General features: G+C 44.6%; 11 protein-coding genes and 1 pseudogene across 13 annotated transcripts; all 12 read right to left on the reverse strand.

The window, feature by feature from the left end:
• Nucleotides 1-1,974: 1,974 nt before the first annotated feature.
• On the reverse strand, nt 1,975-2,880 carry LOC307225189 (olfactory receptor 5V1-like; the record flags this gene model as incomplete). The annotated part of the gene is made up of 1 exon (XM_079993040.1): nt 1,975-2,880. The coding sequence occupies one exon, from the start codon at nt 2,878-2,880 to the stop codon at nt 1,975-1,977; it is 906 nt and encodes a 301-aa protein (XP_079849166.1).
• Nucleotides 2,881-7,679: 4,799 nt separating this feature from the next.
• Nucleotides 7,680-8,615, reverse strand: LOC307224722 (olfactory receptor 5V1-like; the record flags this gene model as incomplete). The annotated part of the gene is made up of 1 exon (XM_079991778.1): nt 7,680-8,615. One exon carries the CDS (start codon nt 8,613-8,615, stop codon nt 7,680-7,682), a length of 936 nt encoding a protein of 311 aa, XP_079847904.1.
• A 19,720-nt stretch (nt 8,616-28,335) lies between these two features.
• LOC307224721 (olfactory receptor 5V1-like) lies at nt 28,336-29,895 on the reverse strand (the record flags this gene model as incomplete). Its single annotated transcript, XM_079991777.1, has 2 exons — nt 28,336-28,376; nt 28,915-29,895. One exon carries the CDS (start codon nt 29,893-29,895, stop codon nt 28,960-28,962), a length of 936 nt encoding a protein of 311 aa, XP_079847903.1. The 3' UTR covers nt 28,336-28,376; nt 28,915-28,959.
• A 13,645-nt stretch (nt 29,896-43,540) lies between these two features.
• On the reverse strand, nt 43,541-45,773 carry LOC307224836 (olfactory receptor 5V1-like; the record flags this gene model as incomplete). The annotated part of the gene is made up of 2 exons (XM_079991962.1): nt 45,689-45,773; nt 43,541-44,496 (listed from the first exon to the last, which is right to left on the reverse strand). Exons 1-2 carry the CDS (start codon nt 45,693-45,695, stop codon nt 43,541-43,543), a joined length of 963 nt encoding a protein of 320 aa, XP_079848088.1. The 5' UTR covers nt 45,696-45,773.
• A 3,958-nt stretch (nt 45,774-49,731) lies between these two features.
• On the reverse strand, nt 49,732-50,667 carry LOC307224838 (olfactory receptor 5V1-like; the record flags this gene model as incomplete). Its single annotated transcript, XM_079991963.1, has 1 exon — nt 49,732-50,667. The coding sequence occupies one exon, from the start codon at nt 50,665-50,667 to the stop codon at nt 49,732-49,734; it is 936 nt and encodes a 311-aa protein (XP_079848089.1).
• A 4,082-nt stretch (nt 50,668-54,749) lies between these two features.
• On the reverse strand, nt 54,750-72,638 carry LOC307224839 (olfactory receptor 5V1-like; annotated as a pseudogene). The gene is made up of 2 exons: nt 72,067-72,638; nt 54,750-55,137 (listed from the first exon to the last, which is right to left on the reverse strand). The product of its transcript is annotated as an olfactory receptor 5V1-like (transcript).
• A 595-nt stretch (nt 72,639-73,233) lies between these two features.
• On the reverse strand, nt 73,234-74,169 carry LOC307226142 (olfactory receptor 5V1-like; the record flags this gene model as incomplete). The annotated part of the gene is made up of 1 exon (XM_079994619.1): nt 73,234-74,169. One exon carries the CDS (start codon nt 74,167-74,169, stop codon nt 73,234-73,236), a length of 936 nt encoding a protein of 311 aa, XP_079850745.1.
• Nucleotides 74,170-90,435: 16,266 nt separating this feature from the next.
• LOC307224840 (olfactory receptor 5V1-like) lies at nt 90,436-91,371 on the reverse strand (the record flags this gene model as incomplete). Its single annotated transcript, XM_079991964.1, has 1 exon — nt 90,436-91,371. The coding sequence occupies one exon, from the start codon at nt 91,369-91,371 to the stop codon at nt 90,436-90,438; it is 936 nt and encodes a 311-aa protein (XP_079848090.1).
• Nucleotides 91,372-96,587: 5,216 nt separating this feature from the next.
• On the reverse strand, nt 96,588-97,523 carry LOC307224841 (olfactory receptor 5V1-like; the record flags this gene model as incomplete). Its single annotated transcript, XM_079991965.1, has 1 exon — nt 96,588-97,523. The coding sequence occupies one exon, from the start codon at nt 97,521-97,523 to the stop codon at nt 96,588-96,590; it is 936 nt and encodes a 311-aa protein (XP_079848091.1).
• Nucleotides 97,524-101,614: 4,091 nt separating this feature from the next.
• On the reverse strand, nt 101,615-102,574 carry LOC307224842 (olfactory receptor 5V1-like; the record flags this gene model as incomplete). The annotated part of the gene is made up of 1 exon (XM_079991966.1): nt 101,615-102,574. The coding sequence occupies one exon, from the start codon at nt 102,572-102,574 to the stop codon at nt 101,615-101,617; it is 960 nt and encodes a 319-aa protein (XP_079848092.1).
• A 6,900-nt stretch (nt 102,575-109,474) lies between these two features.
• On the reverse strand, nt 109,475-110,715 carry LOC307225173 (olfactory receptor 5T7-like). The gene has a single exon (XM_079993018.1). The coding sequence runs from the start codon at nt 110,475-110,477 to the stop codon at nt 109,521-109,523; it is 957 nt and encodes a 318-aa protein (XP_079849144.1). The 5' UTR covers nt 110,478-110,715; the 3' UTR covers nt 109,475-109,520.
• A 13,816-nt stretch (nt 110,716-124,531) lies between these two features.
• Nucleotides 124,532-134,472, reverse strand: NME6 (NME/NM23 nucleoside diphosphate kinase 6). 2 transcript variants are annotated; one of them, XM_079993147.1, is made up of 5 exons: nt 134,297-134,472; nt 132,266-132,368; nt 128,875-128,914; nt 126,340-126,500; nt 124,532-125,677 (listed from the first exon to the last, which is right to left on the reverse strand). In XM_079993147.1, the coding sequence occupies exons 1-5, from the start codon at nt 134,387-134,389 to the stop codon at nt 125,511-125,513; spliced, it is 564 nt and encodes a 187-aa protein (XP_079849273.1). In that variant the 5' UTR covers nt 134,390-134,472; the 3' UTR covers nt 124,532-125,510. The 2 variants fall into 2 exon arrangements, with proteins under 2 accessions (XP_079849273.1, XP_079849274.1); XM_079993148.1 differs by lacking the exon at nt 134,297-134,472 and adding an exon at nt 134,167-134,290.
• Between the last annotated feature and the right edge of the window lie 8,106 nt (nt 134,473-142,578).

Below are 142,578 nucleotides of genomic sequence, written 5' to 3' on the forward strand. Positions count from 1 at the left end.
ACTAGTCTTAATCTATTTATTTAAGAATTTTCCTACTGTGGTAGACTTTCAAAGCAGATTCTTACTCTATGAATCCCATTCAAGCAGAGAAGACCTTGGCAAGGAGATGTTGGCTGCCCAGAGGATCAGCTCAGTGAGGGCATGGACAGGCAGGTGGGCTCCTAGCAAGAGTGGAGAGGCACAATTTTTGTGTTCCCCTGGGCCTGGGCCTTTGGCGGAGACCAACCTGGGCAACCCTCAGGTACACCCCTGCATTCAAGCATGGTACCCAAAACAGAAATAACCTGGCCTTCCTCCAGTGACGCTGGAGAGAGTTGCTTTCTTATGTTTTATCATAGGTGTTAGAATAAGTCAACAAATGGAAGAGTGCAGGGGCCACTTGTGCCTCCTCTCTTGTTGACCCACTGTTGATTGATTGATTGATTGATTGATCCCATCTTTTTCTCCAAGGAGCTCAAGGCGGCCTACATGGGTGTCAGGCTTCAGGGAATCAGCTTTCTCCCCCCGTGGCAGTAGATAAGCAGAACAAAGGAAAATGAATCTTCCTACCAGTGGGAAACTTTAATAACCACAGCGAGAGAACAAAGAACCCATCTCCTAGGAATGTCAGTGCTCCCAATTAATGATCCCACCTCCTTACATCCCTATTAATCTACATCACATCTACGTCTTGTAATCTGAGTTTGTACCCTCTGTACTTTCTGTGCTTTCTGTTCTGACCCTTTCTGAGCTCTTCTTGACCTTGGGGAGAGCGGAGGAATGCTTTCCAGAGACAGTGAATCTGTTAACCCTCTCCCTCCCAGTGTTTTCTTCTCCTAGCTGTTCCCCATCCAGTATTTCCCAGCTTCTGCCTTCTGAACTATGCTACTTAATCTGCACATGCACCCCTGAAACGAGACACAACATGAAATGCAGATCCATACATTGAAATTTGCACCTCTACAAATGTTGCAACGCAGCTCTCCAGCCAATGAATGTGTGAAAAATGGATATACTAGAGTAAAATGTTCATAAAAATTCATGTACCAGTGAAAATAACACAGAAAGCATTAAGTTAGGGAAATCGCAGAAATGTGCATATTAGGCAATCACATGTGTATATCTGCAAAGATTTGCACTAAATTCCTGATGAATTTTCAAGAAGACTTTTCACAAACTTGCAAACTGATGTGGAAATGTTGAGAACTGAAATTAAGATTGCCAAAGAAATGGAAACTCAGAGAATTGATCAAATTACTGCATAACAACTCTTTTAAGTCTTCAGCAAGACAAGCTGAGGGTACTAACTGCATGGTTAAATTCTAGTAACATGGAATACCCAGTTACCATCCAAGGCCGTTAGCCATCAAGGGTTTGACTATACAAGAAACCCCAAATATATTCACACATGACTAAACCAAAAAATAAATAAATAGCACTGTGGGTCTCAGTACTGGACCGGACTTATTTGTTAGTGATGCTGAGCACTGACATTTCTGAAAACGTGAGTGTTTTAGACATGAGACCTGCAACAATAAAAATGTATATACTGATGGCAACTACATAGGGAAAATGAGCTCTTGTCAATTGATGGGCAAGAGATGTTGGTGATTTGTGCACCATATCAGGATTCCCAAGTTCCATTAAATATATATATATATATATATATATATATATATATATATAAACATTTCTGTGCCAGAGTTTGGAGTGTTATTTCTTTCTTTATTCATTCCTTCATTCACTCACTTACAAACAGTTCCACTCCCGCTGTTCCACCCAAAAGGCAAGATGGGGGAATTATTCAACACTTGTGCCATGAAGGGAGCAGGGCTGCCCTCTGTGGTGGCCATCATGGCCAGGCAAATGCCAGGAGTATGCCTTGGCTCTGGCAGGGCTACCCTGGCACCAGCTGTGGTGAATGGGTCTGCCTTGATCTCCATCCCACAGCTTGCTACCATGCAAGCATACCTGCAAGTCTTAAGAAGCCAGGAATCACTTCCTCTGGCTTTCCAGGAGCTTCCTCAGGGCTCCCTTGACCTCCTTGTTGCGGAGACTGTAGATCAGGGGGTTCAGTGCAGGGGGGACAATGCAGTACATTGTGGAGATCAGAGTGTCTGTCTCCAAGGAGTAGCCCTGTCCAAATTGGTTGTAGTTAACCAACCCATTCCCAAAGTAAAGGGTGACCACGATCACGTGAGAGGCGCAAGTGGAAAGGGCTTTCTGCCTGCCAGCATTGGACGGGATCCGCAAGACAGAGGAGAGGATGTAGAAGTATGAGAGGCTAATAGCCAGGAAGGGGAGTAGTCCTATAAATACGCTGGCTACCTGAGTCGCCATGAAATTCATGTACAGGTCTCCACAGGCAATTTTCAACAATGGAGGGACGTCACAGAAAATGTGCCCGATCTGGTTGTGCCCACAGAAGTGCACGTTGGAGCTCAGAGCAGTGTGAAAAGCGGAATGGAGGAAGCCCCAAACCCATGCGGTAGTGGCCAGCTGGGTGCAAGCCTTGGCGTTCATGAGGCCTGAGTAGTACAAAGGCCTGCAGATGGCGACGTAGCGATCATAAGCCATGGCAGCCAGCAGCACAGCTTCTGCCCCCGTGAAGGACATCAGGAAGAACATCTGGGCCATGCACTGATTGTAGGAGATGGTGTGTTGCTGGTATAAAAGATTCACCAGGATTTGGGGGACTGTGACAGACGAGAGACAAACATCTAAGCAGGACAGGTGGCTGAGGAAAAAGTACATGGGGCTGTGGAGATGGGAATCCAGCTGGATCAGGGTGAAGATCATGACATTACCTGTGATGGTCACCAAGTAGATGGTGAAATATGCCAAGAAGAGGTACCTCTGGCCATCTAGCATGCCGGAGAAACCCAGGAGGACAAATTCCATTACCTGCGTGGTCTGGTTGTTGGCTTCCATCAAGGATATGGAATTCACCTGCAAGGAAAGGAACCTGTACAAGAAATACATTTCTCCTATCCCTGGGTTCAGCTGAGGATGCATAATCAGCAATGAGGAACACCAACTATCTTTTGCTGGTGCATTTCTGGGGCTGGAGATAAATCCGATTCTGTTTGCATTTAAAAGCTTGTCGCTTTCCAAAACAACACACAGACTGAAACACAACCATTCTTTGCTCAAAATTGAACAGCACTGATCTCCAGCCAAGTAATGTGTACAAAAATGGACAAATTCAGCATACAAATGCATATATTGGTGAAAACAGCATACAAAGGCAGGTTAAATGAAGGGAAATTGAATTGCAAAAGGTGTGCACTAGGCATAATGGCATACAAAAATATGTTTTAGGATAAATTCATTGTAAAATGTTGATAAATTCTCACAAGGACAATTTACAAACTGATGTGGGGAACTCAACTTAAGACTGGGAAGATGAGAAACTGAGAGACCCTGAATGTGACAGCGTCACCCATCCCTTTGCCTGTCCTTCGGGGGAGCCTCCAGGCATAGAGAGAGGGGCAGGTCAGTTGAAAGGCCACCGTCTTGCTTGTGGATGTCTTCACACGTCCCAAATCAGAGGCACTTGCTAATGACTTCTGTTCTGTCATTGGGTTAAAAAAAAATACACAGAGAGAGAACATGTAGAGGTTTGGCTTAATAAACTCTGAGAAAATGCATGAACCTCCTGATTTGATTTCAGTGCTCAAATATTTGAATTACTTAATGAATTGTCTAAAGGCAATAAAATAAAGCAGAGTCGGGGAGAAAGAAACCACAAGATCCAACACACCTAAGTGTCAGAGACAATAACACAGTCTTGATGTCTGCCTGAATTCTAACCAGCTTGGCATGTTGCATGTTCATGTTTTCCCATCATCTGCAACTGAAAAAGCTGCAGATAAGGAAGTATGGTAACTTACCTCCATCCTGTGTCCCACCACAGTTAGGGCTTTTAGCATGCCATTCATCCCTCCCTCAGCGAGGTCCAGCCACCCCACAGTATTCCTTAGGTTCAAACAAGTATTTCACAACCCATTTCCACCCCTTTTGCAAAGCTTCACCTCCTCACCAGGCCCCACAGGGAGACATCTCCTTTCTTGCCTTCTTGTTCCTTCCTTGAACCCAAGTCCTGTTGCTCCCTCTTAGGAAGGGCTAATGATGCCGAGACCAGTGGAGTGAAGACTTCTGACGCTCATTTTCAGTGCAGAACATCTTCACTTAAGGTTGCTCAAGTACCTGCAGAGCTGCTCCGCCCTGGAGGAAGACCAGAGGTCTGACTCTGTAGAAGGTCGCTCTCAGCTCCAAACTTCCCCTACAGATCTTGCATCTTGCGCCTTCTCATAATCTGCCTCAATGCCCACAGAACCTTCAGTAGTTCAGCATCATTGTCAGTCCAACTCAGGGCTTATTCCCAAGACTACCTGGTGAGGAGTTAACTAGGGGGCATTAGAAAGGCCAGCTTTCCACCTAGCCCAGGTGAGCTGGTTGGGCACCTGCCACCACAAGCATCATCCCCATTTTCTGGAAGAAGCCTGCCAATGTTTCCTTTGGAGAGCCTGCAGCGGCTCCAAAGTTTCTGCAGTTGCGTGGGGACAGAAGTGTCTCGGCAGGTGAGGATATGTTGCGAGGCAGGGGCCCTGAGGATGCCCCTGCAGAGGAAATCTGCAGGGAGTGAGGCAGGAGAGGAAAACTCAAAGAAAACAGGTGCTACTGTGAGACTTTCAAGGAGGTGTGATGGAGCTGCAGAGAATGACATCAGAGGCAGAGAATGGCATCATTTCCCCTATTTTCAAAGTCCAGTCCTGGGCTGCCCTGATTGTGTGGCCTAAATGACACCATCCACACGAGGGAGAGATCAGCACAGACTTTGGGGGAACTCAAGGTGTGCAGAAGTTAGTGGTGGAATCTCCTGAAAATCTCAAGCTTATCCACACTGGTTTTATTATTACTGGTATATATATTACGATACACATAAAACACTCCAGGTTTCCAGTACATACAGCAATGCATATAACATTATGCATATAACATTTATGTATAACATACATAAAATTATGCAGCAGAAATATTGCATCACATGTTGTTTAGTCGTTTATTCGTGTCCGACTCTTCGTGACCCCCCTGGACCAGAGCATGCCAGGCACTCCTGTCTTCCACTGCCTCCCTCATGCAGGTAGCTTTGAGAACACTATCCAACCATCTCGTCCTCCGTCGTCCCCTTCTCCTTGTGCCCTCCATCTTTCCCAACATCAGGGTCTTTTCCAGGGAGTCTTCTCTCTTCTCATGAGGTGGCCAAAGTATTGGCGCCTCAGCTTCAGGATCTGTCCTTCCAGTGAATACTCAGGGCTGATTTCCTTCAGAATGGATAGGTTTGATCTTCTTGCAGTCCAGGGGACTCTCAAGAGTCTGCTCCAGCACCAGAATTCAAAAGCATCAATTCTTCGGCGATCCGCCTTCTATTGAATCACATAGGATACTAAAATGCAGAGTTGGAGCGGACCCCAATGGTCATCTAGTCCAGTCCCCTGCAATGCAGAAAGCATGGGGTTTATGGAACTCCTTTATACACATTTTACGTATATTCAGGGGTTGCTCCCCGCTCACTCCCTGCTCACCAATCGAAACCCTTGCCCTTGCCCCACTTCTGCCCAACACCCTAGTGCAGGGATTTCCAACAGGTCAATCCCCAGGAGGTTTTGGTAGATCGCTGCCGATCGCTGGGTCTTTTTCCTTGCCTTGGTAAAACTGAATCCAGCTCTGCCCCCTCACCCCACCCTCCATTGTTGCATGATCTGAAGAACTGCAGAACAGAAGACAGAGTTTACTCAGTGAGGCTGTTTGTTTCCCCAGCGACTTGTTAGTGAGTGGCTGTTCCTTTTTCTCCCAAAAACCTTTTAAAACGGGGCTTTCCTCCTCCCTAAAAAAAGCTCAACATTTTTTTAAAAAAATATTTTTTTATTAACAATTTCAGCAAAACAAAATTTCAAAACATATCATATTCATTATTCGCCCCCCCTTTTCCCCATCAAACCCTCCACCCCCCCGAGACCTCCATCAGCTCCTCTCTCTGATTTCTCAGCACATATTATTCTCTGCATGTTATACACTTGTACATATCCTTACATTATCTATCTATCATGTTATCAACCAATAAATTTGTGTATGTTTATTCAAACCCTGCCAGTCTTGATGGCACAAGGATGGAAGAATGAGGAAGTCCCAGCGAAAGAACAGTGGCAAGAAAAATTGATGACTTACGCAGAACTGGCTAAATTGACATACAAACTGCGAGACCAGGACAACTGTGACTTTAAGGAAGAAGGGGAGCTTTTTACAAATTATCTAAAAAGACAACAAAATGAACTGGACTCACTGGCAGAAAAAGCTGAACAACTTTGACTTGAACCTCTCTTGGGAGTTGGCCACCCCTGCCCTAGTGGATCCCTTCACAGCTTAGAGGCTCCTCTGAATAAAAATTTGTAAAATAAAATGACTCCTCGTTGTCAATACCTGTTGTTGGACCCAGAAATATTACAGGTACTGCTCCCAAAATATTTGGGAACCACTGACATAGCAGTTTGGCATTATCTCCACAAGAATGCAGTGAGTGCTCTGGCATCATGAACCTTCCATCTCTTCCTCAGCCTCTCTCTATATGCATAAAGCTGTAGAGAAAATGCAGCCAGCCATATAGTGGAAGCAGAAAGTCCAGGGAAACCCTACTGTCTGAACCCAGCATGCCACACTCATCTGCATGTTGGAGAGAGTTGGGCTTTTACGGGTTTTACTTTGGTGTTCTTTCATATTTCCATGTATTCACTTTTGACTTTGATAAACATGCTTGGTAGATCAGGGGAATGCTGTGGACATAGTGTATCTTGATTTCAGTAAGGCTGTGGACAAAGTCCCCCAAGAAGCAGGTAGAACGTGGGCTGGATGAGGTATCTGTTAGGTGGATTAGTAGCTGATTGCATGACCAAACCCAGAGAGTACTCATTAATGGTTCCTCGTCATCCCAGAGAAAAGTGATTAGTGGGGTACCGCAGGCTACTTTCCTGGGTCCACTGTTGTTCAGTGTCTTTATAAATGATTTGGATGAAGGAACTGAGAGGATGCTCATCCAATTTGCAGAAGACAACAAGTTGGGAGGGGTAGCTAATGTCGCAGAGTACAGAACTGGGATTCAAGATGACCTTAGCAGATGGGGAACTGGGTCATAACTGAATGAAATTCAATCGGAGCAAATGCAAGGCAATTAAACAGGAAGAACCAGCTGCAAAAATACTCTATAGTCCTCTGGCCTTCTCCCTGTGATCATTCTCCCCCCATTCTGCACTCTGCTTGGGCTCATCCTTCTCCTGGCTCTGAGAGCCCCTGACCAGAAATATTCTCCAGTGACAACGTGTCAGCTGGTTCCCCTTCCACATTCCCCCCCTTCTTCTAATACTCCCCAACTCTTCTGTTTACCTGTCTCTGAGCTGTAGCTTCCCTCAAACTCCTCAAAGCTCTGCTGAAATTCAAACATGTATTCCTCTCCTTCTGCAACATCAGGAGAAGGGTATGGTGGTCTTACCATTCCATCTCCCCCTAGCACTCTTGAGTTCAATCCCTGACAGTGACTTTGTCTATAGTTTCTCCCTCTTCCTTAATTCCCACTCATCAATTTCACTGTTCCCAGCAGACATGTTCCAGTGAAGCCCTGCCCTACAGAGAACCAGAAATGAGATTCAAACTGTCCTCCGGCAGTTCAGAACCTTCCTCAGGGCATCCTTCACCTCCTTATTGCGGAGGCTGTAGATGAGGGGGTTCAGCATAGGGGTGACAACGCAATACATTGAAGAGAGCACTGTGTCTATCTCCAGAGAGTACCCGGTGCTTGGGCGGTTGTAGTTTACAAATCCGTTTCCGACGCAGAGGGTGACCACAACCATGTGTGAAGCACAGGTGGAGAAGGCTTTCTTCCTGCTAGTGTTGGAGTGAATCCTCAGAATGGAGGCCAAGATGTAGAAATAGGAGATGATGATGAAGAGGAAGGGAGCCAGGCCCACAAACATGCTGGTGATGTGAGTGGCCAATTCATTGATGCTCGTATCACTGCAGGCAATTTTCAACAGCGGGGGCACATCACAAAAGATTTGGGGAATCTGGTTGGCTCCACAGAAGTGAAGCTTGGAGGCCAGGGCAGCGTGAATCGCTGAGTCCAGGAAGCCCCAGACCCAGGAGGCCACAGCGAGATAGACGCACAGCCTGTTCCTCATGAGACGGCTGTAGTGCAATGGCTGGCAAATGGCAGCATAGCGGTCATAGGCCATGACGGCTAACAGGGCAGGCTCACTACCAAAAAACCCGATCAGAAAGAATGTTTGTGCCAGGCACTGGTTGTAGGAGATGGTGTGACTCTGGCGCAGGAGGTTCACCAGGATCTTTGGCACGACGACAGAAGAAACACAAATGTCCAAGCAAGACAGGTGACTGAGGAAAAAGTACATGGGGCTGTGAAGGCGCGTATCCATCAGGACCACGATTAATATCATGAGGTTGCCCGTGACAATGGCCAAATAGGCAGCTAGGAACACCAAGAAGAGGAAGACTTGGTCGCCTGGGGCTCTGGAGAGACCCAAGAAGATAAACTCCCCAACCTGTGTTTGATTTTCTGCATCCATGAGGAAGGAAAGGAGGATCTGAGAAGAGAGAACAGTGAAGTTGAGGGAAGCCCAGTAGCAGTCATCCTGTTATAAACAGATATCCGTCCCACCCAACGTTCTTTTTCATGTTTTCTAGGTAAATATAGAGCCAGATCCATACCTTTAAAACACAATTTGAGTGTTTTCTTGCTTTACAGAAACAATCTACAAAAATGAAAACGCAACATGCTGGCTAATCATTGTTAGTAAATATGGCAGAAGAAAGAATGGCAGAAGTTAAAGTGGAGTGGAGGGACAAAGGGACCAAAATTGTGGGTTTTAATAAAGGGAGAGGTTGAACAAAGCAGGCATGGAGAGAAAATGAGAGGGTTTTGTTTTTCAAAAGCAAACAAGTCTACAAGCAGAAATAGAGACTGGTAGAACACAGAACTGAACACCAGAAAACTCACACCACAGAGCGTTTTGAAGCTCCCTTTTCTCTGTACTGAAAGCTTCTTTTGAATTGCCGCCTCCCTTGGCAGAATTTTAAGAAAAATTTGCAATATGATTATAAAAGATAGAACTGGATACAATAAGTTTAATACTATTACACAAACATAATGGAAGCACGGGAAAGGGCAGAGGGGAGTAAGGGATTTGAGAAATCCCACATTTGGATGTTTTATTGAATTTGTAAACAGTATTGTAAGGTTTAATGTTTACTTTATTTGATGTGATATTTCTTATACTGAAAATTAATTTAAAAATTATAATAAATAAATTGCCACCTTTCCCCACATCTTCCCCTGTTCACTCTACTCAAACTTTTGCCCTTGTTTGAAATCACCACCCCACCCCCTCTGCTTTCCTCCATTCCTGTATTATTCTAACTTCTGGAATTATTTAAAAACACAATTCTGCATCCATGCATCCTTGATTTACTCAAACTTCTGCCATTGTTCAAAACAGTCACCTTTTCCCTGTTCAGCGCCTGTCTCTTCTCGGTGTACTCAGACGTCTCCCTCTCCCACTCCACAGCTGCCTCTTGCGAGAAAGGCCATGTGTGTGAGGCCAGCAAGTGTTCTTCAGTGCTCTGAGACCTCTGGCTAAAGTTTAGCTACCTCGGCCAGTAGCCATGGATAGACTTGTCCGTTTGCAATTTTAGTTGCAGTAAGTATTGATCTTTCCTATTCTAATTCCAGAGGGTTCTGGAAGCTTCTCTGTGTGAAAAAAACTGGTGTAAGCTGGAAGTTTCTAGCTGACATGTAAGTTTCTATTCTGCCTGGAAACAAGCAGAAGGTTCCTGATGTTTGGCCTTTTCCTTCAGAAAACTAGGAGTTCAGAACACTACTAGGAGTTCTGAATACAACCAGTTGTGAGGAGGCAGCTTGGGCAAAATCTCTTCTCCAAATGCGACACCAGGAAAAGGCCTTGAAGATCTCATGGTGACACTAGGGCCCATGTGAGCAAACTTCTCTGCTGCCTGCCTTGTGGGTTGCTGGCTGCCTTTCCTTGTAGGGGAGCAATTGTTACCTTGTGTGTTGACCACGGGGATATCTGTGCACAGAGAATCCACAGAGAGGAAGGCTGCTGCTGCAGTGAATCAAAATGTCCCACGGGGGTAGGATTTTTTTGCAGGTATGCTAGAGCCAAGCACAATGGGTGGTGTCCTTTAATTGGGGCACCCTTAATTGCTAATAGGGAGGGGGTAGGAGGCCAGCAGTAACCTCAGAGCTATTAAGTCATGTTACGGAAAGTGTGTCCTCCTGGCGAAATTGAAATTCCCTTTGAGACTCATTTTCACCATTGGAGCTCCTGTGTGGATGCTGTTAAGCCAGGTGAGAAAGCGAGGAAGGAAGAGTTATGGGGAAATTAAAATTCTGTCTCTCACCTGCCAGCCACCAGCGTTGTAGGCAGATAGGACAAAGAGGAGGAGATCCTCTTCGGTGAGAGACTCTAGGGACCGTGGCTAGTAAGAAGGTGGAAGCAGCAGCCAACACAGGACGTGTGGAAGGGCGCAGCTTTTGGGGGGCTGCCAGCTTCCTGGGCTGTGCCTGGACCAGAGAGGAAGAGAGTCTTCTTCCATGGAGGCAAACTCCTCCTAGCAATGAACACTTTGTCTAAGGCCACATTATCCCTTATAGTCCCAGGAGGTCACTATGTTCTGCAGGAAAGGCTATCCTTGAAGTCCCTAAAATATCCAAAGCCTAGTCCATGGCAGTTTGGAGCAGTGCCTTCAGAGTGGCTGTCCCTGTTTTGTATTATAATAATAATAATAATAATAATAATAATAATAATAATAATAATAATAATTATTATTATTTATACCCCAGCCATTCTGAGCAGTTCCCAACAGAATATTAAAATCACGATAAAACATCAAACATTATAAACTTCCCTAAACAGGGCTACCTTCAGGTGTCTTCTAAAAGTCGTATAGTCGTTTATTTCCTTGACATCTGATGGAAGGGCGTTCCACAGAGTGGATGCCACTGCTGAGAAGGCCCTGCTGCTGGTTCAACATCCATGTTGAGATAGGGCAGATGCCCATTATTTGTATTTTCTGGAAACAACTGAAGATACTCTTATTCTGGCAAGCTTTTTCATGCAGTTGGTGTGAAATATTGCTCAGGGTGAAGGTCCGGCAGGCTTCCGTCATGCATCTCTGCGGAGCTCTGAACACAGCAGAGTAAAACACAGTGAAGTGGCCTTCTGCCCTCTGTGCTTGCATAGTGTGCATAAATCAAGAGTCCACTCAGCTTCTTTCTTCACTAGAAGCTTTATTTACAGCAGCAATAAATTCAGCCAGAGACATCCTTCATCCCGGACAAAACCAAAAGTACAGACAGAACAAAGAAACAGATCCCGGATGTGGATCTCTCCACCCCTCAGAGGCAGGACGATGGAACTTAGCTGGTTAACCCTGTCAGCTCTGGTTCCCCTCACAACCCCTCTCGTCCTGTGCTGCTGGGGGCTTGTAAGTATCACCACTTACCCCAAAACCAAACCTTCACACAACTCCCCACGATGCTAGAAGCGCAAAGGTTTTGTGATCCCATCTGCTAAGTTCCTTTGGCTTGGATGGTACTGCAACTTCACCAAGCCTGTTTGAACTCTCTGACACACATTCTGGAAACGTATGTCCAGATGTTTGGTTCTGGCCTTAGACTGCCCAGACTCTGCCAACTTCAGACAGGGTTGATTGTCCTCCCAGTGATGGGCAAGCAACACTCCCCGCAGATTTCCTGAACCAGACACCTGTAGAACTCCCATTTCCGGCACAACTCCGACAGTGAGCTGAACACAGCTTCAGTAGAGGACAGCGCAATGAGACTCTGCTTCTGGGACTTCCACCCAACTGAAGATTCCCCAAACTTGACTTCTGGTCGAGCCACGGACCCGACGCAAGCGGGACTTTCTCGGGAGAGAGAAAGTCCGGGTTCTCGAGGGTAAACGGGGGTGCTACAGGGCGCGGTAGCCGCCCAAAACCCCTCTGGAGGGAAACCAGAGGGTCAGGAGCCCAGCGGAGCCATTTGCAGATTGCCCGGCTGTCAGGTAACTCCGGAACAGGAGCGAAGAGAACGGCGGGCGGAGAAAGCAGGCACCGGGGAAGCCATTGTCTCACCCTTGAGAACGCAGCCCCAGGCTTGCAGGGCGAGTGATCGATTCTCAAAAATAAAGAATCTAAGCCAAATTTGGATTTTGGAATATAATTGGAGCATACAAAAGGAAGGCTTTCAGAAAAGAAGGTGGAAAAAGAGGTCAGTTTTTATCTGAAATCAGAGAACGACGCAAGACTACGAGCGGAGCGCAGAGAGGAGGTTGGTAACACAGCAAGTGGTTTGAACTTCTCTCTCTTAAAAAACTTATTAAAAGTGATATAAACTGTTGCAAAAAGTAACAAAGAGTTGCAGAAGAAGGGAATAACTAAAAGAGGGGGCAGAGGGTAACTATTCTATGACTTTAAAAGGCTCTCGATATAACGAAGGGTCTGAAGGAAGTTAAAAGAAAGGATACTTCTTGGTACTTTTGCTTTCAAAAAAACCCTGTGCAACAAAGTAGAACTTTCGTGCCTCCATTTTAATGGAAAGATAGAGTTACCCAGCTACAAGTAAAATACAGAAAGCCAATATCAGGCAGCATAAATTACTGTCTCACTATTTTTTACCCCTGCTTTCAAACAAATTTAACTGTTTAAACACAATGGGAAAGGACTGTGTTTGAATGAAGGCTTTGCCTTCGTAACTGGTTTCTCTTTATGTGTATCCGCAGAATGAAATGAGAAAGAGCTGCCTAACAGGCTGTATGAAGGACACTATTTTTATCTGGAGATAAGTGAACCAGGATTTGAAGTAACAAACTATTCTCTGTTATTTTTACTCGTCATTTTTATTTTGATAGGGGAACAGTCTGGACTAAAAAATTTTTTTTGCTTCTTTCTCCCCTCTATTTGTTTTGTACAGTCGAACTTAAATTTGAGATTTTAAAATAAGCAGTCTTGGTAACTTTGGGGTTTATTTTTGGAAAGATTCTTCTGGACACTGTCCAAGATGGCACCCGGCACTCTTCTTAGCTGCGACACTCCTGCTGTCCGCGCCGGTAAAAACCTCTTTGAGCTTGCCTGAGCACCAGTAGCAGAGCTTGCACAGCGAGAAAGCTGCCGCTTGTGTGGGAATAAATCAGACTGCGATAGCAGGCTTTGCTCTTATCTCTGAAGTCTTTATTGCATAGAATAACATCATTAAATCAGCCCGGTGAGCTGGCCGACATCTCTCCGCTTCCTCGGTAAAGCGAAAGAAGAAAGAACACACAGAGAAACACTCCCCTATGTGGAAACAAACCACGCCTCAGAATGGGAGACGTCACTCAGAACTGTTTAACCCTGTAAGTTCTGAATCTCCTAACACATTTCCTCTTATTTCCTCTCTTTGGATATATTGGGTACTTTTGGATCCCCTTATCATAACCTTCAGTAACTTTGGCCATTTAATTGGATTATCTTTATTGGATTACAGCATACAGCTATTGGATTTTATTGGATACAGCTAATATACAGATATTGGATTACAATAATTTGGGCAACATTATAACTGGGAGATTTATTTGTCCATAACAAACCGATATGGATTTAGCCTAAGTGGTGGCAAGAAGAAGGAAGAAAGGAGGAAAAGCTTTGGTGTGGGATTGGCCTCCTCAAAGTTTAAATTTATAGGTTAATAGGTGTTTTGCCATACAAGTAGAAATTATATCTGAAAAATTTATTTAGTAAAAAATTGTTTATATAAGTTAATTGACATATTAATTCAAGATAATGAGAATTTGGGAGGGGGATCTTTTTATGTCTTTTTTATCATATATATCATTTGTGGAAAAATGTCTTAATGATTGCATATTTTGATTGAAGATTTTATGAACATTTTATTATTATTGACGGTATATTAGGCACCTGGATTTTGATTATAATGTCTCATACACAAAAGAAAGGGGGTGATGGGGGAACACCGGCAGAGAGGAGAGGTTCAAAACAAGAAACGGATCTCAAAGGAGAGATTATGAAAACGTTTGCAGAGGTTAACTCCAACATCAAGCAGAGCGAAAAGAATATAGAAGCGAAATTGGAACAAATGGATAAGAGAATGGGCCAAATGGACAAAAAAATTGATGCAGTCAATGAGCTGAAAGGGCAACTGAAGGACGTGAGTAAGAGGACACAGAACTTGGAAGAGGGAATGAAAAAGACAAGAGTGGAAATGAGGGAGATGAAGAAGGAAGAAGAGAGAATATGGGCGGGAATGTCAGAAATTAATAAAACTCAAGAGGAGGTCTGGGACGCGATTTCTATGAATGAACTCAGGCAGAGAGAAGTGAATTTAAGATTGCGACTTGTCCCAGACTTGCAAGGAGAAAATATTAAAGAGAAATTAATAAAAGAAATTGCACAATGGATGGAGATGGATATAGAAGAGGTGACAAAATCTGTGCAAGGGCATTTCGATTGAAGACAAGATCAGCCAAGGCAAGAAAGTTCCCAGGAGACTGCCTGATCACCTTTAAGGATAGGGAGATGAGAAACCAGATTCTCCAAAAGAATAGAGAGAAGAGACTAAATATCGAAGGAAATTATATAATTATTTTTAAAGACATCCCGATCAGGCTTCTTAAACGGAGAGACCCATATAAACCGACAGTACAGATCCTAAAAAAAATAACATAGAATTCAGATGGGAATACCCGGAAGGGATCTCCTTTGTCTACAAAAGTAAAAGACATAGACTTACGAGCCTGGAAGAATTAGGGAAATTCTTGAGAAAATACAAAGAGCTACGAAGTGAGGACGAAGAAGCAAGAGGAGTGGAAGCAGGAGTGGAGGCTGCAGGAGGAGTGGATCCGGAGGAGATAGAAAAAGGAAAAAAGGAAGAAGAGGAAGAAGAAGAAGAAGAAGAGGTAGACGGATTATAAAATTTATAACAAAGAATTTAAAATGGCTAAAATGGAGTTGAATTTATGGTCTTGGAACATCAATGGGATTAACGATTAAAAAAAGGAATAAAATTGAACAACATTTAAAAAAGAAAAATTTGGATATTATCTGTCTACAAGAAACTCATGTGGCGAGAAGGCATAAAAAAATTCTAATCAATAAAAGACTGGGAAATGAATTTATATCTTCAGATAAGAGTAAAAAGAGAGGGGTAGTTTGGTACATCAGGAAAAATATTGAAGCTCAACAAATTTTTAAAGATGAAGAAGGCAGAGTTATGGCAGTTCAAATAAAGTGGCAAGGAGAAAAAAAAATAATTGTCGGGATCTATGCACCAAATGGAAATAAGACAGACTTTTATGAAAACTTAGAAGAAAAACTGTTCGAACATATGGATCAGAAAATCATAATAATGGGAGACCTGAATGGAGTGGTGTCAATGGAAATGGACAGATTGAAAACAACTGGGGTGAGCAAAGATGGGAAATTACCTAAGACTTTCTTTTCAATGATAAAGAACTGCAATTTGATTGATATTTGGAGACTTAGACACCCACTGGAGAAACAATTTACGTTCTACTCAGAACCAAATCAATCTCTGTCAAGAATAGATCAAATTTGGGTCTCAAATGAACTAACTCTAAGAATCTCGGAAGTTGAAATTCAACCAAGTGATTTCGGATCATAGTGCAATAAAATTCGAACTAAAGGGCTTTGAAGAAAGAATGTTTAGGACTTCCGGGTTAGTGCCTCTGGCAATGGCGGAATTCCTCTGATCGGGAGGAACTTGCTCCATGGAATTCAGGGTCTGGCCGCCACGGCGAAGGCGGAGACCAACTAAAAATAGCAGGCGGGAGAAGCCTGTGAACGTGGGATTCAGGTGGCACCTTTTGCACCCTACTCGTGGGGAGACCCGGTTTCGGGGATCCGGAGCGATGTGGGGTGAGCGGCGCGGTGCTTCGAATTGACTGCTTCTTTCATGGAGTGAAGCCGCATTGCTGTTGCCGGAGAGTGCTGACTTTTTCCTGTGGACAATTTGATTCTAAACAACTACCCGTGAGTAGAACGGAAAATTGGATTTTTAAATGTCTTAATTTGGTACCGAAACAGGGAGGTTTCAAACAGGAAGTCCGCCTTCCCCTTTTGTAAATAGATTGAAGCAAAGAATTTGCAAGCTAAAGTCTTGGAAAGTCCTATGTAAAGGATTAAACTTCCATCGGCTAAAATCATTAAACCCCCCTTGGAGGCAGGAGAAGAGGGGGGGGAATTTTGGATTGCGTAAGCCTGCAGGAGAGAGTGAAGAAAGTTGGATCACCACCGCTCTGAACCTGGAAATGGACTGCTAGTAAGACTGACGTCTTTGGGAAAGTTCATTGACTGTGACAGTTAGTTAAATAAGAGAAATACATTGTTTTCATTGTCTCCTTCTGCGTTTAAAAAGGAGTAAAAGTAGCTGAAAATTGAAACTAATTTTACTGCTTGAACTGTGCTTAAAAGGATTGATACAAACAGAAATTGTTTCCCTCTAGAGGGAGCCTTTGAAATTGTTACAAGAGTTGGGCTGGTGGAATCTCCAGCTGCAAGAGAAAACTGTGAGATTGACCTTGGATTGCTTGAGAATGTCGACAGAAGAAGCCTTAGTGATTGCACTATGCAAGATAAGTGAGTCATTGGAACAGCTCCACAAGAAGACAGATGTGATGAATATTAAAATTGATATTTTGGGACAAAAAGTGACTAATTTGGGGACAAAAAGTGAACATCTACACAGAAACTATTCAGGAACCGATACAGGAATCTACTTTGACATGCCAAATGGTGGAGAAAGCGAGGGAGAAAGTTGTTGTTGTTGAACCTAAAGTAATACAAGTGGAGAGGGAGAGAGCCCCAGCCTTACAGAGGCAATTTGATGATTACAAGTTGTTGCCCTCTATGATTGAATTCAGAGAAAGTCATATTGGAACCCTGCTTGGACTGGAGAAGGAAAGTTGGATAGATCACCTCATGCAGGGATTTACTGACCTTTGGGATCTGGACCTGGGTCAGGAGGAAATTGGAGTTGTGGGGACCTGCAGATTTGGAGGGACTTTGAAACACGTCCTGAAATATGTTTTGGATTTTAGTTTTAACCATGGAGATGTGGATGACATGTCGAGAAGGAATAAAAACATTGTTAGGTTGGAGCTCCCCCGAGACCTACTCTTCAGCATCAAAGAAAGGAAATTAAGAACAAGATCAGCAGAAGACAAAGTAACGTGTATGTATAAATACGAAGAAGATTTGCAGAAGGGACTTGGAAAAGAGTTAAGAGCCTTGGACAGAAGATCACCAGGTTGATGGACTATATGGAATTGATGGAAATGACTGGCAGTATCCGAGACCAGGGAGAAGAGACGGTGGAAGAAGATTGGGAAAAGTTTAAAGTTTATTTACAGAAATAGGGTAAAATTAATGAGTGTTAGAAAAATGTTGGAATGAAATTATATGGCCTTAGTAGAAGTGTTATAAGGAGTTAAGCATAAATAAGTATTATAGTATTAATGGAAATAAGGTTAAAATAAGTTAAGATATTTATATGACAGAAAATAGTGAAAGATGGAAAGGATTTGCTGAAACAATTAATAGAAGTGGAATACAAAAAGGGAGGTGAGAGGAAGTTGATGAAACAAGGGAATGAAAGATAAGGCATTGAAATGGTATGATGTATGTTTTTAAATTGTTTTTGTTTTGTTTTGTTTTGTTTAATGTGTTAATGTTGTGTGGTGTATTGTTTATATATTGTATTGTATTGTTTTTTCTTTCTTTTGTTTTCTTCTTCTTTTTTTCTCCTTTTCTTTTTCTTCTTGTTTGTAAGGTTTAAAAGTAATAAATATTATTTTTTTAAAAAAAAAATGAAGAAAGAACGTTTAGATGGAGAATGAACGACTACCTTTTGGATGATCAGAAAGTAGTAGAAAATGTCCAAAAGTATCTGTCAGAGTATTTTTTGAATAATTGCAATAAGGGAACAAAAATGAACATGGTATGGGACGCCAGCAAAGCAGTGATGAGAGGATTTTTTATCCAGCAGAATGCTTTGAAAAATAAAAATAGAGAGAAGAATAAGAAGGAAATACTAAAACAGATAATGGAGAACAAACAAAAATTGATAAAGAAACCAAATAATGAGAAGATAAGACAGAGTATAAAGACCCTACAAACACAATTTGCAATGATAATAAATAAGGAAGTAGAAGGAAATATAAAAAGAATGAGACAAAGAAATTTTGAATTCACGAATAAATCAGGAAAATGGCTGGTGTGGCAGATTAAGAAAAGAAAGGAACAGAACACAGTAAATAAAATTATCATTGACGGCACAGAAATAGAAAACCCGAAAGAAATTAGAAAAGGATTCTTAGACTTCTATAGACAATTATACAAAAGTAAGGAAAAGAATAATATGAGAAAGATAGACAGATTTTTAAAGGAAAAAGAAGTGCAGAAGATCCTGACAGAGAAAAAAGATTTTTTGAACACCCCAATTGAAACTGAAGAAATAAAAGAGGTAATAAAGGAACTGAAAAAAGGAAAAGCCCCAGGACCAGATGGATTTACAGCTAGATATTATAAGGAACTGAGAAGCATCCTACTTGTACCATTGAAAGAAGTTATAAATAACATCCTAAAGAACAGTGAAATCCCGGAAACATGGAAAGAAGCCTTTATCACATTTATCCCAAAATAAGATGCGGATTTGACGCAGGTCAAAAATTATAGGCCTATTTCGTTGTTGAATACTGATTATAAAATTTTCGCGAGTATATTAGCAAAGAGAATGAAAAAAGTACTGCAAGAATTTATACATAAGGATCAAGCGGGTTTTCTTCCTGGCAGATGAAAGATAACACAAGAAACATAATAAATATATTGGAATATCTGAATGCCAGGAATGAAAAACAAGCTATCTTAATCTTTGTAGATGCTGAAAAGGCCTTTGACAATATATCATGGAACTTTATGCTAAAAAATTTAGAGTATATGGAAGTGGGTAAGGAATTTTATAATGGGATAAAGGCAATATATACAGAACAGAAAGTGAAGCTGATAGTAAACAACTATACTACAGAAGACATTAAAATAACCAAGGGTACAAGGCAGGGATGCCCATTGTCGCCATTGTTATTCATTATGGTGCTGGAAGTTTTGTTAAAATCGTTAAGAAAAAATGAAGATATAAAAGGGGTGTCTATAGGGAAAAATGAATACAAAGTTAAAGCATTAGCGGATGACCTGGTAATGAGGGTAGAAGAACCAGTGGAAAGTGTCAAAAGAATCTTAGAAGAAATAGAGCAATTTGGTCGAGTTGCAGGATTCTATCTCAACAAAAAAAAAGAAAAAAATTATTGCTATAAACATGAATCAATAATTAATTGAGGAAATACAACAAAGGACAGAGATAGAAGTGGTGAACAAAGTGAAGTATTTAGGAATATGGTTAACCCCCAAGAACATTGATTTGTTTCAAAACAACTATTTACCTGTGTGGAACCAAATAAAAAGGGATTTGGAGGTGTGGGGAAGACTGAAACTGTCCTTTTGGGGGAGAATATCTACGATAAAAATGAGTGTGCTGCCAAAGATGTTATTCCTTTTCCAATCATTGCCGATAATCAAGGGGGCATCAATCTTTAAAGAATGGCAAAAAATGATTTCAAGATATATCTGGCAGGGCAAGAAGCCAAGGATTCAGTTTAAGTTATTAACAGAGGCAAAAGAAAGAAGTGGCTTCACCCTGCCAGACTTGAAATTATATTACGAAGCATCATGCCTCTGTTGGATAAAGGAATGGATTAAATTAGAGAATGGAGAGTTGTTAGATTTAGAAGGATTTGATAACAGATTTGGTTGGCATGCATATCTATGGTATGAAAAGAAAAAAATTCACAAATGTTTCGAAAACCACATCTTTCGAAGATCATTGATAGAGGTGTGGGAGAGGTACAAAAATTTGTTGGAACCTAGACTCCCCCACTGGATTTTGCCATTAGAAGTGATGAGCGTGGAAAAAATCAATATGAGGGGGAGGTGGATAACATATGGAGAATTGGTAATAAGAGAGGGGGGAAATGGAAAATGAAAACTTATGAAGAGGTGAAAGAATCTGTTTATGACTGGTTACATTACTATCAGATTAATGAAATGTTTGAAAAAGATTGTAAAATGTGTGGGTATGAAGGCAAAGAATCAAAATTTCAAGCGGAGGTATTGAATAATGAGTATAAAAATCTGTCCAAAATGTATAAAATGTTGCTGAAGTGGCATACAAAAGATGAAGAGGTAAAGTCAGTAATAATACATCGGGCAAGAGATTTTGGTTATAATATGACGACTGGATGAAATTATGGAATGAAAGGTTAAAATTCACAGCATGTACTGCGTTGAAAGAAAATCTAATGAAAATGGTTTACAGATGGTATATAACGCCAGTTAAACTGGCTAAAATGTACAGAACATGCAATAAATGTTGGAAATGTAATGAAAAAGAAGGTACTTTCTATCATATGTGGTGGGAGTGAAAGGCTTCTGGGAAATGATATACAATGAATTGAAAAAGATGTTAAAATATACGTTTGTGAAAAAACCAGAGGCCTTCCTATTAGGAATGGTAGGAAACAAAATTAATAAGAGAGACTGTAAACTGTTTCAATACGCAGTGACTGCTGCAAGGATACTTCTGGCCCAAAGATGGAAGCAGGAAGAAATTCCAACAGTGGAAGAATGGAGAAGGAAATTGACTGAATATACAGAATTGGATAAATTGACTGGGAAGATTCGATATCAGAAAGACCAAAAGTTTATCGAGGACTGGGGGAGATTTACAGAATATCTGAAAAACATATGTGATGTACAGACAACGCTTGTTGGTTTTGAAGAGTCTCTGTGAGTTAGTAAGAAATATTGCAAAAAAGAGAGTAAGAGGAAAAGGAGTTCTAAAAGGCAATATTATGTTTAGAAATGCGTTAACAAATAGAAATTTTACGAAAGATTGACAGAGAAACTGAGGGAAGTCAAAAAGTGAAGAATGAGTGTTAATGTGTTGACTGTATAAAATTGTTTGGAAAATGAATAAAAATTATTTTTTTTAAAAAAAAAAGAAGATTCCCCAAACTTTACTACCATTCCAGATACAGACTTCCTGTCGTCCAGATTCGCCCAGTCCCTATCTGTGCAACACGTGAGCTTGGCGTCACCTGTAGCTGAAAGTTTGAGCAGGATGTCTCTGGTATCCTGCAGGTATCTCAGCACCCGCTTAATACCATTCCAGGCATTTACACTGGGTTTTGTTGCTTCCTGGCTAAGCAGATTGGTAGCAAAAGCAATGTCCAGCCTGCTCCACTGGGAAAGATACAACAGACTACCCAGAGCTGACTGAAAGATCTCAGCATTCTCGAACTCAACGCGTTCTCCTAGCTGACTGTCTTTCATGTAGCTTGTCTCCATGGGTGTCCTAATCCCTGCACAATCAGACATTCTTAAATTCTCAAGCAACTGCTTAATCTTGCCTTTCTGACTGAGCAAGAAGCTTCCATCTTCAGACCTGTCTATCTGTACCCCTAGGTAGACCTACACTGCACCCAGGTTCTTGAGTTGAAAATGTTTTCCAAGCTCTTTGGCAAACTTCTGCACCTGTTTGTCTGCCCTTGAGACATGAATTATGTCATCTACAAACACCAAGACCAGTTCTTGTGACTCTCCTGACCCTTTTGGGTACAGGCAGCTGTCAGCAAGACTCTTCTTGAAACCTAACTACTCTAAGGCTTCATTCAGACGCAAGTTCCAAGTCCTGGCCAACTGTTTCAGTCTGTAAATTGACTTGTGAAATATCCACACAGCATCCAGCCTTCAAACCCTGGAGGAGGAAGCATGTACAGATCCTACTGGAGGTCTGAGTTCAAATAGGCCACATCCACATCAAAGTGATGCACCTGAAAACCTCTTTGTGCAGCAATGACTAAGAGCATGCAAAGAGTTTCACTCCTGGAAGTGGGAGCATATACCTCAGTGTAATGCTGCCCCTTCCGTTGTGTGAAACCTCTGGCTACTAACCTAGCCTTGTACTGTGGTTCCCCTGTTGCTACAGGGAACCAGGCAGAGGGCCTTCTCGGTAGTGGCCCCCGCACTGTGGAACGCCCTTCCAGCAGATGTCAAAGCGATAAACAACTACCTGACATTCAGAAGACATCTTAAGGCAGCCCTGTTCATGGAAGTTTTTAACATGTGATATTTTACTGTATTTTTGGTTTTTATGGAAGCCGCCCAGAGTGGCTGGGGAGGCCCAGCCAGATGGGCGGGGTATAAATAATAAATTATTATTATTATTATTATTATTATTATTATTATTATTATTGCTGTGGGTTTAAGACGATAAACCCAGTGACCGCTCATGGCCTGCTTGCCCACCAGCAGCGTCTTGAGGGAGAACACACCCAGAGACTCCATCGAGCCTATCTCCTGCATTGCCTCATGCCATTTCCTGGCTTCTTCCTGAGGCAGTTTCTGAACATCCTCAAAACTCTCAGGTTCACATTGAGCCATACCTACCCACACGTTTGTGACTGCAAACCTGTCTGGGGGTTTACCTTTAGTTGTGAGAGCGGAACGTCTCAGCACTACTTCAGGTACCCCCTCTGACCCGCTAGGGCCAGTCAGAACTCCTTGCTGTCAGAGAATTCCCCCTCTGACTTACTGTGCCTTCTGGACTTCTCAGCTGGACCTGTGGGTGAGGAAAGAGCACTTCTCTGTTTGGATAGGCAAATCTTGGTCTCTGGCTCATACCCACAGAAAATCATCTTTTGGGACCTAGGGCCACCCTTTCTGCGCTTGGCCTTTGGCACAAGGACCCAAGCCTTGCAGCCAAACACATGGAAGAAATGCACCTTGGGCTTCTTGATGTGGAGCAGAAAATAGGGTGTGTCCCCTACAATAAAACAGAAAGAATGATTCAAAGTGAATGAAGCGTTCCACCATGCTTCCCCCCAAAACCTCTGGGGGAGCCCAGCATCAAAAAGCAAAGTTGCGGATATCTCCTGAAGCATTCTGTTCCTGCATTCTGCAACACCATTCTGTTGGGGACTGTGCACGACAGTCAACCTATGGCGTTTCCCCTTCTGGCAGAAGAAACTCTGCAGCACAGACCTGGTGAACTCCCCACCGCGATCAGTCTGAAAGCTCTTAACACGCAATGAGTATTGCAACTCAACTGCTGTTATTCAGTCTCTCACTATTGATGCAGCCTCACTCTTGTGTTTGATTGTAAAAAAACCAGCCATTTCGTGAAAAATCATCCACCAGAGAAAGAGCAAAATTGGCCCCACCCAGACTGGCCACTGGCATAGGGCCACACAAATCTGCGTGCACCAGTTCAAAGGGTTTGGTGGTTACTCTGCCAGACCTAGGATAAGAACACGTTTTCACTTTTGCCTGTTTACAGGCCCTGCAATCAAGAAATTTGGCACATGACTTCATTTTGCACCCCTCAGTGCACTCTGGGATCTTCTTCATGAATTCCCAGTTCACGTGACCCATTCTTCTGTGCCAAAGATGGTGGCATGCATCATGGACTGGAACATTGGCACATTGAGCTTGTGCTGCCTCAGTAGTACTCGGACCTGCAAGAGAGGTTTGTAGCGCAAACAGCCTATCTTTGCATTCCACACTGATCAGCTGTCGCCCACCCCTGGAAATGAGACATGTTATTCTCAAAACAAACTCTGAAACCATCAGCAACAAGAGCAGAAATAGATAATGTAATGGTTGTGAGGGGGTTACTTGTGCGTAAATTGCCTTAAGTTCAGTTAGATTGTTTGCTTAACCATGTTCAGGGTTAAAGCTCGCCCTCCGTGACCTGTTAGTCACTTGCAGAATCCGTCAGTGGGTGTTTCTTGAATCTCTTCCAGCATAAAAGCTGCTTGACCCCAAGTCTCCTCCTATGTTCCCTGCGCGGAACGCATCTGCGCAGGTAAGGGGAAGGCAGGGGCGTGCCAGCGCTCTCTCCGCTAGTTTCGGTTGAAGGGTCTTGGAGCTCTGACACCGCTTCCTCCATCTCCCTCTCCTCTCTATTGGTGTCACGCTGAAATCCTTCCCCCCTGCTGGTTCCCTCTCCGGCATCGCTCTGGAGCCCTGCCTCCGCTTCTCGCTCTGATGTCAGTTCCCTGACAGATAACAAACAGCAGGACAATTCGGGGACAACGTAAGCCTCAATCGACTCCTGTAAGAAAGAACAAGACAGTGAGCCAGACATAGTCAAAGCACATTTGCTTCCATCTGCAAGGCAAACTCCCCCCAGATTTTACAGAGGTGCAGTTACACAAAAAACCACCAGAGAGCACTAGGTGGTGTGATGCTCCACTGTCCATCACAAAGGTCAGCACGTTGCCCTGGTCACAGTCCTTGATTGTTGCCATGGAAGCTGCCAAGTGCCTTTGCTCCAAACCATCTCTGCCAGTTCCCCTTTTTCTCGGCTTCCCACGCTTTGCAGATGTGCTAATCTGGTAGTTGCCATGGGAGATGACCTTGAATACTTCTGGTGCCTCTACCGGACAGTCTGTGATGGCCTGGGAATCCGATTCAGAGGCTGAACCAGAGGAATCCCAGCCTGCACAGGAGTCCCCGCCTCCAGGGCCGGCTGAACTGGGGCAGGGCCTTGATTCTGAAGCGCCTGCACCTGTGCCGGATCCTCAGGAGCAGGCACCAGGTGAATCCAGTATGGCTCCGGAGGTGGTTGAGGACTCAGTGCCTACAGGTGAGTCTCCCCCTGGGCCCAGTAACCCTTCAGCCTCTCCGGAACTGCAGAGACTCAGGGCAGAGAGGCGAAGGGAACTGGTTTCTCCCAGGAGGAGTGCTCGCCTTAAGGCCAGGAGAGGTGGGTCTCCTGGGGGCCGGGACTGCCCCTGGCCTCAGAGAAGATAAAGGCCAATCAGCCCGGTCCCAGGTTGCGGGAGCAACGTCGTTGATGAGCTGTTTCGGCCAGCATCCAGTCCTGTTCCCCCAGAGTTCCTGTCCTTGCCCGGCTTCTCACTGTGGACCCTGCTTCGCCCAAGGAGGACTGTCTGCCGACCCTCAACTCAGGTCCTGGACCACGCCCCACAGTAACCTCCTCCCGGACCAGCACAATCCCTCACAAGATAGGAGCGGGACCTGCATCTGTAGCAACGTCTCGAAGCAAAAGCTTTCACAGTGTCTCCACTCCTCCCTGCACCCCCACTCTTGGATGCAGGACAGCCTGGGCCTGCTCGAACCCCTGCTCTCTGTCTACGGGCCTCTTCATCACATAGCCTCCCTGAGACAAAGAAGCAGCTCCCAGAAACGTGGCCCTTGGCTCCCGCTGTGGTTTCACAAATCCTCTCCGGCACCTGCCAAGCAGGCTGAGCCGTCTTGAGACCCTCAAGGTGGTGCAACAGCAAAGCGTCCACATTAGCCCTCAGCATACACAGCACCCACTGATCTCTCTTCAGAGCAGCCTCCACGTCTGCTGCAGCAGCTCCATTTGCAGCCTGGATCAGTGGGGCTTGTGTGCAGTGCCAGAGCCCTTTGGCCAGAAGCCATGCCCTCATTCTTCTGGACCAGTACTCCCAATTCTGCCCATTGAGCCTTTCAAAAGGGACATTAAAGGTCTCCTGAAGCTCTGCCATCTCCTCCCCCAGACATTAGTACTCACGCTAGCCAGCTTCAAGGGGATGCTTCCTTCAGCAAGATCCTTTCTTCCCAGTGAGCACTCTGCCTTGCCTTAAAAGGCACGCAGCATAGCAGAAGCTCCAGCTGGATTTCTCTGTGGCTCTTTAAGGACACAGGCACAGCGCAGGCTTCGCAGAAAGCTCTCTTGCCTTTGGAGCGTGACTAGTCCATAACCTGTAAATATTGCTCAGGGTGAAGGTCCGGCAGGCTTCCGTTGTGTATCTCTGCTCCTTTGGACCTCTGAGCACAGCACAGTAAAACACAGTGAATTGGCCTTCTGCCTTCGGTGTGTGCATAGTATGCATAAATCAAGATTCCACTCAGCTTCTTTATACGCTAGAAGCTTTATTTACAGCAGCAATAAATTCAGCCAGTTTCCGGAGAGAAAGGCATCCTCCGTCCCAGACAAAAATGGAAGTACAGACAGAACAAAGAAATAAATCCCGGATGTAGATCTCTCCACCCCTCAAAGGCAGGACGATGGAACTGAGCTGTTTAACCCTGTAAGCTCTGGTTCCCTGCACAGTTGGGGAAGGGTCCCACAGATTTACACTTGCTCATGAACCTACCAATCCCATCTCTTCCCACTCACACAACTCACCGCAACAGAGTACAAGACTCAGCATCCAAGCACAATGCACAAGCACTGGTGGTTTTGTTTCTGTATTTGTTTTTTATTGACAATATTTATATGCCACCCAACAGCAACATTTTCTGGGTCACTTACATATTTATTATTTATACCCCAGCCATTCTGGGCAGCGCCCAAAATAATATTAAAGGCACGATAAAACATCAAACATTATAAACTTCCCTAAATAGGGCTACCTTCAAGTGTCTTCTAAAAGTCAGATAGTCGTTTATTTCCTTGACATCTAATGGGAGGGCATTCCACAGGGTGGGTGCCACTACTGAGAAGGCCCTGCTGCTGGTACAACATCCATGTTGAGATAGGGCAGATGCCCACTATTTGTATTTTCTGGAAACAACTGAAGATACTCTTCTTCTGGCAAGCTTCTTCACGCAGTTGGGGAAGGGTCCCACAGATTTATACGTGTTCATGAACCTACCAATCCCACCTCTTCCCACCCACCTAACTCACCGCAACAGAGTACAGTGGTACCTCACAAGACGAATGCCTCGAAAGACGGAAAACTCGCAAAACGAAAGAGTTTTTCATTTTTTGAGTTGCTTTGCAAGACGGATTTCCCTATGGGGTGGCTTCGCAAGATGAAAATGTCTTGCAAGTTTGTTTCCTTTGTCTTGCAAGTTTGTTTCTTTTTCTTAAAACCGTGCATTCACTTCGAGGATCAACTCATAGCACGCAGTGTGGTAGCCTTTTTTGAGGTTTTTGAAGACTTTGGTGATCTTTGAAGCTTTCCCAAAGTCCGTGCTTCGCAAGACGAAAAAATCGCAAGATGAAAAACTCGCGGAACGAATTAATTTTGTCTTGCGAGGCACCACTGTACAAGATTTGGCTTAACTCAGCATCCAAGCACAATGCACAAGCACTTTTTTTGTTTGTGTATTTGTGTATTTGTTTTTTATTGACAATATTTATTTGACACCCAACAGCAACATTTTCTGGGTCACTTACATTAAAAAGAAACACAGATGTGAGCAACAAAATATAAAGCTTTAGTCATAACAAAAGCTGTCAGCGGCAACAGAAAATAAATGAAGATTTTAAAATGTATTTTCCAAGTTTCTCTGGGGAAACAAAATGGCTTTATATATTTATATTAGCTGGCCCCAAAGGCCACATGGTGGAGATGAGGGTGTCAACCTCCAAGGAGTAGCCTGCTCTGGGGTGGTTGTAGTTCACCAATCCACTTCCGAAGTAGAGGACGACCACTATCATGTGGGAGAAGGTCTTGCGCTGCCCCGGTGTTGCAGCAGATCCGCGAGATGGAAGCCAAGATGTAGACATAGGAGATGACGACTACCAGGAATGGGCCCCGGCCCATAAAGATGGTGGTTATGTGAACGACAATTTTGCTGATGCGCTTGTTCCAGCAGGCAATTTTCAGCCGTGGTGGGAGGTTGCAGAAGATGTGGTGGATCTGGAAGGCCCCATAGAAGTGTAAATTGGAGGCCAAGGCTATGTGGACCACTGAGTCCGGGAAGACCACGACCCAGACGATGGTGGCTAGCTGCATGCACACACCCGTGCTCATGAGGTATGAGTAATGCAAAGGCTGGCAAATGGAGGCATAGCGATTGTATGCCATGGTGGCCAACAGCCAGCACTCAGAACCCAAGAAAGCCATCAGGAAGAACATCTGGGCCAGGCACGGGTGGTAGGAGATGGTGTGGCGGCGTCAGAGGAGGTTGGCCAAAATGCTGGGGACTGTGACGGAGGAGTAGCAAACGTCCATGCAAGACAAATGGCTGAGGAAGAAGTACATGGCGCTATGAAGGTGGGGATCCAGGAGGATCAGGCCGACTATGGTGAGGTTCCCCAACAGGGTGACCAAGTAGATCACCAAGAACACCAGGAACAGGTAGGTCTGACCATGCGTGATCCCAGAGAAGCCCAGAAGAACAAACTCCGTCACCTGGGTCCAGTTGCTGCTGCCAGCCATGGGAAACGCGGAGATTATCTGCAGAGAAAGAAGGATGGCGCTTGAGGGAAAGGCTGCCAGGCAGAAAAGGAAAACAGAGGAAGTTCCTGAATTGTGGGGAGTTAGACTAGAGGACCTTTGGAGGACCCTTTACAACGCTACAGTTCTGTGATTCTATGATCGTAAGCGGTCTTCTACCCACTCAGACCATTGATTCATTTAATTCAGTGTTGTTGTTAATTAACCTTCTTAGTCTCTTGTCACCCAAATGTCTCCAAGTGACTTATGGCAAAGGAAAATTATGCAATACATAATACCATGTGGAGAAGGGGGGGAGTCATATATTGATATTTCACTTAAAATTCTATTGGAGGGGAGGGGAAACCAGCCATATAAACAGGAGGAGCATCTCCACCTCCATCGTTCCACCCAGACACTGAGGTCCAGCGCCGAGGGCCTTATGGTGGTTCTCTCTCTGTGAGAAGCCAAGTTACAGGAAACCAGGCAGAGGACTTTCTCGGTAGTGGCACCTGCCCTGTGGAATGCCCTCCCACCAGATGTCAGAGAAAATAGCTACCAGACTTTTAGAAGACACTGTGGTATAGAGCAGCAGAAATGAGATTCAAACTATCTTCCGGCAGTTCAGAACCTTCCTCAGTGCTTCCTTCACCTCCTTATTGCGGAGGCTGTAGATGAGGGGGTTCAGCATGGGGGTGACGATGCAGAACATCGCGGGGATCAGTGTGTCTATCTCCAGAGAGTAGCCGGTGCTTGGGCGGTTGTAGTTTAGGAACCCGTTTCCGACACAGAGGGTGACCACAACCAAGTGTGAGGCGCAGGTGGAGAAGGCTTTCTTCCTGCCAGTGTTGGAGTGAATCCTCAGAATGGAGGCCAAGATGTAGAAATAGGAGAAGATGATGAAGAGGAAGGGAGCCAGGCCCACAAAGATGCTGGTGATGTGAGTGGCCAATTCATTGATGCTCGTATCACTGCAGGCAATTTTCAACAGCGGGGGCACATCGCAAAAGATTTGGGGAATCTGGTTGGCTTCACAGAAGCGAAGCTTGGTGGCCAACACAGTGTGAATCGCTGAGTCCAGGAAGCCCCAGACCCAGGAGGCCACAGCGAGATAGACGCACAGCCTGTTCCTCATGAGACGGCTGTAGTGCAATGGCTGGCAAATGGCGGCATAGCGGTCATAGGCCATGATGGCTAACAGGGCAGGCTCACATCCAAAAAACCCGACCAGAAAGAATGTTTGTGCCATGCACTGGTTGTAGGAGATGGTGTGACTCTGGTGCAGGAGGTTCATCAGGATCTTTGGCACGACGACAGATGAACCACAAATGTCCAAGCAAGACAGGTGACTGAGGAAAAAGTACATGGGGCTGTGAAGGCGCGAATCCATCAGGACCACGATTAATATCATGAGGTTGCCCGTGACGATGGCCAGATAGGCAGCTAGGAACACCAAGAAGAGGAAGACTTGGTCTCCTGGGGCTCTGGAGAGGCCCCAGAGGATAAACTCTTCTACCTGTGTTTGATTTTCTGCTTCCATGAGGAAGGAAAGAGGAGGATCTGAGAAGAGAGAAAAGTGACATTGAAGGAAGCCTAATAGTAGTCATCCTGTTATAAACAGATATCTGTCCCACCAACATTCTTTTTCATGTTTTCTAGGTAAATATAGAGCCAGATCCATACCTTTAAAACACAGTTGGGAGACTTCCGGTTGGTCGCCCGGTAATGGCAGTCAGGAGCTCTTTCGGCTGAAAGAGCCCCAGCACATTGAAGCAAGGGGAGACCACGAGAGCATTGTGGTTTCCCCCAAAAACCCTCAGATTGGGCATTCTGAGGACCTGGAGGTCCAGCAGGTGCCTTTTGTGACTCTCCTGCTCCCCAGTAAACTCGTAAGAGCTCTGAGAGCGAGCGGGGTCGGAGACGCGGCACAGCGGAAAAGACTGCTTCCTTCACTGTGCGAAGCTCCAAGACTGGCGATTGTGAGCAGCCAATTTCTTCTTTTAAAAAAGGACTTAAAATTCAGAACTGTTAGTAAAGCAAAAGTCTTAATTTGAAAATTTGATCAGTGAAAAAAGGGGCTTAAAAACGGAGGTCGGTCCCTTTTGTTGGAAGAAACTGGAATCAGTGTGCAAAGACCGAAGCCTAAACAGAAAAAAGAACTTTGAAACTTTGCAGGCAAAATCCCCCCCCCCCCTTTAAGGAGGATAAGGGGAAAATTGTTTTTTGAAAATATAAACTTTGTGTGATTGTTACTGAGGAAAAAGCCTCCTTCAATCTGCAGCGGACCTCCCGGGAGGAAGGCTAGACTCCATTGTGACGTCACAATGGAAGAGGAAACATTTAATCTAAGTTTGCACTGACTCTGCTAAATTGTGTCCTGCGGCTATCCTGACATATTTTTAAGTAGCTAAAAGTGTCCTCTCCCTTCAGGACTGTTTATAATTGTTACAAGGAAAAAGAAAGGGATTTAAAATTTTTCTTTTCCTCTCTCAGTTTGTTCCTAAAGAACAGGGGGGCTGCTGTCTGTCTAGTTGGGCTGGCACCTGTGGGACTAGTGGAGGGAACTTGTTTTTCTCTCTCATTACATCAAGTTGTGGTACTGACCTTGAAATTCCTGAGTTACTATGTGTGCTGACAAAACAAGACGTGGCTCAAAGAATCCACCCTTTGAGGAATCGGTTATGACAATACTGAATGATATTAGAGACGGCTTAAATCATAATACAGCAACCATAGAAAAGTTGGACAAAAGATTTGAAGCTTTAAGTACTGAACTGAAAGAAGTTAAGTCTGAGATTACTACACATGATACAAGGTTGGCACAGCTTGAGACAGTCAGAGTGCCAGATCTGGAAAGATTACAAAATACAAATGCAAATTCAATTGCTTTTCTTCAAATGAAGGAAAAGGAATCCCACTTAAGATTGAAGGGGGTCCTGCATCTGGATGAAGAGAAACTCAGGGAATCTTTGACGGATTTTTTTGTGGCATGGTGGGACTTGAAAAAGGAAGAAGTTGAGTCATGGATAGAAAAAGCCTATAGATTTGGGCCTAAAAAGGACACAAAAATAACTTATGACTGAATTTAAGACCAAGGAACAAAGAGATATTATTCTGGGACACCACTATAAAAAAGGCCTAAAAATACAGGACAAATCTATTGAAATACCTAGGGGTCAATATGACTGCCAAGAATGTGAATTTATTTAAGGATAACTATGAAAAATGTTGGATGGAAGTGAAAAAGGATTTAGAAATATGGTCAAATCTGAAGCTATCATTGCTAGGTCGAATTGCTGAGATAAAAATGAATGTACTGCCAAGGATGTTGTTTTTGTTTCAAACATTGCAAATTTTGGATGAAATGGATTGTTTCAAGAAGTGGCAGAGAGATATTTCTAGATTTGTCTGGCAGGGCAAGAAACCTCGAATAAAATTTAAGATACTAACTGATGCTAAAGAAAGAGGTGGATTTGCCCTGCCAGACCTTAAACTTTATTATGAATCAGCCGCTTTTTGCTGGCTGAGAGAATGGCTGCTTCTTGAAAACACTGACGTGCTGGATCTAGAAGGGTTTAACAACGTATTTGGGTGGCATGCATATTTGTGGTATGATAAGGTCAAAGCACATAAAGCGTTTAAAAACCATATTGTCAGAAAAGCACTATTTAACATCTGGATAAGATATAAGGACTTACTCGAAAATAAAACCCCAAGGTGGTTGTCACCAATGGAAGCGAAGGCTCAGAAAAAGCTCAATATGGAGGCCAAATGGCTGAAATAATGGGAAATTTTGGAACAAGAGGGAGATAGATTAAAACTACAGAGTTTTGAAAAACTAAAAAAAAAATAGAGTGCAAGATTGGCTCCATTACTATCAAATAATGGAGGCATATAATCTGGACAAAAAAATTGGCTTCCAGGTGGAAAAATCAAAATTGGAAATAGAACTGTTAGATCCCAAAAGTAAGAACTTGTCAAGAATGTATAACTTGCTGTTGAAATGGAACACTCAGGATGAAATGGTGAAATCAGCTATGATTAAATGGGCACAAGATGTTGGACATAATATTATGATACATCTATTGTGCTCTTTAAAGAAGTTCCTCAGCAATTCCTCAGCTTGAGATCGAATTACACAGAATTGACAAACATCCTGAGAAGGAAAAGCATCTTTTTTAGGTGGGAATTCCCAGAGGGCCTGTCTTTCAGATTTGAAGGAAGAAAGCAAAGGATTAAGACTGTGGGAGAGAAAGACAGATTTCTGCAGAAGTACACTGTGGAATTGGGACTGCAAAGCCCACAGGTGTCAGGGGCAGAAATGGCATCCCCGTAATTCGACATTATGGCTTTGAGAATTTATTCTTGGAACGTAAATGGTTTAAACTCTCCTCAAAGAAGGAGACAGGTTTCTCATGAGCTGGAAAAACAGAATTTGCAGGAAACACACACCACAATATTACATAGAAAAATTCTAATAAATAAAAGATCTGGACAAGAATTTATTTCTTTGGATAAAGTTAAAAAAAGAGGAGTGGTTTTCTATATAAAAGAAAAATGGAATCCAAAATTGATTTTTAAAGATGAGGAGGGAAGACACATAGCAGTGGAAATTACTGCACAGGGCGAAAAATATTTGTTATTAGGTATCTATGGACCTAATGATGGCAAAGCGGAATTCTTTAAGAATTTGGAAACAAGCCTTCTGAAATACTTGGACTATAAACTAATGGGAGATTTGAATGGAGTGGCATCTACTTTGATGGATAGGACTCAGAGACAAAAGATTTCGAACAAGACTACCCAAGACTTTCTTTGATATAACTGATAAATTTGATCTGTCAGACATATGGAGAGTCAGAAATCCAACTGAAAAAGACTTCACTTTTTTCTCAGATGCAAACCAATCATTTTTGAGACTTGACTACCTATGGTTATCCAGAGACTTGGTTCCCAAGGTACTAAAAACTGAAATTTGCCCTAAAACTTGCTCTGACCACAGTGCAGTTTCTGTGCAACTGAAGATGTTTGTAGAGGGCTCCTTCAGATGGAGAATGAATGATGATTTGTTGAGAAGTACTTTGTAACTAAAGCCCAAAAAACCCTAAAGGATTATTTTGAACTTAATATGAACCAAGGAATGGAAACAAGGGTTATTTGGGATGCCAGCAAAGCAGTAATGACAGGATTCCTTATCCAGCAAAATTCAATTAGGAAAAAGATACAAAATGAGCAAAAAGATAAAATTTTGGATCAACTAAATGAGAAAGAGCAGAAGCTCAGAGGAAATTTAAAAAATTGCAGATACAAAAAGAAATTAAAGCTCTTCAGATTCAATATTCACAGATTATAAACGAAGAAATGAATGGAAATTAAAGAGGATGAGACAAAGGAAATTTGAATCGGCAAACAAATGTGGGAAACTTTTAGCCTGGCAAATGAAACAAATGAAAAGAGGCAAAAGCAAAGTACTATCACAAATATCGTAACAGAAGGAAAATATTGTGGAGAACCCTGCTGGCATAAGAAAATGTTTTTTATAAATACTACAAGAAACTGTACAAAAAGGATAAAGAGTGAAAATTGAGCAATTTATTCAAAATAATGGTTTGCAGAAGATTCCAGAGGATAAAAAGATCCTACTAAATGGGTCGATTACAAGACAGGAAGTGGAACATGCAATAAATTTAATGCAATTTGGCAAGGCACCAGGACCAGATGGTCTATCAGCAAAATATTATAAGACACTGAAGGACTGGCTTATCCAACCTATGGTAGAAGTATGTAATCTGATTCTATGTGAGGGAAAAGCACTTGAAACCTGGAAGAAAGCTTATATTACTCTGATTCCCAAACAGGACTAAGATAGATCCAATGCCAAGAACTATAGACCAATCTCCTTACTTAATGTGGATTATAATTTTTTTGCAAATATATTAGCTAACAGGCTTAAGAAGGTTTTATCTGAATATATACACAAGGACCAGGCAGGATTTCTGCCTGGAAGATATATGAAAGATAATATTAGGAATGTGGTTGACATTCTGGAAAAGTTGGAAGCAAGAAAGAATTGTAAATCAATGTTAATGTTTATTGATGCAGAGAAAGCATTTGGCAACGTATCTTGGAGTTGTATGTTAAATAAGTTAGAAAGTATGGGGGTTGGTCAATATTTTTAAAATGGTATCAAAGCGATCTATCAGGAACAAAAAAGCTAAAATCATTGTGAATAATGTGGTATCGGAGGAAATGAGAATTGAGAAGGGAACCAGGCAAGGGTGGTTCCACTTTCCCCTCTGCTGTTTATTTCAGTCCTGGAGGTCCTGCTAAGTATGATTAGAAAAGATGAACAAATTAAGGGTATAACAGTAGGATCCAAACAATATAAATTAAAAGCCTTTGCGGATGATCTAGTACTGACGTTACAAGATCCAGACTCCAGTGCAGTAAAAGCACTGGAGTTGATACAGGAATTTGGGCAGGTAGTGGGATTTAAGTAAAATCAAATCAAAACCAAAGTATTGGAGAAAAATCTAGGTGATGATGAAAGAAAACTACTACAAGAAAAGACGGGCCTGGATTTTGTTAGAAAAATGAAGTATCTGGGTGTAAACCCGTCTGGGAAAAAATTGAATTTATACAAAGATAATTATGACAAATTATGGAATGAGATAAAGAGAGATTTAAAGATTTGGTGAAATTTGATACTGTCACTAATGGGCCGAATTTCACTGGTTAAGATGAATGCATTGCCAAAGATGGTATTTTTGTTTCAAGTCCTCCCAATCATAGACAATGTGAAATGTTTTAAAGAATGGCAGAAAGCTTTATCTAGATTTATCTGGCGGGGGGGGGGGGACCCAGAATCAAATATAAACTACTTACAGACTCCAAAGAAAGAGGGGGATTCTCCCTGCCAGATCTGAAAGTTTATTTTGAGGCTGCTGCTTTTTGCTGGATGAAAGACTGGATAAAATTAGAAGACAGTGATGTTTTAGATGTTTTAGATGTTTTTAGCAATGGCTCCAAACTACAAGAAAGAAGATTCCACCTAAACATTAGGAAGAACTTCCTGACAGTAAGAGCTGTTTGACAGTGGAATTTGCTGCCAAGGAGTGTGGTGGAGTCTCCTTCTTTGGAGGTCTTTAAGCAGAGGCTTGACAACCATATGTCAGGAGTGCTCTGATGGTGTTTCCTGCTTGGCAGGGGGTTGGACTCGATGGCCCTTGTGGTCTCTTCCAACTCTATGATTCCTATTCTATTCTATTCTATTCTAGATTTAGAGGGTTTCGATAACTTGTTTGGATGGCATGCATATTTATGGTATGATAAAGTAAAGGCCCATAATGCTTTCAAAAATCATGTAATTAGGAAATCTCTGTATAATGTATGGATAAAATATAAAGATCTTTTAGAAAGGAAGACGCCCAGATGGCTTTCACCGATGGAGGTGAAGGCCCAGAAAAAATTAAATATGGATATCAAGTGGTTGAGGTATTCAGATTTACTATTAGAGGAGAAAGAGAGTTATAATTTAAAACCATTTGATCAAGTTAAGGACAAGATAAATTGGTTACATTACCATCAGATTAATAAATTGTATAAGTTAGATAAGAAAAATGGATTTGCTTTTGAAAAATCTAAGTTGAAAACGGAGTTGTTGGATTCCAAAGTTAAAAATTTGTCTAATATGTATAATTTACTGCTGGAGTGGCATACAAAAGATGGACAAGTTAAATCAGTAATGATCGATTGGGCAAGAGATGTAGGACATAATATAATGTTTGAAGACAGGGAAAGATTGTGGAAGAAAGGGGTCAAGTTCACTGCATGTACGATATTAAAGGAAAATATTATGAAAATGATGTATAGATGGTACTTAACTCCTGTAAAATTAGCCAAGATGTATCATAATAGTGATAATCTCTGTTGGAAATGTAAAGAAAAAGAAGGTACCTTTTTCATATGTGGTGGACCTGCCCCAAGGTGAAAGACTTCTGGGAGAAGATTTATAATGAACTGAAAAAAATGTTGAAATATACATTTATTAAGAAACCAGAGGCCTTTCTTCTTGGAATAACAGGTTTGGAACTGCCCAAGAAAGATGTTAAATTATTTTAGTATGCCACAACTGCTGCTCAAATTTTATAAGCTAAGAATTGGAAAACACAAGAAGTACCAACAGTGGAAGATTGGCAGATGAAGATGATGGACTTTACGGAGCTAGCTGACCTGACTGGAAGAGTACGTGACCAGAAGGAGGAGGACTACCAGGAAGAATGGATGAAATTTATAAACTATTTAGTTAAACATGCTAAATTATCTTAATTGGAAAGCTTGCAGTTACCAGATAGGCGTAGGATTTAAATATGTAATGTGATGAACTAATATGTTTAAAGTTGAATGGTTAAGAAAGAAAGATGTTAAGTGATTACCGGTAAGTTACATTTTTAAGAATTTAGGTTTTGGAAAACCGTTAAAATGATATACACTGAAATTCAACCAGGGGGATACGAGGAAGTCACTTAACAATGTTATGAAGTTCGGTTTAATTACGGTGGAGATGTATGTTTGTCTGTCTGTTTGTTTGTTTATTTGTTTGTTTGTTTTAAAAAAAATCTGGGAAATTAATAATTTTTTTTGAAAAAAAATAAAAATAAAACACAGTTGGAGTGCATGGTTTCTTGCTTTACAGAAACAATCTACAAAAATGCAAACACAACACGATGGCTAATAACTGTTAGTAAATAAGGCAGAAGAAAGAATGGCAGAAGTTCAAGTGGAGTGGAGGGAGAAACGGACCAAAATTGTGGGTTTTAATAATGGCAGAGGTTTGAAGAAAGCAGGCATGGAGAGACTCTGAGGCGGTTTTGTTTTTCAAAAGCAAGCAAGCAAATTTCTACAAGCAGAAATAGAGACTGGTAGAACACAGAACTGAACACCAAGAAACATTTGCAATATGATGATAAAAGATAGAACTGGATACAATAAGATTAATACTATTACACAGACATGCGTGAATTTATGATGAAATAATGGAATCCTGGGAAGGGGCAGAGGGAAGTAAGGGATTTGAGAAATCCCACATTTGGATGTTTTATTGAATGTGTAAACAGTATTGTAAGGTTTTTAATTTCTTTTAATTTCTTTTATTTTTTTAATGTTTACTTTATCTGATGTGATATTTCTTATATTGAAAATTAATTATAAATAAATAAATGAATAAATGGCGACCTCTCCCCACATCACCCCCTGTTCACTCTACTCACACCTTTGCCCTTCTTGGAAATCACCCCCCCCACCCCCTTTGCTTTCCTCCATTCCTGCTTTATTCTAACTTCTGGAATTATTTGAAAACACAATTCTGCATCCATGCATCCTTGATTTACTCAGACTTCTGCCATTGTTCAAAACAGTCACCTTTTCCCTGTTCAGCGCCTGTCTCTTCTCGGTGTACTCAGACGTCTCCCTCTCCCACTCCACAGCTGCCTCTTGTGAGAAAGGCCATGTGTGTGAGCCCAGCAAGTGTTCTTCAGTGCTCTGAGACCTCTGGCTAAAGTTTAGCTACCTCGGCCAGTAGCCATGGATAGACTTGTCCGTTTGCAATTTTAGTTGCAGTAAGTATTGATCTTTCCTATTCTAATTCCAGAGGGTTCTGGAAGCTTTTCTGTGTGAAAAAACTGGTGTAAGCTGGAAGTTTCTAGCTGACATGTAAGTTTCTATTTTGCCTAGAGACAAGCAGAAGGTTCGTGATGTTTGGGTTATTCCTTCAGAGAAGCTGAGTACAGCTGGCTTAAACTGGTCCTCTTATCTCTTTCTGTCAAGGTCATGCTGACTAGAAAGAGCCTGGGTTTCACTTCTTTCCTTTTGGTGTGGTGTTCTGTACATAGTATGCTTAGTGTTAAGGTTTTTGTCTTATAAATTATTGTAAGTTTAAGTTAAGTCTGCTGCAACTGGATTTCTTATGGACAGTGTAATCCTGATTGTATTGGATTTGTGACCATTATGCTCATTTTCCTTCAATAGCATTAAAGCTCTGCTGGATGAAATATTAATTGCCTCTGGTCTATTTTTTGGGAATCCTGCAAAGTGTTTACTCGGCTAACTATTGATCTGCTCTGGCAGATCTGCTCTAATATGAATAGAATTCATGACAGTCTTCTCCCTTATCAAGCTCTTTGAAGGAGACCCATCTGCACCACCAGAAAACTCATTTCACACCTTGAATGTTCTTGCATTCTCGTGTGAGGGGCATGACTTTCCTACAGTTCTGCTGGCATCTCTCATGTAGCCTTGTCTTGGGTGTGGCGCTGTGGTCTAAACCACTGAGCCCTCGTGGGCTTGCCGATCAGAAGGTTGGCAGTTTGAATCCTCGTGGTGGAGTGAGCTCCCATTGCTCTGTCCCAGTTCCTGCCAACCTAGCAGTTTGAAAGCACACCAGTGCAACCAGATAAAATAGGTACCACTGTGGCAGGAAGGTAAACGGCATTTCTGTGCACTCTGGTTTCCGTCATGGTGTCCCATTGCACCAGAAGTGGTTTAGTCCTGCTGGCCACATGACCCAGAAAACTGTCTGTTGACAAACAGCATCTCCCTTGGCCTGAAAGTGAGATGAGTGACTCAATCCCATATTCGCCTTTGACTGGACTCAACCACCCAGGGGTCCTTTACCTTTACCTTTTTTTACCTGCCTCTACACCTTACCTGTATTTAAGCATGTCACATTCTCCTTGCCCCTCCAGGCATCATTGTCTATATGTTTCTTCTGCTGCTTATTTCCAGGGCTCTCAGTCTCTCCTGCCTCTCGCCCTGGGGAATTATCCACAACTGAGTGTAACTTTCTCCTTAGTAGGAGTGCCAGACTGAGTTTTCAGGAGTGGAGGGGTGAGGTTTCTGAATGTACAGCCAATGAATAAGGTTGAGACATAAAATCTCTCTGGGCTAGGGTTGGGCGGTATGGTATTCGATTCAGCTCACATTTAAAAGGAACCCTACCCAATTTGCACTTGCTGAAACAATATGGAAATCAAAACTCAGGCACTGGTTGAAATTCACACTTCTCTGAATTTTGCAAAGTAGTTCTCCATTCAAGTAGCATGTACAAAATGCATATCCTGGGGTTAAGTGAGCATATAAGTACACATCACAGTGCAAATAACATAGAGAGAGAGGGGTTATATTGCAGGGAATTTCTTTGCAAAAACAAAAATGTATATATTGGGAGAACTTTGCACCAAAATGCTGATGAGTCTTCATGTGGGGTTGAAGTAAATGATTCTTAAACTGCTGTGCAAAAATGAGAAATTTACAGATTTGCCCAGCCCTACTCTGGACACAGTGAATCCAACCAAAGCAGGTTGCTTAACACCGTGAGCATTTCTAAGTTTTGCTTTCCTGCATGGAAGATTGCATCGCTTTGTGGCCAGCTCTAAATCAGACAGCATGCACAATTAACCCATTTCCCAGATTGCTTTCTCCCTTTCTTTTTTCTTTGATTCCTTTAACCACCCTGCACTGTGTTAGACTACAGCCAGTTTAAAATCTGCATGGTTTTCAACAAACTGGTGCCTACAGATGAGCGATTCCTGCCTCAATCCCCATTGCAAACGAAACCTTTCTTGGGTCTGGGGGCCAATTCATGGGTCTCTTCCTTTCTCTGCTCCTCACCTGGCATCTTCCTGCCGAATGAACTCAGAGGGAAGCTGTGGCTGCTCCTGGAAGGCTGTAGAGACCGTTGGTTTCAGATGCTGCTTCCAGGTCACCCAGCGAGGAGAGCCAGGCAGAAGGATCCCCGGGCCAGAGATGGAAGAAGGAGAGAGAGAGAATAGGAGGGTTTTAAGGTCTCCACCTTTCCCCCCTCAGGAGAGGAGGGAGGCAAGGCTTGTACTCATCTTCTGCCCAAAGAAAGGTCCCAAGTTACGGCTGGCCTCCCCACCAGAGACCCTCAAACATGGCTGTGTCCTCCTGCAGCCTGTGGGTCCAGCTCTATCAGGAAGGAGGGCTGTTCTTGAGTGTTTGAGGAGCCCCTGAACGATGTGAATTTACGTCACAAGGAAGAAAGATGAAGCAGCCCAGGGAAAGACATCTCTCCCCTGGGTTTTTTTGTCTTGGTAGAAAACCTTGGTGCCAAGGGTGCAGGGTGGGACCCGAGGGGGTCAGGGAATAGCTACCATATTTTTCACTCCATAAGGTGCACCTGACAAAAAGACGCACTTAGTTTTGAGAGGAGGAAAACAAGAAAAAAAATATTCTGATCAAAACAGTGGATGTATGATTTTTGTGGTTCATGCTGTGGCCACAGACATGTGATCTGACTGAGTTTGGCGTAGCCAAATGCAAAAATCCTGAGAATCCACATGGATCCATGCTTTGTAACCACGTTTTTGAGCCATTGTGGCCCCACAAAATGGTGGGTGCGTGATTTTTTTTGGTGCAGGCTGTAGTTATGGACATGCTATGTGAACTGATGGTGAACTTGGGGTGACCCAATGCAAAAATCCTGAGGATCCATGTGGATCCGTGCTTTGTAACCACATTTTAAGTGGGGAGGGAAGGAAAAACACTGAAGGGACAAGGAGCACGCGTGGGGTGTGTGGAGAAGGAGCTTTTCAGCTCGCTGAGCCGGGGAGGGAGAGAGGGAAAGAGAGCATGGTTGCTTTAAAGGAGCCAACTGGACAGGAGCCGCTTACACCTGGGTAAGTGGTTCCTCTCCTCTCCTGCTTTGCACCTTTAAAGCAAGCGGGCTCTCCTTATCTCCCTCCTCCCCAGCTTAGCGTGCTGAAAAGCTTTGCTGCTATTTAGCGAGCTAAACGGGGAGGAGGGAGGGAAAGAGAGCACGGTTGCTTTAAAGGAGCCAACTGGACAGGAGCCGCTTACAATCGTGTAAGCGTCTCCTCTCCCGCTTGGCTGCTTCAAAGTGAGCGATGGAGGAGGGAAGGAAGGGAAACCATGGATCCTCTGCTGGCGACTGCAGCAGATCCCCCCGCCATTGGAAGGCATTTGCTCCATAAGACGCAGAGACATTTCCCTTACTTTTTAGGAGAAAAAAAGTGCGTCCTATGGAGCGAAAAATACTGCATGTTCAAAGCAGAAAAGGGTGAATCTTAGAGCAGGGGAGAAATTCAAGTCAGCTTGCATTTAAATCCACACCTCCCCAATTTTGCAATGCAGCTTTCCAACCAAATCATGTGTGCAGAAAATGAAGGGACTGGGGCAAAGGATGGAATGTGTTGCCCAAAATGACATACAAGAAAAGTGCTATTTTAGGGAATACGGTCTTGCAAAAATGGGCATATTAAGCAAAACCGCACACCATACTGTGTATATTAGGTGTACTGAAATAATGGTGAATTTTGGGGGAAACTTTTTTAGCAGTCACAACGTGATTAAAGAGTCATTACAGGGTGTGAGAGAGAACGTAGACGAGCCACTTTAGAACTTTGGTTGCTTCCAGACTGCTGCTATTTTGGGGGAGGAGATTGAGTGATGCATCAGCATATTGAGGTTGTACATTTAAACTTTGTTTGAGAAACACCCCAGGAATCAATTTTTGGGAATGAGGTAAGGGATAAGGAAATGCGCTGGAAAATGTGGGATAGCTGTTTCTTGAGACAACATCAGTTAGCAATTTTTGAATGTTTTACATATGTTCTGATTTTATTTTTAATTGTATTTTTTCATCACAGAGCAATTTGTTGCTGTGGGCTCCTTTGGGAGGGAAGGGCAGATTATGCACTTAATAAAATATATAAATGTCATATCACTGCAAACCAAACCAAAGGAACGTTCGATCCATAGCCACTGTCAGCCAATCTCCCCACAGTGTTTTGTGCAAATAAATCAGGATCAGGGCTCAGAAAAGGGGATGGAAATGCCCCGAGTTCGAAAAAGGCACAGAACAGTGAGCCCCAAAGTGGGCGATATTGAGCCTTGTGGAGGGTCAGTGGGATTTCCTGGGGGCTGACAAGAGGCAAGGGAGTGGCGGGTGGACCTGGAGGTGTAAACAGCTATCAGACTTTGAAAAACTGGCATCACTACATCAGATCCAGCAATTCTGTTGGATTACTTAAATAACCTTAATTGACTTGGGAATAAATTTAACCAGCCGAGAAAGGGTAACCCAACAGGTCAAAGAGTGCTGGAATAGATGTTTGAATAATGAAGAGTAGGCTGTAAATCTTAAATAATCTAAAGGGGGGGGCGGGGAATTCCATGCAAAATTATATATGGAAATAAATACATATATCTTGCCAGATACATGAACATGTAAGAGGTCATCAACCTCCACAGGCTGTGTGTGTATATATATAATTTTTATTGGTTTTACATATAATCACATTACGTAACATGGTACCCTCTTATTTTATCTCTTTGGCTTAACTGAGCCTAATGACTTCCTCCCGTCTGATGGTTTACAAACTTTAAACTTTGCATCTTTACATTTCGCTTCATTTCCTATCCTAGTTATATCATTACCTAAAATATTATATTACTCAACCTGAATAGGCAACAAATCTTCAGATATCCCTGCCAGTGATGCTAATTGCTTACAGTTGTCTTTCAAATATAATATAAATTTATTCCAGTTTGTTTTTTTTTTGAATGCTTGGTCTCGCTGGTTCCAGATTCTTCCTCCCAGTTTTGCCAGTTCTGCAAAGTCCATCATTTTCATCTGCCACTCTTCTTTTGTCGGTAACTCCTGTTGTTTCCATCTTTGGGCTAACAAAATCCTTACCGCAGTTGTTGCACATAAGAACAATTTTTTGTTGCATATAAGAACAAATTTTTTATCTTGTCTCGATAGCTAGCTACCCACTATACCCAATAAGAAAGCTTCTGGTTTTTTAACAAAAGTGTTTTTAAAAATTTTCTTTAGCTCATTATATATCAAGCTCCACAGTTGGCATGGCCCCCTATTGGCAGCCACGTCAACTGCAGCAAAGTGCTTCATCTCTCAAAGAATTTATAAAAGAGTGGAGTCAGTTATAAAAACTTCATGGTTTTAAGATGTCACCATCCAAACACTTTGCTTGGAGGCATGTTGGATGAGCCTTGGATTAGGAGAAAGTAAGGCCTTCTTGGTAGTGGCACCCGCCCTGTGGAACGCCCTCCCACCAGATGTCAAAGAGAAAAACAACTACCTGACATTTAGAAGACACTGTGGTATAGAGCAGCAGAAATGAGATTCAAATTGTCCTCCGGCAGTTCAGAACCTTCCTCAGGGCTTCCTTCACTTCCTTGTTGCGGAGGCTGTAGATGAGGGGGTTCAGCATGGGGGTGACGATGCAGTACATTGTGGAGATCAGGGTGTCTATCTCCAGAGAGTAGCCGGCACTGGGGCGGTTGTAGTTCACCAATTCATTTCCGACGCAGAGGGTGACCACAACCAAGTGTGAGGCGCAAGTGGAGAAGGCTTTCTTCCTGCCAGTGCTGGAGCGAATCTTCAGAATGGAGGCCAAGATGTAGAAATAGGAGAAGATGATGAAGAGCAAGGGACCCAGTCCCACAAACATGCTGGTGATGTGAGTGGCTAATTCATTGATGCTCGTATCACTGCAGGCGATTTTCAACAGCGGGGGCACATCACAAAAGATTTGGGGAATCTGGTTGGCTCCACAGAAGCGAAGCTTGGTGGCCAACACAGTGTGAATCGCTGAGTCCAGGAAGCCCCAGACCCAGGAGGCCACAGCGAGATGGATGCACAGCCTGTGCCTCATGAGACGGCTGTAGTGCAATGGCTGGCAAATGGCGGCATAGCGGTCATAGGCCATGACGGCCAACAGGGCAGGCTCACACCCAGCAAAGCCAATCAGAAAGAATGTTTGTGCCAGGCACTGGTTGTAGGAGATGGTGTGACTCTGGCGCAGGAGGTTCAACAGGATCTTTGGCACAACAACAGAAGAAACACAAATGTCCAAGCAAGACAGGTGACTGAGGAAAAAGTACATGGGGCTGTGAAGGCGGGAATCCATCAGGACCACGATTAATATCATGAGGTTGCCTGTGAGAATGGCCAAATAGGCAGCTAGGAACACCAAGAAGAGGGGAGCTTGGTCGCTCGGGGCTCTGGAGAGGCCCAAGAAGATAAACTCTTGTACCTGCGTTTGATTCTCTGTGTCCATGAGGAAGGAAAGAGGAGGATCTGAGAAGAGGGAAAAGTGGTGTTGAGGGAAGCCCTGCTATAGACAGATATCTGTCCCACCAGGAGTCTTTTGCATGCTTTCTAGGTAAATACAGAACCAGATCCATACCTATAAAAGACAGTTGGAGTGCATGGTTTTTTGCTTTACAGAAACAATGGCAGAAGTTAAAGCGGAGTGGAGGGAGAAAGGGACCAAAATTGTTTGTTTTAATAATGGCAGAGGTTTGAATAAAGCAGGCATGGAGAGACTCTGAGGGGGTTTGTTTTAACAAAAGCAAGCCAGCAAATTTCTACAAGCAGAAATAGAGACTGGTAGAACACAGAACTTAACACCAGAAAACTCGCACCACAGAACATTTCAAAGCTCCCTTTTCTCTGTACTCAACCTGTCTTTTTAATTGCCACCTCCCTTGGCAGGATTTTAAGAAGCATAATATCACTCTGGGCTAGGATTGGGGGGCATGGTATTAGATCTGGCTCACATTTAAGGGAAAACCCACCTAATTTGCACTTGCTGAAACAATATGGAAATCAAAACTCAGGTAGTAGTTGAAATTCACACTTCTCTGAATTTTGCAATGTAATTCTCCATTCCAGTAACGTGTACAAAATGCATATCCTGGGGTTAAGTCAGCATATAAATACACATCACGGTGCAAATAACATAGAGAGAGGGGGGTTATATTGCAGGGAATTTCTTTGAAAAAACCTGCATATTAGGAAAAATTGCAAAACAAAAATGTATATATTGGGAGAACTTTGCACCAAAATGCTGATGAATCTTCATGTGGCGTTGAAGGAAATGATTCTCAAACTGCTGTGCAAATATGAGAAATTGAGAGATTTTCCCATCCTTACTATGGACAGAGTGAATCCAACCCAAGCAGGTTGCTCAGCACCGTGAATATTTCGAAGCTTTGCTGTCCTGCATGGAAGATTGCATGGCATTGTGGCCAGCTGTAAATCAGACAGCCTGCACTATTGACACATTTCCCAGATTGCTTTCTCCCTTTTTCTTTGATTCATTAAACCACCCTGCACAATGTTAGACTACAGCCAGTTTAAAATCTGCATGGTTTTCAACCAACTGGTGCCTACAGATGAGCGATTCCTGCCTCAATCCCCATTGCAAACGAAACCTTTCTTGGGTCTGGGGGCCAATCCAGGGTCCCTTCTTTTCTCCGCTCCTCACCTGGCATCTTCCTGCCGAATGAACTCAGAGGGAAGCTGTGGCTGCTCCTGGAAGGCTGTAGAGACCGTTGGTTTCAGATGCTGCTCCTGCTTCCAGGTCACCCAGCGAGGAGAGCCAGGCCAGAGATGGAAGAAGGAGAGAGAGAGAGAGAGAGAGAGAGAGAGAGAGAGAATAGGAGGGTTTTAAGGTCTCCACCTTTCCCCCCTCAGGAGAGGAGGGAGGCAAGGCTTGTATTCATGTTCTGCCCAAAGAAAGGTCCCACGTTATGGCTGGCCTCCCCACCAGAGACCCTCAAACATGGCTGTGTCCTCCTGCATCCTGTGGGTCCAGCTCTGTCAGGAAAGAGGGCTGTTCTTGAGTGTTTGAGGAGCCCCTGAACGATGTGAATTTGCGTCACAAAGAAGAAAGATGAAGCAGCCCAGGGAAAGACATCTCTCCCCTGGGTTTTTTTAGTCTTGGTAGAAAACCTTGGTGCCAAGGGTGCAGGGAGGGACCCGAGGGGGTCAGGGAATAGCTATGTTCAAAGTAGAAATGGGTGAATCTTAGAGCAGGGGAGAAATTCACGTCAGCTTGCATTTAAATCCACACCTCCCCAAATTTTGCAATGCAGCTTTCCAGCCAAACCATGAGATCCAGCAATTCTGTTGAATTACTTAAACTAAATAACCTTAATTGACTTGGGAATAAATTTAACCAGCCGAGAAAGGGTAACCCAACAGGTCAAAGAGTGCTGGAATAGATGTTTGAATAATGAAGAGTAGGCTGTAAATCTTAAATAATCTAAAGGGGCGGGAATTGTTGGGATACTGCCAGGGAGACATAGGCCATCACTGCCTCCAGCCGGACTCTGGACGTCCATCAATCTCCCGTAGACGTGCAGTATCAGCAATTAGCGACAAGAAGCCTCAGGAAAATACCTTCCACATTCCTGGGCTGGTGCACACTCTATCAGCAGAATTCACACAGCAAAAGTTGCACAGCAGGAGAGCATATTTACAAGTTTATTCAGCGTTGGTCAGAACAAAGAAAAACATGACCGCCTGCTAGCGTGTTCAGGCACCGAGAGAGAGAAACGAAAGCAAGAGCAAACATAAACATCCTGTGAACAGGAAATACGCAGACTCTGTGACACACAAAAGCCTGCTCCCTTTTAAGGTGGAACGGAAATATCCTAACAGGAATTCCATGCAAAATTATATATGGAAATAAATACAGTGGTACCTTGCGTTAAGTACTTATCCCAATTTGTTCCGGAGGTCTGTTCTTAACCTGAAACTGTTCTTAACCTGAAGCATCACTTTAGCTAATGGGGCCTCCTGCTGCAACCGTGCCACCGGAGCACAATTTCTATTCTCATCCTGAAGGAGAGTTCTGAACCCAAGGTACTATTTCTGGGTTAGCGGAGTCTGTAACCTGAAGTGTATGTAACCTGAAGCGTATGTAGCCTGAGGTACCAGTGTACATATATCTTGCCATATACATGAACATGTAAGAGGTCATCATGCACCACAGTTGGCATGGTCCTCTATTGGCAGCCACACTAACTGCAGCAAGGTGTTTTATCTCTCAAAGAATTTATAAAAGAGTGAATCCAGTTCAGTTATAAAAACTTCATGGTTTTAAGATGTCACCATTCAAACACCTTGCTTGGAGGCATGTTGGATGAGCCTCGGATTAGGAGAAAGCAAGTTTTCTACATTCCTACATTGGCTCCCAGTAAGTTTCCGAGCACAATTCAAAGTGTTGGTGCTGACCTTGAAAGCCCTAAATGGCCTCGGTCCAGTATACCTGAAGGAGCGTCTCCACCCCCATCGTTCTGCCCGGATGCTGAGGTCCAGCGCCGAGGGCCTTCTGACGGTTCCCTCATTGCGAGAAGCAAAGCTACAGGGAACTAGGCAGAGGGCCTTCTCGGTAGTGGCGCCTGCCCTGTGGAACGCCCTCCCACGAGATGTCAAAGCGATAAACAACTATCTGACATTCAGAAGACATCTTAAGGCAGCCCTGTTCAGGGAAGTTTTTAACGAGTGATATTTTACTGTATTTTTGGTTTCCATGGAAGCCGCCCAGAGTGGCTGGGGAGGCCCAGCCAGATGGGCGGGGTATAAATAATAATTTATTACTATTATTATTATTATTATTATTATTATTATTATTATTATTATTTCTCCTCACTAAGCAAACCCCACCTCTCCTTCTTCCCCACTCTCTCCAACCTGAAATGTTTCCTCTGGTAGGAGTGAACTTCAATGATTGATGTAGCAGCTACAATGTGGACCCTGACAGCTGGTGTGGGGACATTCAGTTGGGGAATCTGCTGTTGCTTCCAGGAGATACAGTGAGGAAAGCCAGGTGGGAGGATCCCAGGGCCAGAGTGTCGGCATGCAGAGGGCCGGATGGCCAGCGGGCTAGCCCCGGCTGGGCCATCTTCTTCCAGCTATCCCGCTGCGGAGACCATCACCTCTGCCCCGACATAAATCAGCGACCCGGGCTTCTGAGCCAGGGCACACTATCAGCAGATCGAACTGCGCACACAGAATAGGCCTGAGGCTTGTGGAAGCATACTACAACTACAGATTTATTAAGCGTAAATCAGGACAAAGAAACATATCGTCTCTCTCTCATGTCGTCTCAGAGAGAACAGCTAAAAGCAAAAGCTATACACACAACGGAAGTTCCCAGCGAGCTGTGCTGAAATGTAAGCAGCCATGTGACACACAACAATTCCACACGTCTGCTCCTTAAGGTGGAATGGAAATGTCAACTGCTGCTTCCAGGTGGTGGGAGGATCCCAGGGCCAGAGAAGGTGGGCGGGGAGTAGAGAGGGTGGTTGTGTTGCAAGGCCCACCTTGTCAGGAGAAAATACAGACCGGTCCTGGCACTCATGTTGCAAGGGGTTGCACTAGATGATTCTTGCAACGCCTTCCCACTCTATGAGTCTGCCCCAAAAAAGGTCCCAGGTTATGGCTGCCCCTCTGTGCTAAAGGTATTGTCATATCCCCTAAGGAAAAAAGATGAAAAAGCCCAGAAAAAGTCATCTCCCCCCCCCCCCACAAGCAGAAGAGGTTGGAGGCAAGGTTGTAGGGTGGGGCCTGTTAAGTATAACTGGTTTAATTGACACAGAAATGGGAAATACCTGTGTTTTAATGAAGGTTTAAAATGGCTAAATGGCTAAATATGTCTTGCTAACATGGGGTTTCTCCACAGTAGTTTTTTAAGGGACTCTAAGCTCCTAAATGTGTTAATAATTACCTGTTGGTTGTTTTACTCTAAACTGTGTGTAACCTTTGATCATGTGATGAGGCTATGGAGTTGCAAATCCGCCATCTTGAAAGCACAGTGGTTGTTTCTATGACTGCCACAGAGAATTAAAAGGACGTAAATGGGTCTCCAAGAGCTGCACAGTCTAACGCCAATGGAGGCTGGAATGCAGGCTGTAGGGGAGAAACACAGTTTGGATTTTTGGAATTATGTTGTATTTCTAAGATGTTTCATGGGACAAAGCATTGCTGGCTGAAATCACTATTGCTGAAATTCACATAGAAAGGGAAGCCTAGAGCAACCCTAGCAATTCCTATTGGCTTGACGCCACAGAGCCATCAAAGCTGCCCTCTGCTGCCACCTGCTGGCGTCTCCAAAAACACACCTTTTCCCTATCATCTCCCTATGTTCTATCTCTCAAAGTACTTACAAAAGAATGGAGCCAGTGGAAAAAATGTTCCTGCTTTCAAGGTGCTACCATTGCCCCACTCCAAACACTGTAACTGGAGAGCTGTTAGATGAGATTTCTTAGCCTTGGGCTGGAAGCAAATGAGTTGCCTCCCTAAGCAAAGCCCGCCTCCCCTTCCTCCCTCTCTTACCACCCTGACATTCCAGTCATGCCTTGGAAGGTGTTATCCACCCATAATAATAAGGAAAGTCTATCTCATTGGCTTTGTCAGTGTCTATACTTTCTCCCTCTTCATTAATTCCCACTCATCAATTTCGCTGTTCCAAGCAGACATGTTCCAACGAGACCCTGCAATATAGACAGCCAGAAATGAGATTCAAATTGTCCTCCGGCAGTTCAGAACCTTCCTCAGGGCTTCCTTCACCTCCTTATTGCGGAGGCTGTAGATGAGGGGGTTCAGCATGGGGGTGACGATGCAGAACATCGCGGAGATCAGTGTGTCTATCTCCAGAGAGTAGCCGGTGCTTGGGCGGTTGTAGTTTAGGAACCCGTTTCCGACACAGAGGGTGACCACAACCAAGTGTGAGGCGCAGGTGGAGAAGGCTTTCTTCCTGCCAGTGTTGGAGTGAATCCTCAGAATGGAGGCCAAGATGTAGAAATAGGAGAAGATAATGAAGAGGAAGGGACCCAGTCCCACAAACATGCTGGTGATGTGAGTGGCCAATTCATTGATGCTCGTATCACTGCAGGTGATCTTCAACAGCGGGGGCACATCACAAAAGATTTGGGGAATCTGGTTGGCTCCACAGAAGTGAAGCTTGGTGGCCAACACAGTGTGAATCGCTGAGTCCAGGAAGCCCCAGACCCAGGAGGCCACAGCGAGATAGACGCACAGCCTGTGCCTCATGAGACGGCTGTAGTGCAATGGCTGGCAAATGGCGGCATAGCGGTCATAGGCCATGACGGCTAACAGGGCAGGCTCACACCCAGCAAAGCCAATCAGAAAGAATGTTTGTGCCATGCACTGGTTGTAGGAGATGGTGTGACTCTGGCGCAGGAGGTTCACCAGGATCTTTGGCACAACAACAGAAGAAACACAAATGTCCAAGCAAGACAGGTGACTGAGGAAAAAGTACATGGGGCTGTGAAGGCGCGAATCCATCAGGACCACGATTAATATCATGAGGTTGCCCGTGACGATGGCCAAATAGGCAGCTAGGAAGACCAAGAAGAGGGGAGCTTGGTTGCGCGGGGCTCTGGAGAGACCCAAGAAGATAAACTCCCCAACCTGTGCTTGATTCTCTGTGTCCATGAAGAAGAAAAGAGGGGGATCTGAGAAGAGATAAATGTGGCGTTGAGGGAAGTTAAAAGGCTTCAGGGGTCGCTCTGCTAAAGAAAGATATCTATACTATCAAGTTCAATTCAGAAGAAGATTCCCCCCCCCCCCCATTCTCATTTGCTTTCCCCAGAGTTTATTTCAAAAATAATACCAAGAGGCAACTATACAGTCTTTTCCCCTTATCTCCTCAAATGCACCATTTTGGTAAAACCCTAAATCCACATGTCTCTTATCTCCAACCAAAACAAGGAGGTGCATTCGGGTTGCCTTGAACTATCCCGGTGTCCTTTACGAAGTCTAAAACTTAGGGGTGAGGATGGGGGGAATGAGGGGTGACTCTGATATTGTCCTGGGCCAGGAGTCAGCTTCACCTGCTGAACAGCAGCCTGGAGGGGGAGATGGAAGAGTGACTCCACCTGCACCTGATCAGCCTTCCAGGTCACAGAGGAGAAGGCACTGATGAGAACCAGCCGGCTTCAGCCTTCTTAGGTAGAACTTCCAGCAGCACTTAGATCTGGCATAGGCAAACTCCTGCCCTCCAGATGTTTGGGATTACAATTCCCATCATCCCTGACCACTGGTCCTGTTAGCTAGGGATGATGGGAATTGTAGTCCCAAACATCTGGAGGGCCGGAGTTTGTCTATGCCTGACTTATGCTGGAAACAGTGCCTGTGGTTCCTGGCCATACCTTGCTGCTTCCTGCTCTCTGTCTGGACTCTTGGCTTCATGGTCATCCTTGACCTCTGGCTCACCTCACTATGTTGATTGCTGTTTGCCCGACCCTCAGAACAGACTTGACTTTGTATGCCAAGCATAACTCAGAGACTCTTCTGGTTTTATTTTTTATTTTTGGCCACACACTCCACCAAGCTCTACATGCTGTTGTCTGGCAACAGGAGTATGACAGATATCAATTAGACAATTTCAACTCCCACTGATTTCAGTGGAATAATTAAACATGCCAATCTTTCACTAGAAAGTTCAGTACGATCCCCTGTGTGAATGGACTCAGTGGCAAAACTCAATAAAAAAGATTTTTTTTAAAAAAATACCACATTGACACGGGTGGCTTAAAGCTCTATTATGCTTGTTTTGTTAATGAGTACTTGCATATGCTTAGCTGCTAACTATGAATTTAAAAAGAGCAAATAGATGGAAGGATGCTGCAGGGACCAGGAGGGGCTTGTTTGCTGGTGCCCCCACCAACTACCACTCTCTGGGTGGTCATCTGGGAGTCCCCATGGCTCCAAAGTCCAGCCTGAGCTGCACATCTGACTCTGGCTGGCAGCAGCTCTCAGGGATGGGCACAGAGGCGAGGACTTTCCCCTTGCCTGGTACCCAAGATGCTTTGAATTGGAGATGTGCAAAAGGTTGACCCAAGGACCTTCTGCTTGCAATACAGCTGCTCTGGCAATGAGCTCCAGTCCCTCTTCCACTTCTCTCTCCCTTCTCTTTCATGCTAACACATTCCTTGCATTGCCCTCAATCAAAGAAGACTCCAGTCATTTGGAAGGTGGGTAAATGAGAGCCAGGCAACTCACCGTTTCTTGCTAACTAGTTAGCTGCTGACGGCTGGCCAACTCTGGATTCCTTCTCTTCCTCACCTTGGGAAATGGAGACCTTGGGAAGAAGATACGTTAAGGCCCTAATTTCCCACCACTAGGAGTTCTGAATACAACCAGTTGTGAGGAGGCAGCTTGGGCAAAATCTCTTCTCCAAATGCGACACCAGGAAAGGGCCTTGAAGATCTCATGGTGACACCAGGGCCCATGTGAGCAAACTTCTCTGCTGCCTGCCTTGTGGGTTGCGGGCTGCCTTTCCTTGTAGGGGAGCAATTGTTACCTTGTGTGTTGACCACGGGGATATCTGTGCACAGAGAATCCACAGAGAGGAAGGCTTCTGCTGCAGTGAATCAAAATGTCCCACGGGGGTAGGATTTTTTTGCAGGTATGCTAGAGCCAAGCACAATGGGTGGTGTCCTTTAATTGGGGCACCCTTAATTGCTAATAGGGAGGGGGCAGGAGGCCAGCAGTAACCTCAGAGCTATTAAGTCATGTTACGGAAAGTGTCTCCTCCTGGCGAGATTGAAATTCCCTTTGAGACTCATTTTCACCATTGCAGCTCCTGTGTGGATGCTGTTAAGCCAGGTGAGAAAGCGAGGAAGGAAGAGCTATGGGGAAATTAAAATTCTGTCTCTCACCTGCCAGCCACCAGCGTTGTAGGCTGTTAGGACAAAGAGGAGGAGATCCTCTTCAGTGAGAGACTCTAGGGACCGTGGCTAGTAAGAAGGTGGAAGCAGTAGCCAACGCAGGACGTGTGGAAGGGCGCAGCTTTTGGGGGGCTGCCAGCTTCCTGGGCTGTGCCTGGACCAGAGAGGAAGAGAGTCTTCTTCCATGGAGGAGGTCCAGACATTAAGGGCTTCAAGTTGCAAGAAAGGAGATTCTGACTCAACATCAGGAAGAGCTTTCTGGTGACAAGAACTGCTTAACAGTGGAAGGGGCTCCCTTGGGAGGTGGTGGGCTCCCCTCCTTCCTTGGAGGTTTCTAAGCAGAGGTTGGATGGCCATCTGTCATGGATGCTTGAGCTGAGATTCCTGTATTTCAGGGGGCTGGACTAGATGACCCTTGGGGTCCCTTCCAACTCTATGGTTAGAGCAGTGTTTCCCAACCTTGGGCCTCCAGGTGCTTTTGGACTACAATTCCCATCATCCCTTGCCACTGGTCTTGCTAGTCAGGGATGATGGGAGTTGTAGTTCAAAAACAGCTGGAGGCCCAAGGTTGGGAAAGACTGGACTAGAGGACCAGGGTTGGGGTCCCTTCCAACTCTATGGTTCTGTGCTTCAGTGTGAGGCTGCTCTCAAGGCTGCTCTGGAGGCTGCCGGTTGCAGCAGCTAAGGTGCTTGTGGGGGCAAACTCCCACCAGCAAGGAACACTTTGTCTGAGGCCACCTTATCCCTGATAGTCCCAGAGGCTATCCTTGAAGTCCCTGAATTATCCAAAGCTTAGTTCATGGCAGTTTGGAGCAGTGCCTTCAGGGTGGCTGCTCCTGTTTTGTGTAGTAAGAATTGTTGTTGTGGTTGTTGTTGTTGTTGTTGTTGTTGTTGTTAAGACCCCAGCCATTCTGGGCAGTTCCCAACAGAATATTAAAAGCACGATAAAACATCAAACATTATAAACTACCCTAAACAGGGCTACCTTCAGGTGTCTTCTAAAAGTCAGATAGTCATTTATTTCCTTGACCTCTGATGGAAGGGCGTTCCACAGGGTGGGCGCCACTACTGACAAGGCCCTGCTGCTGGTACAACATCCGTGTTCAGTTGGGGCAGATGCCCCTTATTTGTATTTTCTGGAAACAGCTGAAGATACTCTTCTTCTGGCAAGCTTCTTCACGCAGTTGGGGAAGGGTCCCACAGATTTATACATGTTCATGAACCTACCAATCCCCCCTCTTCCCACCCACCCAACTCACCGCAACGGAGTTCAAGATTTGGCTTAACTCAGCATCCAAGCACAATGCACAAGCACTGGTGGTTTTGTTTGTGTATTTGTTTTTTATTGACAATATTTATTTGCCACCCAACAACAACATTTTCTGGGTCACTTACATTAAAAAGAAACACAGCTGTGAGCAACAAAATATAAAGCTTTAGTCATAACAAAAGTTGTCAGCGGCAACGGAAAATAAATGAAGATTTTAAAATGAAGAGTATTTTCCAAGATTCTCTGGGGAAATAAAATGGGTTTATCTATTTATATTAGCTGGCCCCAAAGGCCTGATGAGTATCTTTTGTCTAGAACAATTTCAAATAAAACCCAAGTTTTCTTGGACTAACTCCCTCTCTGCCCACACGCTTCTCTCTCCCCTGCTGCCCTTCTTGTTTGTCTCCTTCCACTAAGGAGTTAACCAAGGAGTCTGGAAGGCTGGTAGCCTAGTGAGAACCACAGACTGAGAGAATCCAGCCCCTCCTTTCATGCCCTGTTTTGGGGCCACTGGGCTTTGCCGGGAAGACGGCTGGCGCCATCTCCTTCCCCACCCCCACCCCTGACCTGCACTCTCACTGCTTGCGAGAGGAAGTGCAGAACTTCCTCTGGCTTTCCAGAACCTTCCTCAGGGCGCCCTTCACCTCCTTGTTTCGGAGGCTGTAGATGAGGGGGTTCAGCATGGGAGTGACGATGCAGAACATTGTGGAGATCAGGGTGTCTATCTCCAGAGAGTAGCCGGTGCTTGGGCGGTTGTAGTTTAGGAACCCGTTTCCGACACAGAGGGTGACCACAACCAAGTGTGAGGCGCAGGTGGAGAAGGCTTTCTTCCTGCCAGTGTTGGAGTGAATCCTCAGAATGGAGGCCAAGATGTAGAAATAGGAGAAGATAATGAAGAGGAAGGGACCCAGTCCCACAAACATGCTGGTGATGTGAGTGGCCAATTCATTGATGCTCGTATCACTGCAGGTGATTCCTGCATTGCAGGGGGTTGGAGATGACCCTTGAGTCTAATAATAATAATAATAATAATAATAATAATAATTTTATTATTTATACCCCACCCATCTGGCTGGGTTTCCCCAGCCACTCTGGGCGACTCCCAACAGAATATTAAAAACACAATAAAACATCAAACATTATAAACTACCCTAAACAGGGCTACCTTCAGGTGTCTTCTAAAAGTCGTATAGTCGTTTATTTCCTTGACATCTGATGGAAGGGCGTTCCACAGAGTGGATGCCACTGCTGAGAAGGCCCTGCTGCTGGTTCAACATCCATGTTGAGATAGGGCAGATGCCCATTATTTGTATTTTCTGGAAACAACTGAAGATACTCTTATTCTGGCAAGCTTTTTCATGCAGTTGGTGTGAAATATTGCTCAGGGTGAAGGTCCGGCAGGCTTCCGTCATGCATCTCTGCGGAGCTCTGAACACAGCAGAGTAAAACACAGTGAAGTGGCCTTCTGCCCTCTGTGCTTGCATAGTGTGCATAAATCAAGAGTCCACTCAGCTTCTTTCTTCACTAAAAGCTTTATTTACAGCAGCAATAAATTCAGCCAGAGACATCCTTCATCCCGGACAAAACCAAAAGTACAGACAGAACAAAGAAACAGATCGCGGATGTGGATCTCTCCACCCCTCAGAGGCAGGACGATGGAACTTAGCTGGTTAACCCTGTAAGCTCTGGTTCCCCTCACAACCCCTCTCGTCCTGTGCTGCTGGGGGCTTGTAAGTATCACCACTTACCCCAAAACCAAACCTTCACACAACTCCCCACGATGCTAGAAGCGCAAAGGTTTTGTGATCCCATCTGCTAAGTTCCTTTGGCTTGGATGGTACTGCAACTTCACCAAGCCTGTTTGAACTCTCTGACACACATTCTGGAAACGTATGTCCAGATGTTTGGTTCTGGCCTTAGACTGCCCAGACTCTGCCAACTTCAGACAGGGTTGATTGTCCTCCCAGTGATGGGCAAGCAACACTCCCCGCAGATTTCCTGAACCAGACACCTGTAGAACTCCCATTTCCGGCACAACTCCGACAGTGAGCTGAACACAGCTTCAGTAGAGGACAGCGCAATGAGACTCTGCTTCTGGGACTTCCACCCAACTGAAGATTCCCCAAACTTGACTTCTGGTCGAGCCACGGACCCGACGCAAGTGGGACTTTCTCGGGAGAGAGAAAGTCCGGGTTCTCGAGGGTAAACGGGGGTGCTACAGGGCGCGGTAGCCCCCCAAAACCCCTCTGGAGGGAAACCAGAGGGTCAGGAGCCCAGCAGAGCCATTTGCAGATTGCCCGGCTGTCAGGTAACTCCGGAACAGGAGCGAAGAGAACGGCGGGCGGAGAAAGTAGGCACCGGGGAAGCCATTGTCTCACCCTTGAGAACGCAGCCCCAGGCTTGCAGGGCGAGTGATCGATTCTCAAAAATAAAGAATCTAAGCCAAATTTGGATTTTGGAATATAATTGGAGCATACAAAAGGAAGGCTTTCAGAAAAGAAGGTGGAAAAAGAGGTCAGTTTTTATCTGAAATCAGAGAACGACGCAAGATTACGAGCGGAGCGCGGAGAGGAGGTTGGTAACACAGCAAGTGGTTTGAACTTCTCCCTCTTAAAAAAACTTATTAAAAGTGATATAAACTGTTGCAAAAAGTAACAAAGAGTTGCAGAAGAAGGGAATAACTAAAAGAGGGGGCAGAGGGTAACTATTCTATGACTTTAAAAGGCTCTCGATATAACGAAGGGTCTGAAGGAAGTTAAAAGAAAGGATACTTCTTGGTACTTTCGCTTTCAAAAAAACCCTGTGCAACAAAGTAGAACTTTCGTGCCTCCATTTTAATGGAAAGATAGAGTTACCCAGCTACAAGTAAAATACAGAAAGCCAATATCAGGCAGCATAAATTACTGTCTCACTATTTTTTACCCCTGCTTTCAAACAAATTTAACTGTTTAAACACAATGGGAAAGGACTGTGTTTGAATGAAGGCTTTGCCTTCGTAACTGGTTTCTCTTTATGTGTATCCGCAGAATGAAATGAGAAAGAGCTGCCTAACAGGCTGTATGAAGGACACTATTTTTATCTGGAGATAAGTGAACCAGGATTTGAAGTAACAAACTATTCTCTGTTATTTTTACTCGTCATTTTTATTTTGATAGGGGAACAGTCTGGACTAAAAAATTTTTTTTGCTTCTTTCTCCCCTCTATTTGTTTTGTACAGTCGAACTTAAATTTGAGATTTTTAAATAAGCAGTCTTGGTAACTTTGGGGTTTATTTTTGGAAAGATTCTTCTGGACACTGTCCAAGATGGCGCCCGGCACTCTTCTTAGCTGCGACACTCCTGCTGTCCGCGCCGGTAAAAACCAGTAGCAGAGCTTGCACAGCGAGAAAGCTGCCGCTTGTGTGGGAATAAAGCAGACTGCGAAAGCAGGCTTTGCTCTTATCTCTGAAGTCTTTATTGCATAGAATAACATCATTAAATCTGCCCGGTGATCTGGCCGACATCTCTCCGCTTCCTCGGTAAAGCGAAAGAAGAAAGAACACACACTCCCCTATGTGGAAACAAACCATGCCTCAGAATGGGAGACGTCACTCAGAACTGTTTAACCCTGTAAGTTCTGAATCTCCTAACACATTTCCTCTTATTTCCTCTCTTCGGATATATTGGGTACTTTTGGATCCCCTTATCATAACCTTCAGTAACTTTGGCCATTTAATTGGATTATCTTTATTGGATTACAGCATACAGCTATTGGATTTTATTGGATACAGCTAATATACAGATATTGGATTACAATAATTTGGGCAACATTATAATTGGGAGATTTATTTGTCCATAACAAACCGATATGGATTTAGCCTAAGTGGTGGCAAGAAGAAGGAAGAAAGGAGGAAAAGCTTTGGTGTGGGATTGGCCTCCTCAAAGTTTAAATTTATAGGTTAATAGGTGTTTTGCCATACAAGTAGAAATTATATCTGAAAAATTTATTTAGTAAAAAATTGTTTATATAAGTTAATTGACATATTAATTCAAGTGTATGAGAATTTGGGAGGGGGATCTTTTTATGTCTTTTTTATCATATATATCATTTGTGGAAAAATGTCTTAATGATTGCATATTTTGATTGAAGATTTTATGAACATTTTATTATTATTGACGGTATATTAGGCACCTGGATTTTGATTATAATGTCTCATACACAAAAGAAAGGGGGTGATGGGGGAACACTGGCAGAGAGGAGAGGTTCAAAACAAGAAACGGATCTCAAAGGAGAGATTATGAAAACGTTTGCAGAGGTTAACTCCAACATCAAGCAGAGCGAAAAGAATATAGAAGCGAAATTGGAACAAATGGATAAGAGAATGGGCCAAATGGACAAAAAAATTGATGCAGTCAATGAGCTGAAAGGGCAACTGAAGGACGTGAATAAGAGGACACAGAACTTGGAAGAGGGAATGAAAAAGACAAGAGTGGAAATGAGGGAGATGAAGAAGGAAGAAGAGAGAATATGGGCGGGAATGTCAGAAATTAATAAAACTCAAGAGGAGGTCTGGGACGCGATTTCTATGAATGAACTCAGGCAGAGAGAAGTGAATTTAAGATTGCTACTTGTCCCAGAGTTGCAAGGAGAAAATATTAAAGAGAAATTAATAAAAGAAATTGCACAACGGATGGAGATGGATATAGAAGAGGTGACAAAATCTGTGCAAGGACATTTCGATTGAAGACAAGATCAGCCAAGGCAAGAAAGTTCCCAGGAGACTGCCTGATCACCTTTAAGGATAGGGAGATGAGAAACCAGATTCTCCAAAAGAATAGAGAGAAGAGACTAAATATCGAAGGAAATTATATAATTATTTATAAAGACATCCCGATCAGGCTTCTTAAACGGAGAGACCCATATAAACCGACAGTACAGATCCTAAAAAAAAATAACATAGAATTCAGATGGGAATACCCGGAAGGGATCTCCTTTGTCTACAAAAGTAAAAGACATAGACTTACGAGCCTGGAAGAATTAGGGAAATTCTTGAGAAAATACAAAGAACTACGAAGTGAGGACGAAGAAGCAAGAGGAGTGGAACCAGGAGTGGAGGCTGCAGGAGGAGTGGATCCGGAGGAGATAGAAAAAGGAAAAAAGAAAGAAGAGGAAGAAGAAGAAGAAGAAGAGGTAGACGGATTATAAAATTTATAACAAAGAATTTAAAATGGCTAAAATGGAGTTGAATTTCTGGTCTTGGAACATCAATGGGATTAACGATAAAAAAAGGAATAAAATTGAACAACATTTAAAAAAGAAAAATTTGGATATTATCTGTCTACAAGAAACTCATGTGGCGAGAAGGCATAAAAAAATTCTAATCAATAAAAGACTGGGAAATGAATTTATATCTTCAGATAAGAGTAAAAAGAGAGGGGTAGTTTGGTACATCAGGAAAAATATTGAAGCTCAACAAATTTTTAAAGATGAAGAAGGCAGAGTTATGGCAGTTCAAATAAAGTGGCAAGGAGAAAAAAAATAATTGTCGGGATCTATGGACCAAATGGAAATAAGACAAACTTTTATGAAAACTTAGAAGAAAAACTGTTCGAACATATGGATCAGAAAATCATAATAATGGGAGACCTGAATGGAGTGGTGTCAATGGAAATGGACAGATTGAAAACAACTGGGGTGAGCAAAGATGGGAAATTACCTAAGACTTTCTTTTCAATGATAAAGAACTGCAATTTGATTGATATTTGGAGACTTAGACACCCACTGGAGAAACAATTTACGTTCTACTCAGAACCAAATCAATCTCTGTCAAGAATAGATCAAATTTGGGTCTCAAATGAACTAACTCTAAGAATCTCGGAAGTTGAAATTCAACCAAGAGTGATTTCGGATCATAGTGCAATAAAATTCGAACTAAAGGGCTTTGAAGAAAGAACGTTTAGGACTTCCGGGTTAGTGCCTCTGGCAATGGCGGAATTCCTCTGATCGGGAGGAACTTGCTCCATGGAATTCAGGGTCTGGCCGCCACGGCGAAGGCGGAGACCAACTAAAAATCGCAGGCGGGAGAAGCCTGTGAACGTGGGATTCAGGTGGCACCTTTTGCACCCTACTCGTGGGGAGACCCGGTTTCGGGGATCCGGAGCGATGTGGGGTGAGTGGCGCGGTGCTTCGAATTGACTGCTTCTTTCACGGAGTGAAGCCGCATTGCTGTGGACAATTTGATTCTAAACAACTACCCGTGAGTAGAACGGAAAATTGGATTTTTAAATGTCTTAATTTGGCATCGAAACGGGGAGGTTTCAAACAGGAAGTCCGCCTTCCCCTTTTGTAAATAGATTGAAGCAAAGAATTTGCAAGCTAAAGTCTTGGAAAGTCCTATGTAAAGGATTAAACTTCCATCGGCTAAAATCATTAAACCCCCCTTGGAGGCAGGAGAAGAGGGGGAGGAATTTTGGATTGCGTAAGCCTGCAGGAGAGAGTGAAGAAAGTTGGATCACCACCGCTCTGAACCTGGAAATGGACTGCTAGTAAGACTGACGTTTTTGGGAAAGTTCATTGACTGTGACAGTTAGTTAAATAAGAGAAATACATTGTTTTCATTGTCTCCTTCTGCGTTTAAAAAGGAGTAAAAGTAGCTGAAAATTGAAACTAATTTTACTGCTTGAACTGTGCTTAAAAGGATTGATACAAACAGAAATTGTTTCCCTCTAGAGGGAGGCTTTGAAATTGTTACAAGAGTTGGGCTGGTGGAATCTCCAGCTGCAAGAGAAAACTGTGAGATTGACCTTGGATTGCTTGAGAATGTCGACAGAAGAAGCCTTAGTGATTGCACTATGCAAGATAAGTGAGTCATTGGAACAGCTCCACAAGAAGACAGATGTGATGAATATTAAAATTGATATTTTGGGACAAAAAGTGACTAATTTGGGACAAAAAGTGAACATCTACACAGAAACTATTCAGGAACCGATACAGGAATCTACTTTGACATGCCAAATGGTGGAGAAAGCGAGGGAGAAAGTTGTTGTTGTTGAACCTAAAGTAATACAAGTGGAGAGGGAGAGAGCCCCAGCCTTACAGAGGCAATTTGATGATTACAAGTTGTTGCCCTCTATGATTGAATTCAGAGAAAGTCATATTGGAACCCTGCTTGGACTGGAGAAGGAAAGTTGGATAGATCACCTCATGCAGGGATTTACTGACCTTTGGGATCTGGACCTGGGTCAGGAGGAAATTGGAGTTGTGGGGACCTGCAGATTTGGAGGGACTTTGAAACATGTCCTGAAATATGTTTTGGATTTTAGTTTTAACCATGGAGATGTGGATGACATGTCGAGAAGGAATAAAAACATTGTTAGGTTGGAGCTCCCCCGAGACCTACTCTTCAGCATCAAAGAAAGGAAATTAAGAACAAGATCAGCAGAAGACAAAGTAAAGTGTATGTATAAATACGAAGAAGATTTGCAGAAGGGACCTGGAAAAGAGTTAAGAGCCTTGGACAGAAGATCACCAGGTTGATGGACTATATGGAATTGATGGAAATGACTGGCAGTATCCGAGACCAGGGAGAAGAGACGGTGGAAGAATATTGGGAAAAGTTTAAAGTTTATTTACAGAAATAGGGTAAAATTAATGAGTGTTAGAAAAATGTTGGAATGAAATTATATGGCCTTAGTAGAAGTGTTATAAGGAGTTAAGCATAAATAAGTATTATAGTATTAATGGAAATAAGGTTAAAATAAGTTAAGATATTTATATGACAGAAAATAGTGAAAGATGGAAAGGATTTGCTGAAACAATTAATAGAAGTGGAATACAAAAAGGGAGGTGAGAGGAAGTCGATGAAACAAGGGAATGAAAGATAAGGCATTGAAATGGTATGATGTATGTTTTTAAATTGTTTTTGTTTTGTTTTGTTTTGTTTAATGTGTTAATGTTGTGTGGTGTATTGTTTATATATTGTATTGTATTGTTTTTTCTTTTGTTTTTTTCTTCTTTTTTTCTCCTTTTCTTTTTCTTCTTGTTTGTAAGGTTTAAAAGTAATAAATATTATTTTTTTAAAAAAAAATGAAGAAAGAACGTTTAGATGGAGAATGAACGACTACCTTTTGGATGATCAGAAAGTAGTAGAAAATGTTCAAAAGTATCTTTTGAATAATTGCAATAAGGGAACAAAAATGAACATGGTATGGGATGCCAGCAAAGCAGTGATGAGAGGATTTTTTATCCAGCAGAATGCTTTGAAAAATAAAAATAGAGAGAAGAATAAGAAGGAAATACTAAAACAGATAATGGAGAACAAACAAAAATTGATAAAGAAACCAAATAATGAGAAGATAAGACAGAGTATAAAGACCCTACAAACACAATTTGCAATGATAATAAATAAGGAAGTAGAAGGAAATATAAAAAGAATGAGACAAAGAAATTTTGAATTCACGAATAAATCAGGAAAATGGCTGGTGTGGCAGATTAAGAAAAGAAAGGAACAGAACACAGTAAATAAAATTATCATTGACGGCACAGAAATAGAAAACCCGAAAGAAATTAGAAAAGGATTCTTAGACTTCTATAGACAATTATACAAAAGTAAGGAAAAGAATAATATGAGAAAGATAGACAGATTTTTAAAGGAAAAAGAAGTGCAGAAGATCCTGACAGAGAAAAAAGATTTTTTGAACACCCCAATTGAAACTGAAGAAATAAAAGAGGTAATAAAGGAACTGAAAAAAGGAAAAGCCCCAGGACAAGATGGATTTACAGCTAGATATTATAAGGAACTGAGAAGCATCCTACTTGTACCATTGAAAGAAGTTATAAATAACATCCTAAAGAACAGTGAAATCCCGGAAACATGGAAAGAAGCCTTTATCACATTTATCCCAAAACAAGATGCGGATTTGACGCAGGTCAAAAATTATAGGCCTATTTCGTTGTTGAATACTGATTATAAAATTTTCGTGAGTATATTAGCAAAGAGAATGAAAAAAGTACTGCAAGAATTTATACATAAGGATCAAGCGGGTTTTCTTCCTGGCAGATGAAAGATAACACAAGAAACATAATAAATATATTGGAATATCTGAATGCCAGGAATGAAAAACAAGCTATCTTAATCTTTGTAGATGCTGAAAAGGCCTTTGACAATATATCATGGAACTTTATGCTAAAAAATTTAGAGTATATGGAAGTGGGTAAGGAATTTTATAATGGGATAAAGGCAATATATACAGAACAGAAAGTGAAGCTGATAGTAAACAACTATACTACAGAAGACATTAAAATAACCAAGGGTACAAGGCAGGGATGCCCATTGTCGCCATTATTATTCATTATGGTGCTGGAAGTTTTGTTAAAATCGTTAAGAAAAAATGAAGATATAAAAGGGGTGTCTATAGGGAAAAATGAATACAAAGTTAAAGCATTAGCGGATGACCTGGTAATGAGGGTAGAAGAACCAGTGGAAAGTGTCAAAAGAATCTTAGAAGAAATAGAGCAATTTGGTCGAGTTGCAGGATTCTATCTCAACAAAAAAAAAGAAAAAAATTATTGCTATAAACATGAATCAATAATTAATTGAGGAAATACAACAAAGGACAGAGATAGAAGTGGTGAACAAAGTGAAGTATTTAGGAATATGGTTAACCCCCAAGAACACTGATTTGTTTCAAAACAACTATTTACCTGTGTGGAACCAAATAAAAAGGGATTTGGAGGTGTGGGGAAGACTGAAACTGTTCTTTTGGGGGAGAATATCTACGATAAAAATGAGTGTGCTGCCAAAGATGTTATTCCTTTTCCAATCATTGCCGATAATCAAGGGGGCATCAATCTTTAAAGAATGGCAAAAAATGATTTCAAGATATATCTGGCAGGGCAAGAAGCCAAGGATTCAGTTTAAGTTATTAACAGAGGCAAAAGAAAGAAGTGGCTTCACCCTGCCAGACTTGAAATTATATTACGAAGCATCATGCCTCTGTTGGATAAAGGAATGGATTAAATTAGAGAATGGAGAGTTGTTAGATTTAGAAGGATTTGATAACAGATTTGGTTGGCATGCATATCTATGGTATGAAAAGAAAAAAATTCACAAATGTTTCGAAAACCACATCTTTCGAAGATCATTGATAGAGGTGTGGGAGAGGTACAAAAATTTGTTGGAACCTAGACTCCCCCACTGGATTTTGCCATTAGAAGTGATGAGCGTGGAAAAAATCAATATGAGGGGGAGGTGGATAACATATGGAGAATTGGTAATAAGGGAGGGGGGAAATGGAAAATGAAAACTTATGAAGAGGTGAAAGAATCTGTTTATGACTGGTTACATTACTATCAGATTAATGAAATGTTTGAAAAAGATTGTAAAATGTGTGGGTATGAAGGCAAAGAATCAAAATTTCAAGCGGAGGTATTGAATAATGAGTATAAAAATCTGTCCAAAATGTATAAAATGTTGCTGAAGTGGCATACAAAAGATGAAGAGGTAAAGTCAGTAATGATACATTGGGCAAGAGATTTTGGTTATAATATGATGACTGGATGAAATTATGGAATGAAAGGTTAAAATTCACGGCATGTACTGCGTTGAAAGAAAATCTAATGAAAATGGTTTACAGATGGTATATAACGCCAGTTAAACTGGCTAAAATGTACAAAACATGCAATAAGTGTTGGAAATGTAATGAAAAAGAAGGTACTTTCTATCATATGTGGTGGGAGTGAAAGGCTTCTGGGAAATGATACACAATGAATTGAAAAAGATGTTAAAATATACGTTTGTGGAAAAAACCAGGGGCCTTCCTATTAGGAATGGTAGGAAACAAAATTAATAAGAGAGACTGTGAACTGTTTCAATACGCAGTGACTGCTGCAAGGATACTTCTGGCCCAAAGATGGAAGCAGGAAGAAATTCCAACAGTGGAAGAATGGAGAAGGAAATTGACTGAATATACAGAATTGGATAAATTGACTGGGAAGATTCGATATCAGAAAGACCAAAAGTTTATCGAGGACTGGGGGAGATTTACAGAATATCTGAAAAACATATGTGATGTACAGACAACGCTTGTTGGTTTTGAAGAGTCTCTGTGAGTTAGTAAGAAATATTGCAAAAAAGAGAGTAAGAGGAAAAGGAGTTCTAAAAGGCAATATTATGTTTAGAAATGCGTTAACAAATAGAAATTTTACGAAAGATTGACAGAGAAACTGAGGGAAGTCGAAAAGTGAAGAATGAGTGTTAAATAATGTGTTGACTGTATAAAATTGTTTGGAAAATGAATAAAAATTATTATTATTATTATTTTTTAAAAAAGAAGATTCCCCAAACTTTACTACCATTCCAGATACAGACTTCCTGTCGTCCAGATTCACCCAGTCGCTATCTGTGCAACACGTGAGCTTGGCGTCACCTGTAGCTGAAAGTTTGAGCAGGATGTCTCTGGTATCCTGCAGGTATCTCAGCACCCGCTTAATACCATTCCAGGCATTTACACTGGGTTTTGTAGCTTCCCGGCTAAGCAGATTGGTAGCAAAAGCAATGTCCAGCCTGCTCCACTGGGAAAGATACAACAGACTACCCAGAGCTGACTGAAAGATCTCAGCATTCTCGAACTCAACGCGTTCTCCTAGCTGACTGTCTTTCATGTAGCTTGTCTCCATGGGTGTCCTAATCCCTGCACAATCAGACATTCTTAAATTCTCAAGCAACTGCTTAATCTTGCCTTTCTGACTGAGCAAGAAGCTTCCATCTTCAGACCTGTCTATCTGTACCCCTAGGTAGACCTACACTGCACCCAGGTTCTTGAGTTGAAAATGTTTTCCAAGCTCTTTGGCAAACTTCTGCACCTGTTTGTCTGCCCTTGAGACATGAATTATGTCATCTACAAACACCAAGACCAGTTCTTGTGACTCTCCTGACCCTTTTGGGTACAGGCAGCTGTCAGCAAGACTCTTCTTGAAACCTAACTACTCTAAGGCTTCATTCAGACGCAAGTTCCAAGTCCTGGCCAACTGTTTCAGTCTGTAAATTGACTTGTGAAATTTCCACACAGCATCCAGCCTTCAAACCCTGGAGGAGGAAGCATGTACAGATCCTCCTGGAGGTCTGAGTTCAAATAGGCCACATCCACATCAAAGTGATGCACCTGAAAACCTCTTTGTGCAGCAATGACTAAGAGCATGCAAAGAGTTTCACTCCTGGAAGTGGGAGCATATACCTCAGTGTAATGCAGCCCCTTCCGTTGTGTGAAACTTCTGGCTACTAGCCTAGCCTTGTACTGTGGTTCCCCTGTTGCTACAGGGAACCAGGCAGAGGGCCTTCTCGGTAGTGGCCCCCGCACTGTGGAACGCCCTTCCAGCAGATGTCAAAGCGATAAACAACTACCTGACATTCAGAAGACATCTTAAGGCAGCCCTGTTCAGGGAAGTTTTTAACGTGTGATATTTTACTGTATTTTTGGTTTTTATGGAAGCCGCCCAGAGTGGCTGGGGAGGCCCAGCCAGATGGGCGGGGTATAAATAATAAATTATTATTATTATTATTATTATTATTATTATTATTATTGCTGTGGGTTTAAGACGATAAACCCAGTGACCGCTCATGGCCTGCTTGCCCGCCAGCAGCGTCTTGAGGGAGAACACACCCAGAGACTCCATTGAGCCTATCTCCTGCATTGCCTCATGCCATTTCCTGGCTTCTTCCTGAGGCAGTTTCTGAACATCCTCAAAACTCTCAGTTTCACATTGAGCCATACCTACCCACACGTTTGTGACTGCAAACCTGTCTGGAGGTTTACCTTTAGTTGTGAGAGCGGAACGTCTCAGCACTACTTCAGGTACCCCCTCTGACCCGCTAGGGCCAGTCAGAACTCCTTGCTGTCAGAGAATTCCCCCTCTGACTTACTGTGCCTTCTGGACTTCTCAGCTGGACCTGTGGGTGAGGAAGGAGCACTTCTCTGTTTGGATAGGCAAATCTTGGTCTCTGGCTCATACCCACAGAAAATAATCTTTTGGGACCTAGGGCCATCCTTTCTGCGCTTGGCCTTTGGCACAAGGACCCAAGCCTTGCAGCCAAACACATGGAAGAAATGCACCTTGGGCTTCTTGATGTGGAGCAGAAAATAGGGTGTGTCCCCTACAATAAAACAGAAAGAATGATTCAAAGTGAACGAAGCGTTCCACCATGCTTCCCCCCAAAACCTCTGGGGGAGCCCAGCATCAAAAAGCAAAGTTGCGGACATCTCCTGAAGCATTCTGTTCCTGCATTCTGCAACACCATTCTGTTGGGGACTGTGCATGACAGTCAACCTATGGCGTTTCCCCTTCTGGCAGAAGAAACTCTGCAGCGCAGACCTGGTGAACTCCCCACAGCGATCAGTCTGAAAGCTCTTAACATGCAATGAGTATTGCAACTCAACTGCTGTTATTCAGTCTCTCACTATTGATGCAGCCTCACTCTTGTGTTTGATTGTAAAAAACCAGCCATTTCGTGAAAATCATCCACCAGAGAAAGAGCAAAGTTGGCCCCACCCAGACTGGCCACTGGCATAGGGCCACACAAATCTGCGTGCACCAGTTCAAAGGGTTTGGTGGTTACTCTGCCAGACCTAGGATAAGAACACGTTTTCACTTTTGCCTGTTTACAGTCCCTGCAATCAAGAAATTTGGCACATGACTTCATTTTTCACCCCTCAGTGCACTCTGGGATCTTCTTCATGAATTCCCAGTTCATGTGACCCATTCTTCTGTGCCAAAGATGGTGGCACGCATCATGGACTGGAACATTGGCACATTGAGCTTGTGCTGCCTCAGTAGTACTCGGACCTGCAAGAGAGGTTTGTAGCACAAACAGCCTATCTTTGCATTCCACACTGATCAGCTGTCGCCCACCCCTGGAAATGAGACATGTTATTCTCAAAACAAACTCTGAAACCATCAGCAACAAGAGCAGAAATAGATAATGTAATGGTTGTGAGGGGGTTACTTGTGCGTAAATTGCCTTAAGTTCAGTTAGATTGTTTGCTCAACCATGTTCAGGGTTAAAGCTCGCCCTCCGTGACCTGTTAGTCACTTGCAGAATCCGTCAGTGGGTGTTTCTTGAATCTCTTCCAGCATAAAAGCTGTTTGACCCCAAGTCTCCTCCTATGTTCCCTGCGCGGAATGCATCTGCGCAGGTAAGGGGAAGGCAGAGGCGTGCCAGCGCTCTCTCCGCTAGTTTCGGTTGAAGGGTCTTGGAGCTCTGACACCGCTTCCTCCATCTCCCTCTCCTCTCTATTGGTGTCACGCTGAAATCCTTCCCCCCTGCTGGTTCCCTCTCCGGCATCACTCTGGAGCCCTGCCTCCGCTTCTCGCTCTGATGTCAGTTCCCTGACAGATAACAAACAGCAGGACAATTCGGGGACAACGTAAGCCTCAATCGACTCCTGTAAGAAAGAACAAGACAGTGAGCCAGACATAGTCAAAGCACATTTGCTTCCATCTGCAAGGCAAACTCCCCCCAGATTTTACAGAGGTGCAGTTACACAAAAAACCACCAGAGAGCACTAGGTGGTGTGATGCTCCACTGTCCATCACAAAGGTCAGCACGTTGCCCTGGTCACAGTCCTTGATTGTTGCCATGGAAGCTGCCAAGTGCCTTTGCTCCAAACCATCTCTGCCAGTTCCCCTTTTTCTCGGCTTCCCACGCTTTGCAGATGTGCTAATCTGGTGGTTGCCATGGGAGATGACCTTGAATACTTCTGGTGCCTCTACCGGACAGTCTGTGATGGCCTGGGAATCCGATTCAGAGGCTGAACCGGAGGAATCCCAGCCTGCACAGGAGTCCCCGCCTCCAGGGCCGGCTGAACTGGGGCAGGGCCTTGATTCTGAAGTGCCTGCACCTGTGCCGGATCCTCAGGAGCAGGAACCAGGTGAATCCAGTCTGGCTCCGGAGGTGGTTGAGGACTCAGTGCCTACAGGTGAGTCTCCCCCTGGGCCCAGTAACCCTTCAGCCTCTCCGGAACTGCAGAGACTCAGGGCAGAGAGGCGAAGGGAACTGGTTTCTCCCAGGAGGAGTGCTCGCCTTAAGGCCAGGAGAGGTGGGTCTCCTGGGGGCCGGGACTGCCCCTGGCCTCAGAGAAGATAAAGGCCAATCAGCCCGGTCCCAGGTTGTGGGAGCAACGTCGTTGATGAGCTGTTTTGGCCAGCATCCAGTCCTGTTTCCCCCAGAGTTCCTGTCCTTGCCCGGCTTCTCACTGTGGACCCTGCTTCGCCCAAGGAGGACTGTCTGCCGACCCTCAACTCAGGTCCTGGACCTCGCCCCACAGTAACCTCCTCCCGGACCAGCACAATCCCTCACAAGATAGGAGCGGGACCTGCATCTGTAGCAACGTCTCGAAGCAAAAGCTTTCACAGTGTCTCCACTCCTCCCTGCACCCCCACTCTTGGATGCAGGACAGCCTGGGCCTGCTCGAACCCCTGCTCTCTGTCTACGGGCCTCTTCATCACATAGCCTCCCTGAGACAAAGAAGCAGCTCCCAGAAACGTGGCCCTCGGCTCCCGCTGTGGTTTCACAAATCCTCTCCGGCACCTGCCAAGCAGGCTGAGCCGTCTTGAGACCCTCAAGGTGGTGCAACAGCAAAGCGTCCACGTTAGCCCTCAGCATACACAGCACCCACTGATCTCTCTTCAGAGCAGCCTCCATGTCTGCTGCAGCAGCTCCATTTGCAGCCTGGATCAGTGGGGCTTGTGTGCAGTGCCAGAGCCCTTTGGCCAGAAGCCATGCCCTCATTCTTCTGGACCAGTACTCCCAATTCTGCCCATTGAGCCTTTCAAAAGGGACATTAAAGGTCTCCTGAAGCTCTGCCATCTCCTCCCCCAGACATTAGTACTCACGCTAGCCAGCTTCAAAGGGATGCTTCCTTCAGCAAGATCCTTTCTTCCCAGTGAGCACTCTGCCTTGCCTTAAAAGGCACGCAGCATAGCAGAAGCTCCAGCTGGATTTCTCTGTGGCTCTTTAAGGACACAGGCACAGCGCAGGCTTCGCAGAAAGCTCTCTTGCCTTTGGAGCGTGACTAGTCCATAACCTGTAAATATTGCTCAGGGTGAATGTCCGGCAGGCTTCCTTCGTGTATCTCTGCTTCTTTGGACCTCTGAGCACAGCACAGTAAAACACAGTGAATTGGCCTTCTGCCTTCGGTGTGTGCATAGTATGCATAAATCAAGATTCCACTCAGCTTCTTTATACGCTAGAAGCTTTATTTACAGCAGCAATAAATTCAGCCAGTTTCCGGAGAGAAAGGCATCCTCCGTCCCAGACAAAAATGGAAGTACAGACAGAACAAAGAAACAAATCCCGGATGTAGATCTCTCCGCCCCTCAAAGGCAGGACGATGGAACTGAGCTGTTTAACCCTGTAAGCTCTGGTTCCCTGCACAGTTGGGGAAGGGTCCCACAGATTTACACTTGCTCATGAACCTACCAATCCCATCTCTTCCCACCCACACAACTCACCGCAACAGAGTACAAGATTTGGCTTAACTCAGCATCCAAGCACAATGCACAAGCACTGGTGGTTTTGTTTCTGTATTTGTTTTTTATTGACAATATTTATATGCCACCCAACAGCAACATTTTCTGGGTCACTTACATATTTATTATTTATACCCCAGCCATTTTGGGCAGCGCCCAAAATAATATTAAAAGCACGATAAAACATCAAACATTATAAACTTCCCTAAATAGGGCTCCCTTCAAGTGTCTTCTAAAAGTCAGATAGTCGTTTATTTCCTTGACATCTAATGGGAGGGCATTCCACAGGGTGGGTGCCACTACTGAGAAGGCCCTGCTGCTGGTACAACATCCATATTGAGATAGGGCAGATGCCCACTATTTGTATTTTCTGGAAACAACTGAAGATACTCTTCTTCTGGCAAGCTTCTTCACGCAGTTGGGGAAGGGTCCCACAGATTTATACGTGTTCATGAACCTACCAATCCCACCTCTTCCCACCCACCTAACTCACCGCAACAGAGTACAGTGGTACCTCGCAAGACGAATGCCTCGAAAGACGGAAAACTTTTTCGTTTTTTGAGTTGCTTCGCAAGACGGATTTCCCTATGGGCTTGCTTTGCAAGATGAAAATGTCTTGCAAGTTTGTTTCCTTTGTCTTGCAAGTTTGTTTCCTTTTTCTTAAAACCGTGCATTCACTTTGAGGAGCAACTCATAGCACGCAGTGTGGTAGCCTTTTTTGAGGTTTTTGAAGACTTTGGTGATCTTTGAAGCTTTCCCAAAGTCCGTGCTTCGCAAGACGAAAAAATCGCAAGATGAAAAACACGCGGAACGAATTAATTTTGTCTTGCGAGGCACCACTGTACAAGATTTGGCTTAACTCAGCATCCAAGCACAATGCACAAGCACTTTTTTTGTTTGTGTATTTGTGTATTTGTTTTTTATTGACAATATTTATTTGACACCCAACAGCAACATTTTCTGGGTCACTTACATTAAAAAGAAACACAGATGTGAGCAACAAAATATAAAGCTTTAGTCATAACAAAAGCTGTCAGCGGCAACAGAAAATAAATGAAGATTTTAAAATGTATTTTCCAAGTTTCTCTGGGGAAACAAAATGGCTTTATATATTTATATTAGCTGGCCCCAAAGGCCACATGGTGGAGATGAGGGTGTCAACCTCCAAGGAGTAGCCTGCTCTGGGGTGGTTGTAGTTCACCAATCCACTTCCGAAGTAGAGGACGACCACTATCATGTGGGAGAAGGTCTTGCGCTGCCCCGGTGTTGCAGCAGATCCGCGAGATGGAAGCCAAGATGTAGACATAGGAGATGACGACTACCAGGAATAGGCCCCGGCCCATAAAGATGGTGGTTATGTGAACGACAATTTTGCTGATGCGCTTGTTCCAGCAGGCAATTTTCAGCCGTGGTGGGAGGTTGCAGAAGATGTGGTGGATCTGGAAGGCCCCATAGAAGTGTAAATTGGAGGCCAAGGCTATGTGGACCACTGAGTCCGGGAAGACCACGACCCAGACGATGGTGGCTAGCTGCATGCACACACCCGTGCTCATGAGGTATGAGTAATGCAAAGGCTGGCAAATGGAGGCATAGCGATTGTATGCCATGGTGACCAACAGCCAGCACTCAGAACCCAAGAAAGCCATCAGGAAGAACATCTGGGCCAGGCACGGGTGGTAGGAGATGGTGTGGTGGCGTCAGAGGAGGTTGGCCAAAATGCTGGGGACTGTGACGGAGGAGCAGCAAACGTCCATGCAAGACAAATGGCTGAGGAAGAAGTACATGGGGCTATGAAGGTGGGGATCCAGGAGGATCAGGCCGACTATGGTGAGGTTCCCCAACAGGGTGACCAAGTAGATCACCAAGAACACCAGGAACAGGTAGGTCTGACCATGCGTGATCCCGGAGAAACCCAGAAGAACAAACTCCGTCACCTGGGTCCAGTTGCTGCTGCCAGCCATGGGAAATACGGAGATTATCTGCAGAGAAAGAAGGATGGCGCTTGAGGGAAAGGCTGCCAGGCAGAAAAGGAAAACAGAGGAAGTTCCTGAATTGTGGGGAGATGAAGTAGAAGACCCTTTGGGTCCCTTACAACTCTACAGTTCTGTGATTCTATGATTGTAAGCCGTCTTCTAAGACCATTGATCCATTTAATTCAGTGTTGTTGTTGTTAATTAACCTTCTTAGTCTCTTGTCACCCAAATGTCTCCAAGTGACTTATGGCAAAGGAAAATTATACAATACATAATACCATGTGGAGAAGGGGGGGAGTCATATATTGATATTTCACTTAAAATTCTATTGGAGGGGAGGGGAAACCAGCCATATAAACAGGAGGAGCATCTCCACCTCCATCGTTCCACCCAGACACTGAGGTCCAGCGCCGAGGGCCTTATGGTGGTTCTCTCTCTGTGAGAAGCCAAGTTACAGGAAACCAGGCAGAGGACCTTCTCGGTAGTGGCACCTGCCCTGTGGAATGCCCTCCCACCAGACGTCAGAGAAAATAGCTACCAGACTTTTAGAAGACACTGTGGTATAGAGCAGCAGAAATGAGATTCAAACTATCTTCCGGCAGTTCAGAACCTTCCTCAGTGCTTCCTTCACCTCCTTATTGCGGAGGCTGTAGATGAGGGGGTTCAGCATAGGGGTGACGATGCAGAACATCGCGGAGATCAGTGTGTCTATCTCCAGAGAGTAGCCGGTGATTGGGCGGTTGTAGTTTAGGAACCCGTTTCCGACACAGAGGGTGACCACAACCAAGTGTGAGGCGCAGGTGGAGAAGGCTTTCTTCCTGCCAGTGTTGGAGTGAATCCTCAGAATGGAGGCCAAGATGTAGAAATAGGAGAAGATGATGAAGAGAAAGGGACCCAGTCCCACAAACATGCTGGTGATGTGAGTGGCCAATTCATTGATGCTCGTATCACTGCAGGCAATTTTCAACAGCGGGGGCACATCGCAAAAGATTTGGGGAATCTGGTTGGCTTCACAGAAGCGAAGCTTGGAGGCCAGGGCAGTGTGAATCGCTGAGTCCAGGAAGCCCCAGACCCAGGAGGCCACAGCGAGATAGACGCACAGCCTGTTCCTCATGAGACGGCTGTAGTGCAATGGCTGGCAAATGGCGGCATAGCGGTCATAGGCCATGATGGCTAACAGGGCAGGCTCACATCCAAAAAACCCGACCAGAAAGAATGTTTGTGCCATGCACTGGTTGTAGGAGATGGTATGACTCTGGCGCAGGAGGTTCATCAGGATCTTTGGCACGACGACAGATGAACCACAAATGTCCAAGCAAGACAGGTGACTGAGGAAAAAGTACATGGGGCTGTGAAGGCGCGAATCCATCAGGACCACGATTAATATCATGAGGTTGCCCGTGACGATGGCCAGATAGGCAGCTAGGAACACCAAGAAGAGGAAGACTTGGTCGCCTGGGGCTCTGGAGAGACCCAAGAAGATAAACTCCCCAACCTGTGTTTGATTTTCTGCTTCCATGAGGAAGGAAAGAGGAGGATCTGAGAAGAGAGAAAAGTGACATTGAAGGAAGCCTAATAGTAGTCATCCTGTTATAAACAGATATCTGTCCCACCAACATTCTTTTTCATGTTTTCTAGGTAAATATAGAGCCAGATCCATACCTTTAAAACACAGTTGGGAGACTTCCGGTTGGTCGCCCGGTAATGGCAGTCAGGAGCTCTTTCGGCTGAAAGAGCCCCAGCACATTGAAGCAAGGGGAGACCACGAGAGCATTGTGGTTTCCCCCAAAAAACCTCAGATTGGGCATTCTGAGGACCTGGAGGTCCAGCAGGTGCCTTTTGTGACTCTCCTGCTCCCCAGTAAACTCGTAAGAGCTCTGAGAGCGAGCGGGGTCGGAGACGCGGCACAGCGGAAAAGACTGCTTCCTTCACTGTGCGAAGCTCCAAGACTGGCGATTGTGAGCAGCCAATTTCTTCTTTTAAAAAAGGACTTAAAATTCAGAACTGTTAGTAAAACAAAAGTCTTAATTTGAAAATTTGATCAGTGAAAAAAGGGGCTTAAAAACGGAGGTCGGTCCCTTTTGTTGGAAGAAACTGGAATCAGTGTGCAAAGACCGAAGCCTAAACAGAAAAAAGAACTTTGAAACTTTGCAGGCAAAATCCCCCCCCCCCCTTTAAGGAGGATAAGGGGGAAATTGTTTTTTGAAAATATAAACTTTGTGTGATTGTTACTGAGGAAAAAGCCTCCTTCAATCTGCAGCGGACCTCCCGGGAGGAAGGCTAGACTCCATTGTGACGTCACAATGGAAGAGGAAACATTTAATCTAAGTTTGCACTGACTCTGCTAAATTGTGTCCTGCGGCTATCCTGACATATTTTTAAGTAGCTAAAAGTGTCCTCTCCCTTCAGGACTGTTTATAATTGTTACAAGGAAAAAGAAAGGGATTTAAAATTTTTCTTTTCCTCTCTCAGTTTGTTCCTAAAGAACAGGGGGGCTGCTGTCTGTCTAGTTGGGCTGGCACCTGTGGGACTAGTGGAGGGAACTTGTTTTTCTCTCTCATTACATCAAGTTGTGGTACTGACCTTGAAATTCCTGAGTTACTATGTGTGCTGACAAAACAAGACGTGGCTCAAAGAATCCACCCTTTGAGGAATCGGTTATGACAATACTGAATGATATTAGAGACGTCTTAAATCATAATACAGCAACCATAGAAAAGTTGGACAAAAGATTTGAAGCTTTAAGTACTGAACTGAAAGAAGATAAGTCTGAGATTACTACACATGATACAAGGTTGGCACAGCTTGAGACAGTCAGAGTGCCAGATCTGGAAAGATTACAAAATACAAATGCAAATTCAATTGCTTTTCTTCAAATGAAGGAAAAGGAATCCCACTTAAGATTGAAGGGGGTCCCGCATCTGGATGAAGAGAAACTCAGGGAATCTTTGACGGATTTTTTTGTGGCATGGTGGGACTTGAAAAAGGAAGAAGTTGAGTCATGGATAGAAAAAGCCTATAGATTTGGGCCTAAAAAGGACACAAAAATAACTTATGACTGCATTTAAGACCAAGGAACAAAGAGATATTATTCTGGGACACCACTATAAAAAAGGCCTAAAAATACAGGACAAATCTATTGAAATACCTAGGGGTCAATATGACTGCCAAGAATGTGAATTTATTTAAGGATAACTATGAAAAATGTTGGATGGAAGTGAAAAAGGATTTAGAAATATGGTCAAATCTGAAGCTATCATTGCTAGGTCAAATTGCTGAGATAAAAATGAATGTACTGCCAAGGATGTTGTTTTTGTTTCAAACATTGCAAATTTTGGATGAAATGGATTGTTTCAAGAAGTGGCAGAGAGATATTTCTAGATTTGTCTGGCAGGGCAAGAAACCTCGAATAAAATTTAAGATACTAACTGATGCTAAAGAAAGAGGTGGATTTGCCCTGCCAGACCTTAAACTTTATTATGAATCAGCCGCTTTTTGCTGGCTGAGAGAATGGCTGCTTCTTGAAAACACTGACGTGCTGGATCTAGAAGGGTTTAACAATGTATTTGGGTGGCATGCATATTTGTGGTATGATAAGGTCAAAGCACATAAAGCGTTTAAAAACCATATTGTCAGAAAAGCACTATTTAACATCTGGATAAGATATAAGGACTTACTCGAAAATAAAACCCCAAGGTGGTTGTCACCAATGGAAGCGAAGGCTCAGAAAAAGCTCAATATGGAGGCCAAATGGCCGAAATAATGGGAAATTTTGGAACAAGAGGGAGATAGATTAAAACTACAGAGTTTTGAAAAACTAAAAAATAGAGTGCGAGATTGGCTCCATTACTATCAAATAATGGAGGCATATAATCTGGACAAAAAAATTGGCTTCCAGGTGGAAAAATCAAAACTGGAAATAGAACTGTTAGATCCCAAAAGTAAGAACTTGTCAAGAATGTATAACTTGCTGTTGAAATGGAACACTCAGGATGAAACGGTGAAATCAGCTATGATTAAATGGGCACAAGATGTTGGACATAATATTATGATACATCTATTGTGCTCTTTAAAGAAGTTCCTCAGCAATTCCTCAGCTTGAGATCGAATTACACAGAATTGACAAACATCCTGAGAAGGAAAAGCATCTTTTTTAGGTGGGAATTCCCAGAGGGCCTGTCTTTCAGATTTGAAGGAAGAAAGCAAAGGATTAAGACTGTGGGAGAGAAAGACAGATTTCTGCAGAAGTACGCTGTGGAATTGGGACTGCAAAGCCCACAGGTGTCAGGGGCAGAAATGGCATCCCCGTAATTCGACATTATGGCTTTGAGAATTTATTCTTGGAACGTAAATGGTTTAAACTCTCCTCAAAGAAGGAGACAGGTTTATCATGAGCTGGAAAAACAGAATTTGCAGGAAACACACAACACAATATTACATAGAAAAATTCTAATAAATAAAAGATCTGGACAAGAATTTATTTCTTCGGATAAAGTTAAAAAAAGAGGAGTGGTTTTCTATATAAAAGAAAAATGGAATCCAAAATTGATTTTTAAAGATGAGGAGGGAAGACACATAGCAGTGGAAATTACTGCACAGGGCGAAAAATATTTGTTATTAGGTATCTATGGACCTAATGATGGCAAAGCGGAATTCTTTAAGAATTTGGAAACAAGCCTTCTGGAATACTTGGACTATAAACTAATTTTTTTATATATATAATATTTATTAAATTTTAGTTTAACAATAAAATACATAGATAATAACACAATCTTTTCCAATATCCACATTTCATATTCATCTTTGGACTTCCTCACAACCCTTGTTCCTGCCTTCTAAACTCATAAATTTTGCCAGCAAATTATTAACTTGGTTTAATTCATATAATATAATTTTCCAATATTAATATCTCAAATTTTGGGATTTAACATACTCTTATTGAAACTTAATCATAAAATGTTACTTATCCAAAATTTATCTTTTCGTCTTCCAATTAAATTTAAATTTATATTCTTTATAACTAGTTTGTTGGAGCCATGTTTTTGCTAATCTTACATCTTTCTTAACATTCATACAATTTACAATATTTTTGTAGATAGTCCTTGAATTTCTTCCAGTCTTCCTCCACCAGTTCTTCTCCCAGGTCTCGGATTCTGCCAGTCATCTCCGCCAGTTCCATATAGTCTATCAGTTGCATCTGCCATTCTTCCAGTGTGGGTAATTCTTGAGTTTTCCAGCTTTTAGCGATGAGTATCCTTGCTGCTGGACTATAAACTAATTTTAATGGGAGATTTGAATGGAGTGGCATCTACTTTGATGGATAGGACTCAGAGACAAAAGATTTCAAACAAGACTACCCAAGACTTTCTTTGATATAACTGATAAATTTGATCTGTCAGACATATGGAGAGTCAGAAATCCAACTGAAAAAGACTTCACTTTTTTCTCAGATGCAAACCAATCATTTTTGAGACTTGGCTACCTATGGTTATCCAGAGACTTGGTTCCCAAGGTACTAAAAACTGAAATTTGCCCTAAAACTTGCTCTGACCACGGTGCAGTTTCTGTGCAACTGAAGATGTTTGTAGAGGGCTCCTTCAGATGGAGAATGAATGATGATTTGTTGAGAAGTACTTTGATTGTAACTAAAGCCCAAAAAACCCTAAAGGATTATTTTGAACTTAATATGAACCAAGGAATGGAAACAAGGGTTATTTGGGATGCCAGCAAAGCAGTAATGACAGGATTCCTTATCCAGCAAAATTCAATTAGGAAAAAGATACAAAATGAGCAAAAAGATAAAATTTTGGATCAACTAAATGAGAAAGAGAAGAAGCTCAGAGGAAATTTAAAAAATTGCAGATACAAAAAGAAATTAAAGCTCTTCAGATTCAATATTCACAGATTATAAACGAAGAAATGAATGGAAATTAAAGAGGATGAGACAAAGGAAATTTGTTTTTTTTTAATAAAATTTTTATTGGGTTTTCACATTTTATAGACACAGACACACATACACGGACATAGACAACACATATGAAATTTCATATCCTTACTTTCCTAACCCCAGTTCTTGACCTCCCCCACCCCCCCTTCATACATCCTAATTCAAATAAATTAACTCAGCAAGTTCATATCTCTCATCCTTTACATATTATTATTATATATATATATTTTTAAAGAAATACTTAATTCTTATTACTTGGCCAAATTTTACTTATCCAGTTTCCTTATAAACATTAAATCCTTTTCTAAGGTCGACTCGAGTTCCTTCCACGAATTTCCCTTTTATCTTAAAATTAGGTCATAATAATCAAACACAAAGGTCATAAACATATTTTTTTAAAAAAATTCTTTCCCCCCCCACCCCGGTTTCTGTCCCTTCCCAATGTCCCCATGTCTTTAGCCTGGATTCCTCACATCTGAGGCCTTTAAATCTCTGTCAGTCTCTCTCTGCCGATTTTGTTGGTAGCCCTCTTTGTTGGTCCTCAGGTCTCGAAGGAGTTCTAGCTCAATCTCATCAGATTTTCTTCCATCCAGAATACTTGACACCAGCTGCTGCGAAAGGTCAGCCAATCCATGCTCAAAGAGGAAGCCCCAATCATATTTCTTATTTCTTTTAAATTCAAATATTCCAAGTGTTCCAGGGGCTTCCTCCCTCCTCTTTCGCATCTCTCGCAGGTTTGTAATCCAAAGGTCTTCTTCTTTGTGTTCTGACAATGTAGGCTTGTGGTTGGTACTCTCCATCTGTACTGGCCCTTGTTCCCTCTCCTCCTGTTCCGAAGTTATCTCTTCTAATTCAGCTGTAGATTTTTTCCCGGTCAAATCCATTGTGCATTCAGCAGAGTCACTTATTTTAGAGTTCAAGGATATAAGTTGTTTACTCATAGCCGTAGTCTGCTCCTGCAACTTTCCCACAAGATAAAACATTCTTTCTATCTCTGCCTGTAATTTTCCATCTGCAGCCATTGTAGTGTTTCAATGTTTCCCCTAGGGGGATTCTAGTTACTTAATAGTCTTTTCCCAACAGTCCGTTACTTTGTTATTTCACTGCTCCGTTCCCAACCATTCCAATTGAAATATAACAAATTTAGTCCAGAAAGGTGTTAAATAATAAGATTTTTAACTTTCACTGCCCGTTTGACAGCTCCTTTGACAGCTGTCAAACTCCTTGTTCCTTTTTCTCCAGCTCACATACAGGACACTCCCGGGTCTGGGGGGGTTTAAACAAAAACTTCTAAAATTCCAGTCTTACTCTCCAGCACAAATCTTCTTGTGTCAAATTCATGAAAATATTATCTTTTAAAAAACACCAAAAAGAAAAAACTCTCCACCTTAGTTCTCCGATCCTTGCTTTAAATCTTCTGTAAGCAGGGGGGTGCGGACTTCCCTTTAGCACATCCCCCGATCGTACCGAATTCAAGGATAGAAATTTTAAAGTCCAAATTCCATTCTACTCACGGATTATTTAAAGTCCAAATTTCAGGGAAGAAAGTCAGCGGTCTCCGGCCATGGCTCGCGGCTTCGCTCCACTGCAGTAGCGGTCCACTCACAGCACCACGCCACTCCCCGTACCCTCTCCGCAGCCTTTAAAAAGGCTCTTCGTGGGTCGGGGGGCGCTTTAGGTGCCCGCCGAGTCACCAAGTCCGCAGGCTTCAGCGCATGCGGTTTCTGGGGGTCCCCGCGTCGCTGTCGCGGTAGAACCCTTCTCCAGCGGAGCCGATTCCCTCCGGAGCTCGGAGGGAATCCGCCATTAACCAGATCGCGCTAACCCGGAAGTCGAGACAAAGGAAATTTGAATCGGCAAACAAATGTGGGAAACTTTTAGCCTGGCAAATGAAACAAATGAAAAGAGGCAAAAGCAAAGTACTATCACAAATATCGTAACAGAAGGAAAATATTGTGGAGAACCCTGCTGGCATAAGAAAATGTTTTTTATAAATACTACAAGAAACTGTACAAAAAGGATAAAGAGGACCAGGTGAAAATTGAGCAATTTATTCAAAATAATGGTTTGCAGAAGATTCCAGAGGATAAAAAGATCCTACTAAATGGGTCGATTACAAGACAGGAAGTGGAGGTCCTGCTAAGTATGATTAGAAAAGATGAACAAATTAAGGGTATAACAGTAGGATCCAAACAATATAAATTAAAAGCCTTTGTGGATGATCTAGTACTGACATTACAAGATCCAGACTCCAGTGCAGTAAAAGCAAGTGCAGTAAAAGGAAGTGGAACATGCAATAAATTTAATGCAATTTGGCAAGGCACCAGGACCAGATGGTCTATCAGCAAAATATTATAAGACACTGAAGGACTGGCTTATCCAACCTATGGTAGAAGTATGTAATCTGATTCTATGTGAGGGAAAAGCACTTGAAACCTGGAAGAAAGCTTATATTACTCTGATTCCCAAACAGGACTAGATAGATCCAATGCCAAAAACTATAGACCAATCTCCTTACTTAATGTGGATTATAATTTTAATCTCCTTACTTAATGTGGATTATAATTTTTTTGCAAATATATTAGCTAACAGGCTTAAGAAGGTTTTATCTGAATATATACACAAGGACCAGGCAGGATTTCTGCCTGGAAGATATATGAAAGATAATATTAGGAATGTGGTTGACATTCTGGAAAAGTTGGAAGCAAGAAAGAATTGTAAATCAATGTTAATGTTTATTGATGCAGAGAAAGCATTTGGCAACGTATCTTGGAGTTGTATGTTAAATAAGTTAGAAAGTATGGGGGTTGGTCAATATTTTTAAAATGGTATCAAAGCGATCTATCAGGAACAAAAAAGCTAAAATCATTGTGAATAATGTGGTATCGGAGGAAATGAGAATTGAGAAGGGAACCAGGCAAGGGTGGTTCCACTTTCCCCTCTGCTGTTTATTTCAGTCCTGGAGGTCCTGCTAAGTATGATTAGAAAAGATGAACAAATTAAGGGTATAACAGTAGGATCCAAACAATATAAATTAAAAGCCTTTGCGGATGATCTAGTACTGACATTACAAGATCCAGACTCCAGTGCAGTAAAAGCACTGGAGTTGATACAGGAATTTGGGCAGGTAGTGGGATTTAAGTAAAATCAAATCAAAACCAAAGTATTGGAGAAAAATCTAGGTGATGATGAAAGAAAACTACTACAAGAAAAGACGGGCCTGGATTTTGTTAGAAAAATGAAGTATCTGGGTGTAAACCTGTCTGGGAAAAAATTGAATTTATACAAAGATAATTATGACAAATTATGGAAAGAGATAAAGAGAGATTTAAAGATTTGGTGAAATTTGATACTGTCACTAATGGGCCGAATTTCACTGGTTAAGATGAATGCATTGCCAAAGATGGTATTTTTGTTTCAATGTGAAATTTTGTTTTCATGTGAAATGTTTTAAAGAATGGCAGAAAGCTTTATCTAGATTTATCTGGCGGGGGGGGGGAACCCAGAATCAAATATAAACTACTTACAGACTCCAAAGAAAGAGGGGGATTCTCCCTGCCAGATCTGAAAGTTTATTTTGAGGCTGCTGCTTTTTGCTGGATGAAAGACTGGATAAAATTAGAAGACAGTGATGTTTTAGATGTTTTAGATGTTTTTAGCAATGGCTCCAAACTACAAGAAAGAAGATTCCACCTAAACATTAGGAAGAACTTCCTGACAGTAAGAGCTGTTTGACAGTGGAATTTGCTGCCAAGGAGTGTGGTGGAGTCTCCTTCTTTGGAGGTCTTTAAGCAGAGGCTTGACAACCATATGTCAGGAGTGCTCTGATGGTGTTTCCTGCTTGGCAGGGGGTTGGACTCGATGGCCCTTGTGGTCTCTTCCAACTCTATGATTCCTATTCTATTCTATTCTAGATTTAGAGGGTTTCGATAACTTGTTTGGATGGCATGCATATTTATGGTATGATAAAGTAAAGGCCCATAATGCTTTCAAAAATCATGTAATTAGGAAATCTCTGTATAATGTATGGATAAAATATAAAGATCTTTTAGAAAGGAAGACGCCCAGATGGCTTTCACCGATGGAGGTGAAGGCCCAGAAAAAATTAAATATGGATATCAAGTGGTTGAGGTATTCAGATTTACTATTAGAGGAGAAAGAGAGTTATAATTTAAAACCATTTGATCAAGTTAAGGACAAGATAAATTGGTTACATTACCATCAGATTAATGAATTGTATAAGTTAGATAAGAAAAATGGATTTGCTTTTGAAAAATCTAAGTTGAAAACGGAGTTGTTGGATTCCAAAGTTAAAAATTTGTCTAATATGTATAATTTACTGCTGGAGTGGCATACAAAAGATGAACAAGTTAAATCAGTAATGATCGATTGGGCAAGAGATGTAGGACATAATATAATGTTTGAAGACAGGGAAAAATTGTGGAAGAAAGGGGTCAGGTTCACTGCATGTACGATATTAAAGGAAAATATTATGAAAATGATGTATAGATGGTACTTAACTCCTGTAAAATTAGCCAAGATGTATCATAATAGTGATGATCTCTGTTGGAAATGTAAAGAAAAAGAAGGTACCTTTTTCATATGTGGTGGACCTGCCCCAAGGTGAAAGACTTCTGGGAGAAGATTTATAATGAACTGAAAAAAATGTTGAAATATACATTTATTAAGAAACCAGAGGCCTTTCTTCTTGGAATAACAGGTTTGGAACTGCCCAAGAAAGATGTTAAATTATTTTAGTATGCCACAACTGCTGCTCGAATTTTATAAGCTAAGAATTGGAAAACACAAGAAGTACCAACTGTGGAAGATTGGCAGATGAAGATGATGGACTTTACGGAGCTAGCTGACCTGACTGGAAGAGTACGTGACCAGAAGGAGGAGGAGTACCAGGAAGAATGGATGAAATTTATAAACTATTTAGTTAAACATGCTAAATTATCTTAATTGAAAAGCTTGCAGTTACCAGATAGGCGTAGGATTTAAATATGTAATGTGATGAACTAATATGTTTAAAGTTGAATGGTTAAGAAAGAAAGATGTTAAGTGATTACCGGTAAGTTACATTTTTAAGAATTTAGGTTTTGGAAAACCGTTAAAATGATATACACTGAAATTCAACCAGGGGGATACGAGGAAGTCACTTAACAATGTTATGAAGTTCGGTTTAATTACGGTGGAGATGTATGTTTGTCTGTCTGTCTGTTTGTTTGTTTATTTGTTTGTTTGTTTTAAAAAAAATCTGGGAAATTAATAATTTTTTTGAAAAAAAATAAAAATAAAACACAGTTGGAGTGCATGGTTTCTTGCTTTACAGAAACAATCTACAAAAATGCAAACACAACACGATGGCTAATAACTGTTAGTAAATAAGGCAGAAGAAAGAATGGCAGAAGTTCAAGTGGAGTGGAGGGAGAAACGGACCAAAATTGTGGGTTTTAATAATGGCAGAGGTTTGAAGAAAGCAGGCATGGAGAGACTCTGAGGCGGTTTTGTTTTTCAAAAGCAAGCAAGCAAATTTCTACAAGCAGAAATAGAGACTGGTAGAACACAGAACTGAACACCAAGAAACATTTGCAATATGATGATAAAAGATAGAACTGGATACAATAAGATTAATACTATTACACAGACATGCGTGAATTTATGATGAAATAATGGAATCCTGGGAAGGGGCAGAGGGAAGTAAGGGATTTGAGAAATCCCACATTTGGATGTTTTATTGAATGTGTAAACAGTATTGTAAGGTTTTTAATTTCTTTTAATTTCTTTTATTTTTTTAATGTTTACTTTATCTGATGTGATATTTCTTATATTGAAAATTAATTATAAATAAATAAATGAATAAATGGCGACCTCTCCCCACATCACCCCCTGTTCACTCTACTCACACCTTTGCACTTCTTGGAAATCACCCCACCCCCACCCCCTTTGCTTTCCTCCATTCCTGCTTTATTCTAACTTCTGGAATTAGTTGAAAACACAATTCTGCATCCATGCATCCTTGATTTACTCAGACTTCTGCCATTGTTCAAAACAGTCACCTTTTCCCTGTTCAGCGCCTGTCTCTTCTCGGTGTACTCAGACGTCTCCCTCTCCCACTCCACAGCTGCCTCTTGTAAGAAAGGCCATGTGTGTGAGCCCAGCAAGTGTTCTTCAGTGCTCTGAGACCTCTGGCTAAAGTTTAGCTACCTCGGCCAGTAGCCATGGATAGACTTGTCCGTTTGCATTCTTGGGTGCAGTAAGTATTGATCTTTCCTATTCTAATTCCAGAGGGTTCTGGAAGCTTCTCTGTGTGAAAAAAACTGGTGTAAGCTGGAAGTTTCTAGCTGACATGTAAGTTTCTATTTTGCCTAGAGACAAGCAGAAGGTTCGTGATGTTTGGGTTATTCCTTCAGAGAAGCTGAGTACAGCTGGCTTAAACTGGTCCTCTTATCTCTTTCTGTCAAGGTCATGCTGACTAGAAAGAGCCTGGGTTTCACTTCTTTCCTTTTGGTGTGGTGTTCTGTACATAGTATGCTTAGTGTTAAGGTTTTTGTCTTATAAATTATTGTAAGTTTAAGTTAAGTCTGCTGCAACTGGATTTTTTATGGACAGTGTAATCCTGATTGTATTGGATTTGTGACCATTATGCTCATTTTCCTTCAATAGCATTAAAGCTCTGCTGGATGAAATATTAATTGCCTCTGGTCTATTTTTTGGGAATCCTGCAAAGTGTTTAAGTTTTTACTCGGCTAACTATTGATCTGCTCTGGCAGATCTGCTCTAATATGAATAGAATTCATGACAGTCTTCTCCCTTCATTGTCTAAGTGCCTTATCAAGCTCTTTGAAGGAGACCCATCTGCACCACCAGAAAACTCATTTCACACCTTGAATGTTCTTGCATTCTCGTGTGAGGGGCATGACTTTCCTACAGTTCTGCTGGCATCTCTCATGTAGCCTTGTCTTGGGTGTGGCGCTGTGGTCTAAACCACTGAGCCCTCGTGGGCTTGCCGATCAGAAGGTTGGCAGTTTGAATCCTCGTGGTGGAGTGAGCTCCCATTGCTCTGTCCCAGTTCCTGCCAACCTAGCAGTTTGAAAGCACACCAGTGCAACCAGATAAAATAGGTACCACTGTGGCAGGAAGGTAAACGGCATTTCTGTGCACTCTGGTTTCCGTCATGGTGTCCCATTGCACCAGAAGTGGTTTAGTCCTGCTGGCCACATGACCCAGAAAACTGTCTGTGGACAAACACCATCTCCCTTGGCCTGAAAGTGAGATGAGTGACTCAATCCCATATTCGCCTTTGACTGGACTCAACCAGGGGTCCTTTACCTTTACCTTTTTTTACCTGCCTCTACACCTTACCTGTATTTAAGCATGTCACATTCTCCTTGCCCCTCCAGGCATCATTGTCTATATGTTTCTTCTGCTGCTTATTTCCAGGGCTCTCAGTCTCTCCTGCCTCTCGCCCTGGGGAATTATCCACAACTGAGTGTAACTTTCTCCTTAGTAGGAGTGCCAGACTGAGTTTTCAGGAGTGGAGGGGTGAGGTTTCTGAATGTACAGCCAATGAATAAGGTTGAGACATAAAATCTCTCTGGGCTAGGGTTGGGCGGTATGGTATTCGATTCAGCTCACATTTAAAGGGAACCCTACCCAATTTGCACTTGCTGAAACAATATGGAAATCAAAACTCAGGCACTGGTTGAAATTCACACTTCTCTGAATTTTGCAAAGTAGTTCTCCATTCAAGTAGCATGTACAAAATGCATATCCTGGGGTTAAGTGAGCATATAAGTACACATCACAGTGCAAATAACATAGAGAGAGAGGGGTTATATTGCAGGGAATTTCTTTGCAAAAACAAAAATGTATATATTGGGAGAACTTTGCACCAAAATGCTGATGAGTCTTCATGTGGGGTTGAAGTAAATGATTCTTAAACTGCTGTGCAAAAATGAGAAATTTACAGATTTGCCCAGCCCTACTCTGGACAGAGTGAATCCAACCAAAGCAGGTTGCTTAACACCGTGAGCATTTCTAAGTTTTGCTTTCCTGCATGGAAGATTGCATCGCTTTGTGGCCAGCTCTAAATCAGACAGCATGCACAATTAACCCATTTCCCAGATTGCTTTCTCCCTTTCTTTTTTCTTTGATTCCTTTAACCACCCTGCACTGTGTTAGACTACAGCCAGTTTAAAATCTGCATGGTTTTCAACAAACTGGTGCCTACAGATGAGCGATTCCTGCCTCAATCCCCATTGCAAACGAAACCTTTCTTGGGTCTGGGGGCCAATTCATGGGTCTCTTCCTTTCTCTGCTCCTCACCTGGCATCTTCCTGCCGAATGAACTCAGAGGGAAGCTGTGGCTGCTCCTGGAAGGCTGTAGAGACCGTTGGTTTCAGATGCTGCTTCCAGGTCACCCAGCGAGGAGAGCCAGGCAGAAGGATCCCCAGGCCAGAGATGGAAGAAGGAGAGAGAGAGAATAGGAGGGTTTTAAGGTCTCCACCTTTCCCCCCTCAGGAGAGGAGGGAGGCAAGGCTTGTACTCATCTTCTGCCCAAAGAAAGGTCCCAAGTTACGGCTGGCCTCCCCACCAGAGACCCTCAAACATGGCTGTGTCCTCCTGCAGCCTGTGGGTCCAGCTCTATCAGGAAGGAGGGCTGTTCTTGAGTGTTTGAGGAGCCCCTGAACGATGTGAATTTACGTCACAAGGAAGAAAGATGAAGCAGCCCAGGGAAAGACATCTCTCCCCCAGGGTTTTTTTGTCTTGGTAGAAAACCTTGGTGCCAAGGGTGCAGGGTGGGACCCGAGGGGGTCAGGGAATAGCTACCATATTTTTCACTCCATAAGGTGCACCTGACAAAAAGACGCACCTAGTTTTGAGAGGAGGAAAACAAGAAAAAAAATATTCTGATCAAAACAGTGGATGTATGATTTTTGTGGTTCATGCTGTGGCCACAGACATGTGATCTGACTGAGTTTGGCGTAGCCAAATGCAAAAATCCTGAGAATCCACATGAATCCATGCTTTGTAACCACGTTTTTGAGCCATTGTGGCCCCACAAAATGGTGGGTGCGTGATTTTTTTGGTGCAGGCTGTAGTTATGGACATGCTATGTGAACTGATGGTGAACTTGGGGTGACCCAATGCAAAAATCCTGAGGATCCATGTGGATCCGTGCTTTGTAACCACATTTTAAGTGGGGAGGGAAGGAAAAACACTGAAGGGACAAGGAGCACGCGTGGGGTGTGTGGAGAAGGAGCTTTTCAGCTCGCTGAGCCGGGGAGGGAGAGAGGGAAAGAGAGCATGGTTGCTTTAAAGGAGCCAACTGGACAGGAGCCGCTTACACCTGGGTAAGTGGTTCCTCTCCTCTCCTGCTTTGCACCTTTAAAGCAAGCGGGCTCTCCTTATCTCCCTCCTCCCCAGCTTAGCGTGCTGAAAAGCTTTGCTGCTATTTAGCGAGCTAAACGGGGAGGAGGGAGGGAAAGAGAGCACGGTTGCTTTAAAGGAGCCAACTGGACAGGAGCCGCTTACACTCGTGTAAGCGTCTCCTCTCCCGCTTGGCTGCTTCAAAGTGAGCGATGGAGGAGGGAAGGAAGGGGAACCATGGATCCTCTGCTGGCGACTGCAGCAGATCCCCCCGCCATTGGAAGGCATTTGCTCCATAAGACGCAGAGACATTTCCCTTACTTTTTAGGAGGAAAAAAGTGCGTCCTATGGAGCGAAAAATACTGCATGTTCAAAGCAGAAAAGGGTGAATCTTAGAGCAGGGGAGAAATTCAAGTCAGCTTGCATTTAAATCCACACCTCCCCAATTTTGCAATGCAGCTTTCCAACCAAATCATGTGTGCAGAAAATGAAGGGACTGGGGCAAAGGATGGAATGTGTTGCCCAAAATGACATACAAGAAAAGTGCTATTTTAGGAAATACGGTCTTGCAAAAATGGGCATATTAAGCAAAACCGCACACCATACTGTGTATATTAGGTGTACTGAAATAATGGTGAATTTTGGGGAAAACTTTTTTAGCAGTCACAACGTGATTAAAGAGTCATTACAGGGTGTGAGAGAGAACGTAGACGAGCCGCTTTAGAACTTTGGTTGCTTCCAGACTGCTGCTATTTTGGGGGAGGAGATTGAGTGACGCATCAGCATATTGAGGTTGTACGTTTAAACTTTGTTTGAGAAACACCCCAGGAATCAATTTTTGGGAATGAGGTAAGGGATAAGGAAATGCGCTGGAAAATGTGGGATAGCTGTTTCTTGAGACAACATCAGTTAGCAATTTTTGAATGTTTTACATATGTTCTGATTTTATTTTTAATTGTATTTTTTCATCACAGAGCAATTTGTTGCTGTGGGCTCCTTTGGGAGGGAAGGGCAGATTATGCACTTAATAAAATATATAAATGTCATATCACTGCAAACCAACCCAAAGGAACGTTCGATCCATAGCCACTGTCAGCCAATCTCCCCACAGTGTTTTGTGCAAATAAATCAGGATCAGGGCTCAGAAAAGGGGATGGAAATGCCCCGAGTTCGAAAAAGGCACAGAACAGTGAGTCCCAAAGTGGGCGATATTGAGCCTTGTGGAGGGTCAGTGGGATTTCCTGGGGGCTGACAAGAGGCAAGGGAGTGGCGGGTGGACCTGGAGGTGTAAACAGCTTTCAGACTTTGAAAAACTGGCATCACTACATCAGATCCAGCAATTCTGTTGGATTACTTAAATAACCTTAATTGACTTGGGAATAAATTTAACCAGCCGAGAAAGGGTAACCCAACAGGTCAAAGAGTGCTGGAATAGATGTTTGAATAATGAAGAGTAGGCTGTAAAATAATCTAAAGGGGGGGGGGAATTCCATGCAAAATTATATATGGAAATAAATACATATATCTTGCCAGATACATGAACATGTAAGAGGTCATCAACCTCCACAGGCTGTGTGTGTATATATATAATTTTTATTGGTTTTACATATAATCACATTACGTAACATGGTACCCTCTTATTTTATCTCTTTGGCTTAACTGAGCCTAATGACTTCCTCCCGTCTGATGGTTTACAAACTTTAAACTTTGCATCTTTACATTTCGCTTCATTTCCTATCCTAGTTATATCATTACCTAAAATATTATATTACTCAACCTGAATAGGCAACAAATCTTCAGATATCCCTGCCAGTGATGCTAATTGCTTACAGTTGTCTTTCAAATATAATATAAATTTATTCCAGTTTTTTTTTTTTGAATGCTTGGTCTCGCTGGTTCCAGATTCTTCCTCCCAGTTTTGCCAGTTCTGCAAAGTCCATCATTTTCATCTGCCACTCTTCTTTTGTTGGTAACTCCTGTTGTTTCCATCTTTGGGCTAACAAAATCCTTACCGCAGTTGTTGCACATAAGAACAATTTTTTGTTGCATATAAGAACAAATTTTTTATCTTGTCTCGATAGCTCGCTACCCACTATACCCAATAAGAAAGCTTCTGGTTTTTTAACAAAAGTGTTTTTAAACATTTTCTTTAGCTCATTATATATCAAGCTCCACAGCTGGCATGGCCCCCTATTGGCAGCCACGTCAACTGCAGCAAAGTGCTTCATCTCTCAAAGAATTTATAAAAGAGTGGAGTCAGTTATAAAAACTTCATGGTTTTAAGATGTCACCATCCAAACACTTTGCTTGGAGGCATGTTGGATGAGCCTTGGATTAGGAGAAAGTAAGGCCTTCTTGGTAGTGGCACCCGCCCTGTGGAACGCCCTCCCACCAGATGTCAAAGAGAAAAACAACTACCTGACATTTAGAAGACACTGTGGTATAGAGCAGCAGAAATGAGATTCAAATTGTCCTCCGGCAGTTCAGAACCTTCCTCAGGGCTTCCTTCACTTCCTTGTTGCGGAGGCTGTAGATGAGGGGGTTCAGCATGGGGGTGACGATGCAGTACATTGTGGAGATCAGGGTGTCTATCTCCAGAGAGTAGCCGGCACTGGGGCGGTTGTAGTTCACCAATTCATTTCCGACGCAGAGGGTGACCACAACCAAGTGTGAGGCGCAAGTGGAGAAGGCTTTCTTCCTGCCAGTGCTGGAGCGAATCTTCAGAATGGAGGCCAAGATGTAGAAATAGGAGAAGATGATGAAGAGCAAGGGACCCAGTCCCACAAACATGCTGGTGATGTGAGTGGCCAATTCATTGATGCTCGTATCACTGCAGGCGATTTTCAACAGCGGAGGCACATCACAAAAGATTTGGGGAATCTGGTTGGCTCCACAGAAGCGAAGCTTGGAGGCCAGGGCAGCGTGAATCGCTGAGTCCAGGAAGCCCCAGACCCAGGAGGACACAGCGAGATAGACGCACAGCCTGTGCCTCATGAGACGGCTGTAGTGCAATGGCTGGCAAATGGCGGCATAGCGGTCATAGGCCATGACGGCCAACAGGGCAGGCTCACTACCAAAAAACCCGATCAGAAAGAATGTTTGTGCCATGCACTGGTTGTAGGAGATGGTGTGACTCTGGCGCAGGAGGTTCACCAGGATCTTTGGCACAACAACAGAAGAAACACAAATGTCCAAGCAAGACAGGTGACTGAGGAAAAAGTACATGGGGCTGTGAAGGCGGGAATCCATCAGGACCACGATTAATATCATGAGGTTGCCCGTGACGATGGCCAAATAGGCAGCTAGGAAGACCAAGAAGAGGGGAGCTTGGTCGCTCGGGGCTCTGGAGAGGCCCAAGAAGATAAACTCTTGTACCTGCGTTTGATTCTCTGTGTCCATGAGGAAGGAAAGAGGAGGATCTGAGAAGAGGGAAAAGTGGTGTTGAGGGAAGCCCTGCTATAAACAGATATCTGTCCCACCAGGAGTCTTTTGCATGCTTTCTAGAACCAGATCCATTCCTTTAAAAGACAGTTGGAGTGCATGGTTTTTTGCTTTACAGAAACAATGGCAGAAGTTAAGGCGGAGTGGAGGGAGAAAGGGACCAAAATTGTTTGTTTTAATAATGGCAGAGGTTTGAATAAAGCAGGCATGGAGAGACTCTGAGGGGGTTTGTTTTAACAAAAGCAAGCCAGCAAATTTCTACAAGCAGAAATAGAGACTGGTAGAACACAGAACTTAACACCAGAAAACTCGCACCACAGAACATTTCAAAGCTCCCTTTTCTCTGTACTCAACCTGTCTTTTTAATTGCCACCTCCCTTGGCAGGATTTTAAGAAGCATAATATCACTCTGGGCTAGGATTGGGGGGCATGGTATTAGATCTGGCTCACATTTAAGGGATAACCCACCTAATTTGCACTTGCTGAAACAATATGGAAATCAAAACTCAGGTAGTAGTTGAAATTCACACTTCTCTGAATTTTGCAATGTAGTTCTCCATTCCAGTAACGTGTACAAAATGCATATCCTGGGGTAAAGTCAGCATATAAATACACATCACGGTGCAAATAACATAGAGAGAGGGGGGTTATATTGCAGGGAATTTCTTTGAAAAAACCTGCATATTAGGAAAAATTGCAAAACAAAAATGTATATATTGGGAGAACTTTGCACCAAAATGCTGATGAATCTTCATGTGGCGTTGAAGGAAATGATTCTCAAACTGCTGTGCAAATATGAGAAATTGTGAGATTTTCCCATCCTTACTATGGACAGAGTGAATCCAACCCAAGCAGGTTGCTCAGCACCGTGAATATTTCGAAGCTTTGCTGTCCTGCATGGAAGATTGCATGGCATTGTGGCCAGCTGTAAATCAGACAGCCTGCACTATTGACACATTTCCCAGATTGCTTTCTCCCTTTTTCTTTGATTCATTAAACCACCCTGCACAATGTTAGACTACAGCCAGTTTAAAATCTGCATGGTTTTCAACCAACTGGTGCCTACAGATGAGCGATTCCTGCCTCAATCCCCATTGCAAACGAAACCTTTCTTGGGTCTGGGGGCCAATCCAGGGGTCCCTTCTTTTCTCCGCTCCTCACCTGGCATCTTCCTGCCGAATGAACTCAGAGGGAAGCTGTGGCTGCTCCTGGAAGGCTGTAGAGACCGTTGGTTTCAGATGCTGCTCCTGCTTCCAGGTCACCCAGCGAGGAGAGCCAGGCCAGAGATGGAAGAAGGAGGGAGAGAGAGAGAATAGGAGGGTTTTAAGGTCTCCACCTTTCCCCCCTCAGGAGAGGAGGGAGGGAAGGCTTGTATTCATGTTCTGCCCAAAGAAAGGTCCCACGTTATGGCTGGCCTCCCCACCAGAGACCCTCAAACATGGCTGTGTCCTCCTGCAGCCTGTGGGTCCAGCTCTGTCAGGAAAGAGGGCTGTTCTTGAGTGTTTGAGGAGCCCCTGAACGATGTGAATTTGCGTCACAAGGAAGAAAGATGAAGCAGCCCAGGGAAAGACATCTCTCCCCTGGGTTTTTTTAGTCTTGGTAGAAAACCTTGGTGCCAAGGGTGCAGGGAGGGACCCGAGGGGGTCAGGGAATAGCTATGTTCAAAGTAGAAATGGGTGAATCTTAGAGCAGGGGAGAAATTCACGTCAGCTTGCATTTAAATCCACACCCCCCCCCAAATTTTGCAATGCAGCTTTCCAGCCAAATCATGAGATCCAGCAATTCTGTTGAATTACTTAAACTAAATAACCTTAATTGACTTGGGAATAAATTTAACCAGCCGAGAAAGGGTAACCCAACAGGTCAAAGAGTGCTGGAATAGATGTTTGAATAATGAAGAGTAGGCTGTAAATCTTAAATAATCTAAAGGGGCGGGAATTGTTGGGATACTGCCAGGGAGACGTAGGCCATCACTGCCTCCAGCCGGACTCTGGACGTCCATCAATCTCCCGTAGACGTGCAGTATCAGCAATTAGTGACAAGAAGCCTCAGGAAAATACCTTCCACATTCCTGGGCTGGTGCACACTCTCTCAGCAGAATTCACACAGCAAAAGTTGCACAGCAGGAGAGCATATTTACAAGTTTATTCAGCGTTGGTCAGAACAAAGAAAAACATGACCGCCTGCTAGCGTGTTCAGGCACCGAGAGAGAGAAACGAAAGCAAGAGCAAACATAAACATCCTGTGAACAGGAAATACGCAGACTCTGTGACACACAAAAGCCTGCTCCCTTTTAAGGTGGAACGGAAATATCCTAACAGGAATTCCATGCAAAATTATATATGGAAATAAATACAGTGGTACCTTGCGTTAAGTACTTAACCCAATTTGTTCCGGAGGTCTGTTCTTAACCTGAAACTGTTCTTAACCTGAAGCATCACTTTAGCTAATGGGGCCTCCTGCTGCAACCGTGCCGCCGGAGCACAATTTCTATTCTCATCCTGAAGGAGAGTTCTGAACCCAAGGTACTATTTCTGGGTTAGCGGAGTCTGTAACCTGAAGTGTATGTAACCTGAAGCGTATGTAGCCTGAGGTACCAGTGTACATATATCTTGCCATATACATGAACATGTAAGAGGTCATCAAGCACCACAGTTGGCATGGTCCTCTATTGGCAGCCACACTAACTGCAGCAAGGTGTTTATCTCTCAAAGAATTTATAAAAGAGTGAATCCAGTTCAGTTATAAAAACTTCATGGTTTTAAGATGTCACCATTCAAACACCTTGCTTGGAGGCATGTTGGATGAGCCTCGGATTAGGAGAAAGCAAGTTTTCTACATTCCTACATTGGCTCCCAGTACGTTTCCGAGCACAATTCAAAGTGTTGGTGCTGACCTTGAAAGCCCTAAACGGCCTCGGTCCAGTATACCTGAAGGAGCGTCTCCACCCCCATCGTTCTGCCCGGATGCTGAGGTCCAGCGCCGAGGGCCTTCTGACGGTTCCCTCATTGCGAGAAGCAAAGCTACAGGGAACTAGGCAGAGGGCCTTCTCGGTAGTGGCGCCTGCCCTGTGGAACGCCCTCCCACGAGATGTCAAAGCGATAAACAACTATCTGACATTCAGAAGACATCTTAAGGCAGCCCTGTTCAGGGAAGTTTTTAACGAGTGATATTTTACTGTATTTTTGGTTTCCATGGAAGCCGCCCAGAGTGGCTGGGGAGGCCCAGCCAGATGGGCGGGGTATAAATAATTTATTATTATTATTATTATTATTATTATTATTATTATTATTATTATTATTATTTCTCCTCACTAAGCAAACCCCACCTCTCCTTCTTCCCCACTCTCTCCAACCTGAAATGTTTCCTCTGGTAGGAGTGAACTTCAATGATTGATGTAGCAGCTACAATGTGGACCCTGACAGCTGGTGTGGGGACATTCAGTTGGGGAATCTGCTGTTGCTTCCAGGAGATACAGTGAGGAAAGCCAGGTGGGAGGATCCCAGGGCCAGAGTGTCGGCATGCAGAGGGCCGGATGGCCAGCTGGCTAGCCCCGGCTGGGCCATCTTCTTCCAGCTATCCCGCTGCGGAGACCATCACCTCTGCCCCGACATAAATCAGCGACCCGGGCTTCTGAGCCAGGGCACACTATCAGCAGATCGAACTGCGCACACAGAATAGGCCTGAGGCTTGTGGAAGCATACTACAACTACAGATTTATTAAGCGTAAATCAGGACAAAGAAACATATCGTCTCTCTCTCATGTCGTCTCAGAGAGAACAGCTAAAAGCAAAAGCTATACACACAAGGGAAGTTCCCAGCGAGCTGTGCTGAAATGTAAGCAGACATGTGACACACAACAATTCCACACGTCTGCTCCTTAAGGTGGAATGGAAATGTCAACTGCTGCTTCCAGGTGGTGGGAGGATCCCAGGGCCAGAGAAGGTGGGCGGGGAGTAGAGAGGGTGGTTGTGTTGCAAGGCCCACCTTGTCAGGAGAAAATACAGACCGGTCCTGGCACTCATGTTGCAAGGGGTTGCACTAGATGATTCTTGCAACGCCTTCCCACTCTATGAGTCTGCCCCAAAAAAGGTCCCAGGTTATGGCTGCCCCTCTGTGCTAAAGGTATTGTCATATCCCCTAAGGAAAAAAGATGAAAAAGCCCAGAAAAAGTCATCTCCCCCCCCCCCAAGCAGAAGAGGTTGGAGGCAAGGTTGTAGGGTGGGGCCTGTTAAGTATAACTGGTTTAATTGACACAGAAATGGGAAATACCTGTGTTTTAATGAAGGTTTAAAATGGCTAAATGGCTAAATATGTCTTGCTAACATGGGGTTTCTCCACAGTAGTTTTTTAAGGGACTCTAAGCTCCTAAATGTGTTAATAATTACCTGTTGGTTGTTTTACTCTAAACTGTGTGTAACCTTTGATCATGTGATGAGGCTATGGAGTTGCAAATCCGCCATCTTGAAAGCACAGTGGTTGTTTCTATGACTGCCACAGAGAATTAAAAGGACGTAAATGGGTCTCCAAGAGCTGCACAGTCTAACGCCAATGGAGGCTGGAATGCAGGCTGTAGGGGAGAAACACAGTTTGGATTTTTGGAATTATGTTGTATTTCTAAGATGTTTCATGGGACAAAGCATTGCTGGCTGAAATCACTATTGCTGAAATTCACATAGAAAGGGAAGCCTAGAGCAACCCTAGCAATTCCTATTGGCTTGACGCCACAGAGCCATCAAAGCTGCCCTCTGCTGCCACCTGCTGGCGTCTCCAAAAACACACCTTTTCCCTATCATCTCCCTATGTTCTATCTCTCAAAGTGCTTACGGAGCCAGTGGAAAAAATGTTCCTGCTTTCAAGGTGCTACCATTGCCCCACTCCTAACACTGTAACCGGAGAGCTGTTAGATGAGATTTCTTAGCCTTGGGCTGGAAGCAAATGAGGTGCCTCCCTAAGCAAAGCCCGCCTCCCCTTCCTCCCTCTCTTACCACCCTGACATTCCAGTCATGCCTTGGAAGGTGTTATCCACCCATAATAATAAGGAAAGTCTATCTCATTGGCTTTGTCAGTGTCTATACTTTCTCCCTCTTCATTAATTCCCACTCATCAATTTCGCTGTTCCAAGCAGACATGTTCCAACGAGACCCTGCAATATAGACAGCCAGAAATGAGATTCAAATTGTCCTCCGGCAGTTCAGAACCTTCCTCAGGGCTTCCTTCACCTCCTTATTGCGGAGGCTGTAGATGAGGGGGTTCAGCATGGGGGTGACGATGCAGAACATCGCGGAGATCAGTGTGTCTATCTCCAGAGAGTAGCCGGTGCTTGGGCGGTTGTAGTTTAGGAACCCGTTTCCGACACAGAGGGTGACCACAACCAAGTGTGAGGCGCAGGTGGAGAAGGCTTTCTTCCTGCCAGTGTTGGAGTGAATCCTCAGAATGGAGGCCAAGATGTAGAAATAGGAGAAGGTAATGAAGAGGAAGGGACCCAGTCCCACAAACATGCTGGTGATGTGAGTGGCCAATTCATTGATGCTCGTATCACTGCAGGTGATCTTCAACAGCGGGGGCACATCACAAAAGATTTGGGGAATCTGGTTGGCTCCACAGAAGCGAAGCTTGGTGGCCAACACAGTGTGAATCGCTGAGTCCAGGAAGCCCCAGACCCAGGAGGCCACAGCGAGATAGACGCACAGCCTGTTCCTCATGAGACGGCTGTAGTGCAATGGCTGGCAAATGGCGGCATAGCGGTCATAGGCCATGACGGCCAACAGGGCAGGCTCACACCCAGCAAAGCCAATCAGAAAGAATGTTTGTGCCATGCACTGGTTGTAGGAGATGGTGTGACTCTGGCGCAGGAGGTTCACCAGGATCTTTGGCACAACAACAGAAGAAACACAAATGTCCAAGCAAGACAGGTGACTGAGGAAAAAGTACATGGGGCTGTGAAGGCGTGAATCCATCAGGACCACGATTAATATCATGAGGTTGCCCGTGACGATGGCCAAATAGGCAGCTAGGAAGACCAAGAAGAGGGGAGCTTGGTTGCGCGGGGCTCTGGAGAGACCCAAGAAGATAAACTCCCCAACCTGTGTTTGATTCTCTGTGTCCATGAAGAAGAAAAGAGGGGGATCTGAGAAGAGATAAATGCGGCGTTGAGGGAAGTTAAAAGGCTTCAGGGGTCGCTCTGCTATAGAAAGATATCTGTACTATCAAGTTCAATTCAGAAGAAGATTCCCCCCCCCCCATTCTCATTTGCTTTCCCCAGAGTTTATTTCAAAAATAATACCAAGAGGCAACTATACATTTTTTCCCCCTTATCTCCTCAAATGCACCATTTTGGTAAAACCCTAAATCCACATGTCTCTTATCTCCAACCAAAACAAGGAGGTGCATTCGGGTTGCCTTGAACTATCCCGGTGTCCTTTACGAAGTCTAAAACTTAGGGGTGAGGATGGGGGGAATGAGGGGTGACTCTGATATTGTCCTGGGCCAGGAGTCAGCTTCACCTGCTGAACAGCAGCCTGGAGGGGGAGATGGAAGAGTGACTCCACCTGCACCTGATCAGCCTTCCAGGTCACAGAGGAGAAGGCACTGATGAGAACCAGCCGGCTTCAGCCTTCTTAGGTAGAACTTCCAGCAGCACTTAGATCTGGCATAGGCAAACTCCTGCCCTCCAGATGTTTGGGATTACAATTCCCATCATCCCTGACCACTGGTCCTGTTAGCTAGGGATGATGGGAATTGTAGTCCCAAACATCTGGAGGGCCGGAGTTTGTCTATGCCTGACTTATGCTGGAAACAGTGCCTGTGGTTCCTGGCCATACCTTGCTGCTTCCTGCTCTCTGTCTGGACTCTTGGCTTCATGGTCATCCTTGACCTCTGGCTCACCTCACTATGTTGATTGCTGTTTGCCCGACCCTCAGAACAGACTTGACTTTGTATGCCAAGCATAACTCAGAGACTCTTCTGGTTTTATTTTTTATTTTTGGCCACACACTCCACCAAGCTCTACATGCTGTTGTCTGGCAACAGGAGTATGACAGATATCAATTAGACAATTTCAACTCCCACTGATTTCAGTGGAATAATTAAACATGCCAATCTTTCACTAGAAAGTTCAGTACGATCCCCTGTGTGAATGGACTCAGTGGCAAAACTCAATAAAAAAGATTTTTTTAAAAAAAATACCACATTGACACGGGTGGCTTAAAGCTCTATTATGCTTGTTTTGTTAATGAGTACTTGCATATGCTTAGCTGCTAACTATGAATTTAAAAAGAGCAAATAGATGGAAGGATGCTGCAGGGACCAGGAGGGGCTTGTTTGCTGGTGCCCCCACCAACTACCACTCTCTGGGTGGTCATCTGGGAGTCCCCATGGCTCCAAAGTCCAGCCTGAGCTGCACATCTGACTCTGGCTGGCAGCAGCTCTCAGGGATGGGCACAGAGGCGAGAACTTTCCCCCTGCCTGGTACCCAAGATGCTTTAAATTGGAGATGTGCAAAAGGTTGACCCAAGGACCTTCTGCTTGCAATACAGCTGCTCTGGCAATGAGCTCCAGTCCCTCTTCCACTTCTCTCTCCCTTCTCTTTCATGCTAACACATTCCTTGCATTGCCCTCAATCAAAGAAGACTCCAGTCATTTGGAAGGTGGGTAAATGAGAGCCAGGCAACTCACCGTTTCTTGCTAACTAGTTAGCTGCTGACGGCTGGCCAACTCTGGATTCCTTCTCTTCCTCACCTTGGGAAATGGAGACCTTGGGAAGAAGATACGTTAAGGCCCTAATTTCCCACCACTAGGAGTTCTGAATACAACCAGTTGTGAGGAGGCAGCTTGGGCAAAATCTCTTCTCCAAATGTGACACCAGGAAAGGGCCTTGAAGATCTCATGGTGACACCAGGGCCCATGTGAGCAAACTTCTCTGCTGCCTGCCTTGTGGGTTGCGGGCTGCCTTTCCTTGTAGGGGAGCAATTGTTACCTTGTGTTGACCACGGGGATATCTGTGCACAGAGAATCCACAGAGAGGAAGGCTGCAGCTGCAGTGAATCAAAATGTCCCACGGGGGTAGGATTTTTTTGCAGGTATGCTAGAGCCAAGCACAATGGGTGGTGTCCTTTAATTGGGGCACCCTTAATTGCTAATAGGGAGGGGGCAGGAGGCCAGCAGTAACCTCAGAGCTATTAAGTCATGTTACGGAAAGTGTCTCCTCCTGGCGAGATTGAAATTCCCTTTGAGACTCATTTTCACCATTGGAGCTCCTGTGTGGATGCTGTTAAGCCAGGTGAGAAAGCGAGGAAGGAAGAGCTATGGGGAAATTAAAATTCTGTCTCTCACCTGCCAGCCACCAGCGTTGTAGGCAGATAGGACAAAGAGGAGGAGATCCTCTTCGGTGAGAGACTCTAGGGACCGTGGCTAGTAAGAAGGTGGAAGCAGCAGCCAACGCAGGACGTGTGGAAGGGCGCAGCTTTTGGGGGGCTGCCAGCTTCCTGGGCTGTGCCTGGACCAGAGAGGAAGAGAGCCTTCTTCCACGGAGGAGGTCCAGACATTAAGGGCTTCAAGTTGCAAGAAAGGAGATTCTGACTCAACATCAGGAAGAGCTTTCTGGTGACAAGAACTGCTTAACAGTGGAAGGGACTCCCTTGGGAGGTGGTGGGCTCCCCTCCTTCCTTGGAGGTTTCTAAGCAGAGGTTGGATGGCCATCTGTCATGGATGCTTGAGCTGAGATTCCTGCATTGCCGGGGGGTCAGACTAGATGACCCTTGGGGTCCCTTCCAACTCTATGGTTAGAGCAGTGTTTCCCAACCTTGGGCCTCCAGGTGTTTTTGGACTACAATTCCCATCATCCCTTGCCACTGGTCTTGCTAGTCAGGGATGATGGGAGTTGTAGTTCAAAAACAGCTGGAGGCCCAAGGTTGGGAAAGACTGGACTAGAGGACCAGGGTTGGGGTCCCTTCCAACTCTATGGTTCTGTGCTTCAGTGTGAGGCTGCTCTCAAGGCTGCTCTGGAGGCTGCCGGTTGCAGCAGCTAAGGTGCTTGTGGGGGCAAACTCCCACCAGCAAGGAACACTTTGCCTGAGGCCACCTTATCCCTGATAGTCCCAGAGGCTATCCTTGAAGTCCCTGAAATATCCAAAGCTTAGTTCATGGCAGTTTGGAGCAGTGCCTTCAGAGTGGCTGCTCCTGTTTTGTGTAGTAAGAATTGTTGTTGTGGTTGTTGTTGTTGTTGTTGTTGTTGTTGTTGTTGTTGTTGTTATTAAGACCCCAGCCATTCTGGGCAGTTCCCAACAGAATATTAAAAGCACGATAAAACATCAAACATTATAAACTACCCTAAACAGGGCTACCTTCAGGTGTCTTCTAAAAGTCAGATAGTCATTTATTTCCTTGACCTCTGATGGAAGGGCGTTCCACAGGGTGGGCGCCACTACTGACAAGGCCCTGCTGCTGGTACAACATCCGTGTTCAGTTGGGGCAGATGCCCCTTATTTGTATTTTCTGGAAACAGCTGAAGATACTCTTCTTCTGGCAAGCTTCTTCACACAGTTGGGGAAGGGTCCCACAGATTTATACATGTTCATGAACCTACCAATCCCCCCTCTTCCCACCCACCCAACTCACCGCAACGGAGTTCAAGATTTGGCTTAACTCAGCATCCAAGCACAATGCACAAGCACTGGTGGTTTTGTTTGTGTATTTGTTTTTTATTGACAATATTTATTTGCCACCCAACAACAACATTTTCTGGGTCACTTACATTAAAAAGAAACACAGCTGTGAGCAACAAAATATAAAGCTTTAGTCATAACAAAAGTTGTCAGCGGCAACGGAAAATAAATGAAGATTTTAAAATGAAGAGTATTTTCCAAGATTTTCTGGGGAAATAAAATGGGTTTATCTATTTATATTAGCTGGCCCCAAAGGCCTGATGAGTATCTTTTGTCTAGAACAATTTCAAATAAAACCCAAGTTTTCTTGGACTAACTCCCTCTCTGCCCACACGCTTCTCTCTCCCCTGCTGCCCTTCTTGTTTGTCTCCTTCCACTAAGGAGTTAACCAAGGAGTCTGGAAGGCTGGTAGCCTAGTGAGAACCACAGACTGAGAGAATCCAGCCCCTCCTTTCATGCCCTGTTTTGGGGCCACTGGGCTTTGCCGGGAAGACGGCTGGTGCCATCTCCTTCCCCACCCCCCCTGACCTGCACTCTCACTGCTTGCGAGAGGAAGTGCAGAACTTCCTCTGGCTTTCCAGAACCTTCCTCAGGGCGCCCTTCACCTCCTTGTTTCGGAGGCTGTAGATGAGGGGGTTCAGCATAGGGGTGATGATGCAATACATTGTGGAAAGCAGGGTGTCTATCTCCAGAGAGTAACCTGCGCTGGGGCGATAGTAGTTCACCAGTCCATTTCCGAAGTAGAGGACAACCACTATCATGTGGGAGGTGCAGGTGGAGAAGGCCTTGCGCCGCCCGGTGTTGGAGCGGATCCGCAAGATGGAAGCCAAGATGTAGACGTAGGAGATGACGACTACCAGGAATGGGCTCAGGCCCACAAAGATGGTGGCTACCTGAATGACAATTTCGTTGAGGCTCTTGTTCCCGCAGGCGATTTTCAGCAGCGGCGGGAGGTCGCAGAAGATGTGGTGGATCTGGAAGGCCCCGCAGAAGTGTAAATTGGAGGCCAAGGCTGCATGGACCACTGAGTCCAAGAACCCTGAGACCCAGATGGTGGTGGCTAGCTGCACGCACACACGCGGGCTCATAAGATGCGAGTAACGCAAAGGCTGGCAAATGGCGGCATAGCGATCGTATGCCATGGCGGCCAACAGCCAGCACTCAGAACCTGAGAAAGCCATCAGGAAGAACATTTGGACCAGGCACAGGTGGTAGGAGATGGTGTGGCGGCGGCGGAGGAGGTTGGCCAAAATGCTGGGGACTGTGACGGAGGAGTAGCAAACGTCCATGCAAGATAAATGGCTGAGGAAGAAGTACATGGGGCTATGAAGGTGGGGATCCAGCAGGATCAGGCCGACTATGGTGAGGTTCCCCAACAGGGTGACCAAGTAGATCACCAAGAACACCAGGAACAGGTAGGTCTGACCATGCGTGATCCCAGAGAAGCCCAGAAGAACAAACTCCGTCACCTGGGTCCAGTTGCTGCTGCCAGCCATGGGAAATGCGGAGATTATCTGTAGAGAAAGAAGGATGGCGCTTGAGGGAAAGGCTGCCAGGCAGAAAAGGAAAACAGAGGAAGTTCCTGCATTACAGGGAGTTAGACTAGAGGACCTTTGGAGGACCCTTTACAATGCTACAGTTCTGTGATTCTATGATCGTAAGTGGTCTTCTACCCACTCAGACCATTGATTCATTTAATTCAGTGTTGTTGTTGATTAAACTTCTTAGTCTCTTGTCACCTGAAGGTCTCCAAGTGGCTTATGGCAAAGGAAAATTATACAATACCATGTGGAGAAGGGGGAGGGAGTCATATTATATATTGATATTTCACTTAAAATTCTATTGGAGGGGAGGGGAAACCATATAAACAGGAGCGTCTCCACCCCCATCGTCCATCCTGGACAGGGAGGTCCAGCTCCAAGGGCCTTTTGGTGGTTCCCTCCCTGTGAAAAACCAAGTTACAGGGAACCAGGCAGAGGGCCTTCTCGGTGATGGCACCCGCCCTGTGGAATGCCCTCCCAACAGATGTCAAAGAGAAGAACAACTACCAGACTTTTAGAAGACATCTGAAGGCAGCCCTGTTTAAGGAAGCTTTTAATGTTTGATGCACTATTGTGTTTTAATTTTTTGTTGGAGGCTGCCCAGAGTGGCTGGGGAAACCCAGCCAGATGGGCAGGGTATAAATACATTATTATTATTATTATTATTATTATTATTATTATTATTATTATTATTACTATTATTATTATTATTATTATTATTATTTCCCTGACCACATGCAAATAATAAACTAAGTAACACTCTGACCCACTAATAAGTAAATGAACCTCCATCTCCCCCTAGTCCAAAAATCATTCACATTGAACTAACGGTTTTTCGCCTTTAACCTCCCCACCCAATAGTCTGGTGTCAAGGCCAGCTGTTACAAATCAGTGGTGGGTGGGTTAGGGTTCTCCAGGGATGGTTGGATGTCTCTCCTCTCCCTTCAAGGGGGAACGGGAACAACCCTGCTTGGGTGAATCAGGGGTGCTGTTGGAGACATCCCCAACTGGCTGCTGGCCGTGACATTTCCTCTCCACTCCCAGAATTCTCATCTCTATTCTTCAGGACCTGCCTTGGTCAGGAAAGGAAGGCGGAGAGGAGCCTGGAATGACAAGCACCACAAGCAAGCTGATGTCTCCTCCTTTTTCTTGGAAGAGGCAACGCAATGAACCTTTTGTTCTGCTTTGAGGATGTGGGGAAGCCAATGGGATATGGTGGTTAGAGTGTTCTGACTAGGGCTGAAGACATAATCATAGAATTGGGGATTCTGAATGGACCCCAAGGGAGAGAGCAGGGAGTCTGTGTCCTGGAGAACAGAGGACTGGGAAGAGGTCTGAGAGCCTTCTCCAAATATCTGAACATGGAAGGTGGAGCAAAACTTGTTTTCTGCTGCTCCAGAGGGGAGGATCCAAATTACAGTAAGCCCACAACTTACGGGCATTTAACGTGTGCGCATTAGGCTTTATGCACATGACCCAAAATCTCAAAAATAAATAGAAAGGGTATGGAAAGGAGGGGGGAGGTGCCCAGGGAACAAATGACTTTGGCAATTCCACTAGCTATTGGTCGCAGTGTGTTTTGACCATATGCAATTTTGGCTTCCGGTACAATTCCCAGACTGTAACCCTCACATGAGCTTTCTGTAGAAGAAAGGAGATTCGAAATAAACATTGGGAAGAATTATTTGACAGTAAAAGCCGTTCAATAGTGGAAGGGACTCTCTCAGAAGGTGGTGGACTCCCTTCCTTGGAGGTTTCTAAGCAGAGGTTGGATGGCCAACTGTCGGGGATGCTTTAGCTGAGAGTCCTGCACTGCAGGGGGCTAGACTAGATGACTTTTGCAGGGCCGTTCCATGATGCTGTGACCCTTCTAGTTGGAAGAGACTGGAAATCAGGTGGGGGCAGCAAGATGATCTCTTGAGGTGTGCTGTCTGCTGAAGAAAGAGGGCTTGTTCGCCTCCACTTCTATTCTGCTTCTATATTTGCTGATAAAGCAAATGTTGCAGAGACCAGAGCACAGGTCTGAGTCAGTATAAGGCAGCTTCATGTATGTAGTCTTATATGTTCCACAGCTACTATGTTATGGCATGGAGATGGTAACTCCATGGTAGTTTCTCTCTCCAGTAACCTCCCATTCCAAGGAAAGTCAACCGCAAGTGAACATTGCACTCCAAAATATCTCACTGCTCAGGGATTGGGATGGGAAGCACAGAATTATAAACTCCTTTGTGCATTGAAAAGTGTGGATTGGATAAGATTTGGGGGAGGGGCGGTGGTGGTGGGGAGAAATCTCTTGCTGTGTCAGCTCCATATATAGGTAAAGGGTAAAGGGACCCTCACCGTTAGGTTCAGTCGCAGGGTTGCGGCGCTCATCTCGCTTTACTGGTCAAGGGAGCCGGCGTACAGCTTCCGGGTCATGTGGCCAGCATGACTAAGCTGCTTCTGGCGAACCAGAGCAGCGCACGGAAACGCCGTTTACCTTCCCGCTGGAGCGGTACCTATTTATCTACTTGCGCTGGCGTGCTTTTGAACTGCTAGGTTGGCAGGAGCAGGGACCGAGCAACGGGAGCTCACCCCGTCGCGGGGATTGGAACCGCCGACCTTCTGATCAGCAAGTCCTAGGCTCTGTGGTTTAACTCACAGCACCACCCACATCCCTAGCCCAATATATATTGTCCCATAAATGAATTTATTATTTACTGCATTTATAACCCACCTTTTTCTGCAACATTCGGAGAAGTGCAAATTTCGGCAGCTAGCAGAGTTCTTGTTCTCGTATCATTTCAGCAAGTGTGAATGGGGCAGATTCGCGTTCAAATGCAGACCAGACTGAATTGCTTCCCCATCCCCAGTCCTGTGTCCTGTGAAGCTACTAACCTGGAGGCTCCCCCAATGGGAGCCCAGTGAGGCTGGGCGCTTGCTCCTGCCCCCGTCAGGATGCTCAGCTCCAGGTCGTCCTTCCCCTTCAACCTCGGGCTTCTTCTGCACCAGCCTTTCCCTGCACCTGCCTGCTCCACCTTCACGGAGCCAGAGCACACTGGCATCCGAGTGGCAAGAGAGGGCCTGCCATCGGGGCTCTGGAAGGGAGATCCCTGCTTCCCAGGTGAGCCACGGATGAGCCAGGTGACTCCCTCTGCATTGCATCCAACTAGCGGAGCCCTGGCAGGGAGAGAGGAGTTATGCCCAGGCGGGACCCAGGGGATGCTCTCGGTGCAACTGCAACACGCAAGTTAACAAGGAGGGTTGGGAAAAGAAAGCCACTCTCCCCGGGGATTTTCTGGAAGCCAAGAGGAATGGAGCAATGGGAGTCCCATTGGAAGAATTGCTCAGTGGCTAGATGTTGATTTACACACTTGATGTATTCCTACCTCATCTTTTAATTCAAAGAATGCATAAAGGGAATATGGAATGTTGGATGTGTCATTGAAAATTCTACTCAATATTGATCCAGGGTAGATTCCAATGTATAGTTAGCCGAGTAAAAACTTGAACACGTTGCAGGTTTCCCCGAAAATAGACCAGAGGCCATTAATATTTCATTCAGCAGAGCTTTACTGCTACTGAAGGCAAATGAGCATCATGGTCACAAAGCCCAAACATTCAGGATTGGCACTGACCATAAGGAATCCAGTTGCAGCAGACTTAACTGAAACTTAGAACAACTTAGAATAAGTCTAAACCTTAACATTATGTACAGAACACCACACCATACAGAAAGAGAGACAGAAAGAGAGAAAAGTGAAACCCAGGCTCCTTCTGACCTTATTATTATAGTCGGCATGATAAGACTTTGGCCACCTCATGAGAAGAGAAGACTCTCTGGAAAAGACCCTGATGCTGGGAAAGATGGACGGCCCAAGGAGAAGGGGACGACAGAGGAGAGATGGTGGGACAGTGTTCTCGAAGGTACCAACATGAGTCTGACCAAATTGCAGGAGGCAGTGGAAGACAGGAGGGCCTGGCGTGCTCTGGTCCATGGGATCATGAAGAGTCGGACATGACTAAACAACAACGACTAAACAACAAATAAACCTGAAAAGCATAAATAAAATTTTAAAACAAAAACAACAAATATTTTTAAATGGGGCTGAAATCTAAACAAGTGGACACTCACTGTAAAGACCCATTTATCCAGCTACCAGAAGAAAAATGTCTTTGTTTCCCCCCCCCCCTCTGGAAAGTGCAGATAAAGGTAAAGGTAAAGGTACCCCTGCCCGTAGGGGCCAGTCTTGACAGACTCTGGGGTTGTGCGCCCATCTCACTTAAGAGGCCAGGGGCCAGCGCTGTCCGGAGACACTTCCGGGTCACGTGGCCAGCGTGACATCGCTGCTAGCGGGCTCCTATCTTAACAGAAACGCTGTTCCACAGCACAGGGGCAGCCCCACTACAACCCCTTCACCTTTGAGTTCCTGTTCTTAGGTCTCCCAAAGTTTGTTTCTACTTCTCTGTCACCACTGCTGTGGCCCAAGCTGTGAAAAGAAACAGGCCTATGAAAACAGGAGAACATGTAAGGAAATTAGCATATATTGGCTCCTACAGAGCCAATTGTTCATGAAGAACCCTTCAATGTAAATAAATACAGCAATCTACAGTTTAGAGTCTCCGGTTGGAATAATGAGTTTTGACGGGTCTCACCAGTTGCCTGCAATTCTCTGAATATGGGAACTATAGGCACTTGTGGTGGGCATGCCCAAAGGTGGCATATTTGGGGGAACAAGTGCTTAACAAGTGAGTGTCTGGAGGCGGTTGGAGGATGGATGGCGGCTAACAGATTGAGGTTGAATCCTGACAAGACAGAAGTACTGTTTTTGGGGGACAGGAGGCGGGCAGGTGTGGAGGATTCCCTGGTCCTGAATGGGGTAACTGTGCCCCTGAAGGACCAGGTGCGCAGCCTGGGAGTCATTTTGGACTCACAGCTGTCCATGGAGGCACAGGTCAAATCTGTGTCCAGGGCAGCTGTTTACCAGCTCCATCTGCTACGTAGGCTGAGACCCTCCCTGCCTGCGGACTGTCTCGCCAGAGTGGTGCATGCTCTGGTTATCTCCCACGTGGACTACTGCAATGCACTCTACGTGGGGCTACCTTTGAAGGTGACTCGGAAACTACAACTAAACCAGAATGCGGCAGCTAGACTGGTGACTGGGAGCGGCCGCCGAGACCATATAACACCGGTCTTGAAAGACCCACATTGGCTCCCAGTATGTTTCCGAGCACAATTCAAAGTGTTGGTGCTGACCTTTAAAGCCCTAAACGGCCTCGGTCCAGTATACCTGAAGGAGCGTCTCCACCCCCATCATTCTGCCCGGACGCTGAGGTCCAGCGCCGAGGGCCTTCTGGCGGTTCCCTCATTGCGAGAAGCAAAGCTACAGGGAACCAGGCAGAGGGCCTTCTCGGTAGTGGCGCCCACCCTGTGGAACGACCTTCCAGCAGATGTCAAAGCGATAAACAACTACCTGACATTCAGAAGACATCTTAAGGCAGCCCTGTTCAGGGAAGTTTTTAATGTGTGATTTTACTGTATTTTTGGTTTTTATGGAAGCCGCCCAGAGTGGCTGGGAAGGTCCAGCCAGATGGGCGGGATATAAATAATAAATTATTATTATTATTATTATTATTATTATTAATGATGTAAGTAAAATTACCCATCAGCATGTCAGCAAGTCTTCAGAACTTGTGTTACTCAATCCGTATTTCAGGAAATGGGTTTCTCTGTGGTCTTAGAGGATTACAGTGGTGCCTCGCAAGACTAAATTAATTCGTTCCGCTGCCAAAGAAAGATAGAACACTATTTATGTATGCAACAACCGCAGCAAGAATACTCATCGCTAAGCATTGGAAGACACAAGATTTGCCCACTTTGGAAGAATGGCAGATGCAAGTGATCGACTACATGGAGTTGGCAGAAATGACTGGCAGAATCCGAGACCGGGGAGAAGAATCGGTGGAAGAGGACTGGAAGAAGTTCAAAGAATATCTGCAAAAACATTGTAAAATGTTTGAATGTTAAAATGATGTTGGATATAAAAATAACATGGCATTAGGAAATTGGTAAAAAGAAATATGCAAAAATGATGTGGAAAAGAAGGGGTAAGACCAGAGCATTATTATGTTGTGATTAAATAAATGACACAAGGGATTAAGTTATAATGAACATCTGAAATAGTGTTTAAAAGAGAAGGAAAGTAAATGCATAATAGGTTGAAGTATACAATATGGAAAAAGATTGGAAAGAGGGTAGGAAATTGCTAAAATTGATTGTGTAAAGGAGAACGCAGAAAAGGGAGGTGTGAGGAAGTCAGGAAAGAGGGTTCTAGAGATAGTAAATGCAAGGAATAATTTTTTCTTTTCTTTTTTCTTTTTTCTTTTTTCTTTTTTCTTTTTTCTTTTTTCTTTATTCTTTTTTCTTTTTTCTTTTTTTTTTCTTTTTTAGGCTGTCTCGTTTTTGATCCTGTCTGTTTTTCTTTTTGATTCTTGGTTTGATTGTTGTTATTGGTGTATCTTTTTTGATTTTGTTTTATTATGAAAAACTTTAATAAATATTTATTTTTAAATTAATTAATTAATTAATTAATTCGTTCCGCGAGTCTCTTCGTCTTGCGGTTTTTTCGTCTTGCGAAGCACGGCTATTAGCGACTTAGCGGCTATTAGCGGCTTAGCGGCTTAGAAAAAGGGGGGGAAGGGGGGGAAACTCGCAAGAACTCGCCCGATGTTTCGTCTTGCAAAGCAAGCCCATAGGGAAATTCGTCTTGCGAAGCACCTCGAAAAACGGAAAACCCTTTCGCCTAGCGAGTTTTTCGTCTTGCGAGGCATTCGTCTTGCGGAGCACCACTGTACCTTGAAATCACTAAGGGCAATGGCAGGCTCAGAGGAGAACAGAGATGCCTTGGTCAAAGCCCACCTCTCACTTCCTCTGTGTAGAAGTGTATTCGTTCTTCTGCCCCCCCAGAACCTTCTTCAGGGCTTCTTTCACCTCCTTGTTGCGGAGGCTGTAGATGAGGGGGTTCAGCATAGGGGTGATGATGCAGTAGAGTGTGGAGATCAGGGTGTCAACCTCCAAGGAGTAGCCTGCGCTGGGGTGGTTGTAGTTCACGTTGGCCATGCCAAAGTAGAGGGTGACAACGATCATGTGAGCAGCGCAGGTGGAGAAGGCCTTCTGCCTGCCGGTATTCGAGCGAATCTGCAAGATGGCGGAGAGGATGTAGACATACGAGAGGAGGATGAGCAAGAAGGGACTCAGGCCCATGAAGATGCTGGCCAAATGGAGCGTGATCTCGTTGACGTAGGTGTCGCTGCAGGCAATCTTCAGGAGAGGCGGGACATCACAGAAGATGTGGTCAATCTGGTTGGCCCCACAGAAGGACAAGTGGGTGGCCAGAGTGGTGTGGATGGCCGAGTCCAGGAAGCCCCAGATCCAAGAAGCAACGGCCAGCGGGATCCGCACCTGGCTGCTCATCAGGCTGCTGTAATGCAGAGGCTGGCAAATGGCGGCATAGCGGTCGTAGGCCATGACGGCCAGCAGGGCGCACTCGGAGCCTGCAAAGGTCATCAGGAAGAACATCTGGGTCATGCACTGGTTGTAGGAAATGGTGTGCCTCTGGCGCAAGAAGTTTACCAGGATCTTGGGGACGGTGACGGTTGAGTAGCAGACGTCCAAGCAGGATAAATGGCTGAGGAAAAAGTACATGGGGCTGTGGAGGCGTGAATCCAGCTGGATCAAGGTGACTATTGTGGTATTTCCAAGAACAGTGACCAAGTAAATTGCTAGGAACACAACAAAGAGGTAAATCTGGCCATGTGGGACGCCTGAGAAGCCCAGGAAGATGAACTCCTTCACCTGGGTCTCATTCCTGACCTCCATGGGAAAGTTAATCTGTGTAGAGAAGGAGAAACAAGAAGTGTGGAAGCAACAGGATGGAGGTTTTTTGCTCACAAAGAGGTAGGGATTGAGCGTCACCTCTTGCACTTGCTCTTATCCTGGCAATTATTTTGTATTTATTGGATTTCTTATTCATCCATCACCAGGTGGTCCTAGGAGATGTAAAAAGACAACATGGAGGGTTACCTGCTTAGTGCTGTCCCAACATCTAATGGAGAAAAGCAAGGGGTTTTTTTTTTTTGTTTTTTTCAGGAGGCTTATTATTTATTCAATATTTTCTTGTTTTACAGAAGTATGTGTAATCTCTCTTGTATTTTTTCCATGTAACATTTTTGCAAATCAGTTTCATTTGTTGAGACATTAAGGGGGGAAAGGGCTGAAGGGGGGGGGGAAGATGGGTGGGGGTGGGTCAGGTGGCGATGTTTCTATTTTGCTTAATATATGTAGGGTTTGGTGTCAGAGTTGCTCATGCTGTTCACTTGTGTTCCTTTGGTGGTTATGGAGAGAGGTTGGGGTTGGCCTAGGGTGTCATTGTTTGTTTGTGATTGGCTGTGGTGGTCTTTGTTTTCGTGTGTGAGTGGGGTGGGTGGGTGTATGTTTTGGATCAGGTTAGCCATATTGATTTGTATGCTGTTGGTGGATTGTTGTCATTGTCTTGTTGGGCTGTGTATGTGATAAAGGTGAGCCATACCGGCGTAAAGGCGTCTTCTTCTGTTTGTCCCTGTGTCAGTTTCAGTTTATTGGTTAATTTTTCTAGTAGGGATGTTTCCCATACTATTTGGTACCATTGGTCCATGCTTACTCCTGACAGGTCTCTCCAGTGTCTGGTTATGGTGTTTCTGGCGAGGAAAGGAAGGTTGTACATACAACTCCCTTGTTACAACAGCTCTGTTGCCTAGCACTCTGTTTCTGGGCACAATCCAAAGTGCCGGTAATGATTCATAAACCCCCAAACATCTTAGCCCTAGACTATCTGAAGGGCTGCAATGTCCCATATGAACCTGCCAAGGCTCTGAGATCTTTGGGGTATTCCCTTGGCCAGACACACTTGGTAGGGACATGGAGAGTGTGGCATAGTCCAAAGTTAGTGGAAGTACAACCACTGCTGTCCCGCAACCCCCCTCACAACCCCACACTTCCCAGAGATGTCCTGCTGGTCCCAGATATGAAGATCAGACAATCCTGCTTTTCCTCATGAATACAACAATGCAGTTGTTGACTAATAGCAATAGGGGGTGATCCCCAGGGAAAATATACAAGGTGGTCATGTTACACAAAGCATAGCTATATCCCTCTCTCAATTAACATGCACACTACTTCAGCAAACCTTCCTTTCAGAAAAGCCCATAGGTTGGACAAAGGAGACATCCGCCACAAGCTCCACCGGGCTGGCAGGCAGCAATAGCTTGAATTTGCAGGAATACCCCAGTGTCTCCTTCCTTTGTTCCTCATTCTTCTTCTTCTTTTAAGTACATAAGAATCTAAGAAGAGCCTGCTGGATGAAGCCAACGGCCCATCCAGTCCAGCATGCTGTCTTCACAGTGGTCCACCAGATGCCCCTATGGGAAACCACAAGCAAGATCCAAGCAGAATAGCAACACCCCACTTCTTGTGGCTTCCAGCAACTGAGATTCAGCAGCATTGCTGCCTCTGACTGTGGAGGCAGAACATAGCCATGGTGGCTAGCAGCCTTCCAAGAGCCCTCTCCTCCATCAATTTGACAAGGATATTGAAAAGCTAGGAGGTTTGCAGAGGAGGGCGACCAAGACGATCAAGGGTCTGGAAACTGAGCCGTGTGCAGAACTGTTGAGGGAGTTGGGGGTGTTTAGCCTGAAGGAGAGGTGCTATGGAACCCATCTTCAAATATCTGAAGAGGCGTCTCATGGAGGATGGAGCAAACTTGTTTCCACCTGCTCCAGAAGAACCAATGGATTCATATAGCAAGAAAGAAGATTCCAACTAAATATTAGGAAGACTCTTTGGGCGGTGCGACCTGCGTGAGAGTGGAATGGACTCTCTCAGAATAATGAGAATAATAATAATAATTATTTTTTACTTATACCCCGCCCATCCACTCTGGACGCCCAGCCACTCTGGGTGGCTTCCAACAGGAGATTAAAAATACGTTAAAACATCAGTCATTAAAAAACTTCCCTGAACAGGGCTGCCTTCAGATGTCTTCTAAACATCAGATAGTTGTTTATTCCTTTGACATCTGGTGGGAGGGCGTTCCACAGGGTGGGCGCCACCACCAAGAAGGCCCTCTGCCTGGTTCCCTGTAACCTCACTTCTTGCAGGGAGGGACCCGCCAGAAGGCCCTCAGAGCTGGACCTCAGTGTCCGGATTGAACAATGGGGGTGGAGACCCTCCTTCAGGTCTACTGGACCGAGGTCATTTAGGGCTTTCAAGGTCAGCACCAACACTTTGAATTGTGCCCAGAAATGTACTGGGAGCCAACGTAGTCTTTCAGGACCGGTGTTATGTGGTCTCGGCAGCAGCTCCGAGTCCCCAGTCTAGCTGCCGCATTCAGAAGGTGGTGGACTCTCCTTTGCTGGAGATTTTCCAACAGAGGTTGGTCATGGACATTTTAGCTGTGATTCCTGTATTTCAGGGGGTTGGACTAGATGACCCTTGGATCCCTTCTAACCCTTAAATCTTCTTCCACATCAGCCTTCTTGCTCCCTTAGAGCTGCTGGAAGAAAGGGGGGCTCTTCCTCATGTCCCACCTGCATTTGAACTTGGCAGGATGTGAAGGAGGGGCCTTCTCTGCAATCACAACTTGATTGTGGGACATCTTGCGCAGAAGAGTCAGTCATCCCAACCCCCTTATCCTTTTCTTAGCTTAACATCTATTTATGTCAGCAAAGGATTTGCCTAGACAGGTTAAAGCTCTTATGCTGGAGAACGCTCCTTTGAGCTCTTTTCATCTACTGCGCCTGTCTGTACTTTTCATTTTGCTGTTTTAGCTGACATTTTGTTATTGTTGCCTTTGTGGGATGTGGAATGAATGGGGGACTGGACCGGACACAATTTTAGAATAGAATAAATAACGAATTGCATAAAGCAAACAATGTACACAACTTTTGGAACCCCTCTCAAATGCAAATATTTTGGAAACCTATTGAGGCTAGTATTTCTGATATGTTAGGACATCATATCCCATTAGAAGCCAAAATATTTCTACTGCGTTACCCCAGGATGTTACCCCAGAAAATGATCGAGAAATAGTAATCAGCATTATAACAGCTGCAAAGATTGTGATGGCTAAAAATGAGGGGCATGGGAATGGTTTAGGGGGAAACCTAGCATATAGTAACAATGATTAAATTAGCATAAATCAACCTAATAGATTTTTGGGGAAATTGATATGTTTTGGAATGTTTTGGAACAGTAAGTTTACTGATAAAAGTCTTATGCTGCTTTCAACCTGTTTTAATGGTATGAATATTTCTTTATGGATATATTGGTTTGCTTTACTGAATCTAAATTAAAAAATAAAAAGGAAGAAAGAGGAAATAGTCAAATATTGTTTCTGTTCAAAATAAGCTGAGGTTTGGAAACCGATAGGGCAGTACGGGGGGGTGGGGAAGGAGGGGAATGAGTGCATAAACACTCAGCAGGGAAGTCAGGGCGAATGAGCATTGCCATGCCAACGCCCTGCTAAAGCAAACCAGAACAAACGCTCCATAAAGACCAGCATATAATCTGACCTCTGCATATGCTTTTCTGCAGCCAAAGTAGGATGAACACACAATAAACAGCTTGTCTGGAGAAAACCCTTGATCAAAGATGTGCCCTCATGGTGTTGCTGGACTATAAACTCCCATCAGAAGGGACGGCTGGATCAGGCCAATGGCGTTCAGAAGCACTGCTCCCTGCAACTGTGGAGGCAGCGCTTAGGCATCCTGGCTAGCAATCATTAGGAACCCTCTCCTCCCTGAATTTGTCTAATCCTCTTTGAAAGCCATCCAAGGATCCGCTTAGATCAGTGCCAGATTTACGTATAAGCTAAACAAGTTATAGCTTAGGCGCCCCCTCTCTTAAAAAAATTTAAAGGAAAAAAACACCTGGATGTACATTTCCAAAATATAAAAGCAAATAAAATAAAACCTAGATACAGCAACAGTGTTTTGTGTTGTGTAGGCTCCTATGATGTAAGTCATGGGCCCTCCCTGCTAGCCTGCTCCCAAAAAATATCACACATTTGCTCATTTCTATATATATAGGGTGCCTACATTCTGCATGGACTGCAAGAAGATCAAACCTCTCCATTCTGAAGGAAATCAGCCCTGAGTGCTCACTGGAAGGACAGATCCTGAAGCTGAGGCTCCAAGACTTTGGCCACCGCATGAGAAGAGAAGACTCCCTGGAAAAGACCCTGATGTTGGGAAAGATGGAGGGCACAAGGAGAAGGGGACGACAGAGGATGAGATGGTGGGACAGTGTTCTCAAAGCGACCAGCATGAGTTTGACCAAACTGTGGGAGGCAGTGGAAGACAGGAGTGCCTAGCGTGCTCTGGTCCAGGGGGGCATGAAGAGTTGGACAGGACAAAACAACTAAACAACAACAACATTCTGCATGGACTTGTTGCATGGCCACATGTGCAAATGGCTTTAGATACCTATTAGGTCCATCAATTACCATATAGCATACATTCAACACAAAAAACTGTGACCATTTGTTGTTGACAAAGGATAGCTGGAGATATCAAGGGCCCCAGTACCTTCAGTAGCTTAGGGTCTCATCAAACCTAAATCCGGCCCTGGCTTAGATCCTTCAGTTGTGTGCGCACAAAGACTTCCCCATTGCAAATGACACTTAAGAGGTGAGAACAGCATCCCAGCTTTCCCTAAGACTCCTGGCCAGAAGTTCACCTCAGCAACCCCCTATTGCTGCCCTCGTCTTACCTGCATAAGGTGAGGAATCGGGTGCTGTGCTCCCTGAGCTGTGAAGCTGCTAAGAGCTGGAGCAGATATTTCATGCTTTGTGTGGCCCAGGGGAAACATGCTCCCGTTGCCAGCAGAGGTGAGAAATCTGGGGAAACGCACACAGCCCAGTGGAATTGATGTCAGCGGGACCCATCACAAAGTAGACGAAGTTCTCCAGAAGATGTCATCATCCTTATCCTCCTCAACAGATTTATTACCCAGCCTTCTCCAGAAGGCCCCAGTGAGGGCTTCAGCAATATAAAATACAGCATTAAGAACAGTTCAAAATAAATTAAAGCAAATAGGAACATAGGAAGAGCCAACTGGATCAGGCCAATGGCCCATCTAGTCCAGCATTCTATTCTCAGAATGGCCAGCCAGATGCCTCTTCTGGAAAATCAGGGAGCAGAACATGAGTACATGAGCACTGTCTTCTCCTCTGGTTTCCAGAAACTGGTGTTCAGAAGTAGTACGGCCTCCAACTTGTATGACAACCAGCCTCATATAACCAACATGCTTAAGTCTAATTAGTGCATGAAGGGGTTAATACCATAGAGTAAGCTGTCCTGCCAGGCTTAGCTCTGTCCACTTCCCCTCATCTGGGGAGGAACGAGGTAATCAAGTTGTTGTTCTCCTTCAGTGTATATGAGAAGCTCAATGTGTGAAGAGGTCTGAGCTGGTTCCTCCAGTTTACATCTCTCTCTCCAACCACTCTTGAGTTCCTATGCCCATCATTTAGGAACTGCCATCATTTTGTAGAAAAACCATTTTTTACTGCCTGTGTGACTTTTCTGGCTGATGTATGTAAAAGCACAGGAACCTGACCTTTTAAGAGTTAGTAAGTAAATCATTTTTTAAACATACCAAACGTGCGGTCTTTTCCTATGCTGGGGGAAGAGGGAAGTTGTGGAACTCACTTGGCCCTGAAATATGGAAGAGCTTTTCTGGTATGTTTTATTGAATTAACTCTTTTGCTCCTTAGAATTAAGGCCTGTGGGTGCACTTTAAAAATAAAGAAAATCAAGACTTTTTGAAAACCAAGTAAGAAATATTTAGTCCCATGGACTGCAAGAAGATCAAACCTCTCCATTCTGAAGGAAATCAGCCCTGAGTGCTCACTGGAAGGACAGATTGTGAAGCTGAGGTTCCAGTACTTTGGCCACCTCATGAGAAGAGAAGACTCCCTGGAGAAGACCCTGATGTTGGGAAAGATGGAGGGCACAAGGAGAAGGGGACGACAGAGGACGAGATGGTTGGATAGTGTTTTCGAGGTTACCAGCATGAGTCTGACCAAGCTGCGGGGGGCAGTGGAGGACAGGAGTGCCTGGCGTTCTCTGGTCCATGGGGTCACGAAGAGTCGGACACGACTAAACGACTAAACAACAACAAATATTTAAACAAATCTAGGCAGCATCTTAAAAAGCAGAGACATCACCTTGCCAACAAAGGTCCGCATAGTAAAAGCTCTGGTTTTCCCAGTACTGATGTATGGAAGTGAGAGCTGGACCATCAAGAAGGCTCATCGCCGAATAATTGATGCTTTTGAATTATGACGCTGGAGGAGACTCTTGAGAGTCCCCTGGACTGCAAGAAGATCAAACCTCTCCATTCTGAAAGAAATCAGCCCTGAGTGCTCACTGGAAGGACAGATCCTGAAGCTGAGGCTCCAAGACTTTGGCCACCTCGTGGGAAGAGAAGACTCCCTGGAAAAGACCCTGATGTTGGGAAAGATTGAGGGCACAAGGAGAAGGGGACGACAGAGGACGAGATGGTGGGACAGCGTTCTCGAAGCTACCAGCATTAGTCTGACCAAACTGCAGGAGGCAGTGGAAGACAGGAGTGCCTAGCATGCTCTGGTCCAGGGGGTCACAAAGAGTCAGACACGACTAAACGACTAAACAACAACAACAACAACAACAAATATTTAATTTCATAATCAGGGATTTTGCTGCTTTAGTCCTTCTTGTACACTGCTTTGACCTTCCATTGCAACCAAGCAATGTATAAATATTGTGAAATTGATCGATTGATCAATCAATCAATCAATCAATCAATCAATCAATCAATGCTTATAAATACATAGGTGTGTCTTTCAGGCACAAGATTTCTGGTGATGTGAACCTCCAATGCCTAATAGAGAAAGAATGTTGCATTCCCCCTGAAGCTGATTCTGCACCAGAAATTAACATTTTCATTAAAAATAAATAACATAGGTGTGATTTTGCTTTGCTAGAGGCAACGTCCTTTGACTTCCACAATCTGGATCAGGCCAGTGACCCAACTAGTTCAGCATCTTGCTCTCAGTCACCAACACGGTGGCCCAAAGGAGCAGGATTTGACCACAACAGCACCCTCCCATCCTGCAGCTTCCAGAAACTGGTAAGACTCATAGAATGATAGTGTTGGAAGGGGGCCACGAGGGTCATCTAGTCCAACCCCCGCCAATGCAGGAATCTTTTGTTCAATGTGGGTTTGCTCAAACCCATGACCCTGAGATTAAAAGTCTCGTGCTCTACCCAGCGGCGTAGCGTGGGTTGTCAGCACCTGGGGCAAGGCAAGTAATTTGCGCCCCCTAACCCGGGGCAAGGCAAGTAATTTCGCCCCATAACCCGGGGCAAGGCAAGTAATTTGTGCCCCTAACCCCTAACCTGCTGCCGCTGCCAGCTTCTTCTTGCTGCTGCCTGGGCTGGGGTATTTACGGTAAGGTAGCCGCAGCGGCGGCGGTGGGTCCGTGTCAGGTGATCTGAGGCGAGTTGCCGCTGGCGCTGCCGCCCAAACGACGCCGCTTGCCCGGAGGAGGAGGAGGGCAGAGAGGCGAGGAAAATGCAACATGGCCCAGCAGCTGCAGCAGCAGCAGCAGCGGCGGGGTTGTGAGGAGGGGCTGCCTGGCGCGCCCTCCGCGGCCCTGACGCGTGGGGACCGCGGTGAGTGCTGAGAGCTGCTGCCTGCCAGACGCCTTCAGCCCGGACGCGCACACAGCTCGTCGGTTCCGCGAGACATGGGGCTCTGCTACAGCCTGCGCCCGAGCCTCTTCGGTGACTCTGGAGGCGGCGAGCACGCCCCCCCCCCCAATGTTGCGCCCGGTGCGGCCGGCCCCCCCTGCACCCCCCACGCTACGCCACTGGCTCTACCAACTGAGCTAGGAGGATTACAAGCTAGCCCTTTGTGGCATAGGGCCCTCGTATTTATGGGACCGCCTCTCCTGGTCTGCCCCACAGAGGACCTTAAGGTCCATGAACAACCATAGTTTAGAGGTCCCGGGCCCTAAGGAAGTCAGACTACCCTCCACCAGGGCCAGGGCCTTCTCAGTGATGGCTCCGACCTGGTGGAATGCTCTGTCCCAGGAGACCAGGGCCCTGCAGGATTTAACCTCCTTCCACAGGGCCTGTAAGACAGAGCTATTTTGCCTGGCTTTCAACTTGAACTTAGCCTGATCTTTTATTTCCCTTCCCTCCCCCTCCCCTTTTTATGAAGATTACCAGTTCTAATCCACAGCTAATTCTCCCCTGGTCTCCTCGCTGGCCCAAAGAGGACTAATTTAGCCAGCTAGACCTGGTGATCATCTAATGTTTATTGGCTGGATTTCCCCCCTAAATTGATTTTTGAATTCTGAATTTATTGTTATTCATGTTTTATACTGTATTTTATGCTGTTTTTCTGTTGCATCAATTAAGTGTTTTAAATCTGTTGTTAGCCGCCCTGGGCCCGGTTTTCTGAACCGGGAAGGGTGGGGTATAAATAACAATTTATTATTTTTTATTATTATTATTATTATAGTAGCCATTGATAGCTCTCTCATCCATGAATTAGTCTAATCCCCTTTGAAAGCCATCTAGGCCTTCAAAAAGTGCCATACTTTAACTGGGTGCTGTGTTTAAGCAGAGGTTGAGTAGCCATCTGTCATGGCTGAGATTCCTGCATTTAAGGGGCCTGGACTAGATGACTCTCGGATTCCCTCCCAACTCTGCGATTCTATGATAAAGGACTTTCTTGTACTCAAGGACTGAGTCAGGACATTGTCAAACGAAGCAGCAAACCCCACCACGTGAATCATAGAATCATAGAATCATAGAGTTGGAAGAGACCACAAGGGCCATCGAGTCCAACCCCCTGCCAAGCAGGAAACACCATCAGAGCACTCCTGACATATGGTTGTCAAGCCTCTGCTTCAAGACCTCCAAAGAAGGAGACTCCACCACACTCCTGGGCAGCAAATTCCACTGTCAAACAGCTCTTACTGTCAGGAAGTTCTTCCTGATGTTTAGGTGGAATCTTCTTTCTTGTAATTTGGAGCCATTGCTCCGTGTCCGCTTCTCTGGAGCAGCAGAAAACAACCTTTCTCCCTCATCTGTGTGACATCCTTTTATATATTTGAACATGGCTATCATATCACCCCTTAACCTCCTCTTCTCCAGGCTAAACATGCCCAGCTCCCTTAGCCGTTCCTCATAAGGCATCGTTTCCAGGCCTTTGACCATTTTGGTTGCCCTCCTCTGGACACGTTCCAGTTTGTCAGTGTCCTTCTTGAACTGTGGTGCCCAGAACTGGACACAGTACTCCAGGTGAGGTCTGACCAGAGCAGAATACAGTGGCACTATTACTTCCCTTGATCTAGATGCAATACTCCTATTGATGCAGCCCAGAATTGCATTGGCTTTTTTAGCTGCCGCGTCACACAGTTGGCTCATGTCAAGTTTGTGGTCAACCAGTGAGAAGCTTTCTTGACGCCCCCGACTCCAAATAGTCCAGGTGGTATTGCATCGAACAATTCATGCAACCAGTTCAACATTTGCAAATCAACCAGAAGAGTTTGCTGAACATCTTAGTTCTAAAAGTTCTTCCCCGGTGTCATTAACTGGTTATTCTAAATAGCAGTTTAATAGCTTTGGTTTCAGCATGGAATTTCCCATCGCTGAATCTCTCCCCTCGGGACCTGCACCCAAAAGCCGGGAGGCATCTCTATGGGGCAGATCACTGGGGTGCGCTTATGGGGAGGAGCTGGCATCGCCGTCGGGGGTTCGTTAGCCAGGATATTTTTCCATAACAATCAAACGAGAGGCCAAGGGAGCCATTAAAAGTTTGCTCGCCAGAGACAGGCTGCACCGCTGTGCCTCTGTTCGGTTGTGCCCTTGTCAGAAGCACCCTTTGATGAGAGATGCAATTAATTTCATCATTTTCATCTTGCAACTGTGTGAAGTTACATTATTGCTCCCGTCGGTCATTCAGTTCACTCCCCACGGAGCAGAAATCACAGCAGGGCGTTCAGGAGACAGTAGCGCGTTCATTATTAAACCCCCATGTGACCCACATCAGTGCTGACATAATTGACCCAAATCAATGCTGACATAATTGAGTTGTGCACCCTTGTTTCAAGTGATGAAATGTCATTTGCTTTTTATTACTTTTCACCCTGGAACTTCCAGATTTCTGACATGCCCCAGAAATCTCCATCAGCTTCTGGCAGATGCCATTTTAATTCATCCAGGCTGCCTTTCTCAGCAGCCTCGGGCCAAGCAGAATGGTTGTATTGCAGAACCATAATAGCCAAGTGTTTGAAAACCATGGTTTTTGCAGCCCCAAGCAGTTAAAATCAGGAAGACATTTAATTCTGAATCTTTCTGAGCCCACCTTACATGTCAGTAACTTTCATGGATGGATGGCGGCTAATGGATTGAGGTTGAATCCTGACAAGACAGAAGTACTGTTCTTGGGGGACAGGGGGCGGGTGGGTGTGGGGGATTCCCTGGTCCTGAATGGGGTAACTGTGCCCCTGAAGGAGCAGGTGTGCAGCCTGGGAGCCATTTTGGACTCCCAGGTGTCCATGAAGGCGCAGGTTAATTCTGTATCCAGGGCAGCTGTTTACCAGCTCCATCTGGTATGCAGGATGAGAACCACCCTGCCTGCAGACTGTCTCGCCAGAGTGGTGCATGCTCTGGTTATCTCCCGCTTGAACTACTGCCATGCGCTCTACGTGGGGCTAACTTTGAAGGTGACCTGGAAACTACAACTAATCCAGAATGCAGCAGCTAGACTGGTGACTGGGAGTGGCCACCAAGACCATATAACAGCAGTCCTGAAAGACCTACATTGGCTCCCAGTACATTTCTAAGCACAATTCAAAGTGTTGGTGCTGACCTTGAAAGCCCTAAACGGCCTCAGTCCAGTATACCTGAAGGAGCGTCTCCTCTCCCATCGTTCAGCCCGGACACTGAGGTCCAGCGCCGAGGGCCTTCTAGCGGTTCCCTTCCTGCAAGAAGCCAAGTTACAGGGAACCAGGCAGAGGGCCTTCCCGGTGGTGGCACCCGCCCTGTGAAATGCCCTCCCACCAGATGTCAAAGAGAACAACAACTACCAGACTTTTAGAAGACATCTGAAGGCAGCCCTGTTTAGGGAAGCTTTTAATGTTTGATGTATTACAGTATTTTAATATTTTGTTGGAAGCTGCCCGGAGTGGCTGGGGAAACCCAGCCAGATGGGTGGGCTACAAACAAACAAACAAACAAACAAACAAACAAACAAACAAACTTATTCATTAAGAACATAAGAGCATGCTGGATCAGGCCAGTGGCCCATCTTGTCCAGCATCCTATTCTTCTCACAGTGGCCAAAGAGATGCCTATCATAGGAAGCAAGAACAACTCTCCCCTCCTGCGCTTTCCAGCCTCCAGCTGTGGGGCAGAGCAGAGCCATTGTGGCTAGTACCCATTGATTGTCCTCTCCCGCTTCTCTCTGAATTTGTCCAATTCTCTTTTAAAGCCCTCCATGTTGGTGACCATCACCGCCTCCTGCTGCAGTGAGTTCCACAGTTTGACGATGTGCTGCTTTTACCTCTCCTGAATCTTCCAACATTCAGCTTTGTTGGGTGTCCAGGAGTTCTGGTGTTAGGAGAGAGGGAGAAGGGCTTTTTCTCCATTCGCTTTCTCCTTAATTCATCCATAACACTGGGGAACAAATTTTTTTTTTCATTTTCTGTTGCATGAGATTTTTCAACTGTTCTTATATGTTCTTTCAATGCTAGTTTCAAATCTGAAATCAATTTTCGTGTACATGCTATAGTTATCTTTAATTTTCCGACTTTTGCCGATATGTCATATTTACACTGGGGATAAGTGGACACTGACACGTTGATCTACCCTAACCACATGGTAATTATTGTTTTGCAAACTTAATTTTTCTTTATTTTTATAGTTTTGCAACTTAAATATTTGTATTTTTCAGATCGGACCATGGCTTCTTCAAGTAGACAAAAATGTGTAAACAAGGGAATACATTTTTTTTGCATACCTCCAACTGTTCCTAGATAAACATGTCATTTTCAATGCTATACACATCATGTTCAATGCTATATAAGTCATTTACATTTATACTCATATTGTACTATTTTGCCTATGTGTTTAATAAAATATTGAATACTTGCATTGTGAAAAACAAAGATTATGGTGAAGAGTGAATAACATGAATTGCCAAAAAACTAGGGCATACAGAACAAAAAACAACTTCAGATCTGAAATCAGCATGTTGAAATTACAGTGGTGCCCCGCAAGACGAATGCCTCGCAAGACGAAAAACTCGCTAGACGAAAGCGTTTTCCGTTTTTCGAGGTGCTTCGCAAGACGAATTTCCCTATGGGCTTGCTTCGCAAGACGAAAACGTCTTGTGAGTTTGCTTTCTTTTTCGTAAAACTGTTAATGCCCGGGGAATCCACGCTCCGCAAGACGAAAAAATCGCAAGACGAAGCGACTCGCGGAACGAATTATTTTCGTCTTGCGAGGCATCACTGTAGATTAGAACTGCAGGTGTCAATGCAACAAATTTTTTGTTTCCCAGTGTAAACTGAAAGGTACCTAAATCAAAGCACTCTGGGATTCACTTCTTACAAGACGTAGCAGAGGCCACCAACTTGGTCCGCTTTGAAAGATGAGGCAGCTTCACAAGGGAAAGGTTTTATCAGCACTTACTAACCACAGTTGGAGAGTTATGCTGGAAACCATAGAAGGGGAGAGGGCTCTTCTTGTCAGATCCTGTTGTAGGCTTCCGACAGGCATCTGTTAAGCCCCTGCGAGAACAGAATGCTGCCCTAGATGGGTAATAACAATACCAATACTACTACTAATACTTTATTCCCTGTGCATCTGGCTGGGCTTCCCCAGCCGCTCTGGGCGGCTCTCAACAGAATATTAATAATAATAATAATAAAAGCAATAAAATATCAAACATTAAAAACTTCCCTGAACAGGGCTGCCTTCAGATGTCTTCTAAAAGTCAGATAGTTTTAATTACGCCAGTAGGACTACAAGAAGTTTTGTAAGGAGAAATATAGGAAAGGTTACAAAGTAGAAAAAGAATGGAGATATCAGCTATGAGACTTAAATGTAATAGGGAAACTAAGAAATGTATACTAAGAGATTAGATTGGAAAATTTTCAGACGAGATTGATGGAAGTCAAAAATTGTATAAGATGTAAAAGTATGTTTAATTACTGTGGAAAATGATATGTTAAAAAACTTATAAAAAATTTATATAGGAAAAAAAGTCAGGTTGTTTTATTTCCTTAACTTCTGGTGGGAGGGCGTTTCACAGGGCGGGCGCCACCACCAAGAAGGCCCTCTGCCTGGTTCCCTGTAACTTGGCTTCTCACAGGGAGGGAACTGCCAGCAGGCTCTCGGAGCTGGACCTCAGTGTCTGGGCTGAACGACGAGGGTTGAGACGCTCCTTCAGGGATACTGAGCCAACAGGATCTTCTTATACTTTTATCTCTGCATTTGTGTCCAAGCCGCTTCCACTTAACCTAGTTGCCAGCAGGTCTTTCTAAGCATTGTGCCCCAGCCTCACCCCCGACAGCGGCAAGACTGCCTGCGATTCAGCTCCTGAGTTTGTTTCCAGAGTTGGTTCTCTACCATGGAAAACAAAAAGGAAAGAGTGCGTCTGGGCATAATAATAATAATAATAATAATTTATTATTTGTACCCCGCCCATCTGGCTGGGTTTCCCCAGCCACTCTGGGCGTCTTCCATAGAAACCAAAAATACACTAAAATATCACAGATTAAATAATAATGTGCAGAGGATCTGCCTTTATCTTCACCAAGAAACGACAGGAAGCCCACACACGTTTTGGATCAAAAGTTGAGTTTATCGCTATTAGGAATGATGTTTTTCAGACAACCTTGAATCAAGGCACCTCTCCCTTTGGCAATGAAACCCTGATGACGCACCCCACCCCTCCCTTGCCCAGTAAATGTTACTGGGAATTTGTGGGTCACAGTGAAGACGGCACGTGGGCATGGGTACATAGTTTGGCACAGAGCTGTGGAAATGGCAGTTGCAACCAAGAGAAAAGGCATGCTTAAGTCAATAAGCAGAGACGTCACCTTGCAGACAAAGGTCCGTATAGTTAAAGCTATGGTTCTCCCAGTAGCGATGTATGGAAGCGAGAGCTGGACCGTAAAGAAGGCTGATCGCCGAAGAATTGATGCTTTTGAATTATGGCGCTGGAGGAGACTCTTGAGAGTCCCATGGACTGCAAGAAGATCAAACCTCTCCATTCTGAAGGAAGTCATCCCTGAGTGCTGACTGGAAGGACAGATCCTGAAGCTGAGGCTCCAATACTTTGGCCACCACATGAGAAGAGAAGACTCCCTGGAAAAGACCCTGATGCTGGGAAAGATGGAGGGCGCAAGGAGAAGGGGACGACAGAGGACGAGATGGTTGGACAGTGTTCTCGAAGCTACCAGCATGAGTTTGACCAAACTGCGGGAGGCAGTGGAAGACAGGAGTGCCTGGCGTGCTCTGGTCCAGGGGGTCACGAAGAGTCGGACATGACTAAACGACTCAACAACAACAAAGTCAATAAGAAATTTAGACCCCCATATAATGGGCATCCTTGAACCCAGCCTGGGTCTGGCACAGCCTGGCAGATGTCTGCTCTTATCCAGGGGGGAGACGTACACACCTCAGCCGCCATCCCTGAGTAAGCGGCGACATATTTAGTGCTGGTGCTCATTTTGGGGAAGAGAGGAGGAGACCCCTGTCTCCAGAGCAGAATCCCTGCATCCATTCTGGCAGTGTCTCCCGTGCAAAGCGTCCTTCAGTCTGCCTCTGCCAAGCCATCTCTGGGCACGTGGTGAGGGATCGCCTTGGTGCCACGGCCAACCTCCCTCTCCCGCAGCTGAGGCTCTTCCTGCTGGTACCACCGGTCTTCGTTGAAATCTGGGAAGAAGAAGGCGATTTCCCTGCTGGCTGATGCTGCCGAATCTGCAAGGGAGGGGGGAAATGTGAGCGAGTGCGGGGCCAGGCTGATCTTTGGAGCGGAATTCGAAATCAGCTGGCTGCACCGGCAGCCGGTAAAAATCCCACTTCGATTTCAAGGTGTTGGAAATCACTGGCTGGCTGAATTGGTCCTATTTGGGCCAGCGAGGAGACCAGGGGAGAATTAGCTGTGGGATCCCAGAGCGGGTGATCTTCATAAAAAGGGGAGAGGGAGGGAAGGAAGGGGAATAAAAGATCAGGCTAAGTTCAAATTGAAAGCCAGGTGGAATAGCTCTGTCTTACAGACCCTGCGGAAGGAGGTTAAATCCTGCAGGGCCCTGGTCTCGTGGGACAGAGCGTTCCACCAGGTCGGAGCCATCACTGAGAAGGCCCTGGCGGAGGATAGTCTGACTTCCTTAGGGCCTGGGACCTCTAAACTATTATTCATGGACCTTAAGGTCCTCTGTGGGGCAGACCAGGAGAGTCCCACCCCCTGCAATGGATCCCTTGATACAAACAACCCCTCTCCCTTGGCTACGACGATTCCTTAGGCCTCTTCTGCTGGGCTCAGTCTTCGGGGCTCCTTTGCAAAGGAATCTTTTACAGGTTGCTTGGAGAGCTTGTCCAAAGTTCTCCTGCTCCTCATTTCCCATCCCTCCCGGACTCACCTGAGCCGTGGACGGTGTTCCGAGTGTCCGTGAGGCCGAACGACCCGCGGATGGACTCTGGGTCTGTGTGCTGGGCACGGAAAACCTTGGTGGGACCCATCAGAGACCTCCAGAGCAGGATGGCTTCCTCGTGGGCAAGGATGTATGTCCTCATGGGGCCGCTGGAAAGGAGGAGAGAGAAGGCGCAAGGAAGGTCAGGGGGTCGCGTCACACGGATCTTGCAAGCAGCCGGACTGGTGGCCAACAGGCTTCCATGCACAAGTCAAAAGCACAGGCGATAAACCTTAAAAGCCCCAGGTGGCCTTGCTCAGGAAATCTCCCTCCCAGTGTTCAAAACTGGCCAGGCGCCAGTTGCCTTTTGCGACTGGCACAGGTCCAATTGCAACCAAGTGGAGATCTCTGGATGGCAGGCTGTCGACTGGGGAAAGCAAAACGTCACTTAAGAGAAGGCACAGAAATGTTTTCCTTGATGCTTGAAATAGTTTTAGTCTGCATGTAACAGATATAACAGTAAAGGTGAAGAATATGTAGAAAGCACAATGAGGTGAATCGGAAGTCAAAAGTGTGTGTGATGTTACGCGATGTGTTGTTAGTTAATGTTTAGTTGTCATTGAGGTTCTATCTTTTTATTTCCCCCCCAGGTGCGGGGCTGGAAGAACCAGGTCGGGGAACAGTGGGAAGGCGTGCTCCGCCTCCCCGCTGTCCCCCGAGCTTGTGGGGCTGGCGATGGGGAGAAGTGTGCTGAGCCCGGGACTGCAGGCAGCTCTGCGCAACCCTCGGAGCCCGTCTCCTGAGGGTTGCGCAGAGCTTCCTGAAGCCTGGAGAGCGAGAGGGGTCGGTGCGCACCGACCCCTCTCGCTCTCCAGGCTTCAGCGAAAGCCTGCATTCACCCCATAGGACGCACACACATTTCCCCTTCATTTTTGGAGGGGAAAATGTGCATCCTATAGGGCGAAAAATACGGTAAATTGTTTTGCAATAAAGTTATAAAAAAAGGATGAATGCTGTGTCTCTGGAGATTCAACACGGGAGGAGTGTACTGATGGAGTGTCTCATTCAGGGGTCAGCAAACTTTTCCAGCAGGGGGCCGGTCCACTGTCCCTCAGACCCTGTGGGGGGCCGGACTATATTTTGAAGGGGGGGAAATGAATGAATTCCTATACCCCACAAATAACCCAGAGATGCGTTTTAAATAAAAGGACACATTCTACTCATGTAAAAACACGCTGATTCCTGTACCATCCGTGGGCCAAATTGAGAAGGCGATTGGGCCGGATCTGGCCCACGGACGTTAGGTTTAATTTCTCTCTGCCTATGCTCAAGCTGTATATTTGCTAAGCATTTTGATGCGCGGAAGAAAGGAAGGAAGGAAGGAAGGAAGGAAGGAAGGAAGGAAGGAAGGAAGGAAGGAAGGAAGGAAGTTAGTTTTAGTCTGGGTTGTTTGGTTTGATGATTCCATAGATAGAATTGCAGAGTTAGAAGGGACCCAGGCATGTCCAAAGCCTGTTTTGGGGGCCTAATCCAGCCCAGTCAGTTTAATCTGGCCCCTGTGGCAGTTTATTTCCTGGAGTAAAATCCTAAAAAAACCTCAACAACTTCAATCCTAAAAAAAGGCTAACCACTTTGGTTGTCCCTTTGGTCGGCCCTCACAGCCCTTCACTTCATCAAATCTGGCCCTCTTTGAAAAAAGTTTGGACACCACTTCTAGCCCAACCCCCCCAGCAATGCAGGAATATGCAGCTGTCCCATATGGGAATCGAACCTGCAAATTTGGGATTATCAGACCATGTTTTACCCGACTGAGTTATCCAGATGTTGCAAACCATGTTGAAATTTGTTCGTTAATGGCAAACCAAGCTGGTGGACTGTGCTGAAATGGCAAAGCTGACTGGAAAACGCAGGAACCAAGAGGACAAAAACTTTATAAAAGAATGGGGGTGGCGGGGGGGGGGGAATTTACAACTTTTTAAAGAGACCGCTGTAAGCAGATGGAAACATTGGCAGGATTTTGATTTCACTTGTAGTGTAATAATTACCATGGAAAACATGGAATGATATAATAGTTACAGAGTTTGGAGAAGATGCAGTTTTAAATGATTTAAAAGGGACTCCAGGGAAGGAGGGGGAGAAATCCTGAGACTCAGGGGAATCTCTTTATATGGATATGTAATTGAATTTTTTAAATATAATTTTGCGTTGTAAAAACCAAATAAAAATGATTTCAAAATAAGAGAGATTTGTTCTTTAAAATATAAAGTAGTATAGAAATGGAAATAATAATAATAATAATAATAATTGTAGTAGTAATATTATTATTATTATTAATAATAATAATTGTAGTAATAATAATAATAATAATAATAATAATAATAATAATAATAATAAAAATCAGAGCACCAACCTGGTATCATCCAGATGTTTTAAACTACAACTCCCACCAGCCCCCATTATGTGTTTTGTATTTTATTACACAATTTTTGTTTCCTTGAAAAATCTCAATTAATTAAAAGAGATATATATATGCTGCGGACATACCTGGCCATGAATTCCACCAGCCTCTGGTAGAAGAAATGCCCTGAAAAAGAGATTGAGAGCCCTAAGACCAATGCACGCTTCTGGGATAGGTCTTGAGAGAACCCTTCCCGGGAGTTATTGCCGTCCACTCCAACTCCCATCTGCCCCAGCCAGGGCTGATGGGATCTGTAGTCCCAGAGGCCAGAAGGACCACTAGGGGTTCTCCACCTGTGCTGTGTATAAACGGCAAGAGCCTTCCTGTCTCGTGTGACTTCCAAGCCATCTCTTGAAGGACACCAGGGCCCTGAGCACAGACTCTTAGAGAAGGGCCCCAGTTCAGAACGCCTGCCTTGAATGAAGAAAGTCTCAAATTCAATCTCCAGGTAAGGTCGCGAGAGACTCCATCGTCCAGCCCGGACACCGAAGTCCAGCGCTGAGGGCCTTTTGTCAGTTCCCTCCCTGCGAGAAGCGAAGTTACAGGGAACCAGGCAGAGGGCCTTCTCGGTGGTGGCACCTGCCCTGTGGAACGCCCTCCCACCAGATGTCAAAGAGAACAACAACTACTAGACATTCAGAAGACATCTGAAGGCAGCCCTGTTCAGGGGAGCTTTTAATGTTTGATTCTATTGTTAATATTCTGTTGGGAGTTGCCCAGAGTGGCTGGGGAAACCCAGCCAGATGGGTAGGGTATAAATAAAAAATTATTACTATTATTATTATTATTCCTACCTAAAACCCTGGCGTGCAAATGCTGCCAGTGAGGGTTGGCAGCTTTGCGTGAGATGCTCTGATGGTCTGACTCAGCAGCGCCGGGTTTATGTATAAGTTAAACAAACCATAGCTTAAGGCCTCACTCTCTTGAGGCGCCCAAAAAATTGAAAGGAAAAAAACCTGGATGTACATTTCCAAAATATAAAATGAAAAACCAGTAAGTATAAAACCTACTGACAGGGAACTGCCATCGGAGCCAGAGGGAGAGGGAGGGCTCCAGAGGGATTCCGGAGAGCGTACCGGGAGGGAGAGAAGCAGCCCATCTTCTGGGGAAGGAAATCAGCGTAACACCAGTGGAGAAGGGGGGCAGATGGGGGAATCAGTGAGGTGGCTCCATGACTCCTCGCCGGAGACCAGCGGGGAGAGCACGGGTCCTCCGCTGCCCACACCCTCCCTGCGCAGAAGGCTTCCGCGCAGGGAGAGTAGGCGGAGACTAGACGTCAAAGAGCTTCTTTGCTGGAAGAAGTTCAAGAAACACCCACTGACGGATTCTGCCAGCGACTGAGACAGCCACGAGTGAGTGGCTGTCCGGACAGAAAGGGTTCACCCAGGTAACTCAGCCAAGCGTGGCGCCAATTTACGCACGAGCAACCCCTAGAACCATTACACCTACATACAACAAGAGTGTTTTGTGTTGTGTAGGCTCCTAGGATGCAAGTCATGGGCCCTGCCTGCTCACCCGCTCCCTAAAATATCCCTGGTTTGCTCCTTTCTAAATATAGGGTGCCTACATTCTGCATGGACTAGTTGCATGGAGACATGTGCAAATGGCTTGAGATACCTATTAGGTCCATCAATGACCATATAGCATATATTCAACACAAAAAACAGCGGCAATTTGTTGTTGACAAAGGACAGCTGGACATATCAAGGGCCCTTCAGTAGGTCAGGGCCTCATCAAACCGAAATCCGGCCCTTATACTCAATAAAAGCCAGCTTCCTAGGCTCCACACGAAAAGTTTCACGTCTACCCCAGACAAGACACAGTTCCTACTTGGATGCATTAATTCCATGTAGGAATCATAGAATCATAGAATCCTAGAGTTGGAAGAGACCACAAGGGCCATCGAGTCCAACCCCCTGCCAAGCAGGAAACACCATCAGAGCACTCCTGACATATGGTTGTCAAGCCTCTGCTTCAAGACCTCCAAAGAAGGAGACTCCACCACACTCCTTGGCAGCAAATTCCACTGTCAAACAGCTCTTACTGTCAGGAAGTTCTTCCTAATGTTTAGGTGGAATCTTCTTTCTTGTAGTTTGGAACCATTGCTCCGTGTCCGCTTCTCTGGAGCAGCAGAAAACAACCTTTCTCCCTCCTCTATGTGACATCCTTTTATATATTTGAACATGGCTATCATATCACCCCTTAACCTCCTCTTCTCCAGGCTAAACATGCCCAGCTCCCTTAGCTGTTCTCGTAAGCCGTTCTCGATACTTCTCGTAACCTGTATGAAGGACATTGCGCGTGATGGGCAGGAGGCAAGACCATGCGAGCTCGTAAGTTGTTCTAAACTATTTTCAAGACCACAGAATCACAGAACTGTAGAGTTTAACGGGACCCACGAGGGTCATCTAGTCCAACCCCTGCAATGCAGGAGTCTCAACTAAATCATCCCTGACAGATGGCCACCCAACCTCTGCTTAGAAACCTCCATGGAAGGAGAGCCCACAAGATTGCATTTCAATGTTGTAGCCTGCCCTGAGACCTTTGGGTGCGGGGCGGGTGATTGATCATAATAACAGAACCACAGAGGTGGATTATTAAATGTGTTAATACGGGTAGAAGTTATAAACACTGCAGCTGTTGAGTGAATTACTATTACGATTGTAATACAACTGGTTTTAAACGCAGTGTAAGGCAGTCTGTATGGGAGTATATTGTATTTAGTTATGGGGTATCAGAGTTTTTAGGGGGTTAACCAGGCTGGGATAGCTGGGATAGTAGGCTTGCTGGTTCTTGAATGTCTGATGTAGATTTTTTTCAATTTCGGTGTTCTGTATAGGACAATGACATTAAAGATTATTGTATCGTATCGCTTTGGAAGCAGAATGAATAAATAAATAAATAAACAAACCTGTAATTCTAGCATGCGGGGGGACGACGGACGGACGGACCAAAATGATACAACTGGATATTTGATTAATTGATATTTGATTTGGTATTGTGATTTGACATGGATATAATGAGGCGTCTTTTGGATTCTTGTCATTGGAAACTATTAAAAAGTATTGTTTTTAAAAAAATAAAACCATAGAGGTGGAAGGGACCCAAAGATTCATCTAGTCCAACCACCTGCAGTGCAAATATCACTAATAATAATAATAATAATAATAATAATAATATTTCTTTGTGTACCTGCAGTGGGCTCCTAACTTGCCCCCCTAGCTGCTTGGACCAGTGGATAACTGCCATGAGTTGCATCTGTCATGGGCGTCTGAGCTGACATTCCTGCACTGCAAAGGGTTGGACTACAGGACCTTTGGGGGTCCCTTCCAATTCTATGATTCTAAGTAAGGAAACAGCTTCCATGTTTCCCCTGGATTAGAGCCATCTAAGTGCCCCTTCCTGGATTCTCTGCTGACCCCACCTACTTCCTGGACTTAGCAATGGGGTATTTTTTGGGGGGGGGGTGGTCCTGACCTGAGTGTTCCTGGTAGAACCTCTGGCTCTCCTGCCTGCTCCACGTCACATCCTTGCTCCTGATGATCAATAACCGGTTGTCCAGGATGGTCTGGTGCACAGCCTGGGAAGAGAAGAGGACGAGTCGCTCTGAAGCCAACGCTACAGACAAGGAGACGGACAGTGGGGAGACTTTTTGCAGCCTTGGGAGCCAGGTTCGAATCTAGTGGCCACAACCTTGAGCGTATCTCATGGCAAAGCTCTCTGGAACATAGCTTCAACTTACAGATTTGAAAATAAGGGACCAGCAGCCTCGAAAATAAGGGATCAGCAGTCAAAATAAGGGATTTTCAGAGCACAGGTAGGTTCAAATTCTCAGCCCCTCCGAGCCAAAAGGAGAAAGCCCAGTCAGCAGCCAAACGAAGCCTCAGGCGGTGGTTCCCACAGCGCAGCAACCCGGCAAAGGGGATGCAGCAAGGAAAACCACCATCACCTCTCCGCTGGGAAGCGCTGAGCAAAGACGAGTCCCCAGGCAACGCGGCCGATTTGATCGGCACAAGGCATGCAAGCTCCACCCCCCCAGTCGTTCTTAGACTCCTTATTGGGTGAGCAACGCAGCCAAGCAACACAGTTGGAGCCTCCCTCCTCCCTGGCCGGCAGGGAGGGAGGGAGAGAAGCTGCTTCCTTTGAAACCCGGGAAATTTAAGGGACATCATCAATAAGGGACAGCAGCGGGACACAGCACTGGGATAAGGAACTGTCCCGTCAAATAAGGGACAGTTGGCAGCTATGCTCTGGAACTGCTCCGTAAGCAGCTGCTCAGAGTTATTTCTAATGCCAGACAGTGGGGCAGCCCCAAAGGGAAAGACACAAAGGGCAAATTGCCCCTCTAGGTATCTCCTTCGGGGTGTGGCGACTCTGAAATATTGGAGCAGCAAGCATCTAAAATAATTAAATCATCTGTTCAGGCCTCCCCACCCACCCCAACTGTCACTGCTGAATATGTGGACCAACGACACGCAAAAGCTTCTGACATGGAGGTGAACTGCAGCTGGGATTTCAACAGCCCAGCAATGGAAAACCTTGAGGGGAAATCGACATTTAATTTGTTTTATTCTGGATTGTTTTATTTGATGTTTTAATGTAAACCTCTTTGAGATTTTTTTCTTTAAAACATATAGCAGTACAGTGGTACCTCGGGTTACAGACGCTTCAGGTTACAGACTCCGCTAACCCAGAAATAGTACCTCGGGTTAAGAACTTTGCTTCAGGATGAGAACAGAAATTGTGCGGTGGCAGCGGGAGGCCCCATTAGCTAAAGTGGTGCTTCAGGTTAAGAACAGTTTCAGGTTAAGAATGGACCTCCGGAACGAATTAAGTACTTAACCCGAGGTACCACTGTATAGAAATGAATAATAATAATAATAATAATAATAATAATAATTTATTACTACACGCTGTTCTTCTTAACTTAGCTCCAACTCTCGGGCCCTGGAGTCTCAGCCTGGCACACCTGAGAGCCCGGTGCCCGGGTGCCCCACATTCCTGGTGCCTATGGTTAAGACGGCCCTGCTAATAGGCCTTCAAAGTAGACCCCCTCTGATTGGAAAGTCAGCGGTTCAAATCCCCATGACGAGGTGAGCTCCCGTTGCTCGGTCCCTGCTCCTGCCAACCTAGCAGTTCGAAAGCACACCCAAAAGTGCGAGTAGATGAATAGGTACCACTGTGGCGGGAAGGTAAACGGCGTTTCCATGCACTCTGTCATGGTGTCCCGTTGCTCCAGAAGCAGTTTAGTCATGATGGCCACATGACCTGGAAAGCCGTCTGCGGACGAACACCGGCTCCCTTGGCCTGAAAGGGAGATGAGCGCAGCAACCCCAGAGTCGCCTTTGACTGGACTTAACCGTCCAGGGGTCCTTTACCTTTACGCTGTGTTCATGTCCTACTTGTGGGTTTCGCTTTGGGGCATTTGGTCGGTCACTGTGTGAACAGGAAGCTGGATGAGCCATTGGCCTGATCCTGCAGGATCTTCTTACCTTCTTTGGTCCTTACCTCGAGGAAGAGAGGGTGAGCCACAGCATCAGGCTTGATGATGGCAAGGGTGAGTTGCAGGACCTGCCGTGGAGCACGCAGAATGGCCCTCATCCTGCTCACAGGTTCCCCCTGCCCTGGGTGCGGCTGGCGGGTGCTCTGTCTGTCTAGTGGTGGCCCGTCCCCAAAGCATCAGCCTGGCAATACAAAGTCAGTTCAGTGCGGTGCAGTGGTTAGAGAGTGTCCGGCTAGTACACAGGAATTTGATGACTTTTGGGACCGGGACTTGGGTCAAGAAGAGATTAAAACTGTGAGGGCTCTTGGACTTGGAAGAGGAGGGAAAAAAGAGAAGAACAAAATAAGAGACTGTTGGAACTACCAGAGGAACTTAGAAGAACAACAGTCAAGAGTGGAAATTTTGAAAGACGTCCTGAAATACCTTTCAGATCTTAGATTTAACTACGGAGATTTGGTTGCCCTGTCGAGAAGGAATAAAATCATCTTTAGGTGGGAGTTTCCCCGAGATCTACTCTTTAGCCTCAAAGGAAGGAAAATGAAAATAAGATCAGTGGAAGACAAAGTAAAGTTCATGTATAAATATGAAGAAGACTTGCAGAAGGGACTTGGAAAAGAGTTAAGAGCATCGGACAGAAGATCACCAGGTTGATGGACTATAGGGAATTGGCGGATATGACTGGCAGATTCCGGGACCAGGGAGAAGAGTCGGTGGAAGAAGATTGGAAAAAGTTTAAAGACTATTTATAAAAATATTGTAAAATTACCGTATTTTTCGCTCTATAACACGCACCTGACCATAACACGCACATCGTTTTTAGAGGAGGAAAACAAGTGAAAAAGCATTATGAATGAAACAGTGGATGTATCATTTTTGTGCTTCATGCTGTGGCCACAGACATGTGATCTGATGGTGAATTTGGGGTGACCCAATGCAAAAATCCTGAGAATCCCTGTGGATCCATGCTTTGTAACCACGTTTTTGCGCCATTGCAGCCCCAGGCAACAGTGGGTGCGTGATTTTGGGAGGGCAGGCTGTAGCCATGGACATGCTATGTGATCTGATGGTGAATTTGGGGTGACCGAATGCAAAGATCCTGAGGATCCATGTAGATCCCTGCTTTTTAACCACGTTTTTGCACCATTGCAGCCCCAGGCAACAGTGGGTGCGTGATTTTGGGAGGGCAGGCTGTAGCCATGGACATGCTATGTGATCTGATGGTGAATTTGGGGTGACCGAATGCAAAGATCCTGAGGATCCATGTGGATCCATGCTTTTTAACCACATTTTAAGTGGGGAGGGACAAGGAGCACGAGAGGGGTGTGCAGAGAAGCAGCTGGCTAAGAATGCAGGAGAGGGGTATAACGGGAGGGAGGAAAGGAAGGCAAAAGTTTTCCCTCACCTACCCACCCAAGCCAGCCAGCTCGCGTGCTCTCTCTCTCTCTCTCCCTCCTGCATGTTTTCAGCAGCACGAAGCACAAAGACGACACTCTGCTTTCCCCTCTGCTTGCCTGGAGGGGAGGGGCTTTCCCTGCTCTTTGTTCCGTTTGAGCAAACACAGCAAGGAAACAGAGATGGGTGGGCAGTAAGACCCTGAGGCAGAATGCAGGAAAGCAGCCGCTTCTGCTTTTCAGGTTTCCCTTCTCCGAGACGCGCGATTTGATTTTTGCCTGCTTTTTTTTGCCTCCCCTCGCACCATTTGGCTCCAGGGACCACACATTCGCTCAAAAACACGCACAGACATTTCCCCTTCCTTTTTAGGAGAAAAAATCTGCGTGTTATAGAAGGAAAAATACGGTAATGAGTGTTAGAAAAATGTTGGAAAGGAGCTATATGGCTTTAGTAGAAATGTTACAAGGAATTAAGTACAAATAGATTATTAGAGTATTAAAGGGAAAATAAAGTTAAAATATGTTAAGACAATTATATATTAAAGGGAAAAATAAGGTTAGAATATGTTAAGATAAATTACAGGACAGAAAACAGAGGAAGATGGAAAGGAATTGCTGAAACAGTTAATTAAAGTGGAATACAAAAAGGGAAGTGTGAGGAGGTCGTTGAAACAAGTAAATGAAAGTTAAGATACTGAACTTATTAGATGTGTTTTAAATTGTGTTTGTTTGGTTTTGTTAATTTAATGTTTGGGGGTTGGGGTTGTGTGGTGTTTTTGTTTTTGTATTGCATTGTTTTGTTTTGTTTATTTTTTTGTCTTTCTTTTGCAGTCTTTAAAATGTTAATAAATATTATTTTTTTTAAAGAGATAGTGAGTGTCTGGCTAGGCCCTGGGAGACCAGGGTTCGAATCTCCGGCCGGCCATGAAGCTAAATGGGCGACCTCGGGCCAGTCACTGCCTCTCCAGCCTACCGCAAAGGGTTGTGGGGATTTTTCCACCTGGAAGCCAACTTTCCTGTCTAGTTTAAAGACTTCCATTATCTGATAGTAATGAAGCCAGTCTCTCACTTTCCCTTTTAACTTCTCAAAACTTTGCAATTTCAATCTGTCTCCCTCTTGCTCCAAAATTTCCCAATATCTCGGCCAATTGACCTCCATATTTAGTTTTTTAACAGCTTTTGCCTCCATTGGCGACAACCACCTTGGAGTTTTACTTTCCAACAAATCTTTATATCTAATCCAGACATTATATAATGCTTTCCTGACAATATGATTTTTAAAACCCTTGTGAACTTTTACCTTGTCGTACCACAGGTATGCATGCCATCCAAAAAAATTGTCAAAACCTTCTAAATCCAAAATGTCAGTATTCTCCAGAAGTAGCCATTCTTTCAACCAGCAGAAAGCTGCTGATTCATAGTACAGTTTAAGGTCTGGCAGGGCAAATCCGCCCCTTTCTTTCGCATCAGTTAATATCTTAAATTTTATTCTAGGCTTCTTGCCCTGCCAGACAAATTTAGAAATATCTTTCTGCCATTTCTTGAAACAATCCATCTTATCCACAATTTGCAATGTTTGGAACAAAAACAACATTCTAGGCAATACATTCATTTTTATAACTGAAATTCGACCCAACAAGGAAAACTTCATATTTGACCAAATTTCTAAGTCTTTTTTTACTTCCATCCAGGTTTTCTCATAATTATCTTTAAATAAATTCAAATTTTTAGATGTCATATTTATCCCCAAATATTTCACTTTCTTAACCACAGTTAACCCTGTCTCATTCTGAAACTTTTCTTTCTCCAATACTGTTAGATTTTTCTCCAAAACCTTCGTTTTAGACTTGTTTAATTTAAATCCTGCTACTTGACCAAACTCTTGAATTAATTCTAATACTCTTTTGGTACTAGATTCAGGCTCTTGCAATGTAAGTACTAAATCATCTGCAAAAATAGAAACTGAATTGTTAGAGCCCAGTACTAAGAATTTGTCAAGAATGTATAATTTGCTGTTGAAATGGAACACACAAGATGAAATGGTTAAATCTGTAATGATTAAATGGGCACAGGACATTGGGCATGACTTTATGTTTGCTGACTGGGAAAAGTTATGGACCACCGGGATGAAATTTACGGCATGTAATGCCTTGAGAGAAAATATTATGAAAATGATTTATAGGTGGTACATGACCCCAGACAAACTTGCAAAAATCTATCATTTGCCCGAGAATAAATGTTGGAAGTGTAAAGAAACAGAAGGAACATTCTTTCACCTTTGGTGGACGTGCCCAAGGATTAAGGCTTTCTGGGAACTGATCTATAATGAACTGAAAAAGGTACTTAAGTACACTTTCCCTAAGAAACCAGAGGCCTTTCTCCTGGGCATGGTCGGCCAATTGGTGTTAAAGAAGGATAGAACCTTTTTTATGTATGCTACAACAGCAGCAGGGACGCAGGTGGCGCTGTGGGTTAAAGCCTCAGCGCCTAGGACTTGCCGATCGAAAGGTCGGCGGTTCGAATCCCTGCGGCGGGGTGCGCTCCCGCTGCTCGGTCCCAGCGCCTGCCAACCTAGCAGTTCGAAAGCACCTCCGGGTGCAAGTAGATAAATAGGGACCGCTTACCAGCGGGAAGGTAAACGGCATTTCCGTGTGCGGCTCTGGCTCGCCAGAGCAGCGATGTCACGCTGGCCACGTGACCCGGAAGTGTCTCCGGACAGCGCTGGCCCCTGGCCTCTTAAGTGAGATGGGCGCACAACCCCAGAGTCTGTCAAGACTGGCCCGTATGGGCAGGGGTACCTTTACCTTTACCTTTACCTTTACAACAGCAGCAAGAATACTCATCGCAAAGTACTGGAAGACACAAGACCTACCCACCGTGGAAGAGTGGCAGACAAAAGTGATTGACTATATGGGATTGGCAGAGATGACGAGCAGAATCCGAGACCAGGGAGAAGAGTTGGAGGAAGAAGATTGGATGAAATTTAAAGATTATTTAAAGCAATACTCAAAAATTAGTGAATGCTAGATTGATGCTGAATGAGAAAAATAGGGGTTAACAGCAATAATGGTTAAGTTAAAGAAAATGAGTGTTATTATAATTAGGTTGAAAGTAAGGGAGGGATTTGTTAATTAATTAATTCGACACGAGAATGCAGAAAGGGGAGGTATGAGGAAGTCGGGAGAGTAAGGAATATGAAATTAAGAGTGTGAAATTATACGTGTTGTATGTTTTTCTATTGTCATGTTTTGTGTGTTATGATAAAAAGTTGTGGAAAATTTAATAAAAATTATGTTAAAAAACAAAACAAAAAAACAAAGGGTTGTGGGGATTGGGGAGACCCGTGTGTGCCACTTTGAGCTCCTTGGAGGGAAAGGTGGGATATAAAGACAAAAAAATGCAAATAAAAAAATGCTCTACCAGGCTAGGTTAAAGATTCCTGAATTACCGTATTTTTCGCTCTATAAGACGCACCAGACCACAAGACGCACCTAGTTTTTGGAGGAGGAAAATAAGAAAAAAAAATATTCTGAATCTCAGAAACCAGAACAGCAAGAGGGATCGCTGTGCAGCGAAAGCAGCGATCCCTCTTGCTGTTCTGGCTTCTGGGATAGCTGCGCAGCCTGCATTCGCTCCATAAGACGCACACACATTTCCCCTTACTTTTTAGGAGAGAAAAGGTGAGTCTTATAGAGCAAAAAATACGGTAATATACAAGGAGCTGCTGAAAGGATGAAAACAAGGGAGCGTATTAGGGGCACCCCATGTTCCTTGAAGGTTTTTGGAATTAGATATTGAGGCACATGGAGGTCACTCAGTGCCATCCGTATATGCAAAATGTCTGGTTCATTTATATGAAACCTTTATTCTAAGTAATGATGGGACTCACAGCGGATGGAGAATGCTTTTAGTTTTGTAAATCTTTATTATTTGTAAAAGTATTCTTTGTAGGAGCTAACACTTTATTATCCCTTTGTGATTTTATGCTGTGAATTACCCTGAGACCTGTGGTTATAGGGCAATATAATAATAATAATAATAATAATAATAATAATAATAATAATACAGTGGTACCTCGGGTTACATACGCTTCAAGTTACAGACTCCGCTAAGCCAGAAATAGTGCCTTGGGTTAAGAACTTTGCTTCAGGATGAGAACAGAAATCGTGCGGCGGCAGCGGGAGGCCCCATTAGCTAAAGTGGTGCTTCAGGTTAAGAACAGTTTCAGGTTAAGAACGGACCTCCGGAACGAATTAAGTACTTAACCCGAGGTACCACTGTAATGGTAATATTTTTTGCAATATTGGTGGCAAGCAGGTCAATAGTGGGTAAGGGACCCTACATTGCAAGAAATATTACCCTTCTCTTAAAATTGTATGTATTGAGTTCCTACGTTTTGTACAAAGTACATCAAAGTAAAGGAAGCAAAACAATAACAACAAATTCTATTATTATTATTATTATTATTATTATTATTATTATTATTATTAAATATAAAAAGCAATGGTGCACAGAGATGGGCAGTGCTGCTCCAGATATTGTGGGGTGCAGAGGGGTCACCCAGCATATATAAAAGCATAATGAAACATTAAACTTAAAAAAAACACACACACACACACACACACACCAAAACACTTCCAATACAGATTTGCTTTTAAATGCTTCTGAAGGCTGTTGTTGCTGCTGTTTGAATTTGTCTACTGCCCTGTACCTGCAGGTCTCAGGGTGGTTCACTGATCCCCTTGGCATCTGGTGGGAGGGCGCCAGAAGAAGAAAGGAAGGAACAGGAAGGAAGGAAGGAAGGAAGGAAGGAGAGAGAGAGAGAGAGAGAGAGAGAGAGAGGAAGGAAGGAAGGAAGGAAGGAAGGAAGGAAGGAGAGAGAGTAAGTGGAGTGGAGTGGGAAGGGAAGGATGGAAGGGTGGCTGGGAGGATGGAAAGAAGAAGGGACGGGAAGGAATGAAGGAAGAAGGGAAGGGAAAGGGAAGGGAAGGGAAGGAAGAAGGGAAGGAAGGGAGGAAGGAAGGAAGGAAGGAGGGAAGGAGGGAGGGAGGGAGGGAGGGAGAGGAAGAGGGGTGGGAAGGGAAGGGAAGGGAAGGATGGAAGGGAGGATGGAAAGAAGGAAAGGGAAGAAACGAAGGAAGAAGGGAAGGGAAGGAAGAAGAGATGGATGGAAGGAAGGAAGGAAGGAAGGAAGGAGAGAGAGAGAGAGAGTAAGTGGAGTGGGGTGGGAAGGGAAGGATGGCTGGGAGGATGGAAAGAAGGGATGGGAAGGAACGAAGGAAGAAGGGAAGGGAAAGGGAAGGGAAGGAAGAAGGGATGGATGGATGGAAGGAAGGAAGGAAGGAAGGAAGGAAGGAGGGAGATGAAGAGGGGTGGGAAGGGAAGGGAAGGATGGGAGGGAGGATGGAAAGAAGAAGGGAAGGGGAAGGAAAGGAAGAAGGGATGGAAGGAAGGAAAGAAGGATGGATGGATGGAAGGAAGAAGGGAAAGAAGGCAGAGGGCTTTCCCCCTCCGCTCTGAAGCCAAGCCAAGGGAGTGGGGGCCCCCAATTCCTGCCCCCCTCGTGAGTGGGGGTGAGGGAGGGGGCGGGGAGAGGTCTCTTGGGGGGCGAGAGGAGGGGGAATGGGGAGGGAGGGAGGGAGGGAGGAGGCCTCATCCTGCTCCGGTACTTGCCTGTCCCCGGCGCGGCGGCGGCGGCGGCGTCTCCTTCCCTCCTCCTTCCTTCCCTCCTTCCTTCCCTCCTTCCTCTCTCCTCCTCTTCCTCCTCCCTCCTTCCCTCCTCGGTCTCCGTGGCGACGCGGCGCTCCGTCTCTCCGGCGAGGCCTACCTTCCCGCGCGGGGCGCCCCGGCCTCGCGTAGCCTCTCTGCCCGGCGAGGCGGCGCCTGGGCGGGGAAGGGGGCCAAGAAGGCGCCTCCCTCGTCCTCGGGGGCTCGGAGAGGTGCGGGGGGGCGGGGGGGGAAGGTCCACTCCGCTTGGCCCACTTGGGGGGCTGGGGGGGCACAGAGGCGCCGGGTTTCGCTTTGCAAGGGGGGCACTATTGGGGGGGCTGCTGCTGCTTTCTGGTCCCCTCGCCTTAGGAGGTGGGGAGATTACCACCCCCCCCAAGTTGGGGGGTGTCTCTGCTGGTCCCCTATGGGCAGGGGGGCTGCCCTGATAGAGGCAGGCAAAGGGGGCGCCGAGCCAGGCGCGGGGGGGGGGTACAAAGCGCTAATAACAACAATAATAATTAATAATAATAATAATAATAATAATAATAATAATAATAATGGGGTTCAGCACAGCCAGGAAATATGCCTGGTTTGGGAGGCACATGCACAGATGGTCCTGACGTGATGGTGCCAGCTGTTAATAATAATAATAATAATAATAATAATAATGGGGTTCAGCACAGCCAGGAAAGATGCCTGGTTCGGGAGGCACATGCACAGGTGGTCCTGACTGGTGGTGGTGCAAGCGATTAATAATAATGATGATGATGATAATAATAATAATAATAATAATAATAATAATAATAATGGGGTGCAGCACAGCCAGGAAAGATGCCTGGTTTTTTTTGGGGGGGGGGGGTTAATTCTGGTGCCAGGTGGGCACTGCATGCCTGTGTCTGTGATAGACAAGTGGTCCTGACTGGTGGTGGTGCCAGCGATAAATAATAATAATAATAATAATAGGGTGCAGCACAGCCAGGAAAGATGCCTGGTTTGGGAGGCACATGCACAGATGGTCCTGACTGGTGGTGGTGCCAGCTGTTAATAATAATAATAATAATGGGGTTCAGCACAGCCAGGAAAGATGCCTGGTTTTTTTGGGGGGGGCTAATTCTGGTGCCAGGTGGGCACTGCATGCCTGCGCCTGTGATTCACAGCTGGTCCTGACTGTTGGTGGTGCCAGCGAT

This window comes from Podarcis cretensis, assembly GCF_951804945.1.
Source record: "Podarcis cretensis genome assembly, chromosome: 10".
In the NCBI taxonomy this organism is placed as follows: Eukaryota; Metazoa; Chordata; class Lepidosauria; order Squamata; family Lacertidae; genus Podarcis; species Podarcis cretensis.

Excerpts from the sequence above, each read along its gene's own strand:
- LOC307225173 (XM_079993018.1), bottom strand. The coding sequence starts at position 110,477 with ATGGAGGTCAGGAATGAGACCCAGGTGAAGGAGTTCATCTTCCTGGGC.
- NME6 (XM_079993147.1), bottom strand. The coding sequence starts at position 134,389 with ATGAGGGCCATTCTGCGTGCTCCACGGCAGGTCCTGCAACTCACCCTT. Across the intron at positions 132,369-134,296 it reads CTCACCCTCTCTTCCTCGAG|GCTGTGCACCAGACCATCCT; the intron begins GTAAGGACCAAA and ends TTCTCTTCCCAG. Across the intron at positions 128,915-132,265 it reads GTTCTACCAGGAACACTCAG|GGCATTTCTTCTACCAGAGG; the intron begins GTCAGGACCACC and ends TCTCTTTTTCAG.